This window comes from Mauremys mutica, chromosome 1 (assembly GCF_020497125.1).
Source record: "Mauremys mutica isolate MM-2020 ecotype Southern chromosome 1, ASM2049712v1, whole genome shotgun sequence".
In the NCBI taxonomy this organism is placed as follows: Eukaryota; Metazoa; Chordata; order Testudines; family Geoemydidae; genus Mauremys; species Mauremys mutica.
Genome location: NC_059072.1, coordinates 137,961,874 through 138,089,345, shown reverse-complemented (window position 1 = coordinate 138,089,345; position 127,472 = coordinate 137,961,874). Strand labels below are relative to the sequence as shown.

Here is a 127,472-nt window from a genome sequence, read left to right as displayed (position 1 = left end):
TTCACCTTCACAACGATCCACCCTTCACCCACCTCATGCTCACCTCAGGGAGATGGCATCTTTAGATTCGCTGCAGGGTGTCATCTATCTCACCACTCCCCTCTGTCACAGATCTGGTCAGGCTGCCCCTGCTGGCGTCCCACCAGATTGCTGTGAGGAGACAGTGGCTGCATCCCTGGGTGTTTTAATCTCCTGGAGGCTGAACAGAAGCCCAGGCACTATTGCAGTTTTGGGTCTCTAGGCACACTCTCAGCAAAAGATTCCCCTTCCTGCAATGTATTCTGGAAGGTTTTTTATCTCCTGCCTCTGAAGCATCTGGCCATGGCTGGAAATGGGACACTGGGCAGGGTGGGCCAGGGTCTCTGAGGTGGCACTGAGCATTCTCTCTCTCAGGGGCTGGGCTGGCTGGGTCTTGCTCACATGCTCAGGGTCTAACCACTCACCATGTGTGGGGTTGGGAAGGAATTTCCCCCCAGGCCAGATTACTGGGGACCTTGGAGGGAAGGGGGTTTGCCTTCCTCTGCAGGGTGTGGGTGCAGGTCACTTGCCAGGATTATTTGGGTATATCTCACTTAATCTTTTCCCTGCCACTGCCTTAATCCCTCCTATTCTCTGCCTGTAGCACATAATAGTCTAGTTTCCTGTGGGTCTCATTTCAGTTTTTGGACTTAGTGTGTGGGAGTTGGGGGATGTCGGCAGCCTGTGTGGTCCAGGAGGTCAGACTCGGTGAGCTAATGGTCCCTTCTGGCCTTAAACTCTGTGGCCTGGTCTACACTATGCGTTTAAACCAGTTTTAGGAGTGTTAAACCGATTTAACGCCACACCCGTCCACACTAAGAGGCCCTTTATATCAATATAAAGGGCTCTTTAAACCGGTTTCTGTACTCCTCCCCGACGAGAGGAGTAGCGCTAATATCGGTATTACCATATCGGATTAGGGTTAGTGTGGCCGCAAATCGACGGTATTGGCCTCCGGGCGGTATCCCACAGTGCACCACTGACCGCTCTGGACAGCAATCAGAACTCGGATGCAGTGGCCAGGTAGCCAGGAAAAGCCCCGCAAACTTTTGAATATCATTTCCTGTTTGCCCAGCGTGGAGCTCCGATCAGCACAGGTGGCGATGCAGTCCCAAATCCAAATCCAAAAAGAGCTCCAGCATGGACCGTACGGATGTGATCGCTGTATGGGCAGGCAAATCTGTTCTATCAGAGCTCCGTTACAGAAGACGAAAGTCCAAAGCATTTTTAAAAAATCTCCAGACAGACGCCATAGCAGGGACTCAGCGCACTGCTGCGTGACAAGCGTAATGGAAAGCCAAAGAATCAAATGGACGCTCATGGAGGGAGAGGGGACTGAGGACTCAAGCTATCCCACAGTTCCTGCAGTCTCCGAAAAGCATTTGCATTCTTGGCTGAGCTCCCAATACCTGTAGGGTCAAACACATTGTCCGTGGTGGTTCAGGGCATAGCTCGTCAATGTACCCCCACCCTCCACCCCCAGAAGGAAAAGGGAAAAATATTGTCTCTTGACTCTTTTAAATGTCACCCTATGTGTACTGAATGCTGCTGGTAGACGCGATGCTGCGGCACTGAACTGTAGCATCCTCATCCCCCTGCCTTGGTGGGTGATGGTACAATATGGCTGATATCTGTTGTCATTATCAGCCTTGTGGCAGATGGTATAGTGCAATAGGACTGGTATCCATCATCATTCCATGAGTGCTCCTGACTGGCCTCCTGGTCATTCCTAGTAGATGGTACAGAACAGCTGGTAACTGTCTTCATCATAGCAACAGGGGGCTGAGCTCCATCAGCCCCTGCCCTTCATGTGTAAAGAAAAGATTCTGTACTGCCTGGACTATCATAGCAGCTGGAGGCTGCCTTCCCCTCATTTTATTTCACTAACAAGTCACTGTTTCTTATTCCTGCATTCTTTATTACTTCAGCACACAAATGGGGGGACACTGCAACGGTAGCCCAGGAAGGCTGTGGGAGGAGGGAAGCAACAGGTGGGGTTGTTGCAGGAGCACCCCCTATGAATAGCATGCAGCTCATCATTCCTGCAGGATCTGACACAGAGTGGCTGTGCTCTCAAGTTCTCTGATACACTGGATCTCTAGTACACTTGCCCCATATTCCAGGCAGGTCTGATTCTATTTTTAGATACTATAAAGAAGGAATTGATTCAGGGAGTCATTCCCATTTTTGTCTTTTGCGCCCCCAGCTGATCTCAGCCAGGGGCATCTATGACAGCAACAGAAGGTATAGTGCAATAGAACTGGTAACCATCATCTCATTGCCAATTTACAATAGCATGGTAGACAGTACAGAACAGCTGATAACCATCTCTGCTGTCATGCAAAAGCAAATGAATGGTACTGTGTAGCGCTGCTGAATCGCCTCTGTCCGCGGCATCTAGTACACATACGGTGACAGTGACAAAAGGCAAAACAGGCTCTATGGTTGCCACGCTATGGCGTCTGCCAGGGCAATCCAGGGAAAAAGGGCACGAAATAATTGTCTGCCGTTGCTTTCCCGGAGGAAGGAATGACTGACGACATTTTCCCAGAACCACCCGTGACAATGATTTTTGCCCCATCAGGCACTGGGATCTCAACCCAGAATTCCAAGGGGTGGGGGAGACTGCGGGAACTATGGGATAGCTATGGAATAGCTACCCACAGTGCAACGCTCCAGAAATCGACGCTAGCCTCGGACCATGGACGCACACCACTGAATTAATGTGCTTAGTGTGGCCGCGTGCACTTGATTTTATACAATCTGTTTTACTAAACCGGTTTATGTAAATTTGGAATAATCCCGTAGTGTAGACGTACCCTGTGACTCAGTAGCCCTCTGTCTGGCACCCCATCCTGAGAGCTGGGAACATATGGCGCAGCTGCTGTCCCTGTGTTCAGTGCTGCCTTCTCAGACTCCCCATAGCTAAACATATCCTCATTCAGAATCTTGCCCAAAGGTGTAAGCCTTGTGTGTTACCTCTTCAGGGGGCATGGCGCAGGTGTGGCACATAGCGCACAGACACTGCATCGGGTTCTAACACCATTGCTCTTCACTTCTGCAATAAAGCACGAGAGTAGAGATCATTTAGAAAACAACGCATACAAATTGAAGACAATGTCCCTCACTATCTCACCCTTCCCTGGGGAGTCCTTGGGGAACTCTCTGTAGTCAAGTAGGCGGGGTACCCCCTGGCTTCATCTGGTTCCTGCATCTGCTTTCCTTAACTTAAACTAGTGGGAAATGGCCAAATTGTCTCCATGCCCCATGCACAAAGCTGCTGCAGTCCTTTAGAACCTTCCAGTCTCCTCTGTCAGGTCACTTCCTGATCAGCCTCAATAAGTGTCCTACCAGTAGTTTTGTTACTAGGTGACCTCTCCCCATGAAGGAGTGAGTCCATTATCTAGCATGCTTTATTTCAGTGGACTTAATGACCCTCTTTTCTCAGCTCTGTGCCACTGCCCTGTTGGGACATCAGTCCAACATGGAGGTGAAGAGGCAACAGAGAGGAGAAGGAACTGCACATCCAAAATGGAGTTCTGCTGTCTGTTACAGACACAAACAGCCCCTGGTGTCAAACATGTAACCAGAGTCTAGGTGAGCTCTTCCCTGACATCTCATGGTGAGCTGAGGGAAAAGACTTCAAGAGCAGACTGTATTTGCATATACACACTTACTCTGTCTAGATGTGCAGCAGATGGAGCTGTTTTGCCAATGCGATCAATTTTGGCTGGCTGTGGGTTATAAATCACTGTAGCTTTTGAATGCAGGGGTAATTAAATGTTGTTATCCTTATTGTATGAGTAAAGGACAGCAGAACTATACTTAGCATGCATGGATGGAAGAGGTCACCTTACACTAAACCTCACTTGCTAAGGAGGGGATAGGGGTGCCAAAGACCAGTGAGGCAGGGGGAGTGTGTGTGTGTGTGTGTGTGTGTGTGTGTGTGTGTGTGTGTGTGTGTGTGTGTGTGTGTGTGTGTGTGTGTGTGTGTGTGTGTGTGTGTGTGTGTGTGTGTGTGTGTGTGTGTGTGTGTGTGTGTGTGTGTGTGTTATTTGATACATATGTCTCTCCAGTGTTTAAAGACAGCTGACCAAACTCACTTGTGAGTCCTTGTTGCTGCTTAGTGATTACTAGAGCTGATAGTGCTGGTGAGCAGGGTTAAGCCTTAGCCCGGATATAGGGACACTGTTGCTGTGAAAGGCACCGCAGAGCCTGTACTAGCAGTGAAGTTTCCTGTTATGTGCTGAGCAGTTGGGTTAAGTGGTGGAACCTCAGACTGGGCATTGCAGAAGCAGCAGCAAGCAGCAGTGATAATAATAGCAGAGAGACAGCACCAGTGGCAACAGAGAAAATAGCAGTAGTTGTGAGCCATTTGCAGAAGGCAGCAATAGTAGAGGCATTGCTTGATCACTGCCCCCTCAGGGGTGGGAGGCAAATCCATCTCTGAACTCTGGGTCTTTGCTGACCAAGAACAGCCAACTGGGAATGGGGCATAGTGCAGGGAGAGGGAAGTGGCATGTTAAAGGAACCTTTGTTCATTGGACTTTCACACCACAAGGTGAGAAACTGAGGCAAAGGACACTGCTAAGTGTACTGTGGGATAGGTGTTGCTTATGGTCACATGCTTTTGAATCACTGTTGTGGTGTTTTCCCAGGTTAAGGCTGGCTCCCCTTTTCCCTTTTAATCAAAGTTTTCTTTTGTGATACAGACTCAATGCTTGTGAGAGGTGAAGTATTGCCTCTTAGAGGTGCCCAGGAGGGTTTAGTTTTCCCAGGGCACTGGGTGGGGCTTGAGCTGGTTCTGGTTTGTGTCAGTAAGAGGAGTCCAGCCTGTGTTGCTGCTGACTGCATCTGGCAGAATGGTTCCAAACAGAATAATTCATACATCATACAGATTCCCCAAATCATCACACCAACGCATCACCACTCGTCCACCTAGAGTAGCTTCATTGCTGCCTCCCTCTGCCCATCCACATGAGCCACTCCCACAGCGTGGCCTGCCTATCCTTCTATATCAGTCATACTTTCATCAACGCTCCAGGGCCTTTCAACCAACCCCACCCTAAGGGACACTGGTACTGAGGGAATTAGTTCTCTGCCTTCTATTTACTCCTGATTAAATCAATGTCTGGGCTTTACTTTGACATAGTGTGTAGTAATCACTCTCTGTACCCATAGCCTGATATAGCAGACCCACACGGATGTTTAAACTAGCTCAGAAGGGCAGATCAATATATGGGCTCAAAACTCTGTATGTCCGTGACCCTGAGGCATATCAGTGTCCTGGCATCATTTTATGCCGACTCAGATGATTCTAGACTTCACGCTCCCCTCAATGAGTAGCTGAACTAGTGGGATAGGGTGGACAGCCATCAGCACTTGACCTGCTGCAGAAACCTTCCCCCTGGCTCCCTTTCTCTGGTTAGTCACTCTGCTATGAGCCTCTGACCTGAGTGGGAGGAGGAAAGAGAAAAGATTGGGGTTTCATTAAGTCATAAAAACTTTACCCCTTTATTTCCATTTGTCTGAATTTTCACTGGTGTTAATTTTCTTTAGAAAGAAAAATAGGACTGAACAAATTCAGCTCTGGAGTTAAGTCTATAAAAGTCAGGGAAGTCACCAAGGATGAATTTTCCCCACTGTTCTTTTAATAAATACACCCTTTAATAACACTAGTGGAGCTCCCACTGTGTCTCCTGTTGCCATGAATGGTGATGCAAGGAAGTAAAGAACAGAGCAGACATCTTCCCACAGAAGCACTAGCAAACCCAACAGAAATCTTGAAGCAAGTGAGCCTAGGATGTTGGTTTGTAAATACTGTTCTAGCAGTGTCCACCTGGCCGCTTCCCAGTGGCAGTCATATGCCGCCTGATTTCTACCCTTTGGATTAAAAGCAAAGAGCCAGATACAGATACCATAACAGGGAGGGACATGGGTGGTGCTTCAGCATAGACTGAGAGCAAGGGAAGAAGTAGAAGAGCCAGAGAAGGAGAGGTGTAGAGCAGGAACACATCCCGGTAGTCTGAGTCCGCTGGAACCCAGCTATGAAGAGCTCAGCTTTCCTGTGGAGCTGTGTCCTCCTCCTGCCTCTCACAGCTGGAACCGCCGCAATGATGTAAGAGCCCTGGTTGTTTCATGTCTATATGCTGATTAGTGGGGAATGTGTCAGAGCGGGGGAATTCTATAGTGGCAGATGCCTGTTATGGGATTCCTGGGACCAAAGGGATATTTCCATAGGGTGTTTGATCTACCATTTCATTCAGTCCTGGGTCTCCGTTTGCTGCATTGCTCTGGCTCACTGGAGTTCCTTTGGCTTCCTGCGTCCTAGGAAATCTCACATATCTTGCCAAGTGTCTGTTTCATTCGGACCTTCCAAAGTTCCACACACTTTATTATTGTCCAGGAAACATTCTATTTTGGGCTGTGCTTTTCTTCCGAGAGCCACAAGTCACCATTTAAATCTTCAACCGGGACACTTAAATGCCGCAGCTCAACAAGTCTCTTAGTCAACTTTAGTGGAAACACAAAGCTTAGTTCCACCTGCTTTTCAGGGTCCTGCTATAATTTATTGGCTTTGTGTAGTTGTGGTTGCCCTCTGGAAAGCCCCTAGAGGCAGACTTTTGTGTAATTCTGAACAGAAATACAGCTCTGCTTGTATTATAGAAGAAAAACCTACACTCGGTCTCAGCCAGTGCAGGATCATTTCTTACTGTGCGTCATCTGGCATATTGGCCAGTCTAATATTAAATGTTCCAAGTGCTGCTACCCCTTCCCCTGGGAGACTACCACACAACCTGCTGTATCTCACTGTTCGATAAGATTCTGCTGATGTTCAGTCTAAAAGCTACTTTAATAGAGTCTTGCATGTTCTAATACTCTTAGCTTTGACAAGTTGCCAGCTGTCCCTTATGAGTGCTAATGCTCGCTTCATCAAAGCAGGATTCAGATTGACGGATGAAACATGCTTACTAAGAACATAAGAATGGCCATACTGGGTCAGACCAAGGGTTGATTTAGCCCAGTATCCTGTCTTCTGACAGTGGCCATTACCAGGTGCTCCAGAAGGAATGAAGTTATCATCAAGTGGTCCATCCCCTGTCACCCATTCCCAGCTTCTGGCAAATAGAGGCTAGAGACACCATTCCTGCCCATCCTGGCTAATGGCCATTGATGGACCTATCCTCTGTGAACTTATCTAGTTCTTTTTTGAACCCTGTTATAGTCTTGGCCTTCACAACATCCTCTGGCAAAGAGTTCCACAGGTTAACTCTGCGTTGTGTGAAGAAATACTTCCTTTTATTTGTTTAAAACCTGCTGCCTATTAATTTCATTGGGTGACCCCTAGTTCATGTGTTATGAGAAGGAGTAAATAACACTTCCTTATTTACTTTCTCCACACCACTCATGATTTTATAGACTTCTATCACATCCCCCCTTATTCGTCTTTTTTCCAAGCTGAAAAGTCCCAATCTTATTAATCTCTCCTCATATGGCAGCCGTTCCATAGCCGTAATAATTTTTTGTTGCCCTTTTCTGAAACTTTTCCAATTCTAGTATATCTTTTTTGAGATGGGGCAACCACTTCTGCATGCAGTAGTCAAGATGTGAGTGTACCATGGATTTATAATTCTCTTGGGGAAAATGCCATGAGATCTTTGAATGGCATAGGTAGCCAAGAGTAGGACCTTGGTTTTACATCTCATGCTAAGGACTGACTCAATAATGATGGGGGGAGGGAAGAGAGATTCCAAATAAATGGAAGTCACAAAGGGATTACATGAGCCAGCAAATCAATGCAACAGCTCCTGTTTGCACATTTGCTTCCCACCGCCCAGAAAGAAGAGGGCCATGAATGCCACCAGGGTAGCAGAACAAAAAAACCTGGCACAAACAGAGAAAGCCATTCTCAGTTCAGCTCTGTAGATACTGGCAACAACTGGATGCCAGTTCCTGAGGCTGATGCCACACAGGGTAGCAGCTCACTCCTACCTGGGTATTAAGCCACAATGTAAAAGCTGTCATACTCAAACTGACCAATGGTCCAGCTGCTCATATACCTGGCCTCCTATAGTACTAGCTTAGGCCAGTATCCCTCCTACTACCCCAAATCTATCTATTGGCCCATCTAGTCTGGTAGATATAACTGGGAGGCATTAAGGCTAAGAGAAGTGTCATCAAATCTGATGCTTCAATGTAAGCCTGTGTGTCAGAAATAAAACCAACCCATTATACACCAGTGCTCAATTAACCATGTGTGTTCTGCCTGAGTGTTACATGTCTTCTCTTGAAACATCAAGTACCAGCAATTGTCAGAGACAGGTGACATGAGCAGATGTACCTGTGGCCACAGCTGGTACAGTAGATGGCAGGATGGTAGATAGTTCAGAAGTTCCCATATTATGGTCCATTGAGCACTTTTTGGCAATCTCTGAAAAGCTGACTGCTCAAACGGTGCTGGCTCCTCCTTCTTCCCTGCTGCTAAATTGCATCAAAAGTCTGACTTTTAGACCCAGGCCAGTTGGGTACAGCAGAAGGCTACTGGATTAACAGTTTTCTGTTCCCTGACTGACCAGAGCAGGGGCTGCTCCAGGCTAATGAGAACACCTGACTGATTAGCCTGCAAAGAGTCAGGTGAGGCCATTAAGTTAATGTGACCACCTGACTCTAATTAAGGCCCTGCTAATACTATAAAAAGGGTTCACTCCAGTCAGGCAGAGGAGAGCAAGTGTGGCTGAAGGGTTGGTTAATGAAGACACTCTCAAACCATTGTTAAGGGAGCCTGAAGATAAGAGGAAGAAGAGAGAAACAAGAGAGCTGTGGGGAAGTGGCCCAGAGAAATGTAGCAACTCTGGTAGTGAAAGGTTGGCTGCCAACAGCTGCTACCATTAGGGTCCCTGGGCTGGAACCTGGAGTAGAGGGTGGGCCTGGGTTTCCCCCCAACCCACCACTACAGGAACATCTCCTGGGAGGGGAAGTCAGGCCCCTGTCAGGACAGGAGGCTAAACTGTTCTGAAATAAGCCCCCAGGGACAACAGAGACTGTAGGAGTTCTCTCACCAACCTCCTTGCTGGCCTATGATGAAAAGGGCTCAGTAGACTGTAACCCTGGCCCTAGAGAGAGAGAAGGGCTATGTGGAGGGTCACAGTGAACCACTAAGGCTAGCATAAACCACTGAGAAGTGCAGAACCCATGGGGGCAAGGTCAGAGCTCTGCCACAGTGTAAACACACTGAATACTTCTCTAGTGCTACCCAGGTACACAATGGCTGTAGTTGCAACTGGGATGTTCTGGGGTCTGACATGAGGAGGAGGTGGCTGGCATGATGGTGAAGGAGAGGTCAGGTGGCTCCCATCTGTTGGTGAAATGGAGATTAGGTGTCTGAGATTCTTTTTGAGATGTGGCCCAGTTTTAGGTATGACATGTAACAATGGCATGCAATATCAGTTGTATTAAACCTATGAATGGTTTATGTATGATTGTGTCACCCTCTATGGGAAGAGTTACCACAGCTCCTCCAGGAACTAAAAACAGTGGGGGTGATTAAGACAAATCACTGCAAGAGAGTTGCCACCCCCTGGAGTGGTTTGCTTAGACTGGTTCAGGCTGGGTTTTCCAGAGACTAGGAGACAAAGAAGGGCCTTTTGATATAAAAGAATGAGCTTGAACTGACTCATGACATTCTTTCTGGACCAGCAAACAGGGCCTTCTGTCCATGGGGAAGGGCTGGAAAGACTGCAGTCTACTACAGCCCCATATGACTGATAGGTGATCTCTGATGAGCTGTTAGCATGTCTATAGGGACTTTGATTGTTTCTATGTTTTCTCTAAAATGCTTTGTCCTTAAGAATAAAGGTGCTTGCTTAGAAAGAGCAGGGTGGTAACTTGTAACTACTGGCAATATGCTGGTCATAGCCCTTGGGGAGAAAGCATAGAACTGGCGCTAGCCTGTAGGCAGACTGGCTTCTGGGGATATCATGGGGAAGATTAGGGAGCTGGGCAGCCTTAACCCCCACAGTCAGAAAGGAGGCAGATGTGGGTCTCCACCCAAGAGGGGTGATGGCTGGAAGTTGAAAACCTTAAGTGGGTGCCCATAGGGACCCTGGAGGGGGAATACAGGTGCAATTACCCTGACACTGTGACAGATGGTTCCCATACATCAAGTGGCAGGATGTTGGGCTACACAGACCAACAGTAAGATCCAATATGACAGGAGGCCAGATACCAAATCAAACAAGCCAGTGGTGAAAGGCAAGAGTGGTCCAGAGGATAAGGCACTGGACTGGGACTCTGTAGACCTGTGTTGTATTCCAAGCTTTGCTGCCGACCTGCTGTGTGACCTTGGGCAAGTCTCTTACCCTCAGTCAGTTTCTGTTTGCCCTCTCACCCTATGCCTGTCTTGTCTGGTAAGCTCTATGGTGTAGGGATTGTCTCTTACTATAAGTTTGTGCAGTGCCTAGCACAATGCCCCCCGCTGACTGGGGGCTTCTAGGCACTACTGTAGTACAAATAAATAATTAATAAGAGGAGGAGTTTAGATTTATTAGGTGCTAGGGGAAACTTTTGGGAAAGCGGGAGCCTATACAGGAAGGATGGGCTCCACTAAACCAAAATGGAACCAGGTTGCTGGCACTTAAAATTAAAAAAGTCGTAGAGCAGTTTTGAAACTAAGGGCTGGGGGGAAAGCTGACAGGTGCAGAGGAGCACGTGGTTTGGACAGAGACATCCCTTAGGGGAGGATCTATTAATGAAGATTCTCTATGTCCTAGTAAAGAGGAGAGGATGGAAGGTGATAAAATACAGATAGGCTCTGATGAGAAATACTCAAATTTTAAAAAGTCCCATTTAATTACATCATATAATGGCAGACAGCTAAAAAGTGACAAGTTTTTAAAGTGCTTATATACAAATGCTAGAAGTGTAAATAAGATGGGTGAACTAGAGTGCCTCATATTAAATGAGGATATTGTTATAATAGGCATCACAGAAACTTGTTGGAATGAGGATAGTCAATGGGGCACAGTAATACCAAGGTACAAAATATATCAGAAGGACAGAACAGGTCATGCTGGTAGGGGAGTGGCACTATATATGAAAAAGCATAGAATCAAATGAAGTAAAAATATTAAATGAACCAAACAGTACCATAGAATCTCTATGGCTAGTAATTCCATGCTCTAATAAGAATATAACAGTAGGGATATATTACTGAGCACCTGACCAGGATGGTGATAGTGACTGTGAAATGCTCGGATTAAAGAGGCTATACAAATAAACTAAAAAATAATGGGGGATTTCAACAATCCCCATATTGACTGGGTACATGTCACCTCAGGACAGGATGCAGAGATAAAGTTTCTTGACACCTTAAATGACTGCTTCTTGGAGCAGCTAGTCCTGGAACCCACCAGAGGAGAGGCAATTCTTGATTTAGTCCTAAGTGGAGCACAGGATCTGATCCAAGAAGTGATTATAGCTGGACCATTTGGTAATAGTGACCATAATATAATTAAATTTAACATCCCTGTGGCAGGGAAAACACCACAGCAGCCCAACACTGTAGCATTTAATTTCAGAAAGGGGAGTACACAAAAATGAGGGAATTAGTTAATTAGAAATTAAAAGGTACAGTGCCAAAAGTGAAATCCCTGCAAGCTGCATGGAAACTTTTTAAAGACACCATAATAGAGGCTCAACTTAAATGTATACCCCCAAATTAAAAAAACATTGTAAGAGAATAAAAAAAGTGCCACCCTGGCTAAACAACAAAGTAAAAGAAGCAGTGAGAAGCAAAAAGCATCCTTTAAAAAGTGGAAATTAAATCCTAGTGAGGAAAATAGAAAGGAGCATAAACACTGGTAAATGAAGTGTAAAAATATAATTAGGAAGGCCAAAAAAAGAATTTGAAGAACAACAAAGACTCAAAGTAACTTTTTTTAAAATACATTCGAAGCAGGAAGCCTGCTAAACAACCAGTGGGGCCACTGGATGATTGAGATGCTAAAGGAGCACTCAAGGACAATAAGGCCATTGCAGAGAAACTAAACTAAGTCTTTGCATCAGTCTTCATGGCGGAGGATGTGAGGGAGATTCCCAAACCTGAACCATTCTTTTTAGGTGACAAATCTGAGGAACTTTCCCAGATTGAGGTGTTATTAGAGGAGGTTTTAGAACAAATTGATAAACTAAACAGTAATAAGTCACCAGGTCCAGATGGTATTCACTCAAGAGTTCTGAAAGAACTCAAATGTGAAATTACAGAGCTACTAACTGTTGTCTGTAACCTATCATTTAAATCAGCTTCTGTACCTAATGACTGGAGGATAGCTAATGTGTTGCCAATTTTTAAAAAGGGCTCCAGAAATGATCCCATCACTTATAGGCTGGTAAGCCTGCCTTCAGTACCAGGCTAACTGGTTGAAACAGACAGTAAAGAACAAAATTGCAAGACACATAGATGAATATAATTTGTTGGGGAAGAGTCAACATGTTTTTTTTTGTAAAGGGAAATCATGCATCACCAGTCTACTAGAATTCTCTGAAGGGGTCAACAAGCATATGGACAAGGGAAATCCAATGGAAATAGTGTACTTAGATTTTCAGAAACCCTTTGGCAAGGTCCTCACCAAAGGCTATTAAGCAAAGTAAGCCCTCATGGGATAAGAGGGAAGGTCCTCTCATGGATTGGGAACTGGCACAAAGGTAGGAATAAATGCTCAATTTTCAGAATGAAGAGGTAAATAGTGTTGTCTCCCAGGTGTCTGAACTGGGCTGAGTCCTATTCAACATGTTCATAAATTATATGGAAAAGGATTAAACAGTGAGGTGGCAAAATTTGCAGATGATACAAAACTACTTAAGATAGTTAAGTCCCAGGCAGAGTGCAAAGAGCTACAAAAGGATCTCTCAAAACTGGGTGACTGGGCAACAAAATGGTAGATGAAATTCAATGTTGATAAATGCAAAGTAATGCACACTGGAAAGCATAATCCCAACTATACATATAAAATGATGGGATCTAAATTAGCTGTTACTACTCAACTATCTACAATGACACCAAGATCTCTTTTTCTGAAAACATTCAATGTGCAGCAGCAGTCAAAAAAGCAAACAGAATGCCCAAAAAAGCTTATGCTCAAATAAATTTATTAGTCTCTAAGGTGCCACAAGTACTCCTGTTTTTGCTGATAGACTAACACGGCTGCTACTCTGAAACCTGTCATTAAGAAAGTGATGGATAAGACAGAAAATATGTTGCCTCTCTATAAATCCATGGTAGGCCCACATCTTGAATACTGCGTGCATATGTGGTAATCCTATCTCCAAGTTATATTGGAGTTGGAAAAGGTTCAGCAAAGGGCAACAAAAATTATTAGGGCTATGGAATGACTGCTATATGAGGAGACATTAATAAGACTGGGACTTTTCAGATTGTAAAAGAGATGAATAAGGGATGATGTGATAGAGGTCTATTAAAATCATGACTGGTGTGGAGAAAGTAAATAAGGAAGTGTTGTTTACTCCATCTCATAACACAATAACTAGGGGTCCCCAAATGAAATTAATAGGCAGCAGGTTCAAAACAAACAAAAGGAAGTATTCTTTTCACACAACATACAGTCAACTGGTGGAACTCCTTGCCAGAGGATGTTGTGAAGGCCAAAACTATAACATGATTCAATAAATAACTAGATAAGTTCAAGGAGGATAGGTCCATCAATTGCTATTAGCCAGGATGGGCAGGGATGGTGTGTCTAGCCTCTGTTTGCCAGAAGCTGGGAATGGGCAACAGGGGATGGATCGCTTAATGATTGCCTGTTCTGTTCATTCCCTCTGGGACACCTGGCATTGATCACTGTCAGAAGACAGGATACTAGGCTAGTTGGACCTTTGATCTGACCTATGATGGCTGTTCTTATGAAAGCTAATCACAGCTAGGGCCTTTCTCTTATAGAAACTATGCAGTGGCAATACCAGCTCAACTCTTCTACTCCTCCACAGAGACGATAGAGGTCAAGGGGTCCCAGTCCAGGTGACTGTAACTCTACAAACCAAAACTGGGAATCAGACACTGATCACACAATCTGTCTACCAGTCCAGCTTCTTTGACTGCACCAGCTTCCAGGTGAGCAACAGAGGCCATGCACTGAAGCTGCAACCACATTAACATGGGGTTGGGAGAACACCAGCTAGGTTCTTCTGTTGCTGGAGGAGGTAGGCAAGGATTGTATATGCGGATACCTCAGCCTTCCCCATGCACTCCTGCTTTTCAAGTACTGAGCCTCTCTGCTCCTCCTGACAGCTGTAGCAATGCACATCAGTCCTGCACTGCAGTCCCCTGCTATTAAAGTCCTGAGCTCCTGACCCACCACTTCCAACACCCCTTGATTCTGCTCTGAAGCACTGTAGTGGTGTTGTGGTCCTGCTCTGGGTAGGAGGGAGGCCACACCACCTCACGTGATCACTGCCTAGTATAAGGGAAATTAGAAGACCAGATGTTAACATCCCAACCATCCTAATAGGGTGGAACCCCAAACAGTCTATAAGATCAGGCCCTCAGGCAGGACAGAGCTAGTAAGTGGTCTATGGGCTCAGGCCCTCAGGCAGGGCAGAGCACCACATAGTTTGTCATTCTAGCTCTGGTGCACAGCAGAGAAATGCAGGCCTTTGGCCTATTGTGGGGAGGCTGCCACCCCAGGGGTGGGGTTGGCAGCAGCAGTGTAGGGGGACCTGCCCCCCCAACTCCACCTAACAGTGGTGGAGTGTTCTGCCACTGGGTCAGTGGGGAATCTAGCCACAATGTGCTAACTTGGATTCAGGCAGCAATGCAGCCAGACTAGAGTCTGCTGTCCCTGGGCTACTTCCTACTACCCCTGCATTCGGTACCTCAGCTCTGTGGATGTCCTCTGGGTAGGTAGGCAACAGTCCCAACAGCTCACCTGGGAATGCAGGCTCCTCTGGGAGCAGAGTGTCCCTTGGCTCAGCAGTGAAGTCAGCAGCCTGCAGCAAGCAGGATGCATCTGTCTCTCTCACTGTCTCGGCCCAACAGAGGTGGAGGCTTCGCCTTTTATACGGTCTGTCCTGCATTCCCACTTCCAGTAGAAGGGGCGAGTCTGGCCTGGCTCTGGGCACAAGGGGTGGCCCCTTCCTCCTCTGGGTGGATGCTACACTGTCTCCCTACAAGCACTTCCTTATTTTCTTCACTGCTTAATAAAAGACTTTGTAGAGAATGAGCTCCAGGATGAGACCAGCTGGAGCAAAAAAGTCATCCTCATTATTATTATTTGTATTACCAAAACCTCTAGAGTTCTGCCTATTAGCTATGGTTGGTTTGACTGTCTGAGAGTCCCTTCTCCTGTGGGTAGTTCAGAGGAAGTGGCCTTTGTTTAGGTCACAGGCTTTGGGGCTGGCTCAGGGTTTCAGGAGAGACAGAAGGTCCTGATCAAGCCTGTGATGAAGATGACCTTTGTACAGACAAACCTGAACGCATAGGCAAGGACAGGTGTGGCCAGGGGCCTGGGGGAGAGAGCAGGAAATTCACCCTACCATCATGGCATATCCACCATCTCCCTTGACATGCAGCTAAGCAGGGCCTGGGTCACAGGTGAGGCTGACATGCTGTCAGCACAGGCCACAATAGAGATGTCTCCCTCAGGTCCTTTAATGCCATATCTGCTCTGAGGATATTTGGGAACCCCCTCTGCTCCCCACCCCTGTTGTGGCTGTAGCACTTCAGCTCCATCACTGCTAGCAATGATGAGAGTGCTAGTGTGGACAGGGCTTGAGTGTCTCAGGAAAGATGACAGGGTGATAGCAATGTAAGTTGTCTGTCTATACTGGAGCTACATAATTGCTAGCACTGGCAGAGCTGCAACAGGGCTCAAGCCACAGCACAAGATTTTTCCCTAAGGCCCTCAGTGGCAGCAAGATCCAAATGACAATTCTCTGATGCAGAGAGAATCGCATTGCAACCCCCACCATCACAGCTCTCAGCACACTTTTATCCCACAGTCCCACCCACAACTACTGTCAATGGGGCAAAGTCGGTCACCCCAATATTGGGATTGCCTTTTCTCTGAGCAAGCTAACTATTGTTACACTTCACCATTGCAGTGCCAGCATGAACAGCAAGTGGTGGCCTAGCAGATGCAAATACTCCTGCCAGAGCAGCTTGGACAGTTCAGAGCACTGGCTCTGTCACCTGTCAGGTTAGCTGCATGCAGGCCAGAGAGCAGGTGAGGTGGGTCTTGGCTCTGCCACTCCCTCCTCGATAAGCCATGCCTTTTGATGTTCAGGATCCTTCTTTATTAGTCATTAAAGGGTATTAATTTGCTTGATTAAATTTCACCCAATTCCTCTTTCTTTTGATTTGCAGTCAAGGCACGAATTGTAACCTTGGATCAGAACTTTATTGCCAGCAATGAACCAGTAATACCAGGAGGAAAGAATCTTTATAAGCATGAAACTGACTGGAGGCCGGGTCCAGGACCCCAGGGGTTAGTGTTCTGCACTTCCAGGAGAGCTGATCTGATCTGTAGCTCCAGTCCCTTGCTCATAGTTCAGTGATTCCAATCCTTCATCAGGCATGTCCAGCTCAGCCATGAAGCTGAGTCACTCAGAACCTGAAAGATTTCAAGGGAGACTTATGGATGTTCAGTAGATCTGAAAATTTGGGGATGGGAATTTATTTCAGAAGCAACTGATCAATTGCTTCGTTCTTTCCTTTCCATAGCACACCAGGTGGAGCTGCAGGTAAGCGATGCCATTCTGAAAGATTTTAATGATCAGAACAGAAGGAGCTATATGGGGCAGCCACTTATGCCAAGATGCACAGTGACAGCCCCTGATTTCTTGCAGTTCCTCCCCTCGTCACCCACAACTTTGCAAGGAGGGTCTGGTATCCAGGCATCATTTCTTGAACCATGTCAATGACTGGTGAGTGTCACTGCACGGCAGTGGTTGGCAAACATTTCAGGAGTACCATGTACATTTTATCCTTGAATATGTTGTGGAGAATCAGGAACCCCTCTCCCACTTGAGTTTCCTTAAGAAAATGGTGAACTTTATTTAACATGGAAACAGTTAAAGAGTTTGAGATTAATACTTCAATAAGACAAACAATAGAAGCTCCCAGCTCTTCTCCTTATCTGTTCTTTTCATAGTATGGACAAAGCATGGCACCTGGTCACTTGAGCTAAAGGAGAATTGCTGTTAGCAACAAAAGGCTCATGATACCAATTTAGAGCAGTTCTAACTCCAGCCAGTTGAGGGTCGTAGAGTGTACACACTTTGCATATTACACCCATACCGGCACCCACTAGACAGTTTATTACGCTACAGAAACAGTTGCTTCTGAAACATGTTTGAACATTTTAGAGCAATGGAGTTGTAACAGTTTAGACGTGGAGTTGTAACTAACTTTGCCCTTTCAGTAACCATGGGAAGGTCCCAGCAACAGGAACACAGCCGCTTCCATTTATTCCAGTTTAGTCCATGTGCTTCCAAACCAGAAGCTGGTTCCCCCTTAGCTGCTGGACTACATTATTGCACAAAGCATGTAATACAGAGAACAATGGTGTAATAAACCGGCTCTGTGTATGTGTGTGGGAGTGAGCTGGAGAGAGAGAATCCTACCCTCTGTTGGATGGAACCAGAACTCATTTTTGTCATGGGCCCTGCACTGCTAGCAGCTAATGGAGATTTTCCTTTAGCTCAGATTGGAGCAGGAGGTTATGATTTCTATCCCTGATGCTCCTGTGAAGTTCCAAGGGCCCTGGTGTACATCATAACAATGACTGTTATTGGCAATAACCATCCCTTATTCCCATCTCTGTAGGACTCCAAAGGGAATTGCATGGTCAATGGTTGAACGTGACCCCATATCAAGGCATTGTGGATCTATTCTTCCCATTGGCTGCAGAAGCACCTTTAGGAAAATACACCATCAATATGCCTGGCCTCAAGAACACCTCAGTGTAGAGGAATATGGTAAGGGCCATTGTGGCAGGGATTTGAAGGGAGTAGGGAATGAGTGTTTCTTACAGACCCCATGCCAGAGGGGTGAGACCTTCCAGATGTGGGCAGGTAGCTATTTGGGTGCACTAGTGGCTAGCAATGTACAAGCAGCCATGCTGAACCCAGGATTAGTTCTCACCTTTCACTCAATCCTGTGTCTTCATTCTCCCACTACTGGGGCCTGCAGTTGTACCCTGGAGAAGACCTATCTCTCCTGGGAGTGAGAAGGAGGATCTGGCTCATTCATTGATCTATTCACTCCCTCCCCCTGCCCTTTCTCACACAGACAGGCACTTGCTCTGCTTTCTCTCCTGAGACCTGCATGCTGGGCCGGAGGAAAGACAGGATGTCTTTCCCATCAGGTCTGCCCATCTCTCTCCTGCTTGGGCACATTGCTGTGGGATCCCGTTGGGCCTTGCTGGGGAGAGAGGTGAGAAAGGAACTCGTTCTCCAGGATCCTTGAGGCTGGGGTGGGAGGGGAAGCCCTCTGAGTCAGACCCACTGGCCATTTCACTCTGCTTCTCACAGTGCTGCCCAAATTCAGTGTGTCAATTCAGATGCCCCCTGTGATCACCATCTTGGAGGAGAAATTCCATTTGCAAGTCGGCGGCATGTGAGCTAAAGTTAACATTTTCCTTTGGTTAAAGCTGTCCAATGAAAGGCTTTGAACACCAGCACCCTCAAAACTGAAGGCTAGAATAGTCCCTGCAGCACCCTGCCATTCTCCATTCCACCATGCAGTTCTTTGTCTGTGGTTCCTAAATCATCTAAATCTTAAAATAGAGGCACATCCCCCCCCCCACTGAGGGACATTCCCTGCAGCATTGTACCCCCTGGAGTCAGTACTGATGCAGGTGGAAGAGCATCTCCCACCCAGTCACCCAGCTCACTCCCTGCAGCATAGCACCTCACTGGGGCATCGGGGTCAGTGCTGACTGAGAGGGGAGAGCACCAACTATTGAGTCACCCTGGCCACCATCTGCTGGCTTTTTCCATGCAGCTGTTACATCATTGCCTTCCTCTGACTCTGCTTACCTTTGAGATATGATGAGTGCATGGCTGCCGGCCAGGGCCATTGACTGACGTTTGTTTGCCCATCAGGGCTGTCGATTTGAGATTATCTGTGTCAATGAGTCTTGCTGTTCTCTCTTCTAAACCAGGTACACATATGGGAAGCTAGTCCAGGGCAAAGTGCAGGCCATGGTGTGCCGCAAGCCAATATGCTATAGTTGGAGTGTCTTCAAAACAAACCAGGATATTTGTCGGGAACATTCTGGCCAGGTGAGCACAGGTAGTAGTGGTGCAAACACTGCCTCTGCCAAAGAGAGAAGGACAGAGGGGGGGATGTGTCATTGGGGAGGGAGAGAACTAGTGAATGGGGTGGGGGAACAATCTATTAATCTGACACTCTCAACCTGGTGGGATTTCAAGGGAAATCCCTGAATTTATGAGTAGCCTCACTGATCATAGTTTATAGCCCAGAAGAGGGACTTGGTCATCAGGGGAGGCTCTAGCTTTTTTGCTGCCCCAAGCACGGCGGGCAGGCTGCCTTCGGCAGCATGCCTGCAGGAGGTCCTCAGTCCCGCAGATTTGGCAGCATGCCTGTGGGATGTCCACCATACCTGCCACCGAATCCACGGGACCAGTGGACCTCCCACAGGTGTGCTGCCGAATGCTGCCTGACTGCTGCCCTCACAGGGAGCGCTGGTGCCTGGAGCCACTGCTGCTGATCATCCAGGACCAGGAGAGTTCATCTGAGATTTAACAACAAAACAGCTACAAGAATGGCCTGTGCCAATGCAAGCTCTACCCACCCACACACTGCCCACATCCATGCCTCCACCTTGACCTGGAGAGTCCATGGGTCAGCCTCCAGCTGGTGTCAATTGATATATGCTGATTCACAGCAGCAGAGGACCTGACCACATGTCCTGAGAGGAGCTTAGTCTTCAATCTCTACGACCCACTTATGTCTCGCTTATGTCTGGCTAGTGGCATCTCAGTGAACATGTAAGACATGAGCTAAGCATGTGGGATTGTCTCCCGCTAGTGACTGGACCAGACAGCATGTGGACAAGGGGGATCCAGTGGAGATAGTGTATGTAGACTTCCAGAAAGCCTTTACAAGGTCCCTCATCAAAGGCTATTAAGCAAAGTAATATCTCAGGGGATAAGAGAGAAGGTCCTCTCATGGACTGGTATCTAGTTAAAAGGTCCATTCTCAGAATGGAGAGAGAAATAGTGGTTTCCCCCAGGGGTCTGTACTGGGCCCAGTCCTATTTAACATTCATAAATGATCTGGAAAAAGGAGTAAACAGTGTGGTGGCAAAATTTGCAGATGATACAAAACTACTCAAGATAAGTCCCAGGCAGAGTGCAAAGAGCTACAAAAGGATCTCACAACTGAGTGACTGGGCAACAAAATGGTAGATGAAAATCAACGTTGATAAATGCAAAGTAATGCACACTGGAAAGCATAATCCCAACTATACATATAAAATGAAGGCATCTGAATTAGCTGTTACCACTTAGAGATTTTGGAGTCACTGTGGGTAGTTCTCTGAAAACATCCACTCAATGTGCAGCGGCAGTCAAAGTGAACAGAATATTGGGAATCCTTAAAGGGATAGATAATAAGACAGAAAGTATCATTTGCCTCTTTATAAATCTGTGGTATGCCCACATCTTGAATATTGTGTGCAGATGTGGTCGTCCCATCTCAAAAAAGATATATTGGAATTGAGAGGTTCAGAAAAGGGCAACAGAAATGATTACAGGTATGGAACGGCTGCCATATGAGGAGAGGTTAATAAGACAGGGACTTCTCAGCTTGTAAAAGAGATGAATAAGGGGTGATGTGATAGAGGTCTATAAAATCATGACTGGTGTGGAGAAAGTAAATAAGGAAATGTTTACTCCATCTCATAACACAATAACTAGTGGTCCCCAAATGAAATTAATAGGCAGCAGGTTTAAAACAAACCAAAGGAAATATTTTTCACACAACGCACAGTCAACCTGTGGAACTCCTTTCCCAAGGATGTTGTGAAGGCCAAGACCAGGGGTGGCCAATCTGAGCCTGAGAAGAAGCCAGAATTTCCCAATGTACATTGCCAAAGAGCCACAGTAATACATCACTAGCCCCCATCCGCTCCCCAGCCCCCAGTGCCTCCTGCCTGCTAGCAGCCCCCACCAATCAGCACCTACTCCCCTCTACCCCTGTAATCTGCTGTTTCACATGTGCAGGAGGCTAGGGGGGGAGAAGCAAGGGCATGGCAGGCTCAGGGGAAGGGGCAGGGGCCTTGGGGGAAGGGGTGGAGTGGGGGCAGGGATTGGGGCAGAGCAGGGAGTTGAGCAGTGAGCACCCTCCAGCACATTGGAAAGTTAGTACCTATAGCTCTAGCCCCAGAATCGGTGCCTAGGTAAGGAGCTGCATATTAACCTCTGAAGAGCCACATGCAGCTCTGGAGCCACAGGCTGGCCACCCCTGGTGAAGACTATAACATGGTTTAAAAAAAGAACTAGATAAATTCATGGAGGATAGGTCCATCAATGGCTATTAGCCAGGATGGGCAGGGATGGTGTCCCTAGCCTCTGTTTGCCAGAAGCGGGGAATGAGCGACAGGGAATGGATCACTTGACGAGTGCCTGTTCTGTTCATTCTCTCTGGGGCAACTGGCATTGGCCACTGTCTTTCAGGATACTGTGTATGGTATGACCCAGTATGGCCGCTCTTATGTTCTTATAAGAGCTTGTTGTTTTCACAAAATGAAGGTGTCTCTGCAATAACTCAGTGCCTGGGCCTAGGGCTTGGGCTTTTGGTACTCTAGCCCCTAGATTCAATTGCTGCTGGTGAGCTGTGCTGGGATTATTGCACTCATGGTTGGTTGATTAGGACGTTCTCCTGTCTCCCAGATAAAAGGGGAGGGCTGCCTTGCTGTGATGTTGGACACTAAGGTCTATAACCTGACTCTTCAGAACAGTTACCAGTTCAGGCTAGATGCTGTGGCTTCCCTGGAAGAAAGTGGAACAGGTATAAGGATTCCAGATTTGGAGGAAGGGCTCTGATTCTCCACTGATGGTCTCTTCACCTAATGTTTTTCCTCACCCTGCATATTCTCCCACAAGGCTCCCCAGGGAACCAAGCTTGTTCCCATTAAAGCCAATGGAAGTTTCACCATTGATTCCCTGGGGAGTAGGACTGGATCAAAGCCTGCAAAATGGAGAGGATGTTTCTGCTCAGATAGAGGTGTTGGTTCTTTTACTTTGGATGCATTAGAAATGCACAGGAAGCTAGGTCAGACCCAGCTGGATTGTTTTGTATAATTGGAGATATACTTATCTCCTAGAGCTGGAAGAGACCTTGAAAGGTCATCAAGTCCAGCCCCCTGCCTTCACTAGTAGGACCAAGTACTGATTTTTTTTGCCCCAGACCCCTAAGTGGCCCCCTCAAGGATTGAGCTCACAACTCTGGGTTTAGCAGGCCAGTGCTCAAACCACTGAGCTATCCCTCCCCTCTTTATTAACCACAGCGTCCTGTGACACCTTATAGACTAACAGATGTATTGGTGCATGAGCTTTCGTGGGTGAATACCCACTTCTTCGGATGCATCTTTGCTGCTTTTACAGATCCAGACTAATATGGCTACTCCTCTGATGCTTGTTCTTTATTGTAATCTGGGAAAGGTGTTTCGGCATGGGATGGGGAGGGAATGGGTCAGGAGACCCATGATATTTTCAGCAGTCCCACAAACTCCTCAGACATTGGCTGTGCATTATTTGGGAGCTTGCATTTTGCCTATCCCTCCCTCCCCTCCCCCAACACAAATAATGCAGGATTGTTCCCTACACTCTGTTCTCTGGGGCTTTGTGTGCTAGTTATAAATGTCCCTAGCAATGGGGCACCCACCCCTTCCCTTGGGCAGGCTCTTTCTCCATCTCATAGACTCCCTCACTGGTCAAAAATGTTTCCTGATTAGCCACCCTAGAATCTTCCCTACTTGCTCAGTTTCATCCCATTCCCTCTAACTTTCCGGCTTTGAGCTCCAATAATGAACTCCCCTTCCTTCTCGAGGCTTATTTCCCTACAGATCCATGTCACTGTCCCTGCTTTACATAGAACAGGCTCTCTCTGCTGCCTTGTGAAAATGACTCTCAGGTGTGAATGGAGAAGCCCCCAGACCATCTCATAGATCATGATACCAGGGGCATCTAATCTGACTGCCTTCTCTTAGTCACATGATGTGCACCCCCATGTTCTCTGTTCTCATAGGGTTGGAGTTCAACACCACCACTCAGACCTGCAGGGTAACTTCATCCATCATACACTCCAGTTTTTGGATAATATCTACTACCAGCCAGGATCACCATACCGTGGGATGGGTAAGTGAGCTAGGAAGATGCTAGGGAAGGAAGAGGCAAGCCCAACTCAGGGGCTAAGGGAATGCCGTTGTCATGAGGCCCTTAAAGGGGGTCACCTTGCTCTGAGCTGCCACAGCCCCTTGTGCGTAGCCTCTCTTTATCTCTTAACATCCTCACCGAGGGAGAGAATAAGGCTCAGGGGTGGCTCTACCTTTTTGGCCGCCCCAAGCAGTCATGCGCGGGAGGCGCCCCGGAGCCACGGGAGCAGCGGACCTCCCGCGGGCATGACTGCGGAGGGTCCGCTGGTTGCGCGGCTCGGCTGGACCTCCCGCAGCTGCGGACGGTTCGCAGGTCCGGCGGCTCTGCTTGAGCTGCCGCAGGCACGCCTGCGGGAGGTCCAGCCAAGCCGCGGGACGAGCGCCCCCTCCGCAGTCATGCCTGCGGCAGGTCCGGTCGTCCCGGGGCTCCGGTGGACCTCCCGCAGGCATGACTGCGGCAGGTCCGCCGGCCCAGCCTGCCGCCCCCCCGGGAAAGGGCTGCCCCACGCGCGTGCTTGCCGCGCTGGGGTCTGGAGCCGGCCCTGGTAAGGCTGGTCACTTTATTCAGAACTGGTGGGGGTGGGTTAGGGATTTGTTCATGGGGTTGTCAGCCTGGAGCGGGGGCCAGGGGGAGAAGGGGAGATCAGCTGTTGGGGAGGGTTATGGGGCTTGTTGCAGGGTGATTCATGAGCTGGGAGGGGGTAGCTGGTCAAGTCTACACCTCAATATGCCCTGCTTCCTTTCTCTCTTCTTGCAGCTGAAGCTCAACAGTGCCAGTGGGATACCCTTGAACACAAAGGTTTTTCTCACTGTATACTACAGGGGCAAAATGCAGACTGAGACCTACCTCATGGACCACACAGGGGTGGCCTCTTTCACTTTGGACACTTCACCATGGAGGGACAGTGACAAGGTTTCATCATAGGTGAAGCCCAACTTGTGAAGAATGTTTTGCATTTACACGGGGCTGTGCAAGCATTAATTGGTGATCCCCACAGTGAGGCAGGCCAGTGTCATTAGCCCCATTATACAGAGGACAAAACTGAGGGGCAGAGCAGTAAAGTGACATGCAGGAGGCTATAGAGGAAGTCCATGGCAGAGCCAGCATTAGCACTGAGTAATTCCTGGCCCCTAGTTCCATGTGCAGTGCCATAGGCCAAGCTGTCTCTAAATGGGAAGGCATTGCTAAAACTAGGGTTTGGGGTAATGTGTCATGGGTGGAGGGGTGGGGGACACCACATCTGCTCCTGCAAGTCAGTGATTTGGGGGCATCCAGGTGGTGACTCCTCCTGGGCTGGCATGGAAGGGCTCTGTAGGTTTGGCCAGCTGGAGAGATTAGAGGGAGCTGGACTATCCTGCATGGGAAGGGGAGACAGGGAGAAGTGTGTGAAATGATGAACAGGGTGGAGGATGCCCACCGGTGGTATGGTCTATGCTATCCTTGTAACTGCAGAACAAGGAGGCACTTAGGATGTAAGAAGCAGAAGGTGTAGAACACATCAGAGGCAAAGCTTTTCTTGGAACGTCTGGTCAGACTGTGGAACCTGCTGCTGCACATAGACTCAAGGTAAAGAGCTCTGAAGCCATCAGTGAAGGAGAAGAAAGGTGGCCCTGTGGGTAAGTTCTGTTTCAGGACTTAGAGGGGGGTGCAGTTCTGACTCTGTTGCAGAGTCGGAAAATGCATTACAGGCAGGGGCAGCTCTAGACATTTCACCGCTCCAAGTACAGCGTCATGCTGCGGGGGGTACTCTGCCGGTCACTGGTCCCGCAGCTCCGGCGGACCTCCTGCAGGCACGCCTGCAGGAGGTCCACCGGAGCCACGGGACCAGAGGACCCTCCGCAGGCATGCCACCGAAGGCTGCCTGCCCCCCCCGCCCCCGGCACCCGGCAGAGCGCTGCCCCAAGCACGTGCTTGGCGTGCTGGGGCCTGGAGCCGCCCCTGATTACAGATGGTTTTTACCTTCCCCATAAGCATCAAGCCTTGGCCTCTATATACAAGACAAGCATAGAAGGACCAGAGGTCTCATCCAGTAACTCAGGCAGGATACCAGAGTCGGGTGGTCTGATCTGTTCCAGTGGGAGGAGGGACACTGCCATGGTACAGCTCATTGTGACAGTAGGCTACATACCAGCCAGATGTGGATCAGCTCGTGTCTTGTTGAACAGGGCTGTGTGGGAAATGCCAGCCCTATGCAGAAGGGTGATGATAGACCCACAGCCCTCCTTCCAGCCTTGTCAGGTGGACATCTAGCCCTGATACTTGAGACAGTGCAGAGTCCACCCTGTGGACAGCATCAGGCCGGGCTGGGCAAGAACTGGGAGTACCTTCAAAGCACACCACTGCCCTTTCTCTGTCCCAGGCAAAGTCCACACTGGAGATCCCAAGGCACAGCTTTACAAAAGTGGTCCCATCTTACAGCACGGCCTTCCGCTCACTGAGGCCCTTCTATTCCTCCAGCAACAGCTCAGTGAAGATCTACCCACACGGGGCATGCTGCCTGCCTTGCAGGGGCATGCAGCAGGCCCCATTTGCTATCACATCCTGGCAAAGGAGCTGGAAGAGGGAGCTGCCCAGGTGCAGTTTTACCATCTGGTGGGTGCACAGAAAGGGGCAGTGAGCAGAGGTGGGGGCACATCCCTCCCCTGAGGTTGCCCAGAGACTACCTCAGCAAACCATAGAGACGAGATACCCTCAGCCCACATCTGTGTATGTTTCTTCTCAGGTTTTGGCCAGAGGGTCCCTTTTTCTCCACGGCCAGAGTACAGTTCCTCTTGATGCCCAGCTAGGTAAGCTCCCAGCTACTTTCTGGGTGACAGAATAGAGAGCTTATAGAAAATAACCCTCCATCTGGGCCATCTTAGCTATTTGGAAGGAGAGGGCAGAGATCAGAGAGCCTGCGAGCAACAAGGGAGAGCAGGGGGGCATAGATGTACAAGAGTGAACTGAAAGTTACAGGTGCCTGTAGTGCCACATGGCAGCAGAAATATCCTGTCTGTCTTGTTTCCTTTTGTTCTCTTCTCTTCCCCCCCCCCCCGACCAACTTGTGGGACTCTGATCCTGTTAGATCTCACATTCAAAGCAGCCAGGGCCTGGGTCAGTTCTTGTCTGAGAGCCCTCCAAGGGGAACGCCAGCGTGCTGTAGAAACTCATGGGGGTGACTCATTAGGAAGCAGCAAAGAATCCTGTGGCACCTTATAGACTAACAGACGTTTTGCAGCATGAGCTTTCGTGGGTGAATACCCACTTCTTCGGATGCAAGTGGACTCATTAGGAAGCACTCTCCTATCAAGTCTGTGCTGACCCCAATGCCTCAGTGTGGTGCTAGGGGATGCTGTGCTGCAGGGTGGGGGAACTCAATAGGGGGAGCTCTCCCCTCAGTCAGTATTGACTCCAATGCCTAAATATGGTTTGCCATTTGGCATCACAATAGCCCTGTACAGTCTTGTATAGGAAGAAATTGAATTAGGTTTGGCTGAGTCATTAGCATTTGAAAATTGCATATTATACATGCACAGCAGATGTTTTTGCTAACCTAGCTTGGTTCACACTTCAGGAAGACTCCAGTGTGCATTTGCATTCAGATACCTGAGCTGTGTCGTGAACAACCTACTCCCTGAATTGCCCCAACCTGGCAGGACAAGGATTTTCTTCACCTAAAAAACACTCCTTTTGCCTAGGGAAATGTTCCTATAGCTGGTAGCTAGAAGGGCCAGCCAGTATGTTCCAGGGAGGGATAGCTCAGTGCTTTGAGTATTGGCCTGCTAACCCAGGAGTTGTAAGCTCAATCCTTGAGAAGGCCACTTAGGGATCTGGGGCAAAAATTGGTCCTGCTAATGAAGGCAGGAGGCTGGACTTGATGACCTTTCAAGGTCCCCTCCAGTTCTAGGAGATTGGTATATCTCCAATTATTACCTAATCTCTTCAGGAGCAGAGTTCATCTACAGCGCCACAGAAGTTGAGTCAGTCAGGAGCACTGCAGAACCAAAGTATGTTAGGAGCTCCCTGCTGAGATCCTAAGCGCTGCTGGAGCAGTACTAAGGAGGGAATTTTCTCTAATTTTAGGAAGTTTGTGTGCATCAGTTTCCCCTATGTGCTGCAGTTACCTACTGGGTGAAAAGGGACTATTTGTTCTCGAGGCAGGCTAAGACCAGGTGTAAATGGTGCCTACGGTTCCATATCAATGGAGCTCTTGAGAAGACAATGGTGAATCCAATTGCCTAGACATGGCCTAGCAAGCACCATCATAGAGTGATATAGATTCCCCGTCTCTCTGCCAGGAGGCTGAGCTGCATCTCCCAGCTCGGGATCAAAGGACTGTGGGGTATGAGGAGGAAGTTAAGTGTCAGCTGTGGGAAGCAGTCAGGATGGATTGTGCTGTAACTTTCTTTGCTCTGTGCTAACCAAGGACTTTCTATGCTGTGATCCAGTCCACTAATAAACTTGTCTGTTTTACAACACTGGCTGAGGGCTACTTGCAATGCTGACAGAGGAGGTGCATTACTCCCCAAGATTGTACAAGGGGTCTGTCTCAGCTGGACTTGCTCAACAGAGATCACTGTGTGAAGCAGGGGTGCTGAGGGACCAGAGGTCCAGCCTAAGGAGGCAGTGGATTCCCCAGGAGGTCTGGCACACTGAAGGCTGTTCCAAAGCAGGCGCAGGCATAACATCCATCCTGTGGAACTGGGACACTTTGTTGAACTCAAGTTTTGCAGACAAACTGCTGCAAATGGGAGGCCAGCTCCCCTCTACTACTACAGGACTCTATCATGCTAGCAAGCGGCTGTCCACCTACTAAACCAACCATAGAGTAACCTACAATTTTCCCAATAACCTTCATTGTTGCCAGTCTCAAAAGTTAAACAATCATGAGTCAGCCCCTCTAAAGTCATGAAATTGGTCCCAAGGTGCCTGCAGGGAATACATCACATATCTCTCTGTGAGACAGATGCATGTATATCTATCATTCTCTATAGAGATAGAAAGATAGTCATGTACCTTTATTTGCTATTTTTCTCACTATCTCTGATACTATGGGATAGTATTAAAATGGAAAAAAGTCAATGATGGTTATGAAGGAGATTAGAGAGACACAATGTCAGATAGTAAATAGTCAGTATGAAAGTTTTAGAGTTCACTTAAATAGCTGAAAGCTAAGAAATAAAAATGATGACACAAGATGACAAAGCACCAGGTTTAATTTTTAAAGCAAATTTTACTTAACATTTTCTACTGATGCCCAGACAAATTTCCATCTATGCAGAGCTCTTCCCTTCTATGGTGACAATGAATGCATGATGTCAAGTAACACAGAGACTGAAACAATGTTAATGTCAGCTTGTGCCTTTTGGCCCCGTCCCCCTGGCCGGAGCCCCGCAATCCCACGGTCCCCCTACTCCAGTCCCAGCGCAGCAAGTCCCATGGCCCCGCTACCCCAGCCAGAGCCACGCAACGCCGCAGCACTGATCTCCCTACCAGATCCCCGCGGTCCCGCTTTCCCAGTCGGAGCCCCGCAATCCTGTGGTCCTGCTCCCCCTGCCGGAGCCCTGCAACCCCGCAGCCCCACTCCCTGGGTTGGAGCCAGGTGGCCCAGATACCCTGGCCAGAGCCCCGCAACCCCGTGGTCCCACTCCCCCGGCCGAGTGCAGAAAGTCCCGTGACCCCGCTACCCCGGCCGCAGCCCCGCTCTCCTGGCCGGATCCCCGCAACCCCGAGGTCCTGCTCTCGCGGCCTGGAGCCCAGCAACACCACGGCCCCGCTCTCCTGGCCCGGAGTCCCGCAACCCCGCGGTCCCGCAACCCCGGAGCCCCATTCTCCCGGCCAGAGCCCCGCGGCCCCACGGTCCTGCTCCCCCAGCCAGAGCCCTGCAACCCCACAGCCCCGCTCTCCCGACCAGATCCCCGCAACCCCGAGGTCCCGCTCCCCCGGACAGAGCCCCGCAACCCCGCAGCCCTGCTCTCCCTGCCGGATCCCCGTAACCCCACGGTCCCGCTCTCCCGGCCGGAGCCACGAGGCCCCGCTACCCCAGCGAGAGTCTTGCAACCCTGAAGCCCCGCGCTCCTGGTCGGAACCCCGCAACTCCACAACCCTGTAGCCCCGCTTTCCCGGCCAGAGCCCTGCAATGCCGCAGCCCCGCTACCCCGGCTGGATCTCCGCAACCTCGCGGCCCCATTACCCCGGCCAGAGCACCGCAACCCGGCAGCCTCGCTCTCCCGGACAGAGCCCCACAACCCCGGAGTCCCGCTCTCCCCGCAGGATCCCCACAACCTGGCGGTTCCACTCCCCCGGCCGAGAGAGGCAACTCCCGTGGCCCCGCTACCCCGGCTGGAGCCGCACAATCCCACGGTCCCGCTACTCCGGTCGCAGCGAGGCAAGTCCCACGGCCCCGCTACCGCGGCCGGAGCCCCGTAGCCCCACTTCCCTGGCCGGAATCCTGCCACCAGGCAACCCCGTAGCACCGCTCTCCTGGCCAGAGCCCCGCAACACCGTAGCCCTGCTCTCCAGGCCAGAGCCCCGTAACTCCGTAGCCCCGCTCTCCCGTCCAGAGACCCGGAACCCCACAGCCTCGCTATGACGTTATTGATATAAACTGGGACCATATAGAATATGGTTTGCAACCAAGGTCCTGTAGTGGCACAAAATCTTATGTAAAAAGGGGTCATATAAGGTGTCTAAGACCAGGTTATGGGTTGCTGGTTATGATTATGCTGTCTATATGTATGTATCCTTTTGTAGTTGAAGTTATGAGTATTGAATCTATACTGTCTGTATTTCAAATTTGTGCTGTGTTTTTGGAAACATTCCAGACAAGTTGGTATTAGCTCTGACTAGCCTGCTTGATGGCCCATTAAGGACCATCAGCTACACAATTAACCCATGGAGAGAAGGCAGATATGCCTTGTAACTCAGCAAATATGCAGGGACTTGCCCATGTGACTCCAAACTCCATTTTGCTGTAATTTTCCATAGTAAGAACAAAGAGGTTCTTACACCTAAAAAAGCCTATATAAGGCTAATGCCTCATCTCCATCTTGTCTTCAATCCTGCTTCTTACCTCTGGAGGGACTTTGCTACAAACTGAAGCTCTACACAAGGGACTGATGACCCATCCCAGCGGGGGATGTACTCCAGAGACTTGATTTGAACCTGCAGTTTACGCCATCACTGCTACAAGCCTGAACTAAGAACTTTGCCATTACTGTATGTAATTGATTCCATTTAACCAGTTCTAGCTCTCATCTCTACCTTTTTCCCTTTATGAATAAACCTTTAGATTTTAGATTCTAAAGGATTGGCAACAGCATGATTTGTGGGTAAGATCTTATGTGTATATTGACCTGGGTCTGGGGCTTGATTCTTTGGGATCGAGAGAACCTTTTTCTTTTATTGGGGTGTTGGTTTTCATAACCATTCATCCCCAGGACGAGTGGGACTGGTGGTGATACTGGGAGACTGGAGTGTCTAAGGAAATTGCTTGTGTGACTTGTGGTTAGCCAGTGGGGTGAAACCGAAGTCATTTTTGTCTGGCTGGTTTGGTTTGCCTTAGAGGTGGAAAAACCTCAGCCTTGGGCTGTGACTGCCCTGTTTGAGCAATTGGTCCTGAATTGGCACTCTCAGTTGGGTCCTGCCAGAACCGCATCGTCACACTCGCTCTCCCAGCCGGAGCCCCGCAACCCCGCAGCCCCGCTCCCCCGGTCACAGCCTGGAAAGTCCCGCGGCCCCGCTACCCTGGCCAGAGCCCTGCAACCCCGCAGCCCTGCTCTCCCGGCCGGATCCCCGCAACCCCGCAGCCCCGCTCCCCCGGTCACAGCCTGGAAAGTCCTGCGGCCCCGCTACCCTGGCCAGAGCCCTGCAACCCCGCAGCCCCGCTCTCCCGGCCGGATCCCCGCAACCCCGCGGTCCCGCTATCCCGGCCATAGCCCCGCAACCCAGCAGCCCCGGTCTCCCGGCTGGATCTTCGCAACCCCGCGATCCCACTCCCCCGGCTGGAGCCCTGCAACCCTGCAGTCCTACTCTCCCGGACAGAGCTCCGCAGCCCCGCTCTGCCGGCAGGATCCCCGCAACCCCGCGGTCCCGCTCCCCCGTCCAGAGAGGCAACTCCTGTGGCCGCACTACCCCGGCCGGAGCCCCGCAACCCCACGGTCCCGCTCCCCCGTCCGAGCGCGGCAAGTCCCGTTGCCCTGCTACCCCGGCCAGAGCCCCGCAACCCCGTAGACCCCCTCTCCTGGCCAGAGTCCCGCAACCCCACAGCCCCGCTATCCCGGCCAGAGGCCTGGAACCCCGCAGCCCTGCTCTCCCGGCCGGAACCCCGCCACCAGGCAACCCCGTAGCTCCGCTCTCCCGGCCAGAGCCCCGCAACTCCGCCGTCCTGCTCCCCAGTCGCAGCCCGGAAAGTCCCGCGGCCCCCCCCACTACCCTGACCAGAGCCCTGCAACACCGCGGTCGCGCTCCCCTGGATGGAGCCCCGCAGCCCCGCTCTCCCAGCCAGAGCCCTGCAACCCCGCAGCCCCGCTTTCCCGGCCAGAGCCCCGCAACTCCGCGGTCCCGCTCCCCCGCCAAGAGAGGCAACTCCCGTGGCCCCGCTACCCCGGCCGTAGCTCCGCAACCCCGCGGTCCCGCTCCCCCGTCCGAACGCGGTACGTCCCGCGGCCCCGCTACCCCGGCCAGAGCCCCACAACCCCATAGCCCCGCTCTCCCGGCCAGAGACCCATAACCCCGCAGTCCCGCTCCCTCGGTCGCAGCCCTGAAAGTCCCACGGCCCCCCCTACCCTGGCCAGAGCCCTGCAACACCGTGGTCCCGCCACCCCGGCCAGAGCCCCGCAACCCCATGGTCCCGCTACCCCGGCTATAGCCCTGCAACCCTGCAGCCCCGCTCTCCCGGCCGGAGCCCCGCAATCCCGCGGTCCCGCTCCCCCGGCCGGAGCCCCGCAACCCCGTAGCCCCGCTCTCCCGGCCAGAGACCCATAACCCCGCAGTCCCGCTCCCTCGGTCGCAGCCCTGAAAGTCCCGCGGCCCCCCCTACCCTGGCCAGAGCCCTGCAACACCGTGGTCCCGCCACCCCGGCCAGAGCCCCGCAACCCCATGGTCCCGCTACCCCGGCTATAGCCCTGCAACCCTGCAGCCCCGCTCTCCCGGCCGGAGCCCCGCAATCCCGCGGTCCCGCTCCCCCAGCCGGAGCCCCACAACCCTGCGGTCCCGCTACCACTGTCCGAAGTGCCACCCGGAGAGTACATGCCCCACGAATCGGGCCCCACACCGGCTAAAGCCGGCCCTGTGTATAAACTGCTAGTCCAACTCTCTCCATGTATTCTTTGAGGAAACATCTTGTGAAATACCACAATAAAAAAGCACTGGCCAGCATGAGAAAGGGAATATACCCTGTTCTATGTATTCTACATGATTATAAGAAAATGATTAATAGTAAACCTTAGGCCTGGTCTACACTAGGCGTTTAAATCGGTTTTAGGAGACTAAAACCGATTTAACGCCACAACCGTCCACACTAGGAGGCACCTTATATCGATTTTAATGGCTCTTTAAATCGGTTTCTGTACTCCTGCCCGACGAGAGGAGTAGCGCTAATATCGGTATTAACATATCGGAATAGGGTTAGTGTGGCCGCAATCGACGGTATTGGCCTCCGGGAGCTATCCCACAGTGCACCACTGACCGCTCTGGACAGCATTCTCAACTCGGATGCACTGGCCAGGTAGACAGGAAAAGCCCCGCGAACTTTTGAAATTCATTTCCTGCTTCCCCAGCGTGGAGATCTCATCTCATCAGCACAGGTGACCACGCACAGCTCATCAGCACAGTTAACAATGCAGTCTCCTGAGAATCGAAAAAGAGCCCCAGCATGGACCGCTCGGGAGGTAATGGATCTGATCGCTATATGGGGAGATGATTCAGTGCTAACAGAACTGCGTTCCAAAAGACGAAATGAAAAAGTATTTGAAAGAATTTCTAAGGCTATGACGGATAAAGGCCACAGCAGGGACTCCGTGCAGTGCAGAGTGAAAGTTAAGGAGCTCAGACAAGCCTACCAGAAAACCAAAGAAGCAAACGGAAGGTCCGGGGCAGGTCGAAAAACATGCCGCTTCTATGCTGAGCTGCATGCAATTTTAGGGGGCTGCGCCACAAGTACCCCACCCCTGACCGTGGATTCCGAGGTGGGGGTTGTAATCTCTGCCATGTCTGAGGATTATGCAGACGGGGAAGATGAAGAGGAAGAAGAAGAGGAAGACCTCGCAGAGAGCACACAGCACTCCGTGAACCCCAGCAGCCAGGAGCTTTTTATCACCCTGACGGAATTACCCTGCTCCCAGCCCTCACAAGCAACTATTCCAGAGAATGACGCCCTGGAAGGGAGCTCTGGTGAGTGTACCTTTGCAAATAGCAAACAGTGTTTTTTAAGCAAGACTTTTTTAATGATTGATTTGCCCAGAGGACTTGGGATGCATTCGCAGACAGTATAGTTACTTAGAAAAGTTTGTTAACATGTCCGGGGATTGAGAGGAAATCCTCCAGGGACATCTCGATGAAGCGCTCCTGTAGGTACTCCAGAAGCCTTTGCAGAAGGTTTCTGGGCAAGGCATCCTTGTTCCGCCCACCATGGTAGGACACTTTACCATGCCATGCATGTAGCAAGTAATCAGGTATCATTGCGTGGCAAAGCATCGCAGCGTATGGTCCCGGTGACTGCTGGCATTCAAGAAGCATCCGCTCTTTATCTTGTTCTGTTATCCTCAGCAAAGTGATATCATTCAGGATAACCTGGTTAAAAATCAGGAATTTAAGTAAGGGGGGTGGCCATTTTTCTACTGGGTTCGTGGAATGCAGCAGCTTAAAAAAAACACTTTCCTGCACGTAGCGAAGCGGGGGGAGGGGAGGAGTGAAATGCCGATGATCTTTTCTGTTTGGTCACCGGCGAGGCGATCTTCCCCAAGCTACCGGACAAGCAGTGGGTGGGGGGGAGGGGGAAGGTTGTTGATTAGCAGGGAGCTAGCGTGGTATTAGCCATGCGTTGGGGGGGGAGGGGTAAATCACTGAGACAGTGGCTTACCATGGCCGCATGCAAGCTGAATCCTGATGCCTGGACCTGTGTCTGAGATCTGTAACCCCAGAGATGCAAGCAGTCACTATTAAGATGAAAAATGCCACCTTGTAGGGAAATCACATGTGCTATGTAAGGTGAATAGTGCTTTTCACTGTGAAAGAGTATAACCATTGTTCTGTAAAATGTATCTTTCTAAATATTTATCTCCCTCATGCAGCTGCAAATTTTTCAAGCGTCCCTCCTCCATCCCAAAGGCTAGCACAGATAAGGCGGAGGAAAAAGAAGACGCGAGATGAGATGTTCTCGGATATTATGGAAGTTACACGCAATGAAAGAGGTCATCTGAATGAGTGGAAGGACGTGGTTTCAAATTACAGGAAAGAGGCCAGTGAACGTGAGGACAGGAGGGACAACCGAGATGAGAGGTGGCGGCAGGAAGACCGGCAGGAAAATCAGCGGTTGCGGCAGGAAGATCAGCGGTGGCGGGATGCAACTCTGGGGCTGCTGCGTGATCAAACTGACATGCTGCGTGATCAAACTGACATGCTCCGGCGTCTGGTGGAGCTTCAGGAACGGCAGCAGGATCACAGAGTGCCGCTGCAGCCCCTGTATAACCACCCTCAACCCTCACCATGTTCCACATCCTCCTCACCCAGACGTGTAAGAACGCGTGGGGGGAGGCTCCGTGCACCCGCCCACTCCACCCCCGTGGACAGCCCAACCAGAAGGATGTCGTTACTCTGAATTTTTTTTTAAATGGCCTTCTCCATCCCTCCTTTCCTCCTCCCAAAGCACACCCTTACTTCTCTCCCTCTTTTTATAATGAATCAATAAAGAATTCATGCTTTTTAAATGAGAGTGACTTTATTTGCATAAGTAAGCTGTACTCGAAGGGGGAGGGGGAGTTGCTTACAGGGACTGAGTCAATCAAGGGGGTTGGGTGTTCATCAACAAACACAGCAGTCACACTGTACCCTGGCCATTGATGAAGCTCGTTTTCAAAGCTTCTCTGATGCGCACCGCTTCCTGGTGTGCTCTTCTAATCTCCCTGGTGTCTGGCTGCGCGTAATCAGCGGCCAGGTGATTTGCCTCAGCCTCCCACCCCGCCATAAAGGTCTCCCCTTTACTCTCACAGAGATTGTGGAGAATACAGCAAGCAGCAATAACATAGGGGACATTGGTTTGGCTGAGGTCTGAGCGAGTCAGTAATGTGCGCCAGCGCGCCTTTAAACGGCCAAATGCACATTCCACCACCATTCTGCACTTGCTCAGCCTGTAATTGAACAGATCCTGACCACTGTCCAGGCTGCCTGTGTATGGCTTCATGAGCCATGGCATCAAGGGGTAGGCTGGGTCCCCCAGGATAACGACAGGCATTTCAACATCCCCAACTGTTATTTTCTGGTCTGGGAAGTAAGTCCCTTGCTGCAGCCGTTTAAACAGAGTAGTGCTTCTGAATACGCGAGCGTCATGAACCCTCCCTGGCCATCCCGCGTGGATGTTTGTAAAACGTCCCTTGTGATCCACCAGTGCTTGCAGCACCATTGAAAAGTACCCCTTCCGGTTTACGTACTGGGTGCCCTGGTGCTGCGGTGCCAAGATAGGGATATGGGTTCCATCTATCGCCCCCCCACAGTTAGGGAATCCCATTGCAGCAAAGCCATCCACTATGGCCTGCACGTTTCCCAGAGTCACAACCTTTCGTAGCAGCAGCTTAGTGATTGCTTTGGCTACTTGCATCACAGCAGCCCCCACAGTAGATTTTCCAACTCCAAATTGATTCCCGACTGACCGGTAGCTGTCTGGCGTTGCAAGCTTCCACAGGGCTATCGCCACTCGCTTCTCTACTGTGAGGGCTGCTCTCATCTTGGTATTATGGCGTTTCAGGGCAGGGGCAAGCAAGTCACAAAGTTCCATGAAAGTGCCCTTACGCATGCGAAAGTTTCGCAGCCACTGGGAATCGTCCCACACCTGCAACACAATGCGGTCCCACCAGTCAGTGCTTGTTTCCCGGGCCCAAAATCGGCGTTCAATGGATAGAATCTGCCCCATTACCATCAGGATCTCCAAAGCGCCGGGGCCCGCAGTTTGAGATAATTCTGTGTCCACGTCCTCATCACTGTCATCGCCGCGCTGCCGTATCCGCCTCTTACTCGCCTCGGTTCGAAGGTCCTGGTTCAGCATATACTGCACGAGAGTGCGCGAGGTGTTTAAAACATCCACGATTGCGGTATGGAGCTGAGCAGGGTCCATGCTTGCTGTGCTATGGCGTCTGCACGGTTCACCAAGCAAAAAAGGCGCGAAACGGTTGTCTGCCGCTGTCAGGGAGGGAGGGAGGGGTGAGGCTGTACCCAGAACCACCCGCGAAAATGATTTTTGCCCCATCAGGCACTGGGATCTCAACCCGGAAATGCCAAGGGGCGGGGGAGGCTGCGGGAACTATGGGATAGCTACGGGATAGCTACCCACAGTGCAACGCTCCAGTAATCGACGCTAGCCTCGGACCATGGACGCACACCACCGATTTAATGTGTTTAGTGTGGCCGCGCGCACTCGATTTTATAAAATCTGTTTTACAAAACCGGTTTATGCAAATTCGGAATAGTCCCGTAGTGTAGACGTACCCTTAGAGAGGAAAGAATTTGCCATAATAAAGCATAGGGCACTAAAGTTATACAGGACTGTGATGACTATTACAAAAATGTTCCAGGAATATTCACTAGGGGTTTTTAATGAATTAGTTTCAGCTGTTCATGCCCCGTGTGTTCACTTCCCATGAATGTCCCAGCAAGCAAATTTCAAAAGCAAATTTTAAACAAATGCAACAAAATTTGTCATTTCAGGCATGTGCGGCCCAGCAGAGTGCAAAGGGCTACAAAAGGATCTCTCAGAACTGGATGACTCGGCAACAAGTGAATGGAACTAGTGAATGGGGGAGGCATTTGTGCCCCAGCAGAGTTAGCTCACACAGTCAACCAACAGAAACGTACCATGTAACTTATGTGTCCAATCAAAATAGCTCTGATTTTGAACTTTTCTCCTCCATGTGTTCTGGGGGAGGGGGCGTTCTCCTTCCTCTGAAGAATCAGAACTGCTCACAACTGGAGGTGGGACACTGGATGGGGTGGGCTGGTGTTCGGAGTGGCACTGAGCATTCTCTCACTCACAGGTGCTTGGCTGGTTCTTGCTCACATGCTGAGGGCCACACTGATGGCCATGTGTGGGGTTGGGAAGGAATTGTCCCCCAGCTCAGCTTGGCAGTGACTCTGGGGGTTGTTTTCACCTTCCTCTGCAGCATGTGGGCACAGGTCACTCGCTAGGCTCATCTGGGTATGTCTCATTAGACCCTTTTCTCACCACTGTAGGGGCCTTGGGCACTAGTGCACCTAAGCCCCTTGTATTCTCTGCCTGTGACACAATAGTTAGGCTCCTGAGGGCTGTGGCACTTTGGTTTAATTGTGGTTGTTGGGCTTGTTGTGTGGGTGCTGGCTGGTGTTTAGTGGCCTGTGGCATACAGGAAGGCAGACTGGATGATCTCATGGTCCCTTCTGAACTTGAACTCTGCATACAACTGTAGTGCTGGTGGTTCCACTCGTGTAAACTTAATGGTGCCGCAACAGTTTTCTGCCTGTGTATATTTAGGCATTCAAGTTAGCAGCATATAAGGCTGAAGATTCCATGGACCAAGTCCAGGGGTGTTCTGACCATTTGCACCAGCTATGTGCTGAGGCCTGAGCTACAACCAATGTTGGAGCCATAACTGACTTCCCAGCGTGATAATGGTTTCTTTAAACTTTCCTCTCTCTTTTGGGTCTCCTTCTCCATGCAGCTCAATATAAAGGGAGCTTCACCATCAGCCTTCCTGTCAACACCATCTGGTCCTCAGCTACCATACTTGTTTACTATGTTTTCCACCAAGGCCAGGTGGCTGCCGACAGCACCAATGTGAAGGTCTCCAAGTGCTTCAGGAACAATGTAAGTTGGGAGTGCAACATGGGGAATGGAAGCACATGGAATGGACAATTCATTGCCTGTCACCTGCCTAGGAAAGACGGTCACCACAGGGACAATCCAAACAGCCTCTCTCCTTGCTGGTCTTTCTCTCTCTGTTGCTGAGTGCCTGCCCCTTTGTGCCATTCTAGGTGAAGCTATGCTTCTCAGAGAAGATAGTTCTCCCGGGATCGGCTGTCTGCCTCCAGGTGAAGGCTGCCCCAGGATCCCTGTGCAGTGTCCGTGCTGTGAACCAGAGTGTCCTTCTAATGAGGCCAGAGGCAGAGTTGTCCAGGGCCAGTGTGCGTCACTCCAATGCTGGAGAGGCTGAACTGCACCAACGTTTAGAAACATTTCAGTGTCGCCTCTGGCTGCAGGCGCTGGGGATTCTGGGGCCATATATGTCACTAGGCATGTGACTAGGGACATGGTACAGCCTGAAAAAAAAAGCTAAGCCCGACCTTCAACCCAAATCCAACCCCCCCAGCCTACTCCTATGGAGAGATCTTATAAAAGAACCATCCTATGGGATTTAATTCAGCATTCTACAGAAAGGCTGTCATCCTCTGTTACATTCTGTAGGTCTTTAGCAGAGGGACTGAACCCTATTTTGTTTCATCTTTATTAAATGCTGTAGGACCTGGTCATTAATGCACAGCCAGAGTGGGACCCTAAAGGTGGAAAACTCTGTAGCCTGTTCCATTCAGGTGCCCCCAGCCTGGGCTGGATTGGAAACAATGCCTTAAACAGGAAAGGGCTCTGAGTTCTTGCCTAGATGTTGCTGTAAAGCTCTGAGTGGCTCTGGAGTGCAGCAGAGGGACAGCCATGACATCCTAAGAAGTCATTGTCCCTGACTGGGATGTGGGCAGTCACATCTAGTGGTTACAGCAGGAGTCAGTAGGCAGGAATCAGAGCCCAATCAAGGTCAGGGTCAAAATCAGAGGTCAAGAATCAGAGCCGAGGGTCAGACTCGGGTTACTTGGAGTGAGGCAGAGTGGGAGCAAGGTTGGGGGAAAGGCTAGAAACAAGCAGGCACATCACAACCATGGGAAATTGGCCTGAGCAGCTGTTGCTGCTGGACTCAAGAGCCGGTCTCCTGAAAGCTGACCCTTCCCACCCATCGGGCAGCCTGCTATGAGCCAGCTGTGCTCGTTTGGTTGCCTAGGCACTGGTGATGGTGTGGGCCCTGCTTCCAGACAGTCGTGGCTCTGTTACAACACAAACCAAGCAGGTTTGTGCCCCAGGAAAACTGGCCACCCACCCCTCCTACCCCCTGGCATTTCCCTTCTCTCCCTTTACACCCAGAACACAGGGCTGAAACTTTTAACCAACCTTAAAATCAAGTCTCCCATTGAGTGCCACACTGGGACCACTTACCATGGAGTCCTCAGGAGAACGTCTTGTTTTATCACTATTGTCTTTGATAATAATGAGCTGCTGGATAGCCCAAGGAAAGTGAGAGTATGAAAGAGGCTTAAGATGTTGGTCACATGGGACCATGTCCAGAGTATTGGAGAGGGCTTCCAGAAATGGACAGGGGGGTTTCATGGGATGCATGCAGCTGGGGAGGGGCGGGGTAAGTTTCTGGTGGTGTGGAAGTGGATGGCCTGGGATACACATGCCTGGGGAACTGGGGCAGGGCTCCAGCAGCAGGGAGGAGGATCACCCGGTGAGTGTGTGGCCAAGGGAGGAGAGTCTGAGAGAAGTGGCAGAAGAGGGAAGGGTTTGGTTAAACAACTGGGAGGTGGGAACGGTCAGGATCCTCTGTCTAGAAAACAGAATAAGGAAAGATCAGCACTTGGTGGGAGTCTGGGGTCCTTTGAGGGAGGCAGAACACAAAGCAGCTGTAAGGAGGCTTGGTCCCTCAGAGGGGAGTATGGGCATGTGCTTGGGTGCTGGATTACGATCAGGTGTCTTGTTGAGGGAGACAAGGTTGGAGGAGGTGGGGAGTGCTTTCAGGGGGTCCTGGCTCAAGGGGGAAGGGCCTATGAAGCGATCAGAGTGGGAAGAGGGAGAGATGGGGAGCTGACTACAGGTCACTAGCACCCCAAGGGTCAGGGTGTGGCATACCCAGCATGTGTGATGTGGGACAGCGCCATTGGCACTAGAAAGAGCAGTGACTTTATTTTCCCCAGCTGAGTGTGCCTTTGACCCTAGTGATGCCTTCCAGCACTGACTAGTTTATGTACCTCACCTTAGCTATGGTGGTACCTGTGAGCCACACTTCAGGCATTGAGGAGGACATGGTTAAGACAGTAACAAGCCAGGAGGCAGTGCAGGCACGCACATGGATCCCAGAGACCTTCCTGTTTAGTCTGATCCCCATCAAGTAAGTAGCTGTATTGCCACAGGCTGTCTCCTCTTCAGACCTCACAAGCCCCCCCGCCCCCCCCAGGCAAACAGGGCTTGGATGGGAGCAGGGGCAGGGGAATGTTGCTGCTGCTATGTCTCTTGAGAGGAAAGGTGGTCTTGTGGTTGAGGGACTAGCTGGGGCTTAGGAGGTCTGGGCTCAGTTCCCCTCTGTACAATGGGGCTAACAGCACTCCTCTGCTGGATCTGTTTAGACTGAGAGCGCTTCAGGACAGGTGCTATCTTTCATTCTGTGTGCTCCAGTGCCCAGCACCGCAGGCCTGGCTGAGGTTGCACTTGTCATTTGCACGTATCCCAGGGAGTGAGCCTGAGAGGGCAGACTGATCCCAGCCAGGATTTTCAGCTGGGGTCTTGGTTGAAAGCAAATTTCTATTTGCAAAATGTTTGCATGTGTGTCCTATTCAATGTCCTTCCCCCAAGCCTCTGTTTCCCCCACCCACAGTCCCAGATTCCTAGCCCTCTGCATTTCTCTCGGCCTCCTATCCCCCTCATCCAGACCTTCACCTCTGCTCAGGTCAGTGGCTGCAGCTGCACAACCTGGGCTAAGTATCAGCTCAGTTTCTTTGTGTAAATGTTAAATATTGCTCTATGTACATGGGATATCCAGTCTGTTGGCATCTGGCCCAGGGCACAATCACAGCTATATGGTCCTTGCTGGGTGGGCCCCCCTTGCTGAGAGCCTTCCCACTTCCAGTCTGCCTGTGGGGATGTCTACACTGGAGCTGGAGGTGTAATTCCCAGATGAGAGACATACCCTCGCTAGCTCTGGTCGAACTAATGTGATAAAATGTGCAGCAGCAGGAGGGGCTAGCCGATGTGAATACTTACTTGGGGCTCAAGATGCTAGCCGCTCCTGCTGCTTGCTCTGTGGCGGCTACGTTGTTTTAGTGCACTGGCTTGATCGGAGCTAGCATGGGTATGTCTCCTCAAGCTCCAACTCCAGTGTAGACAGGCCCTATGGCTTCTCTTTACACCCATGATCTGTGTTAGTGTGGAGTATGTACACTCCATCACAAGCTCCTTACACTTTGTCATTTCCCCACTAGAACCAAACAAACCCCATAACACTTAAATACACCTCTTCTGCGTGAGGCCAACAAAACAAACGTGGACTTTGGAGGCCAGGCCATTTTGGAGATATCATGAGCCAGTAAAAGTCAGGAATATTTTCCAAAAAGTCAACTTCAGGGGTGTTATTTTTGAAACACCATCACTTCCTTTCTGATTCCCCTCCCATCCCCATCGAATCACCCAGAAAACCCTAGGATGAGCTATAGCATGTGACATTTCAGGGCAGCTGGTTCTTTCGGTTGAAGTGAAGTAGCTGTTGAAAATCAAACGTATAATGGAACACTAGCCTCAGTCTTAATTATCAAGTGGCAATTGCCCTCATAACCTTACGTTCCCCCCACCCCCGCCCACTGTAGTGTGTTGGCAACAGTGGGGTGCTGATGGGACAGGGGGTTGCACAGCCCCATTCTGAACAGCGCCTCTCCTTTTCTCCCCCGTGACTCGGGGTCTGCTGAGCTGCCGCTCACGGTCCCTGACACAATCACCGACTGGAAGGCCATGAGTTTCTGTACCTCAGAGCACAGTGGTTTGGGATTCTCTGAGACCATCAGTCCATGGACCTACAAGTCCTTCTCCTTCTTTGTGGAACTGGCCTTGCCCGACTCTGTGATCCGGGGGGAGTCATTCCCGCTAAAGATCAAAGTGCTCAGCTACCTAATGCAGTGCATGGGGTAAGTGGCTGATCTGTGGGGAAGGGCCCTCTAATGCCACTTTCCCCATTGACAGAGATCCAGACAAGGTGTTACCTCAGTGAAGGGTAGACCTTATCAATCACCTTGAAACAGGATCTCTGGGGATCCACACAGCTCTTCACAACGCCATCCCACCCCAGTCTCCCCCACTGCCCCTTTCCAGCAGGGCTGAGCTCCACAGGAATTGTGGTGTCCGCTGGGGATTAATTGCTCCCAGGTTATTTGCCACACTAGATGCCAATGATCCCTGTCCTGGGACTAGGGGCCTGACTAACATCTGGATCAGAAGTTTGAGGCAAAGAGGCAGAAGCAAATCTCATCCCAATTTCCCTTTTGTCTCATCCCAGATCCTGCTTAGCCTAAAGGACTCTGGGGATTTTGAGTTTGTTCAATCAAATGTCGAATTCACCGCCTGCCTCTGCCATGATTTGGCAAAAACCTTCTCCTGGGACGTGAAGGCTACAAAACTGGGTAAGGAGGAGTGAGTGACTGGAACTGCAGGGCCGGACTGAGGGGCATTGGCAGAGCTGTGTGGGGATCCCAGCACTGGAATAGCAGGGGGCTGCAGAGCAGGGCTGAGGGGCATTGGCAGAGCTGTGTGGGGAGCCCAGCACTGGAATAGCAGGGGGCTGCAGGGCAGGACTGAGGGGCCTGGGTGAACTGGAGGAAAGGATCCAGCTGGCCAAATTCCAGTGCAGGTTTTAGATGGTATAGCTCGATATATTTACAATTGGTTTTACAGGGGAGGTGAATTTCACCATCACTGCTGAGGCAATTGAGGACATTTGCACAGAGAACGTGACTGTTGTGCTAGAGACAGGAGGGAAAGGTACAGTGATTAAACCCCTGCTGGTCAAGGTCAGGTCCTGCTGTGGGGACCTCTGAGGATGGGGTTTGAAAAACTTTGAGTCAGTCACAGCCTTACACTGAGCCATTGACTTATGCGGGGAAGAGGTGGGAGATAACCCCTGGTTAGCCCCCTCAGGGACAGTCCAGGCCTGCCCAATGCCTCGTGGTGAGGCTGACTAGGGTCTCTTGATGAGCACAGATTGCCCTGTGCAGTCCCCAGGGTTTGGTGTCTAACAGATACCTGGCCACTCTGAGAGGTATTTTGGGGATCCCAGGAGGGTTACTGGGTTAGGTGCTCCGGGGACCCAGTAGTGCTTATGGTGCCTTATTATCTGTCAATATTTCCCCTTCTGAGCCCGTTTGCACTCTTCCACCAGGCAGAGGGACTGCCAGAGGAGAACACCCGCACCTCCCTCCTGTGCCCAAAAGGTAGCGGGGGTTGCTCCTGGGCACTGGGAATGGGAGGGAGGTGGCTGATGTTCTACTAGACACTTATGTGTGCATGGAGATGGGAGGTGAAACAGAAATAATGTGATCTACCAGCAACCCCCATGATATCGGGCTGGGCAAGAGGAGCCCTGTTGAGAGGGGTCAGACAGGAGCTGTGGGATGTTTGCAGGAAGAGGGCTTCTGTCAGACAATAAGGTCTTTCATGGCAGCACAAGCTCCTGGTACCACTGAACAATTGAATAACCATGTCACAGAGCCACTATGCCACCCTGTCACTGACAGCTTGGGCCACCATGCCTCGAAGGGTATGTCCACACTGCAGGGTAAGCTCAGGATTAGTAGAACTCGAGTTAGCAGACCCTGGGTTCGTTAACGTAGGGCTTGAGCATCTACACTCTCTTGTAATCCTAGGTTAGGAATTGTTGAACCTTGGGTCCCAAGCTGGGGCTCCAGCATCTACACTATATTATGAAGGCCCAAGTCCAACCACCCCTATCCCAGACTTCCTAGCACCCTCCTAAAATATGCCCACTCTGGCCTTTTGTTCTTGGGCTGTGTGGGAAAAGTTGATTGTCCAGAGGACAAAGAAAGTCAGCCCATGGTATCGTGGGATACTTTTGGCAGTCTCCCAGAGCATGATTCCAGTGGGGCCAAATCTACACTGCAAAGCAATAGGGCTTGAACCCTGAGTCCCAGCTTGACTCAGGCTTGGACCCTCTATCCTATAGGGTCCTGGACCCCTGGATCCAAGCCCTGGATTTGGCTTGAGCCTGAGTTCAAACCTTAGACTTACATTGCAGTGTAGACATGTCTGGCCATATCATTCTGCCAGTAAGCCCCAGCACAACTGCATCCACTCCATCAGGCCATCATGATACCATGTTACAAGGCCCCAGCAACACTATGCTGCTCTGCTATTAATCCACTTACCCACATGAGCATAACAGACGATCCCCCGCCATTCCATGGCCTGGAAGAAGGCAAACCCTCCACCTTCATCCCCCCATCAATACGGCTTCAGGGAAGGTGCGGGGAGTTCCTACGCGGGCCTGTCAGTGTAACTTGCTGTAATGTTCACGGTCCCTTTTTTGTCCCAGGAGATCATCAGTGTCCAGGGAATCTTTTGAACTCTGATGTCAACTATTGGCGCATTCAGGGCCAGAGGATCCCACATCTCATTCGCCCTTTGAGGAGGCTGGGCTCATGGGGATGCTTAGTGTGGGTTGGGCTCCCGTGTCACTCCACCATGCTGACAGGCCAGTGATTTTGTTGTTTTCAGGGAACACCACTTCAGAGACCATCACTCTGACTGTACCGGAGGATGTGGTGCCAGGGTCAGAGAGAGCTCACATTTCCACTCTAGCTGAGGAGTGACTGACTGTCTGTCTGTCTCATCCAGGGCTTCTTGGAAAGCAGGAGACTTTCTTCTTCTAATGCCATCTTCTCACAGAGGAGCAAATTCACCCCTGGTGGAACTCCACTTACTGTGATGATCAGCATTCGTAGAATTGTATGAGCTAAAGGTGGAAGATTTCTGTTACCACAGCCCCCTTCTTGTCCATCCTCCTGCCCTGAATCCCCTTAGCCAATGCAAGATTGTTCCCTGCAGGATCACTGCCCAGTCAGTGAGCTTCTTTCTCACACATTCTTTGAATATTTAAAATATACGCATGTCGTTTGGAAGCATCTGAATAGGAGAAGCCCCATTATGAAGCTACTTCCTAAGAGAGCAGGATAAAATGGACAGTACACTGCTCAAATACTTTTTTCATGCAAAGCGTAATTAACCTGTGCAACTCCTTGCTGCAGGATTTAGAGGAAAATTGCTTTAGAGAGTTAAAAAGTAGACCTATGAATGAGAACAACATCTGTAGTGCTAGCATAACAATGACCAGGGCTCTGGAACCTCATGCTCTAGTGAATAAAGTGAGCTCCACCTGGGAATCAATTGAAAATCCCCACCCGGCCCCCCAAGAGGAAGTTTTTCACAGCAAGATGCATTATGGGGAATTTATGCCTTCATGTGACTCATCCTGTCTTGACCCCTCTGATACTGGACTAGTAGGATTTGTAGTCTGGTTCAGCACAGTAGGAGATGTGACATTAGACTTCTGGATGGTTCCTTAATCTGTAACAGTAATGATATCTCCTACGGCCCTGGTTCTCCTATATCACCAATTTTACCTTGATGTAACTCCATTGGCTTGACTCCTGATTCACACCAGAGTAGTATAGAGGTGAATCAGGCTCTGTGTTTCTAGGTTATTTCACAGGCTATGCCAGCAAAAAGGATTCTTATGTACATAAATCTATAAAGCCCTCTATGGTGTGGTTCAGTCTCACAGGAGACATCATGGGGACAGCACTGCAGACCATCGACAGCCTCCTGCAGATGTTCAGTGGATGTGCAGAGCAGAACATGGTGCGTTTTGCCCCCAATGTCTTCATCACATGGTACCTAGAGGAGCCAGGACAGCTGACCCCAGAGATCAACAAAAAGCTGCTGGCTTCCTGGAAAGTTGTGAGCGGATCTGAATGCAGGTTTGGCTGCTAGCTGTGAGAGTTCACTAAGGGCTTGTCTACACCAGAAATACTGCAGCGGCACAGCTAGAGCACTACAGTTGTGCTGCTGTTGTGCTTCAGTATAGATGCTACCCATGCTGCTGGGAGAGGTTCTCCCATTGGCAGAGGTACTCCACCTCCCCAAGAGACGGTAGGTAAGTCAATGGGTGAATTCTTCTGTCGACCTAGTGCTGCTTCCACGGGGGCCTTAGATTGGCTTAACTACGTTGCTCAGAGGTGTGGGCTTTTCACACCCCAGAGCAACATAAACTGGCTCAATCTAATTTTCTAGGTTAGACCAGCCCTAAGCTGATCACATGATGAAGCTGTAAGGAGAGTCCTGCTCCTGGATTCTGTTAGGGATTTTAAGGGGTCCCACTTGCCCCAGACTGTGTCCCGCTTGCCCCAAGTTGAATTAGCTGAGCATAATTAATATTAGGCCATTATAGGTCAGCTTGATATTAAGACATAGGATAGCTGGTATGGCATAATCGAAAGGCCAACAGGAGAAAGGGGAACCAACGCCTACTGATAATTGTGAAACATGGCCTAGTATAACAGCATATTAGCAATGGAAAATTAATAAAGAGTCTTGTACAATGTAGCCGCACGTAGGTGGGCGCACATGTTGTTGGGAGGGGGCTTGCTGTGCAACTCTATTGGAAGCAGTTGTATTGGGCAATTTGGTAAACAATAAGGTGTTATTAACAATTAAGATTTGTAATGTGATAGGGAATTTGCCAGACCCCCACCCATAGTGTCAGAAGCAGACTGCATCCTAGGCCTGTTAGCAAAACCCAATTGCTATATAGAACAAAGGTTAACTTCTGCAAAACTTGTCTGTCTGTATAAGGGGCGAGGGGGGGGGTGATGAAGAAACCAGAAAAAGGGGAACTAAGGGAAGCTCAGCTAGAATGCGACAAGAGCCTTATCCAATGCAACCGCAAAGGAGGGGTCTTAAGGCAGACAGACTACCAACGAAAACTGTCAAAGAACAATAACAGGAAAAACCAAATAAGGAAATCTAAGTACGTGTTAATTTGCGGTTTTAACCTTTATAAGCTTGGTAAAATTTGTAACAGGCAGAGGGAAGCTTAACCCTCTCCCTGCATGCATGCTTGTAATAATAAAGGTGCCTCAAGGCTGTGTCTGACCCAAAATCAAAGGCGTGGTTAATTTTTCCACGACAATTTGGGGCCTCATCCGGGATCCACAGATGACATCCCTGGATCAGAGGACCGCGGGCAGTTCCCTTCCAACCCCAGGGCCCATCTGAGAGGTAAGAGACCTTTTGAAATCTCTGAAGGAGGGGCTTGGGAGAGGACTGGTCCGTAGGCTCTGGCTGGGGTAAGTCACAAGCTGGATCCTACCTTGGGACAAAGTCAGACTCACTTGACGCCCTTATCTCGGCCTTAGTACCCCGAGGTAGTTTCACGTTTCAGGGGTAGATTCAGGAATCAGGTTGAGTTCCGTCTCAACCCCGGGCTGAGTTCCGTCTCAGCCCGGCGTCTCACAGTGTGCCGGCCGCCCCAGGCCTCGGACCACGCTCTTTTGGTCCGGAGGAGACTGATCGCCTATTAAAGCTGGGCGTTCGGGGTTCCGGAGCCACTAGGTTGGGAGGAACCAGGGGCAGTTTTCGCCCTGGCGGCTGTGCCAGGAAACGTGCCTGTGTGTGTGAGGCCGTGCGGCCTGTGTGTGGTGTATAAGGCTGAGCGGCCGGAGTGGTGTTAGTTGTGGAAAGCAAGCTCCACAACCCGCTTGAAGAGAGATTGAAAAGCTTCCCTGACTGGCAGGCTTTGGTAAGTGGTTAACCAGTCGAGGTGGTTGTGTGTTCCCCATCCTGTTATCCTTTACCCCTCCACTTCCCCATGGCCCTGTGACCGCTCTTTGAGCACTGCCTTGTAAGAGGCCGCAGGGTGCCTTTTGTCCCCCCGGAGCCATAAGCTCCCTTCCCTTCCTCGGAGAGGAGGGAAGCCCCAGGAAACTGCACCGTCAGCTCTGAGGCTTCTGCAGCACCGTTGGCTCAAAGGCTGGTGCCCAGAGCTGCAGAGGGACGTGCGGGGACCACGGGTTTTTTCGTTAGCCCACCCCCCTTACCCACTCACCTTGTAGGCTCGGCAGAGGCCCTTAACCCTCGGAGCTTACTCCCTTGTGTTCCTGCCATGAAACAAGGGCAGGCCTGGTTGGGCCATTAGTGTAGAACTGTGGTAACCCCCAAGTTAGCATCCTGGTGTGACTGGCTTGAGTAAAAGTGAGCTGTGGAGAGAATGGGGGCCAAAGGATCGAAAGTCCTGCCGGTCCCACCCCAAGGCACGCCTGCTGCTTATATGTACGTACATTATGGGTCGTCGACGTGTAAATATTTAGAAAAATGGAATTGGTATACCAGAAATTATCCAAAACTGCAGTTTCCCCTGGAGGGAAGTTTTGACCTTGACAGGATTGTACACCTCAGGGGTGCACTCCTTGTCAACGCCATGCCTGTGTTGTGAAGGTTGTAGGTTTGGGGTTAGAACCCCCGAGATAGAAGCCACTATGAACCCCGGGGAAGTGAGTAACCCCAGAGTGGCCCTAGAGATAAGGTTGGCCAAGGCTCCCGTCAGCAATAGGCAGACAGTGGAGGGGCCGTACAACTAGCTGCCAGTAATTGGAGCTAACAGCCCGTAGATGTGCCAGTGAATGCTGAAATAATTAAGAGTTACACCCTGACTGCTGGTGAGAGGGGCAAAGGGGTGTGATGTGTTTTGTTGTATGTTTTGTCCACTGTGCTAGCCTGTCTGTTCAGTGTTTTATATTTAGCCCTTTAGGGATGCCTGTCGGTTGGGTTGTAATTGTCTGCCCGGTATCCATAATGGGGGCAAGGGGGAATCTAGGTAGATTCCCATGCCAAAGAAGGGCACTCCTGCCACGTATATATATTCATATTATGGTCCTAGAAAGTAAATAGGGAGCTGTTGCCCGGCCTCCACTGGCCCCGAGGGAAAGAAATATCAAAAAATTTGCTTTGTGAATTAAATTGTGCAATCTGCTGTACCCCAAATGGTATGTATCTGGATGTGTCTGATCCCGCTCACAATGAGGTCCTGGCAGGTTTTCAGAGGGACACTCTGAAGGAGCAGACTGACCACAGCCCTTCCTCGTTGCAACAGGAACAGCTGGTTAAGGTCTCTCCCTCCCTGTGTGCATTGTGAGCCGATCATGCCAACCGGGTTGGGCACATTGGGGCTGCCCAACTGGCTGAAATTTGCCTAAACCCAGCAAGACCATTTCCCAAAGTGTAGTAAAACCCTCTCTCAAACTAGACTGAGAGAGGAATTTTACTGTGCTGTTCATGCTGTTGTTTTCTCTATCTTTCCCGTTGTTTGTAGCCCTGCTACTATTCTTTCTTACAATGTACCGGTACTGAGGGGTTGTCACCGCCTCAGAGGAGGATTGTATTAAGTCCGGACATATAAAAATGTTATTATTAAATAGAATACATCAAGATGTGATGTGTGTATGTAAATAGATAAATGGAGGGTTAAGTCAAAAGCCTGCCCTCCTTGCTAAATTGGTAGTGAAACAATGCCTGTGCCCATGAAAAGAAAAAATGTAGCAAGAAAAAAAAAGGATTGGGCCCATACAAGCAGGCAACCGCAGTTTGAGGAAGTTAAAAGAAGGAAAGTTAAAAATTAACTCTGTAGTTATTGGAGGAAATTAAGCAGTAAAACTATATATGAATATTAAAAGAAGGGGTTATGAAAAGAAATATCTTGGTTTCTTTGCAGTCATTCCCTTAGGAGTGTCTGTGAATAATCCAGGCAAGAGGTTATATAAGTAAAATCATTTAACTGTAAAAGATAGTCAATTTTGTTAAAAACACGTATGGTGGGTACAATCTTTGTTTTATAATAAATTGGTGTTGTTTTGGGGTTGTAAAAACAAACAAAAAGAAACTAGTGTTAATTTTGAAATTTAGTATTTAATCCTTAAGGTAATGTAATGTGTTATAAAATTTTGGTAAAAGATTTTAAATCTGTTTTGGTAACAAATAGCAAATAGAAGCTGTAGTAAGTACCCCACACTAAGCCTTAAGGTGGCTCTATGCAATCAACGGTTACGTTGTCAAAGGAAAGCCAAAATGGATTGTGTTTTCCATTTAAAAATCAACATGTATTTAAGAACAGAAGTTAAAAGATAAAAACCATTAAAACCTAACCTGTCTATAATACATATACAGGACATATGGGGAGTAATTTAAGTAATTCCTCAGTTTTGCCTGCAATCAGTAAGGGTATTTATAAAAAAAAATTATTTAAATTAATTTTATGTTTAAATGTTGTAATTGTAAGTATGTGTTAGTTTTAGTAAAGTATTTTCTTGTAAAAAGACAGATGCCAAAACTGCTGTAAAACTTTGGCATACCTGTGAGTAGCAACAGTGATTGTGAACTTAATATACTGGACAAATTGTAATAAGTTATGTGCAGCTTCACAGATCTAGTATGGTCACATGCCTTTTGAAGGCCACTCCCAATTGAAAGGCCTGATTCAGCTTTTATAAAATTTGTACCAGGGCACCTAATGCAACTATTGATAGTGCCCTGCTGGCTTTGGCTAAGATGGACATTCATTTGATAAATAATACAATGCTTAATTATTGCAAGAGACTAATGAAATGTGTTAGGTCTTTTTATATACAGTAGCTCTGCTGCTTGCTGAAACCAGAAGACTGGATCTACATGGTGGTCCACCAGTGAGAAACTACTCTGGCCTCATTCTGAAAGACCCTTATCAAATCCTATTAATTGCCAACACCGCTGTGAAGTGTCGAGAACTGACTACCTGCCCATGTTTCTCACTGTAATGGCTCTCCAACTGATGATCGGTTTATCTTTCTTTCTGGCGTTGTTGCTCCTTCTAGAAAGCAGGAGTGAAGGACAAGGTAAAGATGTGGCAACCTTTCCTTTGTCTGCTGACAGACCCACTGAGCCTTTGAATCTTACCAAGAAAACAACCTCTCCACCTGAGGACATAATAAAGCCTCCAAGCAAGCAAGGTGATTGTGCTGGCAACCTCTCCCTTGCTGCCTCACTGCCGGACAGCTAAGTGAATTAAGACTACGAAATCTCGAAGAATAGCTTGCGGAAGCTAGCCAAAACTACCTGAAAATGAAACTTGTAGTGTTCCTCAAACTCTCCTCCTTAATAAACTTAGGGTGGGATGAGGCTGATGGAGCAGCTGGATGGTCGCTCGGTAGCGCCCAAGACTTTGTTGCCTTGCTTTGCTCATGTGACCCATGGTTTGGCCCATGTGAGCAAAGGAGGGATGATTGCACTGGTGTCACGACACTAGTAGTACACAATAGTGGTAAGCCAGTCCGGACTAACCGGCAGCTCACCCCACTCTGTGGGGCCTGTCTGTGAATATCTGGATTGACTTTATCAACATGCCAAACGGTTGCTCATATGAATATGTGTCTGTATAGTCTCTGGATGGATTGGAGCCTTACCTTGTGCAGAGGCTGCCTCCATCACAGTAGCAAAGAAATTGTTTAGGGATTTTTATTCATAATTCGGTCTCCCTGCTTCTATAAACAGTGACCGAGGTACCCACTTTATGGGTCAAGTCATACAGCATGTCTGCAAGGCTCTCCACATTGAACAGCATTTACATTGTGCTCACCACCCTCAGAGTGTAGGGGCAGTGAAATGGGAAAAAGGGGAACTTACAGACAAACTAGCCAAATTGTGTAAGGAAACAATCTTTAAAATAGATGCGTTTATGATAGGTAGATTAAATGCTAGTTTCTGGAATCTGCCACGATACTCATGAAAAGGTCCCCTTTGCTATTTGGTTACCTATTTGGTAAATAACCAAACGTATATCCACAGAACTTGTCTGTTTTCCCGCCTAGAGGCCACCCCTGTAGCAAATGACATCACCTGTACCTTATTACAGTATTCTCCCTCTCATACTACAAACCCAGAGGCATCGCAGGAAAATATCCACGTATATAACCAACAGCTGTGGTATAGCCCCTATAGAAAAAGAGACCCAGAGAGATTCGAATGAACTATACTTAATGCCATGTTAGGGACTATCAGGTTTACTTTACCGTTAACTCACTCTCAAATTGCCGCTATCTATCCAAATTGTTCCTAAAAGGGCCATTTAACTAATGTTGCAACACCTTTGGAGTCACAGGTCCAGGAAAAGAAGGAATATCACTGACACATTGTGGAAAGGGGCCAACAGTGCTGCCTCTGCTTGGACTTTGTTATTTGTACAACCTAACAGCCTGAAGATAGATTGGGCCAACTGGAAAAGTAATACCCAGTCTTATTTCTGGGGCGCAGTTGACTCAGGTGTAGGCGGGAATGGATGAATTGCATGTTATTTCAGCCCTTAGTTCTATGACCCAGAAGGTATTAAGAGAGGTGGTATTAAATATCACTGATGCTGGAAAGGAATTGCAGTGGGATCTGGCATGTTTGGGATTTCCTGGGTGACCAGCTAATGGCCATTCAGAGTGATCTTGAGCACCAGGCTTGGCCCACGGCCCTTACAGACATCTCAGGAGTACCATCTGACCTGTGGTCATGGAGGCATAATTGGAAATTCTCTGGGCAAAAGTGTGTGCATTCACAGTGCTCCTTCCAAGCATATGGACCAGTTAAAGGAAGTGTGAGCTTCCACATACCTAATCCTTCCATGCTGGTGGGAAGGATGTATATGAGATTGGGTGATTCACCAAGACCTTTTGGAAATCAAGCCACCTGATATGCCTAGCCAATTCATAGTTAGTGCTCCTACAACAATATTTGGATTGGGATAGGAAACCAATGAATGCTCTCGCCATTAGAACCCCCATAGCTTCAGTGTGTATGTAAACTGAAGCCAGGAGAAGTTCTCACAGTTTTGTTAGAAGAATATAAAACAAGAAACTATCCTGACAGGACACCTGCTTCTTTAAGCTAATGATAGTTGTGTGCTCGTAGAGACCACTATTTACAAGACATACGTTTAGTCTCTCCACTGCCGCAGACAATCATATATTGAATTGGCCTAAACAGAGAAATTTTGTAACCAGCCCTTTCAGCTTAGATACCCTTTAATTGGACCACCCTAGTACCTGACTGGTTCCAGAATTTGTTTGCAGTTTTACCAGAAGTACAAAAATTTCTGAACTTCAATGGCAAATTCACATAGTTCAAAATATATATCAAATTAAAAAAAATAATGCTTTTAATATAGCCTATAGGGTTTCTATTTTTTGTACTAAATATAATGTTTTGTGTTTTGTAACTAAAGCCATTTAGTAATCCCAACCCCATTGTTTTATTGCCATAGAAATGTTATTGCTTTTATGTTATTGTTGCCTTTGTAATGGATGCATTTATCATTACTTGCCCAGTCCTAAACCTGCTAGATTTAATGCACAAGAGCGAGTGAAGCTGATAGTTGTTAATGAACTCTATGGCAGCAGTTGGAAAGAAAGGAAGCCAGAAGCAGTGATAAATGTGTATAAGAATAAGCAGGACAAGAGGAAAATTACGGTGGGCTTAGAACTTTGACTAGGCTTTTAGGCCTAAACTTTGGATAAGTTTGTTTTCAGGCTGTTTTGGTTCAACTTGTCTCTGTGTATAAGGAAAAAAAAGAAGGGGGACAGAGTGATGAAAAAGTAATAGAAAGTTGCTTCTATGTGTCAGTGTTTTCAAACTCGTATGTAAGCGTCCACGCTGCATTGCACACTTTGGTTTGCAAGTTAGGTCCCTCAGTCATGCTGACATGTCCATACTGAACTACACAGAGCGTCTAAGGCCTGGTCTACACTAGGACTTTAATTCGAATTTAGCAGCGTTAATTCGAACTAACCGCTCAACCGTCCACACCAGGAAGCCATTTAATTCGAACTAGAGGGCTCTTTAGTTCGAATTTGGTACTCCACCCCGACAAGTGGAGTAACACTAAATTCGACATGGCTAGCTCGAATTAGGCTAGGTGTGGATGCAAATCGAACTTAGTAGCTCCGGGAGCTATCCCACAGTGCACCACTCTGTTGACGCTCTGGACAGCAGTCGGAGCTTGGATTCTCTGACCAGCCACACAGGAAATGACCCGGGAAAATTTGAATTCATTTTCCTGTCTGGGCACTTTGAATCTGACGTCCTGGCTGGACATCGGGGCGAGCTCCGCAGCACCTGCAACGATGCAGAGCTCTCCAGCAGAGGAGTCCGGCCAATCCAAGAATAGAAAGAGGTCCCCAGCATGGACAGACCGGGAAGTCCTGGATCTGATCGGTGTGTGGGGCGAGGAGTCTGTGCTGTCGGAGCTGCGCTCCAGCAAGCGGAATGCAAAGACCTTCGAGAAGGTCTCCAAAGCAATGATAGAGAAAGGATACAGCCGGGATGCAATGCAGTGCCGCGTGAAAATCAAGGACCTGAGACAAGGCTACCAAAAAGTCAGAGCGGCAAACGGACGCTCCGGAGCCCAGCCCCAGACATGCCGCTTCTACGAGGCACTGCATGCCATTCTAGGTGGGTCTGCCACCACTGCCCCACCAGTGACCGTGGACTCAGTGGATGGCATAGTGAACCTGGACAGTTCCTCCTCGATGTTCGCCGATGGGGAAGATGAGGAAGGGTCTGTGGAGGATGGCGCAGGCGACAGCGAACACAAAACCGCTTTCCCTGACAGCCAGGATCTCTTCATCACCCTCACAGAGATCCCCTACCAACCCTCCCCGGCCGTTAACCCAGACTCTGAATCAGGGGAAGGATCAGGCGGTAAGTGCTCTAAACATGTAAACATTTATTTTTTATAAAACAGGTATAAAAAAATAGAAATACTATATATAAAATTTTCAATGAAAAACTATATGAAAAGTAGGTCCACACATATAGGGATTGAACAATAATCCTCCAGGGACAATTCAAGAAAGGTCTCATTTAGGTCCTCGAAAAGCCTCCGCAGGAGGTTCCCGGGGAGAGGTGCCTTGTTGGATGCTCCGTGGAAGCACACTCTTCCGCGCCAGGACATCCTTATGTAGATGGGAATCATCGCCTCGACAAGCATGGCCGCATATGGTCCTGGTCTCTGCAGGGCTTCCCTTAGCATCCGCTCTTTGTGACTCCGAGGGACCCGCATCAGGGTGATCTCGTTCATGAAATGCTGCATCTAATTAGGGCAATTAGTGTATTGTTACTGTTGTGAATGGTTGACTTTTACTTTGCATAACAATGACCCTCGCTTAACAGCCACGTGTTGTAGGCCACATAGGAAAAGCATACATTGATCTTTCCTGTGCACTGGCGGGAGTGGCTGGAAAAGGGTCAGAGTATATGATTTCCAGATTGCCTTTAGCGGGAGGGCACAGCTATCCATTAACTGATAAGCAGAATGTACTGTAAGGCTTACCAGGACTGTCTGCTAGACGGATTCAGCTGTCTCTCCCCACTTGTCCGCTCTCCTGTGCAATGCCGCAGCCAATGAGAGCGTATTCCGAAATCTCGAACTTGTCCTGAGATCTCGTGAGACTTGTTGCCCTGTATGGTCTTGTTCAGAGAAACTGACTAGACTGTGTTCACTGTTCGCAAACATGTATCTGTTCAAGGAAATCAGTTACTTTTCCCATCACACAGCTTCGGCTCTTTCCTGGACTGCCCCGGCATCCCCCTCGCAGAGGCTGGCGCAGATTAGGCGGCGAAAGAAAAAGACTAGGGACGAGATGTTCGCGGAACTGATGGCCTGCTCCAGAGCCGAGGCGGCAGAGCAGAGACAGTGGAGGGAGACCCTATGTCAACAGCATCGCACACACATCGAACGGGAGGACAGGTGGCGGCAGGAAGACCAGCAGGCGACTCAAATGCTGCTTGGGCTAATGAGGGAGCAAACGGACACGCTCCGGCGCCTTGTTGATGTTCTGCAGGACCGCAGGCAGGAGGACAGAGCCCCCCTGCAGTGTATCTGCAACCGCCCTCCCCCGCCAAGAAGTCCTGCCCCCCCCTCACCCAAAAGTACAAGACGGAGGGGTGGTAGGGGCCGTGAGAACTGTCACTGCACCACTGCATAGCGCTAATGTACCACACACCTCTCACGCTATAAATTTGTAGAAGTGCTTCCCTTACAGGCTCACCCAGTCCCAAATCCAAGTTTCATCCCCCCTGTAACAGGCGGGTCCGGGGCTCAACCCTCTGAGGGGAGGAGGGGAGCCACACCGGCCCGCTTGTCTCTCGGGGGTTCTGTCCTGTCTCTTTAAGGCTAGGACAGGCCCAGGCCCCCTGGTGCAGGGGCTGGGCGACAAACAGTCTAGATAGGTCTCAGGCCTTTGGTAGCAGGCTGAGCCAGTAGCAAGCAGTACAGGGGCTCAGGCCGTTGGTAGCAGGCTGAGCCAGTAACAACAGTATAGGGGCTCAGGCCTTTGGTAGCAGGCTGAGCCAGTAACAACAGTACAGGGGGCTCAGGCCTCTTGTGGCAGGCTGAGCCAGTAACAACAGTACAGGGGGCTCAGGCCTCTTGTAGCAGGCCGAGCCAGTAGCAAACAGTACAGGGGCTCAGGCCTCTTGTAGCAGGCTGAGCTATTAGCAAACAGTATAAGGGCTCAGGCCTCTTGTGGCAGGCCGAGCCAGTAGCAAACAGTATAAGGGCTCAGGCCTCTTGTGGCAGGCCGAGCCAGTAGCAAACAGTATAAGGGCTCAGGCCTCTTGTGGCAGGCCGAGCCAGTAGCAAACAGTATAGGGGCTCAGGCCTTTTGTGGCAGGCTGAGCCAGTAGCAAACAGTACAGGGGCTCAGGCCTTTTGTGGCAGGCTGAGCCAGTAGCAAGCAGTACAGGGGCTCAGGCCTTTTGTGACAGGCTGAGCCCGTAGGTAGAGGGGGACGACTGCCACCCGTGAGTGGGGTGGCAGGGGGGGACACAGGCCCACCCACTCCACTGTGTCCCGGCCCGGGGCCCTAGGCAGCGGTCCTCACCGCTGCCGGTCAGTGGGGATCCTGACCGCAACACACTGACATGGGTTCAGTCTGGTCAGCAGCCTGACTGAGGTCAGCTGCCCCCGGGCCACTTCCACTATCCCCCTCTTGTCCTACCTGGTCCACGGCGTCTCGCCCCGGGAAGTCCCACTGCATGGGCTCGTCCCAACCCGGGCTGGGGGGTAGGTCTGGTAGGTCCTTAGGGAAGTCCAGCCAATCCTGCCCCGGGGGCTCCTCGGGGTAACAGCATGGCAGCTGGGGCGTTCCCCCGGGCTCCTCGTCGTAGGTGGCGCGGGGGAGTTCCGGCTGGTCTTCCCAGGAGCGAGGTAGGGTGCTCTCCGTCCAGTCCAGGCAGTCGCTCGGGGCTCCAGTGGTTCCTCCGGTAGGAGCTCCCTCAGGCAGGTCTGCTCTCCCCGGTGGCTGAGAGCTGACTGAGCTGGGAGGCCCGGCTTTTATTCTTCCGGGTCGCCGCCTGACCCTCTGAGGGGCGGGCTCACCATGCTGTAGCCCCGCCCCTTCCTGTGTCCGGGGCTCAACCCTCTCCGGGGAGGAGGGGAGCCACACCGGCCCGCTACACCCCCACTGTGTATTAGATTATTAAAAGCTGTTTGCTGTTATTCACTGTTTCGGTCACGTCTTTCGTGTCAGAGGATTTTTTTGTGTATGGGGGGGGAGGGGATTTATAATTGCACGGTATAGCCTACATTACCAGGGTACAGACTTGGGGGCATGATCAACTGCAGGGCACACACACACTGCAGTCAGTAGGCACCAGGGTCACTCTGTGTGGTGTATGCTGCCCCGGGTCATTCTGTGATGTGTATGCTTGTCCAGGGTCCTAGCGCCTGCCACCCCCTTAATGTTAAGGCACGCTGCCCTTACCATGCACTTCCACCGTAGCAACGAGCCTCTCCGCTGCCCTGAGCCCCAACAAGAGCCCTCATCCACGGACAGATACTCACCCTTCCCCCACACCCCTCACCCCTTCCTACGCCCAAACCCGCAGCCCACTGCCGTCATCCAAACCCCTATCCAAAGAAGGCACCACTCGCCCCTTCCTGCAAACCCACCCCTTCCTGCAATCCCTCCCCTCCATGCACAACCACTTGCAACCGTCCCCCACCCCAGAGACCTATGTAGGAGCAGGAGGATGTCATTCCTCTATGGAACAAGCGGTCTGTACATCAGTGCACACCGTGCCCAGCACAGTATGCGTCCATGTTTCAACACCTGAACAGAAATGCAAAGTAAAACAAAGATTTATTAATAATGAGTGTAACAATTAATTTGCTTTAAAACGTGCTTTGGAAGTGGGGGAAACTTGGAGAACGGGGTATGTAACCGCAGATCTCACTCAACACATAGAGACACAGGCCCAGGGTCAGTTTCTCTTGAAAGCAAGTGGAGAGTCATAGGTTACCCTGCTCTCCGAGGAAACTTGCTTTCAAAGCCTCCCGGATACACAGCGCTTCCCGCTGGGATATTCTCTCGGCACGGGTGTCTGGCTGAGCGTAAACTGCAGCCAGGCGATTTGCCTCAACCTCCCATCCGGACAAAAAGGTCTCGCCCTTGCTCTCACAGAGATTGTGGAGCACACAGCAAGCAGCAATAACTACGGGGATATTCTTTTCGCTGATGTCCGAGCGAGTCAGTAAGCTCCGCCATCTCCCCTTGAGACGTCCGAAAGCACACTCCACCACCATTCTGCACTTGCTCAGCCGGTAGTTGAAGAGTTCCTTCTCTCTGTCCAAGGCGCCTGTATAGGGCTTCATGAGCCAGGGCATTAGCGGGTAGGCTGGGTCCCCGAGGATCACTGTAGGCATCTGCACATCCCCAACCGTTAGTTTGTGTTCCGGGAAGAAAGTACCTGCCTGGAGGCGTTTAAACAGACCAGAGTTCCTGAACACACGCGCGTCATGAACCTTGCCCGCCCACCCAACGAAGATGTTGGTAAACCGTCCCCTATGGTCTACCAGTGCTTGCAGCACCATTGAAAAGTAGCCCTTTCGGTTAATGTACTCGCTGGCCTGGTGGGCTGGTGCCAGGATAGGGATGTGAGTCCCATCTATAGCCCCACCGCAGTTTGGGAATCCCATCGCGGCGAAGCCATCTATGATGTCCTGGACATTTCCGAGAGTCACTACCTTTGAGAGCAGTTGCTCAACGATTGCGTGGGCTACTTCAATCACAGCAACCCCCACGGTAGATTTGCCCACGCCAAAGTGGTTCGCTACTGACCGGTAGTTGTCTGGCGTTGCAAGTTTCCAGAGGGCTATGGCCACTTGCTTCTGCACACTCAGGGCTGCTCGCATCCGGGTGTCCTGGCGCTTCAGGGCAGGGGACAGCAAGTCACAGAGTTCAAGGAAAGTGCCCTTACGCATCCTGAAGTTTCGCAGCCACTGTGATTCATCCCAGACCTGCAGCACTATGCGGTCCCACCAGTCCGTGCTTGTTTCCCGGGCCCAGAATCGCCGTTCCACACCATGAACTTGACCCATTGCCACCATGATCTCCACGGCGCGGTGTACCCTGCTTTGTGAGAGGTCTGCGCCACTCTCCTCACCACGCTGCCGGAGCCTCCTCGCCCGATTTCTCAGCAGCTGACTGTGGAAGAGGTGGACGATAAGGTGCGAGGAGTTGACAACGGCCATAAGTGCAGCGATGATCGCAGCGGGCTCCATGCTCGCAGTGCTGTGGCGTGCACGCTGTAACTGACAAGAGAAGGGCGCGAACAGATTTCCCGCCGGAGCTTTCAGGGAGGGAGGGCGTGATTGACGGTTCAATGACAACAGTTACCCAAAAGCACCCTCGACACATTTTCCCCCCAGGAGGCATTGGGAGCTCTACCCAGCATTCCAATGGGCAGCGGGGACTGCGGGAACTGTGGGATAGCTTCCCACAGTGCACTGCTTCCAAAGTCGACGCCAGCCCCGTTACTGTGGACTCAGAAATTCGAATTAGTGTATTTACTGTGGATACACAAATTCGACTTCATAAGGTCGAATCCACAAATTCAACTTAAGTAGATTCGAAATAGTCTTGTAGCATAGACAAGGCCTGACTCAGGTCTGCAGCTGGGATTTCAGCCCTGCTGGCCCCACCTGCACTTGGGGCATGAGGTTAGAATAGCAGGGACCAGAGGAGAGAAACAACACTGAATTTTCAGGTTTCAGAGTAGCAGCCATGTTAGTCTGTATCAGCAAGAAGAACAGGAGTACTTGTGACACCTTTAATGTGATACCATTAACTTATTTGAACAGAGACTGGGAATGGCTCGGTTAGTAACCAATTGAATCTATTTCCCCCGTTAAAGTATCCTCACACCTTCGTGTCAACTGTCCAAAATGGGCCATCTTGATTATCACTTCAAAAGTTTTTCTCCCCTGCTGATAATAGCTTCTCTTAATTAATTAGCCTCCTCCAGTTGGTATGGGTACTTCCACCTTTTCATGTTCTCTGTATGTATAAATATCTTCTTACAGTATGTTCCAGTCTATGCAGCCGATGAAGTGGGCTGTAGGCCACGAAAGCTTATGCTCAAATAAATGTGTTAGTCTCTAAGGTGCCACAAGGACTCCTGTGTTGTTTACTGAATTTTCAGAAGCTCCAAAATGTCCTGGTGGGAGCGGGTGTGTCTGAGCTCAGGGCTGAAAGCTTCAGATCTTTTTTATTGTGTCTGTGTTGCTTCTATTTTCCCCCTCCTACTCTCCCAATACTACATCGCCCCACATGCAAAATACAATGGGAGATGCCATGACGTTTGTGTCCTTTTAGAAACAGTTCTTCTGGGACTTGTGACAAAGTTCCTCCTCTACCTTGGTGGGTCCTGAGCTTATTGGCAGTTTTGTTCACCTCAGTGATCTTCCCTCCTGGTGGAACCCACAGTCTGGGTCAACTCCTCCTGTGTCTGATCAGGAGTTGGGAGGTTTGGGGGGAACCCGGGCCCGCCCTCTACTCCGGGTTCCAGCCCAGGGCCCTGTGGATTGCAGCTGTCTATAGTGCCTCCTGCAACAGCTGCATGACAGCTACAACTCCCTGGGCTACTTCCCCATGGCCTCCTCCAAACACCTTCTTTATCCTCACCACAGGACCTTCCTCCTGGTGTCTGATAACGCTTGTACTCCTTAGTCCTCCAGCAGCACACCCTCCCACTCTCAGCTCTTTGCGCCTCTTGCTCCCAGCTCCTCACACACGCACCTCACTTTATCCACATAGACGAGCAGAACATAAAGGATGCTGTCAGGGCCCTGACCTGGAGCCAGATGCCATCCGGCTGCTTCCAGAGCATGGGGAAGCTCTTCAACAATGACTTGATGGTACAACGACCCCCAGCTGCTTTCCAGACTCCCTGTGTTGCCTCCCACTCTGTCCCCTGAGTTGTGTTTCAGGAGCAAAGCCCAGCTACACTGCTGGGAAGCTGTCACTGGATAGCCTGCCCTGTGGCTCACCAAGCAGCAGAAACCCTACAGAGGCTTTGCCTCAACCCAGGTGACCTGCTGCTTCCCTCACAGGCAGAGAACCCACCTTGATCTGGGGGCCTGTAAGAGCAATGGGCTGTAGGCCGTAATGCTGTTCCGAGGGAAACAAACTGTCACGGAGTGTGGGGGAGTCCGGCCCTGCACCCCCCGGGCTCCCTGCGATTCACAAGGACTCTCAGCCAGCCAGTAAAGCAGAAGGTTTATTTAGACGACAGGAATGCAGTCCAACACAGGTCTTGCAGGCACCGATAACAGGATCCCCCCTGTTAGGCCCATCTTGGGGCCCCAGGAGCCCCATAGCCCCCATTGGGGATCAGAGCCCTGTCTCTGCTTCCCTTCTTTCCCCAGCCAGCTCCAGTCTGCCCAACCCCCTCTGGCTCCTCCTCTCTGCTCAGCTTCTTTCCCGGGCCAGGAGGTCACCTGACCCCTTTGTCTCCAACACCTTTAGTTGCACCTTTGCAGGGGAGGTGCACAGCCCATTCTGTTGCTAGGAGACAGAGTGTCAGGCATTCGGTTGCACTGGCCTTTTGCTTTGCTAGATACTTAAGATCTGCACCCAGCATTCCCAGCCCCCAGTACGAACAGTCCCACTTCTTCACACAAACTACCTAGCTTGGGAGGCTGCGTGGAGCTACCTGCATGTGGGGGGTGGGAGAGGGAAATCTTTCTCCAGCTCATGCCGTCTGTTCTAGAGGAAGCCTCTATCTCACCCCACGTTGTCCCTCGCTGTTGTGTGAGGGGTGGAGCAGAAGAAGGGATGGGAGTTCACAGAAAGCATGTGACTCTGTTTCCCCCGTCATATGTCTGAGTGTCTGGCTGGAGAGTCTTGCCCGCATGCTCGGGGTTCAGCTGATCACCATATTTGGGGTCAGGAAGGAATTTTCCTCCAGGGTAGATTGGCAGTGGCCCTGGAGGTTTTTCGCCTTCCTCCGAAGCATGGGGCAGGGGTCGCTTGCTGGAGGATTATCTGCTACTTGAAGTCTTTAAATCAGGATTTGGGGACTTCAACAGCTGAGTCAAGGGAGAGAATTATTTCAGGAGTGGGTGGGTCAGCTTTTGTGGCCTGCATCTTGCGGGAGGTCAGACTAGATGATCATAATGGTCCCTTCTGATCTTTAGTTCTATGATTCTATGATTCTATGTCTGTTCCCCAGGACACTGTGGTTGCCCTTGAAGCCTTAGCCTTGTATGGCCTCAAGACCTACAGCAAAGAGGGCCCTGACCTCCATGCTTCCATCTCCTCTGAGGGCTTCAGCCATGAGATCCAGTTGAACAACACCAACCAGCTTCTGCTGAGACGGTGCAGCTTCCAGCCATCCCCAGCAGCTACACAGTGCAGGCTCAGGGCCAGGGGTGCCTGTTCCTCCAGGTCAGTCTGGGCAAGGGACAGGGGTCCTCTCTGGGGAAAGACCCCATTGAGCCAGCCATGGGTGTAGGAAGGAGACGAGCGTACTCCCTGGTATTCAGCCTGGACTGGAGAGCAGGCAATTGGGAACTACCCTGCCCCAGGTCCCAAGGGCTGGGTGGATGGAGTAGCTAGGGGTCTAAGAGGGGTTTTTATGTCTCTCAGGGTAGGTCCATACTTACCCGCCGGGTCGACGCGGAGAGTTCGACTTCTCGGAGTTCGAACTATCGCGTCTCATCTAGAGGCGATAGTTGGAACTCCGAACGCGCTCCCGTCGACTCCGGAACTCCACCACCGCGAACGGCGGTGGCGGAGTCGACCGGGGAGCCGCGGAGTTCGATCCCGCGGCGTCTGGACAGGTAGGAAATTCGAACTAAGGTAGTTCGACTTCAGCTACGCTATTCGCGTAGCTGAAGTCGCGTACCTTAGTTCGACAACCCCCCGTAGTGTAGACCAGGCCTTAGTCAGTGATGGTGGAGTCTCTCCCCACCAGGCTGGAGGAGCTGCTGCCTTCCAGGAGACCTGGTGACCAATTGCCAGACACAGCGGGACAGTGCAGCCACCCAACCTGCCCAATACTCAGGATGGTCCTTTCCCCCGACTGTGTGAGACAGCAGGAGGCCTGGAGAGCATGGTTTGCTCTGTGACATCTGCCCCTGCACTGGGGCTCTCTGTCCATGTCTGCCTCTCTCTCTGTCTCCTGACAGGCCACCCTGCGATACAACATCCCTCCCCCAAGGAGCGCCCTCACCTTTGCACTGTCTTTGCGGACCGAGTGCATCGGCCTGAAGGCTGCCCACTTTCCTGTCGCCGTTCACAGCCAATTGGAGACCCGCAGCTGCCACTCGCCATTCCTGTGCTCAGAGGCTTCTGGCTCTGTTAGCCTCCAGCTCTGTAGCAATCTCCAGGCAGCCAGGGTCTCCCTTTCCCATTCCTCTTGGGAGGCCTAAGTGCTGCTGCGGACCCAGTCTTCCTAGGACAGGGTCCTCTCCCATCCTCCCAAGCACCATGGATGTTACTAGCCCTGGGGTGAGCCTCACCTTGTGGGATGTAGAGCGGTCCAGGCTGCGGCCCTGACCTGGGCGGTGCTGATCACCCCCAGCTCCCCATGAAGCCAGCAGTGTTCAGCATCTTGCAGGATTAGGCCCTGAAACACTAATGTGTAGGGACATGCACAACACACAGGCTGAACCAGCCCTGGTATTCACCTCAGACCTCTTCCGCCCCACCCCCAGCTGTTTGTCACTCCAGCCTCCTCTGCCCTTCCCAGGCCTGGTTAGGGTCAGAATTGACATCATGGCAGCGAGAGGGTGAGATCTCCCTGCTGTGAATCTCCAGCCCCAACTGGAAGCAACAAATACCAGGAACTACTGGGAAATTGTTCTCTTGTGACTTGGCACACAGTTGGTAGGGGAGGTGCTATGGAGAGTAAATAGGGGGGGTACATATCCAGGAGTGTGTGTATTTATTACACTGCAGTTATGGAGAGGGATGATGGCAGGAGAATGCCTACAAAGAGAAGCAGATCTCTCTGTCGGGCTCCCAAAGGCCAAGCTGGAATCCGTCTGCTCCGTGGATCACAGGATGATGTTACTCTCTTCTATCTCTGGGCTCTTGCTGCAGCAACACTGGGCACTGTGTGTCCACCAGCATGGTGCTGATCGAGGCGAAGATGCTGTCTGGCTACAACCCTGTGACAGAGTCCTTGGAAAAGGTGAGTGTGCACCCAGCCACCTACAGGCCTCCATAGAGTCTGTGTGCAGGGAAAACTGCTTTGTATCCATGAGGAGGCTTATCTGCAAAGAGGTAAGAAGAAATGTCTGTGTGCATTCCAATGGCCAGTTCTAGCTCTTCTCCTCCCAGGGGCCACAGCACACACAGTCCATCCCAGGACTCTAGGAGTGGGATTCTGGTCACCAAGGACAATCACCTTCCCCTGAATGTATCACACTTGCTTGCATGCAGGCAAGACTCCCTGGAGACAGATGTTCCATGCTGGAGTCTTTGTTTGGGTTTGTTTTCTATTCTCAGTTAAATAAAATGCCTGCGGCGAAAAAAATTGAAAGAGAAGTCGAGCAGGTCACCCTCTACTTGGATGAGGTGAGTTCAACTCAAACTTCCTTTTAGCTCTAAAATAAACTAGTCTCTAATTTCTAGCGCCAGCCTGAGACACCTATAGCCTGATTCGCAAGGGCGTTGAGCACCAATAGTGCCTGCTGATTTCACCTGGAGCAGTGTATGGTTGGCACCTCAAAGAACCAGGCCCAACTAACCCAGTGCAGCTCATTGTTCCTCTCTAGTGATTGGACCACGTAGAGAGTTCGAGTCTTTTGCTGCCTTTGTGTTACCTGACCCGATCCTTTAGCTGAAGCAGGAGGGGCTCATGCTTTTAGATCCAGAGATGCCAGATTCAGTCCCCACACACAATCCAACCAGGATGTCATTGCCAACAAGAGGGGATCCAGTTTTACAGTTGGTTGTAGTAGGTGGTGAGTTGAGGACATTGTAGAGGAAATAACCTTGGATCGAGTCATCATGAGTTGATTCCGTTTAAATGAAATTGAAGGATGATCAATGCCAGGTCGTCACGAGCTGTGGTTTTTTATTTCAAAAGGGCAGCTTTTGGGAAATTAAGGGCGTTAGTTAAAGAAGTCAGCTGGACTGATGAACTCAAGGACTTAAATGTGGAAGAGGCTTGGAGTTTCTTCAAATCAACTATACAAAACCTATCTGACATTTTTGCATCCCAAGTAAGGGGAAGAAACTTGTAGAAAAAGGCTATAGACCCAGAAGAATGAATAACCACCTCAACAGGGTTATTAGGAGTAAGCGGAGAGCTTATAGGGAATGGAAAAAGGGGTTGACTAGTAAAGAAAGCTACAGCTTGGAGTCTAGAAAATGTTGGCATAAAGTAAGAATTGCTAAAAGTCAAGCGCCTACCTTGGAAATTAAAAAAAAAAGCCTATTCTTATTAGTTTTGTTATATAAATAACAAGTGAATAAGGAAGGATGAAGTTGGGCCATTATGCAGTGTGGATGGGAAGAATATTAAAGCTAATCTAGATGTGGCCCAAAGCTAATCTAGATGTGGCCTCGGTTTTCAGTAAGGATGATAATGTGGATGATTTGGGCATGAAGGCAGGACAGTTGTTGGAAATGAGTGTCTAGAATTGAAAATTACCACATCTGAGGTGGAAGGAAAATTTAAAGAGCTTAATGTGCTCAAATCAGGGGGACTGGATAATATCCATCCCAAAATACTGAAAACTGCACATGAGATTCCTAGTCTCATAGCAATGATTTTTAATAAAGCCACCTATTTGGGGGTAATACCATATGAGTGGAGAACAGCTAACATCATACCTCTATTTAAGGAAGGGAAGAAAAGTGATCTGGTCAATTACAGCCTGATCTCAGTAGTATGCAAGGTTTTAGAGCAAATTGTGAAGGCAAGAATGATTATACTGATAGAGGTAAAGGGATGCAATGCAGTATGGGTGTACCAAAGGTCCCAGACCGATCTCCTTCTTTGGGAAAATAACTGATTTTTTAGATAAGGGAAGTGCAGTAGATCTAATATACTTGGACTGCAGTAAAGCATTTGACATAGTACCACATGGGAAGTTACTAGTTAAATTAGGGAAGACAGGGTCAGTACAAGCATTGTATAGTGGAAAAGGAACTGGCTAAAGGGGAGAAAGCAATGGTTATGCTGAAAGGTGGAGTATCGGACTGGAGTGAGGTTACTAGCAAAGCTCCTCAAGGATCGGTCTTGGGGCCAATCTTATTCACTATTTTATTAATGACCTTAGCACAAAAAAGGAAATTTGCTGATGACACAAAGTTGGGAGGCATCATCAGTAGAGAGGAGGATCGGAATATTACGCAGGAACATGTGGATGACTTTGAAGACTGGAGTGACAGAAATGGAATAAAATTCAATAGTACAAAGTGAAAGGACATGCACTTAGGTTCTAATAAGAATTTCTGCTACAAGCTGGGGGCTCATCAGTTAGATGGGCACAGAAAGAGAGAGGCCTGGGTGTGAGGGCTGCCCATAGGATGACTATGAGACACCAATGTGATGTGGTTGAGAAAAGAGCAAATGTGATCCTAGTATGTATCAGGTGTCACACTAAGGGAAGTGATGTATCAGGCGAGTCATTTCCAGTAGATTCAAGGCGCTGGTAAGACCTCATCTGGAATATTGTGTACAATTTTTGGTTGTCCACATTCAGGAAAAATGAATTTAAACTGAAACAGAGGCAGACAAGAGCTGTTATTATGATCAGGGGAATGAAGGGCATATTTTATGAGATGATACTGGAAGAGCTTGGCTTATTCATTCTAGCAAGAAAAAGGCTGATTGTTCACAATAAATACATCGGGGTAAATGACAGGGAGGGTGAAGAGCAATTTAAGCTAAAGGACAATGCTGGCACAAGAACAAATGGATGTAAATTAGCCATGAACAAATTCAGGCTGGAAATGAGAAGTTTTCTAACCATCAGAGGGGTGAGGTTCTGGAACAACCCCCCAGTAGTTGTGTGTGTGGAGGAAGGAACCACTGAATTAGTTTCAAGAGAGAGCTGGATGAATTTATGAGTGTAACTGTATGACGGGGGTGTATGTGATGGTGGAGGCAGGGCTCAGCAGCCCTGCGGCTCACTTCTGGCTTATGTCCTGTGTTCCTAAAGCTCATGCTTCAGGGCTTCAGCCAACCACCTGCAAGGGCCAGGAAGGGATTTTTTTCCCCAATATAGTTTGGGAGGGGTTTTGTTAATCACCTTCCTCTGAAGCAACAGGGATGGCTGGAGCTGAAGATGAGACTGGGGGAGGGTGGGCCAGAGCTGAGGTGGCACCGAGCATTTTCTCTCTCTCAGGTGCTGGGCTGGCTGGGTCTTGCTCACAAGCTCAGGGTCTAACATCACCATGTGTGGGGCTGGGAAGAAATTTCCCCCCATGTCAGATTGGCAAGGACCCTGGTTTTTTTCCTCCTGTGTCTGCGGTGTGAGAGTGTGAGTCATATGCCAGGATTATCTGGGTATATCTCACTTAATTATTTCCCTGCCATTGCAGGGGCCTCAGTCACTGGTGCACCTTGGTCCCTCCTAGACTCTGCCTGTGGCACATAATAGTCTAGTCTCCTGAGGACTGTAATACTTGGTGTCATTTTGGTTGGGTTTAGTGTGCGGGTGCTGAGTGGTGGTGGTGGCTTGTGATATACAGCAGGTCAGACTAGGTGATCGTGGAGGGGGGGTGTCCTTTCTGGCTTTAAACTCTGTCTCTCTCTGACAGTTGCACACTGTCTCTGTTTTACACCAGTCCACAGTATGTAACATGCTGCCAGATCTGAAGTCTCCACTCATTCACACTGGTGCTAACATTCAGACGACTGCACAAGGTGCATGTCAGGGGACAATCAGGCCCCAGGTGTCTAAAGATTAGCACAAATAGAGGCACCCACAGTTCAAGGCCACTTTTGCCCATTTGAGCATCAAGGTATAAAGAAAGGGGAAAGCGCCCATGGGATTACAGCTGGGATCAGGGGTGGCCATGGTGTATAGTGAAAAGAAGCCTCTTTAAATGGGACTAGGATGACAGTGCGGTTCCTCCCCTGAGACTCCTGCATTGCCATGGTGGGTGACCCCTCCCTGTAGAGGCTGGCTCTAGGGGAACATGAGGGATTATCACACAAGATCTTGGTTCTGGCTGTAACGTCTGCCTTTGCATCTCTGCTCTTTAGCTGACTTGGGACTCTCAGTACCATACCCTTGTGATGCAGCAAGACATCCAAGTGAAGGACCTGAAGCCTGCTAAAGTGAAGGTCTACGATTACTACATGTCGGGTGAGCTCAGAACTGCTGACCAGTGGCTATATTACTGCCAGGGCCGGCTCCAGACCCCAGCGCGCCAAGCGCATGCTTGGGGCGGCATGCTGCGGGGGGCGCTCTGCCTGTTGCCGGGAGGGCGGCAGGCGGCTCCGCTGCCTGTTTCCGGGAGGGCGGCAGGCATGCCTGCGGAGGGTCCGCTGGTCCCGCGGCTCCGGTGGACCTCCCTCAGGCATGCCTGCGGATGCTCCACCGGAGCTGCAGGACCAGTGGACCCTCCACAGGCACATCTGTGGGAGGTCCACCGGAGCCGCGGGACCGGCGACCGCCAGAGCGCCCCCCGCGGCGTGCCGCCGTGCTTGGGGGCGGCAAAATTGCTAGAGCTGCCCCTGATTACTGCAGAAGTCTGGGGCCTGATCCTGCAAGGCGCTGGGCACTCACAGCGCCACTTCAAGTAGATGCCTGTCATGGTAGCTCCGCACCTCTCAGGATTAGGCCCTTAATGAGCAATTTGTAGTGGCAGCTCAGAACTTCAGAGTCCTACAAATCGAAGCTGCTGGCGAGACCTGTCTGCTAGCGAATAACTGGCCAATCCCTCCCGCAGCACTGCGTCCCGGGCAGGCCTACCCCGTGCTGTACACTTGCTAGTCGAGTGTGCTCTCCAGTGTCCCAGTGAGCAGTCTGGGCACTGCAGCAGAGTGAGCACTAGAGTGACTCAGATAGGGACCATGGGCAGAGATTTCCCTCCAGAGACCCAAGGCTGTAGAACTTGCTCTTCATGTGGAGCCAGCTGAGCCCAGAGCTTGCTAATGTCAGGGCATGCTGCCAGTGCCAGTGTTTTCATAATGGATGGATTGATGATGTCTCCTCTGGGGGCCTGACCCTTCCAACAAAAGAAGAGGATGGAACCCAAAAGGAGCTTTCCTTTTGTGTGAGGGAATGTAGCCAGAGAGGCCAGATGCACAATGGTGGGTGGTTTAGGTAACAGGGACAATAATATATCTCATCTGCCCTAGGATCTTCAAGAGGAGAGGAGCTAGAAACATATCAGGGAGTAGTGTTGTTCTGGACCAACTCTGTGGCCACCGAGGAGGTCACTATTCTTGGAATGCACTGATCCAAAAGCCAAGGCCCTGACCACTCAAGCTAAAGGGGAATCTCCAATAGCTGATACCAGTGCAGGGCCTATGACACACAGATGAGCAGTTCTGAGTCTAGCCAGTCTAGGGTATTGGTAGGCTCTCTCTTTATTATGAGCAAGTGTGCTGGCACTGCATTTGGCTCTTCTTTCATGGTTTCTGACAAACGTGTTTCATAGTCAATTCCCCTGCCTCTTACAGAAGAAAATGCTGTGACAGACTATCGTGCCCCCTGCCTGTGAGGTGAGTAGGTGGTGCAGCCTCTCATGCTTTGTATGTGACTGTCTGGCGCACGCTGGGAGGCCTGAAAGTTTCATTCATGAAAAACACCAGTCTGGGTAAAAGCATGTTGAGGGTGGGAGGGGACTGGCCTACAGCAGAACCCTGTTTATTTGATCAACATAAATCCAAAGAACTGGAGAATGGGGAAGCGCAATGCTGCAGCGCCCTCTAGTGGCCACAGGGGAGCTCGCCCCCTTCTGGACCTGCGTGCGCTGGTTGTCCGGTTAGCACGAACAGACGCTTAATGGAGGGTCGGATAAACGGGGTTCGACTGTCATTAAGGGGATTGCTTCTGCCAGTATTTAAATTGGGGTGATGAGCTTGTTGCTGTGGAGATGAAAGAATCTGTATTGCTGATCCCGCGGAGCCATCCAGTTACCCAGCTTGGGGCTGGCTGGAAATGGCGCTGGAATGAGGGAAGGCTGCAGTGCTGTCTCCAGGGCCCCTGAGTGCTCAGGCCCTGGGGCGTGTGTTAGTTGGTCAGTAGGCGTCATGCACCTCCAGTTGCCATAACAATGGCTCTACTCTGTGGCTGAACAGAACTCAGTAGCAAGTTAACTTGTTAGGGGACCATGTCATTATTGCAAGGATTTTACTGAGTCCCAAAATGGATCCTGATCACTCTGTATTTAGACAGAGCATTGGCCTGCTAAACCCAGGGTTGTGAGTTCAATCCTTGAGGGGTCATTTAGGGAACTGGGGTAAAAAAACAAACAGCTGACTGGGGATTGGGCCTGCTTTGAGCAGGGGGTTGGACTAGACCTCCTGAGGTCCCTTCCAACCCTGACATTCTATGAACATCTGTTTCAGGATCCTCCTCATGAGGCAGGGCTGTGTATGAGCAGAGAACTGGACTTGGATTTTGGACATCTAGGCCCCGTTCTCGGCTCTGCTGGATGACCCTGGACAAATAATTTGATCTGTGCACTTTCCTTTCCCCTTATCTGTACAAGGGGCATGGGAGTGGGAAGATACCTGTCTCCAAAGGGTGAGGTGACGCTCAGCTTATTCATGTGTGCAAAGCGCTTTAGCATTCTCAGATGAAAGATGCTGGGGGGGGGAGGGCAAAATGTTATTGTAATGAACAGGCTGGTGTGCATAGGCAATACACCTCTACCCCGATAGAACGCTGTCCTCGGGAGCCAAAAATCTTACCGCACTATAAGTGGAACCCTGTTATATCGAGGTAGCAGTGGGGTAGCGGTGGCAGGGCTCCAACGGTGATTTAAAGGGCCCGGGGCCCCCTGCAGCGGCCAGAGGTCTGAGCCCTTTAAAGCGCCGCTTGAGCCCCACTGCCGGAGCCCCAGGGTAGCGGCAGCAGGGCTCCAGTAGTGATTTAAAGAGCCCTGGACTCTGGCCACCGCAGGGAGCCCCAGGCCCTTTAAATCTCCGCCCAAGCCCCGCTGCCAGCTATAATGCAGTAAAGCAGCCCCGCCCCCCAGAGCACTGCTTTAACGCGTTATATCCAAATTTGTGTTATATCAGGGTAGAGGTGTACGACCTTCTGCTGGATGGAATCAGCACCACCCTACGCTGTCAGTGGAGTGAGATTCTCCTTTAGCTTTAGCTCAAGTGGTTGCGGCCTGGGATGTTGAAGCAGCAGGAGGGGATTGCTATCCTTGCTGTTGCTGGGAAGTTTCATGTGGCCAAAGTGTCCTAAATCTCTATCAGCCACTTGTGTTATTTTTTCTCAGGGTTGTGTGTGTTTCTTTTTTCTTTCCCCCTCCCCACGTCAGTCAGGGACACTTTGTAAGTCCTTTGCTTTCCTTTTCACAGGATTGGGACAGTCAGCTGCTGACAGCTTTCCAACAGTCCTCTGTCAATCGTGCCCCGCTGATGTCAGATACCATAGTGAGAGATTATGGATGATGGGACTAATCAATTACCGGAACCAGGGAACTCACATCTGCTGATCATGCACCAACATCATCCCTGTGGGATCCCCTCATTCTGCAGTGACCATCAAACCAACCTTGCATGCAATTTTTTAATTCTTTTCCTTGGGCAATTCCCCAGATTAAATTGACTTGAAGCCAGACACCCTCCCCCTGGAAAGAAAAGTCAGACAGGAACTGCGAGCAGGGCACGAAGCCATAATCCAATCTCCCCAGCCAGAAGCTCCTCTGTGAATCCCTCACAGGTTCCCCACAATGCAGCACAGCCATTGCCTTCCCCACTTCCCAGCAGGAGGCTGCAGGAAGGTTATTGAGCTGTGGTGAGAGTCACTGCTGGATGCTTCGCTTCTATCCAGCCTCCTCCCCCTGTGCTGAAAGACAGGGCAGAGCAATTACCCAGCAGACAGGGGGCAGCAGCTCACCCCAAACACTTGAGAGATTCTGTCCCCCTTGGTATCATCTGGGAAAGCAGCTGGGTTGCTGTGTTAGAGCAGGCAGGCAGGACGGGTGTGATCCAGCCCAACCTTGGCCTCAGTGGGCTTTGGCGCAGGCCCTGCCTTGGCCAGCAGTGGGTGGGCTCCTGAGCCCCTTGGGCAGAGTTCTGTCTTAGATCCAGCCCCAGTGAAGTGTTTCCTGGAGTGAGGCTCCATTTTATCCCTTCAGAGGCAGCTTGCACAGAGCCAGCGACAGCTGCCTGGTGTGTGTAGGAACCACCAGGAGACAGGGACAAATAGCTCAGCCCCATTCCAAAGGCCAGATTCCTTCTTCCCTCCCTAGACATGGTGGCACCATCCCAGCTGCTGCTCCCTATTTGCCCCATGACAAGCAGGGCTCCTGCCTCCCCCACAACTCCTCCCTCCCACCACAAGGGTTTCAGCTCCCAGCACAACAGAGTGGTCCTTCCACCCCCACAGGAGACCCCTCTCTCAGCCCCTCTTCCCCAGTCCCCTGCAGGGGCTTCCTCACTGTGTCCTGACAAGTGCTCCCTGCGACCTAGCAGCCACCCCATTCTCCCCTGGGGCACCTCCTGCCCTCTGGAGTCCCATCATACCCCACCCCAGACATCCACTCTCACCCACCCCCGCCCCCAGCTGTCAGCTCCCGAGCCGCTGGTTAGCCTCTCTGTGGGCCAGAGCTCACACCTACCTCAGCTGCAGGCAGCATTATAGTCAGCCAGGGCTCGCTCCTCTGCAATGGGAAACAAGAAAGCCAGAATTACACCCAGGGGAGAGTGTGCAGAGTCTGACACCAGCTCCCTTCAGCCACAGCTTGGAGGCCAGGAAGAGCCTCAGCTCCCTGCCTGTATGCACAGCAGCCACCACAACCCACCTGGTTGGTAGTAGTCATAGACTTTGATGTTGGCTGGTTTCAGGCCCTTCACCTCGATCTCTTGTTCCAGTTGCAGGACAAAAGTCTGTGACTCATCGCTCAGCTTGTGGAGGTAGGAGGGACCAGCCGGGGAAGGGAGGGTTAGAGAGAAAGAAGTTACACACCTGCCTTGGTCAGGGCTTGCCGTGACTTTCGCCTCTTAAAGCACTTCCAGGCTGTTAGAGGGTCAGGACTTTAGAAAAGGAGCAACTACCAGGATTGGCAAACAGCAGACAGAGGGACAGGGCTATACAAGCTTCCCCACTGAACTGCTCTGCCAATGTCCCTCAGTCCTGCCCTGCAGCCTCCCTGCTATCCCAGTGCTGGGCTCCCCCCACAGCTCTGCCAATGCCCCTCAGACCTGCCCTGCAGCCCCCTGCTATTCTAGTGCTGGGCTCCCCACACAGCTCTGCCAATGCCCCACAGTCCTGACCTGCAGCCCAGCCACCCCCACTTCTTGTCCAAACCAAAAGTTATTGCTCAAATTTACCTTCTCCAGATAAATGAAGATTGCATCAATTTTCACCTCCGTTTTCCTAACGAGGGGTCTCTGCTGAAGCTGACATAGGAGAGAAGAGAATTTCTGAGCTCCTCCTCCTCCCCCCAGGGAAGGGAGTGTGAGAGAGTCTATAGCAGGGGAAGGCAACCTATGGCACGCGTGCCAAAGGCGGCATGCAAGCTGATTTTCAGTGGCACTCACACTGCCTGGATCCTGGCCACCAGTCCGGGGGGCTCTGCATTTTAATTTAATTTTAAATGAAGCTTCTTAAACATTTTAAAAACCTTGTTTACTTTTATATACAATAATAGTTTAGTTATATGTTATAGACTTACAGAAAGAGACCTAAAAAGGTTAAAATGTATTACTGGCACGCGAAACCTTAAATTAGAGTGAATAAATGAAGACTCGGCCCACCACTGCTGAAAGGTTGCTGACCCCTGGACTATAGTTTCAGAGGGATGGTGTAAGAAGTGCCCCGCCCCTGCCCTTATGTCAGGTTTCATTTCCTCAGGTGTCCCCTCATGGAGAATTTATTCATAGATTCCGAGGCCGGAAGGTAACACTGTGACCTCAACATAGACCATAGAACATCCCCAAAATAATTCCTAGAGTTGGTATAAACACTGTCAGTGATGGAGAACCCACCATGACTGCTGGTAACATGTTCCAGTGGTTCATTACTGTCACCGTTAAAAATGAGTAAAAATGAGTGCTTTACTCGTGATAATTCTTGCAGGCCCAGGGAAGAGCAGAGTCCTGCCCGGATGCTCTCCAAATGAGCTGGGACAATCTCCTCCTCCCAGGAGCGAGGGGTATGGATATGGTGTACATGGCTACAGCCTGTAAATCCTCTCTGCAGCCGCTGGAGCAGTTCTGGGTCTGCCTGCTGGACATACGCTCTGATTCACAATCAGGCCAGCTGCTGTTTGGTCTGACTCCTCGCCCAGCTCACGAATGCTAGTACTGCTCCAAACACAGGGGAGGGAAGGCTCCAGATTCCCAGAAGCTAGGCAGCCTGGGAGTAGTGTGTAGAGAGAGATCAGTGGTGGCCCAAGGTGGTACAAAGGCTTCAAGTGTTATGGAGGGTTGTGGGAGCAGCCGAGTGAGGGCCAAGAAGCGAGTGAACAGAGGGGTCCCCACAGCTGTCTAAGCCCCCTCCCCCCCCCCCGCGCAAGGACAGATCCTACCAGTGATTCACCACCTCACCCTTCGCCATGGCCCCCATTCTGATGCCAAGGTTCCTTACCGATGTGCGGGAGCCCGAAGCCAGACTGAATCCAGACAGCAGGGAGACCTCCACAATCACCATGTTGGAAGTGACTCTGCTCCCGATGTAGCTGGGAGTGGGGAGATAGTCAGACTGTGAGCAAGGGCTAAATGGGGCTGTAACATTTCCTCCCCATCAGTCCTCGCCAGCACTATCCCTCCTGTGCACAGGGACTGGTGCCCAGCGTCCTGGCAGGGAGATGAGGCCTTGGCATTTGAAGATCTGGGGGCTAATGGGATCACCCTGCTCTTAGCTGCCCCACCCTCTTGGGTAGCCCTCAGAGATTCCCTCCTTTGTACCTATCAGGCTCCTCCCCCAGCTGGTTAAAGCTGCAGGACCCTCCCACTGTCCCACCCCCTTGACAGGCACCTCCCCATCCCTCCCTGCTGTCCATTTCCCACACGGATAAGCACTCCAGCCCTTTGGCTTGCCTTGTTCCCAGCTGCCAAAGCTCTCTGCATCCCCTAGCCAGGTGGCCTGATCCCCTGCCCAGCTCTGACACTCCCTGCTCTGCTCCAAGCAGGGGCTGCATCCCAGGCAAGTGGTGTATACATGGGGGGAAATTGCAGGGTCACCTGACGTGGATGCGGACAGTGAGGAAGCGCGCATTGCCCTTGGCACAGTCGATCAGCTGTGTGGTGACGCGCAGAGAGAAGGTCACGGAGACCCGTGGAGGAGGCTCGTTGTATCTCAGCACCGTCTGCAGAGGAGTGAGAGGAGGGGAAGCGACAAATCAGAAATGCCGTGTGGAGGGAAGCGGCAGATTTCCCAACCCCCACCAGCAGCACTTCCCCCTTGTCTCAGACACACTCCCCAGTGACTCACCTGGGCATAGATGCAGCCACTGCCCTGGGCCTGCACTGAGAACTCCCCAGGGATTTCCGTTAGCACCGCTTGCTGCAGCAGCAGCCGGTTCTTGTGGGTGACCTGGAACTTCCTCTCAAAGCTCCCCTGAGACTTCACCGTCACTGTCACCTGTGCCAATGTGCTGAACGTCCGGGCTGCGTACTTAGCCAGGGCCTGCAGTGCGACCACCGTGTCCTGGCGAGGAAGAGACAGCTACCTCACTGTTTGTGTCAAACCCTGCGGGCACAGGGAGGGATCTGTGCACCTGGGGGATACCCCCCTCCATTCCCCAAGCGCCGCGGGATCTGTGCCCCTGGGTACGAGCGCTAGGCTCCTCCCTCTGCCTGAGTACAGGGTTAGCTCCGGGATTCACATTCTCTGTTCCTGAGTGCAGCAGGGGCCACAGCCCACGACATTAGCACTGGGTACATGGCACCAGCTCCCAAGAACAACCACCCCGCAAGGCACTAGCACCTGCGTTCACCCTCCCAGGCAGTGGGATAACTCCCCCGGGCAAAGCAGTGCTGGTGTTTGCTCTCCGGGGGCCACAAAGGGTCTGAGGTAAGCTGGATGAAGTTTAATAAAGACAAATGCAAAGTGCTCCACTTAGGAAGGAACAATCAGTTTCACACATACAGAATGGGAAGAGACTGTCTAGGAAGGAGTACGGCAGAAAGGGATCTAGGGGTTATAGTGGACCACAAGCTAAATATGAGTCAACAGTGTGATGCCGTTGCAAAAAAAACAAAACATGATTCTGGGATGCATTAACAGGTGTGTTGTGAGCAAGACACGAGAAGTCATTCTTCTGCTCTATTGTGCGTTGGTCAGGCCTCAGCTAGAGCATTGTGTCCCGTTCTGGGCACCGCATTTCAAGAAAGATGTGGAGAAATTGGAGAGGGTCCAGAGAGGAGCAACAAGAATGATTAAAGGTCTAGAGAACATGACCTATGAAGGAAGGCTGAAAGAATTGGGTTTGTTTAGTTTGGAAAAGAGAAGACTGCGAGGGGACATGATAACAGTTTTCAGGTATCTAAAAGGGTGTCATAAGGAGGTGGGAGAAAACTTGTTCATCTTAGCCTCTAAGGATAGAACAAGAAGCAATGGGCTTAAACTGCAGCAAGGGAGGTGTAGGTTGGACATTAGGAAAAAGTTCCTAACTGTCAGGGTGGAATAAACTGCCTAGGGAGGTTGTGGAATCTCCATCTCTGGCGATATTTAAGAGTAGGTTAGATAAATGTCTATCAGGGATGGTCTAGACAGTATTTGGTCCTGCCATGAGGGCAGGGGACTGGACTCGATGACCTCTCGAGGTCCCTTCCAGTCCTAGAATCTATGAATCTAAAAAGCCGCCCTGTGTGGAGATTCAGCTCCCAACCTATTCCTCCACCCGACACCCTAGAGGGAGGGGGGCTCTGTCTCTGATGGGAGCCGCTCATCACCTGTGTGGAAGCAAACCCTCCGCGGGCATTCTGCTGCCGGGCCAGCCAGGCCACGATGCCAGCAGCAGTGGCCATGTCCCCTGCGTTTATACGTGGTTTGGAGAGGTAAGCCAGGAGCACATAGGCTGTCAGCTCGACATCCATTGACTGAGTCCTAGGCCAGAAATCTGTGGAGCTGGGCTTGGGGCTCCAGTGGATTTGGCCTCCTAGGAAAGGAAAAAATAACACACAAGTTACCTGGGGGAAAACGCATCTCCAGAGATGGAGAAAGCCCTAGAGGAATCATCCCAGTCATCCCCAGGGGCCCAACCCAGGATTGCTCCCTACACTCTGTGCTCTGGGGATTTGTCCAGTCCTAGATCTCAGTGTTCGGAATGATGAGCCTTCCACCCCTTCCCTTGAGGAAAGTTGCTCATTCTCACAGACTCCTCTGTGTTAGGAAGTGTTTCCTGATTGTCCAACTTGAAATGCCCCCCGTTGCTCTACTGCAGCCCGTGAGATCCACCCCCACAATCCACTTCCTCTTCCTGCTTGGTGATCACACCCTTCACATACTGTAGCCTGTTACCATGTTCACTGTGACTATACAGCATCCTGCAGGAGACCTGCTCCTGGAAGTGCTTCAACAGCCCTAAATATCCTACAAAATCAGAGTGTTTGTAATCGGGGCGGGGGGTTTCAAAAGCACTCAGCCGTGGCCTACCTCTGCTCCCATGGAAGTCACTGAGAGTTTTACCATTTGCACGTGCGTGTTAGGTTTTAGTGCTGAGTATGTCTGGGCAGGTCTAACTCCTGGATCCTGCAATGCACTTAAAGGCCACGAAAGCAGCCTCCTGAGCCCCTATTCAGTCCCTCACAAAGCAGCCTGCCTGGCTTTACAGACTTCACCCCACAGGGCTTGACCAGCGCTGCTGCTTCCGACTGACCATTCACACCGCGCTGGGCAGGTGTATGCTGCTTTTGCTCCCAGCAAATCAGACAACAGTCCCTGCCCTGAAGAGCTGCCAGTCTAACCCAGTACCTGATCTGATGGCCTGTTCATCCAGCTTGTACAGCAGCTCCTGGGTCACCTCATAGTCCCCAGCCAGGGAGAAGGCATAGGCTAACACGGCTTCCGTGTAAATGTTGGTGACATTGTGAACGGCGTGAATGAGGCAATGTAAGGCGGCCTGCACCATGCTGCCCTGTGCGGGAGAAGATGCCCACACAGAGGTCACATCTCAGACAACTGGTATCCCTTTATCTGCAGGTTAGCTAGGACCACGTACAAACCTGGGGACAACTGCACTAACTTCAATGGGCTTACAGCAGGGATGAATGAGACCCCTTGAGTCTGCACTGGCACAGCAGCTACACAGGCACAGCAATACTATGGGCCAGCCTCTGATCTCTGTGAAATGGGTGTAACTTCATGAACACTAGTAGAGTTACTCCAGCTACACTTGTGTAACAGAGCAGAATCTGCCCCACTGAGTGGTTTTAACTCTACACCGCAACAGCTCTACCATGTGCCTGCCCTGCAGATGCACCAGGATTCCTGCATTACTAACCCCCACTGCTCTGTCACACCATGCCAATTATGCTGAGTGTGAGCTTCCTCCAGGCAGTGTCTTATCAACACCTGACCTGGCAGATGCCAACAGTGGAACAGCCTCAGAGCCCTGCCCTCTTGGTGCCCAGCCACAGAAACGGTTGCAGCAGTGCGAACTTCTCTAAAGCAGTGCCCCATCAGTGCCTGCCCAGAGGGATTCCAGCTTCCTCACAGCAGCGCCCTGCTAGGGCCCTAGAGGAGGAAAGGGAGAGATGGGGGAAGAGGTGGACAGGCTCACCTTCAGTGGCTGCCCCAGCTCCAGCAGTGCCGCAGTGATGTAGGCCCCCAGAGAGATCTCATCATTCACACCGCCCTGCGAGAAGTACCAGAACACAGAGAGATGGGAGAGTGGACATGCAGCACAGGTTAGCAATCAAATGTCATTCTAATGGGTGTGTCCCCTGTGGAGAGCCCCGGGGCCTAGTCAAGACCCATTTTCCTATTTAAAGGGGTTTCTAGGGTTGGGGAGGTGTTTCCTTGGGGTGTGTCCCCTGTGAGAATCCTACGGGATCTACCCCAGACTCTGTTCCCTATAGGGCTGGTGAGAGGAATCCCAGGACTGATCTCCCAGGATTCTCCTTGGCCCCCACAATCCTTTGCTGTCACAGCGTCTGCCCATGTGTGCTCAGTTCCCCAGCTCCCCTATTTGGTTTGGCTGCTATTTACCTTCATGGAAGAGTGGAAGAGCCTCCCTTTGTTGGTAAAGCAGCCGCTGGGGAGCTGGTGAAGCTCCAGCCATTTCAGGGCATCTTGAATGTTCTTGTCATCTATGAAGATGGATTTTTTGGCTTGTCCAAAACTCTTAACCACAAATGCCGTCAGCCTAGGAAGGTGGGGGTGGGGGAAGGTGGGGCGGGGGACATGGGGAGAGACAGACAAAGACACAAAAGCTTAAATTCCTTCCCAGCAGAAGCCCATTGAACTCAGCACCATTACACCAAGAATGACTTTGGCCCAGCTGATTTATACAGTACTGAAAGCGAGAGGTAGAGGTTCCCCATTTGGTCCCATCCAGCCCTTCTCTGTAGGACCAACTCAGCATGGCCTCCCTACAGCACATGTTCTAGTGCTTTGCCCAGTCTAGTTTGAAAAGGCCTATGTGATGGGCCCTTGCTTTCTTCTGGGAATCAGTTCCCACCTCTCACTACCAGGAAGAGTTCCTAATCTTCAATCTATATTTCCCCTTTCTTAATTCCATCCCATGATCCCCAGGTAGCCCGTCATGCCTCCAACCACTAATCCCTCTCCCTCTTTGTTTATGTCTTGAAGATACCTGTGGGCAGTTGTCTAAAGGGACTGGGAGGGGGAGGGGGTGTGATTATGGCATCACAGACCCAAGCCTGGCAGATTCAGCAATTTCCATTTCTCTTCCATCCACCTGATCATTTTGGTTTCTCTTCTCTGAGCTTTCTCCAGTCCATCAATGGCTTCCTGCCCCTGGGATGCCCAGAGCCACAGAGCGGGGCACTAGCTTTCCCCACCCCTGCCCTGCTCTGCGAGGCGATGCCTCTGTGTGTGCCACCCAAAACCACACTGGCCATCTAGCAGTCATATCACATTGCCAACGCCTATCTAATCTGCTCTCACTAGGCCTTTCTCAGTGTCACTGCTCCCAGCATGTGTGTATCAGATGATCTTTCCCCAGCTGTAATAGCAGGCATCTATTCAGGCTGAGCATCAGAAGCAAGGGAAGGCACCAGCTCTTACCACGTGTTCCCCTCTCTATCACGCTGCCCAAAGGCACTGTAAGCACCATGGCTGTGCTTATACAGGAGCTGCCTCTGGTACCCTGGGGAGAGGGGAAAGAAAACTCATATCCTGCACAGCAGTGCCAGGGAGAAGGCCGGTAGTGACAGGGGGGTGCAGGAGAGGGGCAGGAGGTTATTGGCATGGCCAGTGCCAGGCTGGATGCTAGTGGAGCTGGGCTCAGGGTACTTGCCGCTGCGCAGGAATCCCGTTGCCCTCTCCCTGATCTCCGGGGTCAGCTGCCCCGTCTTCTCCAGATACTGCAGCACGTAGATGATGGGGGCGAACAGCACCATGTTCTGCTCCCCACAGCCACTGGGCATCTGCACCAGCCGGTCCAGGTTCTGCAGCGCCGTCCCCATGATGTCACCTGCCAGGGGGAGGGGAAAAAAGAACCTTCAGCGCAATCTTAAATGCTGTCTTGTGGCTGATCATTCAAAACAACCTGGGGTGCCCAGTCCAGATCTGACAGCTCAATCTTTAATTACCAGGATGAGAGCTATGGCTGTGGGGATGCAGGAGGGGGACTCACGGGAAGTTATGGGTGTTTGGCAAATGTCTAATCTGGGGAGAACAACACAGGTTGGATACAGTGCGAACCAACTGGAAACCTTTGCTTCAATCCTCCAGTTAAAAAAGCTGAGCTGACCTCTAATTACAATGAGCCCTGCTTATAAAAGGACACCAATGGGGCTGTTTCTTTGGCTGTGCTGAGAGGTGACCATGTTACACAGGGAGAGTAACACAGAGGCACTCTTGCAGGGCCTGAGATTTTACTGCCTTTAAGGCAAGCAGATAGTGTTAGTAGGTAAGTGGAAGCTCTGGTGTCATTCTGTTTCATCACTGCAGTTGCCTCAATCTTTTATCTGGCCAGATCAGAAGCATTGAAATCCAAAGAGGACAGTAGCTGTTCTCACCTGACTGGAAGTGGAAAATGCTGTAAATCTGAGGGGGAAAAGCCTTGTTCTCTGTTATATCCCAGGGGCTGTCTTAAAGTAAGTCTCTTATAGTGCAGTCAGGAGCCCCGGCCCTGACTGCCTCGTCCTGTAGCAGTCCTGTACTGGGTCACTAGGCAGCACGGCCTATGAATGAATCCACAAGTCAGAGCCAGAGAGAACCTCAGGGTCTGGCTGTGTCCAGCAGCCTCAGTAAAGAATCCCCTTTGGCTTCATTACAGCCGAGGCCAGTCTGTTCTCCACTGCAAGGCTGCGCTACAGCTGTGAAACTCAACATGGCTGTGAGCACTATTGAGTATATCCCAGTCAGGCTCCCAAAGTCCTGTCCCAGCCGGCACTGGGCTCAGTGTAGGCCTTGGCCTGCATTCTCTGGGGGCAGCCTCTTTGGTCCAAAGTCCTGCTCAGGAAGGTGCAGGGGATCTTCCCCCAGGACACTCCCTTCCCCTTTAAAGTTGGGGTGCCAATCTAGAACTTCTGAACCAAGGTGGTTGAAAAATCTCGCAGAGATTCACTAATAAAGAAGCACCAAATCTTTTGAGGCTTCCCCTGTCACTAATGGGACATGGCTGCCCAGCTCAGCACCTGTTTGTCTGTAACAGGAGTCAGTGAGCTCACACACTGGGGCAACTTACCCAAGACAGAGATGGTAGCTCTGGTTGATCCTTTCACTACATTAGCAGGGAGGGTGAGGGACACAGGGTCTTTGACTGTATTTCCTGATGATCACACGTTAAAGAAACAGCATTAGAAATCAAGCTGTAGGAATCCACCCAAGGAGATGAGGTGGTTACCAATAAATCAGAGGTGTTCACATCTTGATCGCCCCCATCATCCTGGCCAGTGCAGTCCTCTCTCCAGGGCTCTGGCTAGTCCCAGTTTTTAAAATTTCCCAGTGATGGAGCTCCCAACACTCCTCTGGGGGAGACTCTCCCAGCTTTGTTATCATCCTGTCTAACTTATCTCCCTTTGCTCATTTTCACCTGGCTAGCCCCACTTATGCCATCAGATCCCTCACCAACAGCCCTTCGTTACTTGTTGTGATCCCCGTTAGAGCAGTAGTTGTAGATCCTGCACTAACTCTTTACAAGGCACTGGCAGCGTGACTATGGAGATAAAATGGCATCAGAATATGAAAGCTATTACCCCAAACTCCAAGCATATAGATTCAAGTTTGGTCACCACTTGGCTGGGCATCTTCCTGGGAAAAACCAAGAATGCTGCAGGGAGGGGCGTGGGGGACTCAAGGGGGCAGGGGTTCTTCCCTGAGTTATCACTGGCCTCAATGTCCCATTGTGGTGCTAGGGGGCGCTGTGCTAGAGGGAACCGGGTGGGTGGCTCAGCAGAGGGCGCTCTCTCCCCTGGTTGCGTGGTAGACGCAGTGGAATGCCAACGGGAGGGATTATTTTTTGTCTTTTCATGTCCTGATACATCATCACGCTGAATGAGAAATACAGTTTTACATATTCCTTTATCTGCCATCCCTGCACACCAGTCCCATTCCCTGCCTCCAATGAATGCAGGGACAAGGCTCCTGAGACCCCTCCGGTGCAGCCCTCCTACCTCCTCTAGGGCACAGCAGGCAGCTGTGAGCCTTCTCCACGAGCACTCCCTCCGGCTGTTGGAGCAGAGACAGGGGCATTGGAGAGGACAAACAGGGTTACAAACAAGATATCCAAACAGCTGCAAAATCCATGTGTGGTTTCGGGTCTCAAGGGGTTGTGCCCGAGCTGTCAGGAGCTTTACCCCCATTAGCCTCGGGCTGGGGTGTCTCTCCTTTTATCCCCAGAGGGCTGGGCTAGAGCCGCCCACCACAAGGACCCCAGTGTTCCAGTCACAGTCAGGTCAAGAGAGCCGGAGGAACAAACCTCGAGGGAGGCGGCACCCTGGTCTGTGATCACATGCCGGAGCTGGCATCTGATGGAGAATGGAGGCGAGAAGAGCACAGATGGGAGCGTGGGTATGGCGTGCAGGGTGGCATGGGAAATGGTGCAGCGGGGAGGGTATAAGCAGGAGAGTTGGAGGAGTGCTGAGGACAGAAGTGACTGGTGCAAAGGCTTTGGGATGCTGGCTCCAGCCAATGGCACAGGATGAGAACTTTGTTCCCCAAACGCTCATCCCCCCTTCAACTAGGGAGATGGGGTGACCCACAATCCAAAATCGTAAGGGATAGAGGGAAGCCTGGCCTCATACTGACCCGAACTAGCAGGGATTTGACCAGTGTATCTTTCCGTGGCATTGCTCGGGGGAAGGTCCTCCTGCCTCCACACTGTGGCGTGTTGTCCATCACCACTGTGCTGACCATAATATTCACCGCCCCTGTCAATCAAATTGAACAGTGTCTGTTTCTCACAACTAGTGCCAGGCCAAGGCCTTGTGCTCCAGCTGACATTTTGCTGACACTGATCAGGTGAGGGGCTGGAAGGTCTTACTCTAGCTGGTCCTGATAGTCTGAATGGTCTCATTGGCCTGGATTGGCCAGCTGGTGTAGTTGACCAGTCAGGATCGCTGACCCCTCGTGTAAGTGACTCAGTGATGTTACATCAGGAGCGATTTTGGCCCATTAAGAATATCACTGTAAATGGTAAGTGCACTTCAGTGCAGATGGAGAGGGAAGACTCAGCAGCTACTTGGAAACTGAAGTTCCTCTTTATTGAGAGGCTGGGTCCAGTATGGCAGCAACAATGCGAGCTTGCCCTGCATGTACCTGTGTGCCTCTCCCTACCCAAGGTCAATAAGAGTCTGCCTCACCTTCAAGGGACATGAGAGAGGGACTCCAAATCCCATCCATCCTGTCAATGGATGGGGGAGGCAACTAGTGCCAAGGTGGTTTTGTGTCTTGTCCCACTAGGACCTGGACTGAGAGCCAAGTGGGGACCCAGAGGTGAAAGGCTCCATATAAAACTCCCCAGTCTCTCTGTGCCACCCAGCCCCTCTTCGTCACAGTCCAGTGGTGATGGACTTACCGCCCCTCCACCACTGTCCCTGCCTTACCCAATGTTGTGGCTGTCACACTCCATGAGAAGGTTCTGGATTCTTCTGCACACAGGCAGTGGATGTACCTGCAGCTCCTGCACAGCTCCAGCTGGAAGTCTGGGGATTTAGCCAGGGACACTTGGATCTGAGTGAGTGACAGAGGTAGGCAAGTGATTAGCCCTGCCTGGAAAGCCCAGCTGCTGGATGCAGAGCTCCCGGGCATGGCAGGGACTGCTCCATCGGGCGTGCTGCCACGTGGAGTGGCAGGGGCACTCACCTGGATGCACTGCTGCAGGTAGTTGAAGACGGTGGCCTTTAGGGTGAAGGTCTCTTCCCGGACCACAGAGTACGGCAGAGTCACATCCACAAAGAAGGGCTGGAATGTCACAAGGCTCGTGGTTGGGGCGAGTCCAAAGCCCAGCCTGGCCATGCAGAACATCCCGGCTTTCCACTCGGTGATGGTGTCAGGCACTGTGACTGGGACATCCCTGTTTCCAGTGGGACTGAGAGCAGGAGAACCATCACATAGAGCAATTTAACGCACCACCTTACAATGGGAGCAAAGCCAGGGTCCCAGGCTCAGTGTGTGCAGTCGCAATCCTGATATTATTGAGCAGCCAATAACCCTAATCTCAGGACAACTCTCTAGTCCATTGATATTAGCCTTCCTTAGGAATGAAAAAGATGGAAAGAGACTTCGTACTGGGCCATATCTGGTCCATCCCCCAGGCCAGGATGGCTCCCTACAGTCTGTTCTCCTAGGCTTTGTCCAGGGCTCATTTAAAACTCCTCAGTGATGGAGCTTCCATCCCCTCCCTTGGGGATACTCTTCTATAGTCCAGCAGACCCTCATTGTTAGTGTTTCCTGGTACATCCAGATTTGTGGGTTCCAACCCAAACATACTGGGAGTGGGAGCCACACTTTGAATTCAGCTGGGAATGTCTACCGAATTGAGAACTTGGTGTTGAACCAAGTAGAGGATGCCCACTGAGTGGGGACGCTTGGTCTTGAACCAAAAGGAGTGTTTTTCTGTGTTAAGTGTGGTGAGAGCTGAACCTTGCTCCCCAAGTTCCCAGCTGGTTTTTGGTTTGGCACATTACAAATATAGGGTTCAGCTACAAAATTCAGACCCAAGTTGGGGGAATTCAGGCCCTCTCCACCAAGGCCTTTGGGATCTTTGAATTTGGGCTTTTGCTTCCAATGCAGTGAGTCTAATCATGTGATCCACGCTCAGAAAACCCTTCTGTTTCAAAGAGAAAGACCAAAGGAGACAACCCCTTGCTCTGGGACAAAAATAGGTGTTTGGTGTCAGTATAAATACATTTGATCTGCTCTCAAGAGTCAACAGTGACTCCATTGCTACATCTGGTATGTGGGTAGAAGGGACCTGCCATGATATTTATGAGCAAAGATAAATGAATTAAATGTGTCTTGCTTGACTAAGGACAACAAAGTGGTGATAACTGTCTGTGATCATGGAGGTGTGTAACGACCAGGTAGGTTCAGGAGGCTACAGGGAGATAATGTAGGAGGAAATGTGATAGAAACTGAGCAAAGTAAGAGATACTGGATGTAGATCCGGAAATATTCCCTAACACTTAGGATCTACTGACTGGGAGAAAACCTCCCCAAATGGAGCAATGGAAACTCCATTGCTCCAATCACCATCAACCAGGACTAGACAATGCCCTGGAGAATGTGTTGTGAGAACAAATCTGTACTGGCTGGGACAGTGGAGGGACTGGTAAATCTTTTCCATTTGGGATTTTAAAAATTCTTACATCTGGTCTTTAATACAAATGCTGGGGAGAAATCACTCAGACATAACAAGAAAGGGCACAGTTCCCTTCAGCCTCCATGGCATTCCTCCAGCTGCCAGTACCTACCCGACAGAGATCAAATCCCAGAGCCAGGTTTCAGGGAAATACTGGCGAACTCTCCCTGGGATAGTGGATTCTGGAGGAGCCTCTGAAACAAATAATACAGATTCCCAGTCAGGATTTGGGCGAGGTAGCCCCCTCAGTCACAGACTGTCCAGCGCTGGGACGGCAGGTTCAGTTGGCAGAGGGAGGGTGCCAGGGCTGATAGTCTGTGAGTGAGGGGTTAGTCTGGCACTGGAGATGGAAGATTCAGGACAAAGCCACGCTTACTCCTGGAGACTGGCCCCCCATTGGTCTCTACCCAAAAGTGCCAAAGCTGAGATGGAGCCCTGCCCCTCACTGGCAATGGGTGCTCCACCCATTAGGGGCAGTCGGTGTTCCCAGCATGGGGCACATGGTGAGAGATGGCTGGCAGCTATGCTGTCCCAGGGACCTGGAAAGAAGAGCCTGGCAGAGGGATGCACTTGGGAGCTCCTATGGGAAAGGAGGGGAAATGGGGAAAGGAAAGCAGCATTGTCCTAGGGAGGCGAGGGCCCTGGGGAAAGGGGAGAAGGGGAGGCCTCCATAGGGTGACCTTAGCGGAGGTTGCTTATGCTGTGCCTACTCTTCAGCACCAGGGCACTGCCGGTGGGGCTGGGCTTTCCTCCTTTCATGCTGGGAGAATTGCAAGTGCCAGTGTGATCCTCTGGTGGGCCCCGCTGACTCAATGCATGACTGGTCACATCACTGCTCTTCTGCCATTGGCAGCCTACTGTGTTTGAATTGTGCGCCTGATCCAAAGGCCATTGAAGTGTCACCAGGGCCTTAATGCAGTGTCCCAGGTGCACTAGGGAGGGAACATGGAGACAACTCCACCCGACCCTAATCTCCACCTCTTGGCATCATGCTTCTCCACAGTGCTCCCCTCACAATGGATCTGTGGTTTAAGTTTGTCCCAGATCAACGGGATTTGTGCTCACTCTGCCTTGGTTTTGGATGGCTCTTTTGCTGGGAGTTGACGGCTGGGGTGTCCCACTGCGCCCCTCCCCCCGGACTTCTGAAGGAGCAGAAAGAAAGACAAACAAAGGAGAAAGGGAAAGGGAAGAGTGGAGGATCTGTTCAGCAGCTTGGGGAAGAGGAAGGAAGTACTGAAAAGAAACAGCAGAGACAGACAGCCATGAAATGTTTGAAGAAGTCAGAGGGTTTAGAGAGTGCAAAGCGAATAGCTACAAAGGAAATCACTGTTTCCTTGGCCAGTGGATGCAGAGGTTTGAGAATAATTCGATAGCAACTGAGCAGATCAGGTAAGGTTAATTATAGTTATAAATTATAACACTTTGCATTGCTCAGCACCAAGGGGCTCAAAGCACTTTGCAAACAATAATGATTTAAGCCTTATAATCCCATTGTGAGACAGCGCAGTATCATTATCCCCCTTTTACAGATGGGGAAACTGAGGCACACAGAGGCAGTGACTTGCTCAGAGCAACACAGCAGGCCAGTGGCACAGATGCGAAGAGAACCCAGGTCTCAGAACTCCCTGTGCTGAGGACTAAGCACTGGGCAACTCCCCCTTCTGGGTTTTGGCCTCAGCCCTGGTTTTCTCTCAGTATCCATTGGCCAGGCAGAGGCAGGGATACCCACCCAGCAGCTGGAGGGAGGGAATGGATAAAGCTTACCCAGGATGCTGATGGGCCTTAGTGGTGGTGCTGTCGGCCTCTTATCCACGGGATAATAGCACTGAGTTGGCTTCTTTATCATGAGGTTGGAAAAGATTTTCAGGCCTACGCTCTGTTACAAAGAAAAAGAGTGATGGGGCGGGAGAGCAGCAGTTGCGATATGGCAAGGTCAGATTCATTAATAACCGTGATCTAAGCTGAGCTGTTGGGATCAGCCCTACGTCTGGGGTGGTGCAGGGCTGCTCTGCCTCAGGAGAGGATGCGCCTCAGACTCCTGTTCCCCTCTTGCTCTGGGACGGCGGCACATCACTGCGTCCCTTTCTGGGGTGCAGTTTACTTTCCCACTTGGGCCTGCCAGCTCCAGTGGCAGGCCCATGGGGGCAGAGCCATTGCCTGCCCCCTCCCAGCACACTGGGAAGGAGTAGCCCATCCGTGCTGTGATAGGAGTAGGTCCTTTGTGGCTGTTCAGAGGTCTGAGCCTCATTGCCCATGATTCCCCTGCATGGCCTCATAGGATGATGGCACAGCTTTGCCCGCTGTGACAAATCTATGGGCACCTGGAGCTGCGTTGCACACGGTGGGAGAGTGCCCACTACTGAGTCACCCAGACAACCTCCTGAAGGCCCCATTTGATTCTCAACCCCAAGCACTGACTGAAGCCTCCAATCCTCTCTCCTCGTCAGAAGGGGGAGTCTCAGAGACTTGGATTGGCCATTTAATGTCCAGTGACTCCAGTCACCTGCCCGATGTGGTCGCACTGCCAACCAGTGCTGTGTGTTACTGCCACCAATCTGAGGTGCCCACCTCGCTTGCCCTGCCCCAGCCAGTGAGTGTCACTGCCTCGCTATTGGTTGGGAAGTAGTAAAGAGGGGTAACACTTATCCCTGGAGGAAAATGATCTAGAAATCGGGAGTGTCCTGTAATGATGAACTCCAGGCTCTACGGCACAGTCTCCCCAAGGGATGAGGTGGAAGCCGCACGCCACTTGGGACACTAAAGCTAAGACTGGGCAAAGAACGGGGGAATAGACTGCAGAGAGTAAAGCTGTTGGGGGAGGGCACTTTCCCATTCGCATGTGTTTTCCCAGGTGTCATTTCCACACAAATTCCGGGAAAGGATCAGAGACAATTACCCTGAAGAGGTTAAAGACATCTGGCTGATAGGGATACCAAGGCCCCCGTGACACCAGTGGTAATAAAGGTGGAAGTCGCACACATAGATCTGGGTATTCCTCAACTTGGTGGGGGTACCCATGGCGGTGTATGAAAGGGAATAACTCATAGACCTAGGGAAAGCAACAGAATGGAAAGAATCAGGCAGAGAAGAGCAGGTATCTATCACTCTCACACCATCCCAGAGACAAATAATTGGAGATATACCAATCTCCTAGAACTGGAAGGGACCTTGAAAGGTCATTGAGTCCAGCCCCCTGCCTTCACTAGCAAGACCAATCTTTGCCCCATATCCCTAAGTGGCTCCCTCAAGGATTGAACTCACAACCCTGGGTTTTGTAGGCCAAATGCTCAAACCACTGAGCTATCCCTCCCCCAAATGGCCCATATTTGCCCCTCCCTAGCACAGAAACCCCCCTTCACCCCAGCTTTCACCTCCAGCCCCTTCCCCAGCAGAGCTGCTGGTTCACAAGTCACTCCCCCTTTGTGTCTCCTCAATCCATCCCTGGACCTGGGTGACCATGACTCTGAGGGACAGACAGTCACTCACTGTTTGGTTGGTCAGCTCTTTCTCTGGCCTCATGAGGAGCACGCTCTTGTCCACTGCCCGGACTGCACACACCGAGCCAGAAGCCGCCTGAAGCTGGAGCTGGACTGTCGATCCTGGGAGAGTTTCTTTAGCTGAGAAGCCCATCGTCACCTTGATCAGCACATGGGGAAAGCAAGCAACAGTGGAAGAGAAAAAGAGATGTTACCTTTATGGGCCTTCCCACCCCTCCATCTCCACCCCTCCTTTTTCTCATCCCCACTCACAGATGGCAAACATCCTCTCCAGCTCTTTCCTCTGCTCACTCACTCTCTGTGCCTCTGACCTAGCTGGCAGTGGGGCCAGTGGGTCTTTCCTTTCAGCCCCACCCAGTGTTCTGGTTGGGAAGACATGATGGCTGGGTCTTTTCCGTGACGATCACCCAGATCTTTGCTCTTATAACTCTGCCCCAAGGCTAGGCACAGCTAGCAGAGCACTGCTCAGCGCACTGAGACAGTAACTGATCCCCACCTCACACTCTGAACTGTCCCACAGAGGCCTCCTCCCGCCCAGGATTCACTGGCTCCCTTTGATGCAGATTCTGTGGGCCCCAAAGACCATCTCTGATAGCAAGAGATCACTGGGACAGGCAATGCAGTGATAAGTCCCAGGGCAAATGGCTCTACAGCACTGCACAACTGACCACATGCATCCTGGTGCCTCGCTTTCCTCTGTGACAGCAGGTAGTGGCCATGGCTGGATGAAGGAAACCAGACTTGATGGTCCATTGCTCTGATCCTGCCCAGTGGAAGGTGGGATACTGCATTAGGCAGACTTATGATCTGATCTGGTATAGGAAAAGGAGTGAGACCAGACTAGATGGAGCCAGTGCCTTGCCCGCTCTGGATACTCTCATGCAGACCAGTCACTACTAGGTGGAAGCTCTGTGCCCCTGGGACCTGCGCTTTCACACAATGCTTGCACCCATTTTCTCCCCTCTGAAGATTCTGGGGCTCCAGTTTTCCCAAGGTGCACCAATCCCTCCCGGCTCTTTCCCCTCAGCACCACCCCCAGTTTCCCCCTCAGTTGCGAGTCTCACCTGGTTTTTGAAGCACATGGCAACATCAAACTGGATGCTGTCGGCTGCCACCCCTTTGCTGGGGAAGATGGCGTACACCACTAATGAAGGGGCGGGTGTGACATCAGAGGTGAAGGTCAGAGGGATGGAGAAGGAGCCTTTCAGTGCTTGATACAAAGAGAGAAAAAGTGTTTCCATCACAACTCCACCGAGATCTTCTCCTATCCCCTCTGCCTCCCTGAATGTCTAATGCACCCATCACTGTGGTAACGAGGCATCTCCCACTATACCTCCACTCTCTTTTCCATGTCCTCCTCTCTGCTCTATCCTTCCCTCAACCCTTTTCAGTCTCTCCTCCCTTCGCTCCCTCCCCACTCCATCATTCCATCCTCAGTTTCCTTTGTTCCAGCTGCTATGATTTCTTCCCACAAGCTTCTCTCTGACCTATTTCCCATGTGTTATAGCTCTGCCATGGAACCAGGTCACTCAGAACCAAGGGGGATTTCAAGGGAAACCTATGAAACATCCATTGGTCCCCAGGAGCCCTTCAGGAACTGGCTCCACCCTCTAGATTAGCCCTGGGACCAGGTTTCAGAACTCACTGCTCAGTTTCCCAATCCGTATGTTCTTCTGGCCCCTAACAACAATCCCAGCTTTCCCAGTGACCTGAGGGAGGAGAAAAACTGGATGAATCTGCATGCCGTTATCCCCAGAATGCAATCAACCCCACCCCATGCACCCAAGTATAGCCCACAGGTTGTACCCTTGATGGAACTGAGGCTCTAAGATAAGGGTATTTTCACTGCTAGAATACTGGCTGATTCAGGGAGATCAGGGAATGGGATGAGGAGTCTTTCCCCCCAAGGGAACCAGTTATGAGTCGACCCCAGGTCAGGGGCAATGGATGGATAGTGAGTGCATCAGGGGATCAGGATGTGAGAGATGGGGTCTTTCACCTCCAGACAACAGACTCTAATCAAGCCTGGATGAATAGTGACCAGAAGTCATTCCCACTGGGTGGCTGTTTGGCTGCCTGTCTGAAAGGAATGAGGGTTCTCAGTCCAGTTCCTAGTGAGAGAAATGTGCACATCACAAAAACCCACCGTCCCTATTGATGCTGAGTGGCCTACTCTTGGCAGCCTCAGCAGAGGCCAAGGATGGAATAAGCCACACAGACTGAACTCCTCTCTCACCCATGGAGATGTCTCCAGGGCCCCGCTGAGGGTCATGTTGTGGAGAAGTTTGAACTGTCACTCCACATATTGCACCCAGAGGTCTCTGAGTGCCTGTCCATCTGGCACTTTCCCTCAGTACCAAATTAAGTGGCAGCTACAGCTTCTCCCTATAAGCTTCAGCTCGACAACCCACCCCACTGTGGGCTGCTCTCCCTTTCCCCATACATGATTATCCCTCCACTGTGACTCACGTAGTAGGCGAAATCCATGCGGCTGGCTCCTTCTCCCAGGTCCTTCCGTCTGAGGGCAAATGTAACCTGGACATTCTGCTGCAGCCCGCAGGGCAGCGTTCCCGGCAGCGGGTGTATCTTCAGGAAGCTCTTGGTTGTGACATGGAATGGCTGCAGGTACTGGTAAGTGTTCACATAATCAATGTTGATCTTCCCAGGTTCCTGCACCAGATCCTCCAGATTGAATCTTCCCTAGGATAAGGTCACAGACACATAGAAATTAGGGCTGAAGACCTGTACAGTCACATTTGATCTCCTCCTTCTCCCCAACCCACACCAAGGCAGTCTATGCTCTAGGGCTTTGTTCATGACCAGCTACAAATGTCTCAAGAGATAAGGCTTCCACCACTTCCCTTGTTATTCCTAATAACTGCACTGCCAGAGCTGTGTGGGGAGCCCAGGAGTGGAATAGCAGGGGGGCTGCAGGGCAAGACCCAGGGGTGTTGGCTGGGCTGTTTAGTTCCAAGTCTTCACGTTCATGAACACAAGTGTTGAATCTTCTGGACTTACCTCCAAAGAGACCGACGAGCTATTCCAGGCAGTTGTGTCCATGTTGAATGAAGCTCTTCCAGTGCCATCCGTAATGTATGTTTTGTTAAACCGTCGCCCCATGTAGCTTATCATGAGGTAAACTTTTGTGCTTTTCATAATATCCCCACGATGATCCTGTAGCTTAATCTGGATGCACCACATAAAAACTAAGATCATTTATCTCCTTTAGTGTCCTACTCATCAGCATCCGGCGCGTGACTAATACACTTTCAGAGCACTGATTCCAATCTAGCCCCACAGCAGGGGCACTGGCCGGCTCAGGGGAATTGGAGTTGGCTCTTTTCACCTCTAGGACACTGGTTCCAGTCTGGAGCCACATCAGGCAAAAGGGATATTAAGCTGTCCCACCTCTAAAGCCAAGTATTCAGTATCAGCCAAGTTGAGAGTGGTTGAAAATTGTCCACCCTCAGCTATATGGTGGCCTGTGTGAAAAGAGTTGGTGTGGGTCAGTCCAGTTCCTATGGGACAGGGGTCCAATCACATCTGCTAATGTCATTAATTAACCCCTTTGATTCTCATCAGACATCAGAGGTGAAACTACCTAAGAAAACTGGGGAAGGGGGGTGGATGTGGCATGAAAATGCCCAACTTGTGCAGAGATCAATAACAGCACAGGGAAACCCTAGTGTGAGGGGACATGTCCCCCACAGGTAGCTATACCTCTGGAGCAGAGGCTGAAGGAACATCTCTGCCAGCCCAGTGGGAGTACATCTAAAGCAAGGCTAAGGCCCATTAGCAGGGGGGAGAGGGAGGGAAGCTGTATGCATAGTGGGGCCAAAGAGATCGTGTCAGCTCTCCATCAGGTGTTGGTTCAGCACAATTTATTAGCCATTAAATTCACTTGCAAACTAGGGGAAGGAAAGAGAGGGGGAGAATCACCTTCCCTCTGTAGGGGACTCCAGGGATGTAGTAATCATCCAGCTCCTCAAATGTGGCAGTCACCGCTGTCCTGGAGATGAGAAATTGGCTGGAGGCATTGATTTGCAGCCCTACGTGAAAGGGAGAGAGGGTGAGGAATGTGAGCTAGTGCGGGGAGGGATAGCTCAGTGGTTTGAGCACTGGCCTGCTAAATCCAGGGTTGTGAGTTCAATCTTTGAGGGGGCCATTTAGGGATCTGGGGCAAAAACCTGTCCTGCTTTGAGCAGGGGGTGGTACTAGATGACCTCCTGAGGTCCCTTCCAACCCTGATATTCTATGAAGCTGGCACCAGGGAATGACTCCACCTAGAGAATGGCCCCTGGTTATCCAGCCTTTGTTCAATTTCATTTCATTATTGCTGTAACCCCCACTGGGAGCCTGCTAAACAATTCCTGCTTGGCAAGTGTACCCTTCAGAGACATGGAGACTGTTGGCATGGCGTGTGTTCCCAGAGTTGTCAAACACACCTCTGTAAAATCACTCCCTACATTCACAGCCACTCCCAACCCCATTGTGAAGCAACACTGCCTCAGAGCAGAGATCTCTGCAGGGGACACACAGCCCAGAATGCTCCCTGACTCTCCTCATGCCTTGACACAACATTCTGAAAGGAATGGACAAAAAGAGGGATGAAGAGCTCCTGATCCCCTCCCACTCCATTGGTGTGACCAGTCTGGAAATACCTTCCCTGTACCATCTGGTCCCACATGTCTCATGCATCTATGCTCACCTGTGCTGTCTTCCACCAGAGAGGCCTCTGCACTGAGCTTGCTGTCATACTCGTAGGAGGTGAGGTTAAAGACTGCCATGCTCACAGAAGTGGAGAAGCAGCCCCTGCTGGTGGTCTGGAAATGGAAAGGGTGCATGCATTAGCTGTGCCTGGGTCGGGGGGCTGTGGAGACAGGAAGGAGTTACTGGGCCACACAGGCCTTGTGCAACTATTTCCCAGGCTACAGAATGGGCAGTGCTGCTGCCCTCTCCTGTCCCCCCTCTCCCTGACACCTCTGTCTCCACAGTGCTCCCTTCCTACCCGCTTGCTCACCTGGCCACTGTACTCTTCACAGATATCTGTGCCAAAGTGTCTTGGAGGCCGCTTGTACCGCCAAGCTTTCTGGCACAGGGTCACCCGGATGGTGCCCTGCACTGCTCTCCCATAGGTGTACCTGTGAGGAGCAGGGCAGAGGGGAAAGAAAACCAGGAGAGAGACACTAAGGAACAAGAGAAATATTGTAGAGTGAGCAGTGGCATGAGCACTGTGCTCCTCTATGGTTGCCTCCCTCCTGAGGCTCTCAAACCTCCACTCTGAGGGAGGTCAGTACCATTATCCCCATTTGACAGACTCTTCTTCAGGGCTTTTCCCAGTTTGATTCCAAATAACCCAAGTTGGGGCTTCCACACCTCTGGGTGGGGGGCGATGTCACAGTCTAGCAACTCAGTGATAGGAATGTTTCCTCATAGCCCAGCCTGAAATGTACCCTTTCACTCCTGGCTCTCCCCATTCAGTGCCTTCTTGAACATTTTCTCCCTCTCCGTGGAGTTTACACCATCCACGTAGCAGTGGAGCGTTCACACATCCTCCTTCCCCCACCCCCACTTAGCTACTGCTAACAGCAATTTCCATGCATCTGACGAAGTGGGTATTCACCCACGAAAGCTCATGCTCCAATACGTCTGTTAGTCTATAATGTGCCACAGGACTCTTTGTTGCTTCTAACAGCTACGACTCCACTGAAACCCAACCGCTCCACCTATGAAGCAAATACGGTCAGCAGAGTTTAAGCAATGAGAAGCGATGTGTTCTTCCCAGACATGATGGTGCATGTTCCTTCACCTCAAGAAGGGTCTCTCCAGGCTGGTATGTGGACCTCACCCTACCCCAGCTCTTTCCAGGTGGGTATGTGTATCTTCCCAGGGGACAGTCTCTCCAGCCTAGCACAGGGCTCCCCACTCCGAGTGAGGGCCACTCTCCAGCTGGACTCCTGTAGATCTTCCACAGGGAAAGACAATGGCTTGGATCTTGCCCTACACAGTGAATCTCTTGGTATCTGAAGAGGCACCCAATGTTTGCTCCTTCTCCTTTCCCATTTCGTTCCTTTGATAGACTCAGGGGATAGGGGGTGTAGCAGGGTGGTCCCCTGCTCCTACCCTGAAGGGGTTAAAAACAGCCCTGGGAAGGGGCTGTGGCGGGAGAAAGCAGCCTTTAGGCTGGCTGATTGGGGAAGTGGCTGCAGCTGGGGCCACACCCCAAACTGAGCCACAGGGCCTTATGAGAAGGCCAGGGAAGCCAGAAGCCAAGACAGTCTCTCTCTGCATTCAGAGGGAGATGGTCCTGGCTGCAGGGAGCTAGACCGGGTACCTGAGTGGAGCAGGGCTGGGGACAGGCTGAGGAGCTGGGGAGCTCCAGCCTGGAAAGCCCCAGGCTGCCGCCTCGCAGAGGGCTAACAGGTACTGGGGGTTGCAGAGGCAGCCCAGGGGTAGGCTAATGCAGCAGGTCCAAACCCTCCTTGCCAGTGATGAATAGGCTGATACTGCAGTCTGCCCCAGGATGTGGGGCTAGACAATGACTGGCAGTGGCCATACACTGAGGCAAGGTGGGGATAGAGGGTGGGGGGGTTCCCTGAGAGAGGAGACCCTGAGAGAAAGGGGTTACTGCCGGGGGGGCAGCACCCCATGTAAAAGGGCACTGGGGTCCAGGGAGGGACTCGGGGCCAGAGAACAGGCGGATCACTGGCCTGCAGAGGGCGGTCCAGGGCTGGAATGAGCTAATTCCCAGGAGTCACCAGCAGGAGGCGCCGCAGGGGTGAGTCCAGCCCGTCTACAGGGGGGCTTGGGGAAGGGGTGTGTGACCATTGATTAGCAGCTCCCTCCCGGCAAAGCAGCCTCCTCACCTGCCGCACACACGGAGTGGGAAGGTTTCATCCAATGCGTAAATCTGAATTGGCCCCTCAAAGAAAACCTCGAATTTTGGCAGCACTAGAAGGAAAAGCCAGAGAGAGCAGGTGAAGAACAGGCTGGCAGGACATAGGCTTAGGGAGGGGTCTCACAAGAGAACAGGGTGTGTGGGTGTATAGGGGGGGTGTAGGCAAGGAGTGAATGAACAAGGGGAGGAGTATGTCCTATAGATCACTGCTGGGATCCCTCAATGAAATGGTGTTGGAGGAATTTCCAGCACGACTGTCATACTATTCCAGCCCAAGTATTAACTAGGCATCTTGATGAAGTGACATTTCAACTTATCCTGACTATGATTCCCATATCACCCCATCAGGTGCGATCCTCCCCAGGTGTGACTCCTCCACTGGCATGTGATTAATCTTGGCTCTCAGATGGTATATGATCACTATCCCACTACTCAGATGAAAATGTTTTGCCTTCACATTTTTTTGGACATTAGAAATACAGTCGATCGATAGGAGTTTCCTCTCCTCATATCTCTCCCCTCCACATTTCATCATACCATACTCCTCAACACTAAAGGTACTGGAAGCTTTTGTGCTGGCCACGCTGATGGTGTAAGTCCCCAGGGAAGGTTCATCAGCTAACTGGAAGGATAGATCCACAATGCCCTGCCTCGGCCGCACATCCAGCCATTGACCAATCCGGTTACTGTTGGGGTCCTGCTCTCGGAGAGAAAAAAAGGCAGCCGCCATTAGCACTGGCCTACTTGCTTATTTAAAAAAGCCGAGTCCAGAACATTCTAACAATTCTAGTTGCTTTTGCTCATTAAGTTCTAAAATGGTCTGAGTTGTCAAACTCATAAAGTTCTAAGTCTATTTGCTTCTTTTTCTCATTAAAGTCTATTCAGCTGCAGTTCATAACCCAAAGATCGATAAAGGTTCCAAGTTTCAGAGAAGCCTAGATCCCAGAACCCACAAAGTTATAAAGGTTTTAGTTTCTTTGCCCATTAAGTCTTAAATAGGCCTAACATAAAATTCTACCTTATTGTTGCTAATTTTAAAGAGCCTAGATCTTACAGTATATGAAGTTTTAAATGCTGAAGTCTTCAAAGCTTCAGAATTCTGTTCTATATTATAGCTTAAAAGGAGACTATTAAGGGCGCTGACTTCTAGAACCTCCCACTTTATCTAGGAATGAAATTCAAGAATCAACATAGGTTGCTTGAAGCTCTAGAACCTACCCATTCATAAAAGATCGATCATGAGGTTCTGGGATGTCTGCTGTGAAAACTGACTGGACAAACCACACACACAACCCTGTCCAAAGGGAATATCTTTAACTCAATACTCAAATTATCTATGTATGTATCCTGGAACATCCATCACCATAGTATCTTGGTGTTATGAGATACCCACCTGGAGTTCTATCACAGAGTACTGAAAGGTAAACAGACAGCAGTATTAGAAAATGTAATGACCCAGCAAACAGATATGTAAAAAATGCCATTGTCACCTAGCTAGTGTCAGGGACTCGAACCCAGACGGCGAGGTTCGTTGTCTGACCGCAGAGAGACAGGCAACACCAGCAAGGTCCGATCAAAAGCTCTTTATTGACAAGTGCACGCATCAATAGAGAGCAGCTCGTCTCCAGAGAGAACCAGCAGCTCTTTACATCTTAGTATCAGCCTATATAGACAGTTTTATTACGTCATAGATCATTCACTTGAGCAACCCACCCCCCTTTTCTAACAACTAGAAACTAGACACCTTTAATATACACGCATGCCTAGTTCCCTATGTTTACAGCATTAAATTGTTAATAATATCTTAACAAGCACCAAAAGTTAGGAATGTAAGGGAGTTAAAAACAAACCAAAAACTAAACCAGGGAGTAAGAGTAAGGACGCTGGGAGGCTGGGGTTTTTTATCAGTTCTTCAAACGAACTGTTCCTAACACAGCACAGCTGGTACTATGCCAGGAATGCAGCCCCTCACTTATCTCACTTTTTCCCAGGGCTATGTGAAACATGCTACTTCTCAGTATTTTTCCACTCTGAGATTACCCAGAAACCTCTGTTAGCCTGACTTCGGTGAAGTTGGCATACCTGTTTTGTCTGCTATATCTTTATTCAGGCCTAACACTAGTTACACATGCTGCAGCAGCATTGCCATCCCCAGAAGTTAAAAAATTAGTCCATCCCTCTCCCCAAAAATCATGAGATCGACTTTAAAATTCACGAAATATTTTAAAGTAATAAATGTTGGGTTCTTTTTCTTTGTCTTCTGGTTTCTGAGCCTTTGGTGTGCACTTGCTTCACGTTTTCAAGCTTTTCTCTGCAACAAGGGCTAAAAACTTACTTTTTCAAAACCAAATGAAAGCTGATGTTCTCTTACAACTGAGGCTTTGAGAGAAGCACTCAGAGACCACGAGACTCACAATAAAATCATGAGAGTTGGCAACACAGCATCAGTAATGGAAGAGAACACCTGGCTCTAAAATCACTGGCTTCACAGGGAAGGGTTATAGTGGGTATTTACTCTTCCAGCCACTAACGAAAGGAAGTGGTTACAGGATTATAAACACAGGAGCAGGAGCGAATTACTGGCTTTGGATCCGATTTTTCACTGCCTTGCAGCATCATTTATACCTGTGCAAAATGAGTATTAATGTGGTCTGAGGTGGAAAGAACTACAAAGGATGCAAAGGACTACACAATGTGCAAGGCACAGGAGATTCAGGCTCTATCTGTATGTATGAGTGAGCATGTGATAGCAGACTCTAATGGATGGCTCAAAAAGAGGAAATTTCCTCCTCTTCAGATCTCTGTTTGTACAGAACCTAGCACAATGGGGTCCTGCCCCATGACAACAATATAAATATATATTAGTAATGTTGTTAGCAGAAGAAGCTCTCTTTGAGCTCAGGTAGCAAAAGCCTGAGGTTTTCAGAGCTGCAGGACAAGAATTCTAGTCCCAGCTTGCTGTGCATGTGATTTGTATAGTAATTGTGGCTGAAGTCTGCAGATGCTTACACAGGCTGGCATGTCCCCTTTGGTAGGGGAGTGTAGTGCAGATCTCTGGACTATCCTTCAACTAGCCAGAAAAGGGATCTGGGATACACTCAATAGAGAATCGGCATTTCTGAGCAGTCTGCTAGGGAGTGGCCATGTGGTGATTCAGACAGCATTGGACCTAAGCCTCAGCATTAGCAATCGGGCACCAGCTCCCATCCAATTTTAATAACAGTTTAGCAACTGTTACCTTGAGGGGTAGGGCCTATTTGACCTTGTGTACATTTATGGAGAAAGAGACAGATATGACTTGGAATTGCCAGGGAGTGGAGGTGACTGGAAGAAGGGTGGGGGATGTGGAGTCAGGAAACTTCCCTTTGTCCACTTGAATGTGCCTTACCTTGCTGTTAAGGGGAACAAACTCCTCATTCAGAGTCAAAATCCGAAACTTCACTGAAGGGAGAAAAGAATATTGAAAGAAAAGTTATGATGGTGGAACACATTCAGAAATGCCCCTCAGTCCTGCCCTGCAGCCCCCTGCTATTCCAGTCCTGGGCTCCCCACACAGCTCTGCCAATGCCCCTCAGTCCTGCCTTGCAGCCCCCTGCTATTCCAGTCCTGGGCTCCCCACACAGCTCTGCCAGTGTCCTTCAATCCCGCCCTGCAGCCCCCTGCTATTCCAGTCCTGGGCTCCCCACACAGCTCTGCCAATGCCCCTCAGTCCTGCCTTGCAGCCCCGCTGCTATTCAAGCCCTGGGCTCCCCACACAGCTCTGCCAGACCCAGGAAATTCTACCATTTGTACCCCACACCCAACATTTTTGTCCCACTTCCTCTGCGAGGCTTATGGATCACAGTCTGTCTCTATTATATTTTCTCCTCAGTAAAGCCTATAACAGGGCTGCCAAGAGGATTCAGGAGGCCTGGGGCAAAGCAATTTCGGGGGCCCCTTCCATAAAAAAAATTGCAATACTATAACTGCCCCACTCGCTCCCCTCCACAGGCGGCCCTGGGAAAAATAAACCTTCCGCGTCTCAGCACAAGCCCAGTTTTGAGAGAACTTCTTTACAAGGTATTGCTGGTTCTCAGCATCAGCTAGTGCTAAAAGGCAATAAAGCTCATTAAAAGGGTTGGACAAATATTTTCTGGAAAAAACTTTTTTTGGATTGAAAACAAGGGGTTTTTAAAAAGCAGAAAAAAATCATGGACAATGTCTGCTTGCCTTCAAAATTTGTTGTGTTTTTTTTAATTGAAAAGCTGAAATTATTCTCCCAAAACCTGAATATGGTTTGGGGTTTCAGAAGTGTGTGGCCAAATATTTGCTGCTTACTGTGTTTGTTTAAAGAAACAATAAAAAATTCTGCTTAAAAAAAGTCCAAAACTTTTGAACCACCTCAGCCTGAGCCCATCCAGTCAGATTTTTCCAGGTTTCTGATAAATAAATCAATGGAGATATATCTATCTCCTAGAACTGGAAGAGGTCATTGAGTTGAGTCCAGTCCCCTGCCTTCACTAGCAGGACCAAGTACTGATTTTGCCCCAGATTCCTAAGTGGCCCCCTCAAGGATTGTATTCACAACCCTGGTTTTAGCAGGCCAAAGCTCAAACTACTGAGCTATCCCTCCCTGGTGAGCTGGCTGGCTGGCTGGCTGACTTCCTTGACTCATATCTGTCTCCATAACTTTGGGTTCATTTAGCTTAGAACATAAGAACAGCCATATTGGGTCAAACCAAAGGTCCATCCAGCTCAGTATCCTGTCTACTGACAGTGCCCAATGCCAAGTGCCCCGGAGGGAGTAAACCTAACAGGTAATGATCAAGTGATCTCTCTCCAGCCAGCCATCTCCACCCTCTGACAAACAGGCTAGAGACACCATTCCTTACCCATCCTGGCTAATAGCCATTAATGGACTTAACCTCCATGCATTTATCTCCCTTGGTAGAGTTGGGAAGGAGGTAGGTAGTGTAGGATATTGGTCTTCTCATGTAATCCCTCCCCCAGTGGCTAATTTTAAATGAAGCTACCCTCCCCTGACATGAATCTCCCTATGGCACTGAAATTAAATATAGACTATAATTTGGCATTTGAGAAGTGAAAGGGATGGTAGCCCTAATGGAAAAGCTAACAGCTTGGCTCTTCTGCAAGCCTCAAACTGCTGAATGAGCTTTAGGGTAGGCAGGGGCGGCTCTAGGTATTTTGCCTCCCCAAGCACGGCATGCAGGCTGTCTTTGGCGGCTTGCCTATGGGAGGCCCCCAGTCCCGTGGATTCGGCGGCCCGCCTGCAGGAAGTCCGCCAAAGCCGCGGGACCAGCGGACCCTCCGCAGGCATGCTGCCAAAGGCAACCTGCCTGCCGCCCTTGCAGCGACTGGCAGAACGCCCCCACCACCCGTGACTTGCCGCCCCAGGCACGCGCTTGGCGTGCTGATGCCTGGAGCCACCCCTGAGGGTAGGGAAGGCTGTGCCTCCCAAACAGCCTGCCCCTGCCCCTTATCTGACCCCCACCCACTTCCTGCCCCCCAACTGCCTGCCCCCCTCAGAATCCCTGACCCATCCTGCTCCTTGCCCCCTCACCATCCTCCAGAGACCCCATCCCCCACCACCACCCCGGGACCCCACCCCTGCTCCCTGTCCCCTATCCACCCCCCCCCCCGCTGAGTCCTGACAGACCCCCAGAACACCCACAATCCAACTCTCCCATTCCCTGTCCCCTGACCACCCTCCCCCAACTTCTGCCCCGTCCCTATCCTCTGACTGTCCCCGGGACTCCCTGCCCCTTAGCCAACCCCCCCCCGCCCGGAGCCTCAGTGCGTCGTATCCAAGACCGTCCCTGAACAGCGGTGCAGCGTGGCTCCGACAGGGCCTCTGAGCTCCGCCCCGCTCAGAGCCGCGTGGTAAGGAGCGGGTCTGCAAGCTCCACGCCGAGCGGAGGGAGCTGAGCTCAGCCTGAGCTCCCAGCCCCACTCCCTTACCATGTGGCTCTGAGGGGGGCGGAGCTCAGGGGCCTCGCCGGAGCTACGCTGCACCGCTGTTCAGGGACGGTCCTGGGTGCGCTGAGGCTCCAGGAGAGGGGCGGGGGCGGGGTCAGGCCGGGGCGGGGGCCTCACCCGTTCTCTTGGAGGCCCCTGCGGAGCCCGGGGCAAATTGCCCCACTTGCCTCCACCCTGGGCGGCCCTGGCCTATAAACAGCTGTGAGCTAAACTCATGTGGAGGCCTCCAAGCTCCTCCTTTTGAGAGGTGAACAAGAGTGGGTTTTCCCCAATCTTTAGGCCCTTGCATGTCCCCATCTCCCAGTTAAATCCTGTCTAGACGCTAGTGTTCCCCATCGCTGACTGTATGCATCTCCAGACTTTGTTCCCCTGCCCCCAGGCACCAATGTGTCCCCTGGCAGTCCTGAGGCCCAGCACTGTATCCTCCATCCTTGTGTGCCTGTCTCCCCACACTGTACATCCTCCATGTGGTCTGTCTTCCCTCCCACCCACGTGCTCCCATCACATGCATGAGCACCCCAAATATTCCCCAGCCCCCATTGCCAACCACAGGGACAGGACATGCAGCTGATGCTTCATGGCCAGAGCCCCCAGCAGAGGGTGGAGCAGCTCAGGCACAGACTGAGGAAGGACCGACAAGTCAGGCCTCCCGCCTACCTGCTCCCCACCATTGCTTCTTGCAGCAGGCAATACATACAGCAGCAGCCTCAGGCCTGTGGGGACAAACGTGGGGCAGCCCTGACCAAGCCCGGAGAGCCGGCAGGTGTGATACACTCACAGCTCTCACCTTTCTGCCCTGGTGTGTAAATGGCTTTGTCCGTCTGGATGAAGGTGCTGCTGTCACCCCTGCGGATCAGGACCTTCTTCTCCTCCTTCACATTGAAGTAGCGGCCGTTGGAGATGGTCAGCTGGACAGTGCAAACCTCCTCCCGGCCCCCAGTGGGAGACGGGACCTGCACACGGAGAGAGGGAGCCATTGTTTGCTCGCTGGGGAGAACTGGGGGATGGGAAAGGAGCACAGCGCACTCTCCCCTGTCCCAATGGTATCAAAGCAGACGATCTTCTCCCCTGCTCCCTGGCGTCTTGCATCCAGCTAATTCCCTCCCTGCCGGGAAGGACACTTGCCACTGATGCAATTCGTTCTCTCGGTGGCCAGGGAGCTCCGTCTGCTGGAACAGTGAATGGTGCCTTTGTTCTGCTCTTGGGTTTGGGCTGTGGAGCCCTGGCAGGTGTGTGAATGGCAGAGATGTTAGCGGCGGGGGAGGGGGGGGCCGCAGGTGTTTGCCCTAGTGCAGGTGCAGCCTGAATGGTGGTCTGTGCACTGCCTGGTCTCTCCAGTGTAATGAGTTGTGGGGGGCTCACTCCAATCCTTAGCAGGACACCACAAACCAGCACTAACTGGTCCCCCTCACTGGCCATCTCTGTGTGGAGGTCAGTAACTGAATGGCTCACGGGGGCTGAAATCCCCCCCTCACTCATAGAGATGGTTTAGGACAGAGGCATATGGGTGGTGGACATGATACATAGGAAGCACCATGCTTTGCCTTCTCAGGGATAACCAGAGGACACCACTCCCCAGGGCTGCCGATTCAACACCTTTTAAGGCCAATAAATGCCCATCAGGGAAGAAATCAGGGAGAGATGAGAACATAAGGCAAGACATTTGGAGAGATAAATGAAAAAACACAGTGGGGAAAAGCCAAGATGGCCAGAACTTCCTTAATAGGCAGCGTGCCAGGGGAATGCTGCTGTTTCTAGGTCATGTATCTGATACTAAGGGCAGCATGTCAGACACATTTCACCTCACCAAACAGGAACATTACGATGAAGCCACACAGATAAATGCAGAAAGAGAGAAGAGATTATGCAGGCTGCCATTTACTACCCTTCCTGGCTTTTTTCTGCCTCACTTTCCCTCCTCCTCCTTTCTCACCCTCCCACATTAGTCTCACTTTCTCATTCTCTGAATCTTTTCCTTTCTCTTTTTCTGGTGAGAGAACCTATGATGTGACACAGCAGCCTGGGAGCTGTCAGCAATGGGAGCCTGGCTCATCCCCGGGAGAGCCGCTCACCCAAAACTTGGAGCATTCCAAGATCCTGCTGTTCCGAATGACCCTTCGGAAGAGGACAAGGCTGCTGGACGCATGCACAAGAGTCAAGGCCACTCGAGTGGGCTTTTCCACCCCTCTCAGGTCCAAGCACACCCTCTGGACCGATGGGAAGGTCAGTTCAGCTGGGATGACGATCAGGTATCTCCTGCAGGAGGCACAAAGAACAGAAGAATAATGCAGTTTATATCCTCACCCTCATGGGAACAAATGGGACTAATGCTATAGGATCCACGTGACAACTTTTATAAGGATGGAGGGATGGGGGTGACAACATCTATCAGATTGGCTGGGAGAGAGTATAACAATGTATATAGGATCAGGGAGTGGATTTGACAAATTCTGTAGAATTGTGAGGGGAACATGTGATAAATTCAATAAATTCAATGAAGAGCAAGCCGCCAATGGAAAGGAAACAGGATCTCGCCCTGATCTCTGCATCCGTAGGTGCCATTTTTATGAGTTGCCAGGGGGTGCTCGACCCCCACTCTGCCCCAGGCCCCGCCCCCACTCCACCCCTTCCCCCAAGCTCCCACCCCGCCTTTTCCCCCGCTGTCCCTGCCCTGCCCCGATCCAGCCCCTCCCCCAAGTGTGCCCCCCTTCACTCTTTCCCCCAACACCTCCTGAACGCTGATGAACAGCTGATCCATGGCGGGTGGGAGGTGCTGGAAGGCAGGGGGAGGTGCTGATCAGTGGGACTGCAGGCACCTGGGAGGCGTTGCGGGGAGGGGGAGAAGCTGATCAGGGTGGGGGCTGCCAATGTGTGCTGAGCACCCACTATTTTTTTCCCCTGGGTGCTCCAGCCCCAGAGCACCCATGGAGTTGGCACAAATGTTTGCATCCATTCTCTAAGGAGTCTCACCCTCAGGGGCACGTATGTGATCAGTCCTGCAGGATCATGGGTGAGTGCAGGAAGCTCTGTGGGTTCGGGGGCTGTTGGAGAGGTGAAGACCAAATCCCCCCCATCAAGTGATGTGTCACATTTTCCATGTGCACCTACACCTAGGTGTAAAATACAAAAGAAATGAATCTTTGGTGGAAGGATGATCTCCCTGCACCGTCTGGTGGGGAGAAGGAGGGAAAAGAGTCCAGAGACTATTTTGACCACAAAGGAGAGAGAAATGTAGGCAAACATTTTGGGGGATCAGCCCATAATCTCCTAATTCCCATGGGATGGTGATGGCTGCAGAGGCAAACCAGTATATTATCGGGGAGGCTGGCAGATGACTCTGTGATCTCTGGATTATCAAAATCCACCGTTTGGTGAAGTTGGAACATATCCCTAGCAAAGATGGAAGGACCAAACCCTGCAGGTGTGATGAGAAGTGGAGAAGATGCTGTATGGCTTAGAAATGCAGCTCACTTCTTTTAAAAAAGAAGATGGAAGATCTATATATCCTCTTTCCCTTTTAAGTCCATTTTTTAACATTAGGCCAAACCCTAAGGTCTGTACTAATTTCTTACTCGGTCACTGGCAGTTTTGACACAAATGGGAGTTTTCTTTGAGCAAATATTTTAGGATTTTGGGATTTCATCTGTCTCATACCATCTTCCATCACAGGAACTCAAAGCATTTTATAGACATTAATGGATTTAGCCTCACAACCCCTTGCAGTGGGTCACAGAGGCAGGGCCACTTGGAAGTGGTGGCAAGGCAAAGGGGTTGCAGCACCACTCAGGTTTGGCCCGGCCACTCTAATGTCATGATGGGGGCCGGTCTGGGCCAAATTTGAGTGAGTGGCTTTGTGGCCTGGCACACAGGATTGCAGCACCACTTAGGATTGGCCCAGCCATCCCTCCGTCATGATGGCGGTCCACCTATGCCAGAGCTGAGCAGCTCTGCAACCCCATGTGCCAGATGTGCCCAGCTCTAAAGGTCAGGAGCAGCCACTGCAGGGAGCTAGGTGGTCTTGGCCTCCAAACCCTCCTGCCCAGAGCCTCCCCTCAGTGGTTATGTTTTGGAAGGGGTGTGTGGCTCAGTTTCAGATTTTGCCCCAAGTCCCCAGAAACCTCTGTGCAGACCTGTCTGGAGTTCAAGACCAGAAGGGACCACCAGATCATCTAGTCTGACCCGCATATCACAGGCAACTAACCCTCACCCAGCCAGGGCTGCCCGGAGGGGGCAAGTGGGGCAATTTGCCCCAGGCCCCGGGCCCCGCAGGGGCACCGCGAGTCCTGGCCCAGCGACAGTCCAGGTCTTTGGCTGGCATTTGAGCAGCGGGGGGCCCTTCAGTGCTGCCAAAGACGTGGAGCAACTGAAGGCCCCCCCGCCACCAAAATGCCAGCGAAGACCCGGACTGCCGCCGAGTGAGTACAAGCACCGCAGCTCCCCTGCTTTGCCCCAGGCCCCCTGAATCCTCTGGGCAGCCCTGCACTCAGCCACCCCTGCATTGAGCCCAATACATTGGTTTAGATTAAAATATTACAGCCCTTGGGAGACTATTATGTGCCACAGGCAGAGGAGAAGAGGGACCAAGGATGCATCTGTGCCCAAGACAGAGTGACAGAGTGACAGAGAATTGATTCAATGAGATTGGGCGATCCATGCTGCAGAGGAAAGCAAAACAAAAACAAAAAGCCCCGGGCCCCGCAGGGGCACCGCAAGTCCTGTCCCAGCGACAGTCCAGGTCTTTGGCTGGCATTTCAGCAGCGGGGGACCCTTCAGTGCTGCCAAAGACGTGGAGCAACTGAAGGGCCCCCCGCCACCAAAATGCCAGCGAAGACCCGGACTGCCGCCGGGTGAGTACAAGCACCACAGCTCCCCCGCTTTGCCCGAGGCCCCCTGAATCCTCTGGGCGGCCCTGCACTCAGCCACCCCTGCATTGAGCCCAATACATTGGTTTAGATTAAAATATTACAGCCCTTGGGAGACTATTATGTGCCACAGGCAGAGGAGAAGAGGGACCAAGGATGCATCTGTGCCCAAGACAGAGTGACAGAGTGACAGAGTGACAGAGAATTGATTCAATGAGATTGGGCGATCCATGCTGCAGAGGAAAGCAAAACAAAAACAAAAAGCAAAAACCCAAGGTCCCTGCCAATCTGACCCAGGGGACCTTAAAAATGCCGATCAGTTAGACTCTGCGTATGTGAGCAGGCTCCATCTCCCACGCCCCTGAGATAATTCTCTGTTCCTCCTCAGAACCCTGCTCCTACCTCCAGCAGCATTAACTCCATCTGACAGATGGGGAAACCAACATGGAGAAGTGACCCATCCAAGGACACAGAGTCACTGGCCAAGCCAGTAGAACCAGACCTCTCCAGACTCCCAGCCTATGCGTTAACCACAAACCCACAGGCTGAAGTCCTGTATTTATCCCTCAGGAAAGGCAGTGCCCTGACCTTGGGACTTGATTCTGCCCTGAGGGCAGAGGGGAGTCTCCAGGCCCCATGCAGTCCATGGCTTCTCTGCTTCGACTGCCACCCACAGCACCAATCAATGCTAGCAATATTGCAGGGTTTACAATGTAGACACCTCCCCTGCTCGGAGCAAGACTGAGAGCCACCAGCACATGTCACTCAGGGGCTACTGCTGTATCCCTTTGGAGCACAATACAGTAGCACAGGTGAGGGGCCTGCACAGCTTTCCTGGCACAGAGAAATCACCTGCACCTGGGACAAGGAACCATCCCCCGTGGGGCTCCTCTCCCTGGTGGAGCCCTAGAAATCAGAGCTGGGGACAGACCTTCTGGGCCTGACTGCAAAGTTCAGGTCTGGATCTAGATCCAAACCAGCCAAAGTTCTGGGGACACGTAGACCTGGGGCCTTGGCTCTGCCCTTATAGAGATACAGCCCAGTTGTGAACCTCCAATCCAAACCAGTCCCAGAGCTCTGGGTCATTCCAATCTCAGGTCTGATTAGGACCCATCTCTAACATCTGGACCATTCTCCAGGAGCCAGCTCAGGATTGTTCGGTCTATTCTCCAGGGCTTTGTCCAGTCCTAGTTCCCAATATCCCAACTTGCAATGAAGCTCCCTTCCCTGGGGGAGATTCTTCCACAGTCTCACAGGCCCTGCTGTTGGGCAGTATCTTCTGGTCAGCCAGACCCGAATCCTCCACCCCCTTTCCTTTGTTCAATGTCATCCTCTTTACTCCCTAGGTCCTCCCCGCTCAAGCTGCCCACCCCTCCCTCCTTGGTGTTGCAACTTTCCATATACCCAGATGATCATCACATTTCTCTGATATATTTTAGTGGGACTTTCTCAGGTTGGTAGGATTTGGTCCTATAAGACGGGGCTGGTAGGATGTTGCAAACCACCCTCAAGCCTGTCCCTTCAGAGAACAGACAGGCATGGTTGCTGCCTCCCTCCTGTGACATCCTGGTCCCACTGACCACCTCAATGTTACCTCTACTGATCAAGTATTTCAACATCTCTTACGGTTGTGCCACTGTCACCATGGTGTAGAACACGCAGCTAAGGATGATGGGAGCCCACATCTTCATGAGAGGCCCGTGGGGAGCATAGGGAGGTGGAGTGTCTCAGGATGGAGGTCAGGAGAGAAGGGAGGCTGGTGATGAAGCTTGTTCTCTCACTCGGAGAACTCCAGACCTCCCGTGTTCTGCTGTTTCTCCCCGGGGACGGGGAAGTGGAACAAGAGTCCAAGGGATCACCTGTCTCTCATTTGCTCCAGTAATTATAGTCCCCCAGATCCAGGGGTGTATCATACAGGATGCTCCCCAGCCAATCCAAGCCTTCCTGGACTCTGTCCACTAGTCACTGGCCCCCTCTGGTTCCCATGCCCCCCCCATCGATTAGTGTCATTCAGACAAATTGGCTTTTCACCCTGTTGAGCAGCTGCAGAATTCACATTTGCTAGGCTGACCCCACTCACTGTTCCACTTGCAATTTCTGTCCCATTGTTTTGCCTTGAGATGGATCATCGTGAGTCCCCTCTTGCATGCACACTTGTCTGGATTTCACAGTGAATGCTTCTGACCATACCACCCTCAAATCCTGTGATGCCATCAGCTCTCATGTGCCAAGAAGGTTCAGGACCTGCTCAGGATTTGTATGGGAGACCAGGTGTTGCAGAAAATGGGCAGCCAAGTGATAGGTGCTCCTTGAGTCCTGGAACAGGGAGTTACCCAGTTTCCCAATTTTGCACCAGTCTAGGGGATGAGACTGGAAGACAGAGCAGAGCCCTCCCTCACAGATCACCCTGTCTTCTAAGGGCACAGTGCATTGAGTCCATGAGCTCAAGTTTCACCTCGTCTACTCGGCGCTTCTAGTACTTCTGCACACATCAAACTTGATAATTGAGCAAGGGTCCATCTCTCTCCCAAGAAATAGGCATTCAACAGATAAAGTAACTCCTAGCAGAGTTGGGTATAGAATCCTGGGCTCTAATACAGCAGAGCTCAGCCATGCTGCCTTTTCCAAAGAAGCGGCCAAATCCACCACATGTGCTTTGCTAGCCTGTTTAGCATCACTGCTTCACACTCCCCTCTGAGAGCTAGGAACAGAACCCAAGAACCCTGATCCCCAACAGTCCCTTGCTGTGTAACAAGGCATCTAACCCGCTGGCAAAATGGGCCACACTCTTCTCCAGTGGCTGGTTTCCATGGAGGCATCTATTTGGGACTGAAGCCCAAGTCCTCAAAGGTATTTAGACGTCTAACTTCTATTCCATAGATGCTTAAATACCCACGGGGATCTGAGCCTGAATGTTCTAGGACATCGCTAATGGCTTACACAGTCTTTCAGCTATAAATCACCACTTTGAATCCAGCCCAACAACTGAAGGGTGGTCCCATCTAATGGATGCTTAATGGCCACTTTATGAGATGAGTTTGGTGGGTCTCAGTTCCAGTTCCCACAATGCAAACTCAGCACCATGCTGCACTGATTGTCTAACTCAGCAGAGAGACTGACCTATCTGTTACCCATGGGGCAGACGCCTGCTGTCAGGACAGAGGAGAGCTGGCAGGGTGGTGTGCATGAGAAGCTTGCCTTGTAGAGAAACGGAGAACTTTCTTCAACAAGGCTGCCAATTTGCTGCCTCCATCAGTATTTAATCTACATTGTTTTTAAATGGAGATTATTACATACAATGTATGTCCCTATATGCAAATTAGCTTACTACATAATTTTTCACTCAATAACAGCATACCTAATTTTTTCCCCAAAGGATGGCAATGGTGTTTGCTATCCTTCAGCATGAAAATTTGGTGATAGAACTGGACCAGGACCAAATTCCCAGCCCAACCACTCCCAAATTTTAGGATGTTAGAAATTCCAACCCCAGCAGTAGGATTTGGGGCCATCTCTGCTTTCTGTGTCTGACTTGCCTTCCGAGCATCTTCCAAAATACTCTTGTTATATAAATTCCTAAGCATCAGGCAAAACTTCTATAGTGTGCAGGGATTAGAATACCTAAGGGTCACATCTGCATCCATAAACTTCTCCATTAGGCAGCTGTTGAGTCTAATCTTGTATATTAGCCTAACAGCCATGTAGTTTTGAAATGTATCACGAAACTATCCCAAGCCACCAACTGAGTGCTTGAGTGAATTAGCCACTGGGAACATTTTTTTTCTTTTGAATATAGGATGGGGAAACTGCCACGTGACAAAGGAAATTGGCACATTTTTGCCCTGATGTCTAATTTGGTCATAAAACCAAGATAGACAGGAGTCCTGTCTAGCTGCACATCACTTCTCCTAGCTGAAACTCTGGCTCTGATAACTGTGGAAAAGGAGGGAAAATGCACCTGGAAAAACAAAAGAGCAGAAACAGGAGCAGGAACAGAATCTTTCTCCCTGGCGCTGACCCAAACTTAAGGTACTGTACATGGTCCTCACCCAGCACTGGCAGTGCCTGCCGAACATCCCCAGCTGGCATTTAGGGTTTGGTTTTTTTGCAACAGATCCCCACCATGGGATCTGTTTCTATGGGAAAAGTCTGGATCTCTCACAAAGATACTAGCTACTATGATACTAGGTGCCCTAGAAATATTGTGGAGAGAGAGAGATGTTCTCAAGAGCTGACCAGATAACATGCATCCTGAGATCAGTAGCCATCATGCTGACCAAGATTGTCTCATTGTTTCCTTGTGCTCCCCCGTTGGTCTGTCAACCTGTACCCATCTGTTGGCAGCACAGAGCATATATTTGAGCAGCTCTGGCTCCATTCATTTGAGGTCAGGGAGAATATATACATTACAATACTCCATTGCCACAGACATAAGCAATGTTAGCTGTGTGGTTTTGCAGGAAAAGCTGTGAAATATTTTTTAAGTGTAAGTGAAAAGCAGAAAAAGAGAATCCTAGAGTGCTGGATTTGCCTCTGCATTGCTCAGAGACTCTGGCTCCGGGGCTGAGTCAAGAGGAGAGAACACACCTGGGTAAACAAAGGAGCAGGAACAGGATGAGATGAGAGCTCCATCCGGAGCTGAGCCAACCTTCTTTCTTTCCCTTCTTGGGCTTTATGGGGCACTTACCCCAGGACTGGCAGCCCCCAGCTGTTGTTTGTTTGCATACAGGGTGGAATCCCGGGCATAGTGGTTTGTGTCTGAGAGATTAGGAAGATTTTCAGTAGTTGCTCCAACAGCATGTCCTGCCAATGGATCTTTCCACCACATTACAAACAGCAAAGCTAAAACTTACCTCTGCTTACAGGATTTAGCAATCCTTCTTCATTTGCTTCATGACGGGGAAAGTAGGAACTGGAATTTGACTCTGAAACTTTCCACCCAAAACTGGACTTTAACCCAGAACTCAAATCCTAACCCGAAACTCCAGCCCAGGACCTTTAGCTCAAAACTAGACCTTGGAGCCCCAGATTTTTAATCCAAGATCTGGAACCCAGAACTTTCAACACAAAATTCAAATCCCAACTCTGAGCCTTTGAGCCAACCCTCCAATCCAAAGCCTAATCCAGGACCTCACACCCTTTCAGCCAGCACTCTAGTGTTGGGGCAGGTGGTTGGGGAATGAGAAACAGAGACGCTCTGAGGTACAGGGACTGCGTCTTCACAGCCAGCACAGTGGGGCCCCAATCCTGGCTGGGTCTGTGGATGTTACTGCAATACAAATAATTGGCTGAGAGAAGTGAGACCCAACACTCAACTCAGCGGCATTTCTCAGTCTCTCTGTAATCTGATTTCCACTAAAATCACCCTTTAGCCACACTGGATGCAGTGTGAGCAGTGACTGCAGGGTTAGGATTCTGGAAGAGGGTTAGGCTAAGCCGCTGCATGACTTGTTAGTTCTGTCATAAAAAACAAAGTGCCCTTACCAGGGCCGGCTCCAGGCACCAGCCGACCAAGCACGTGCTTGGGGCAGCACCTTCTAAGGGGTGGCCAATCTTGGGGTGGTGGGGCAGCGCTCTGTTTTGTTTTGTTTTGTTTCGGCAGGGCGGCACTCAGAATGGGGGTTGTTTCAGTGGGGCGGCCCTCAAGGGGGTTTGGTTTTGTTTCGGCGGGGCAGTGCTCAGGGGCCTTGTTTCGATGGGGTGGTGCTCAGGGGTTTTTGTTTTTGTTTCGGCGGGGCAGCGCTCAAGGGGCTTGTTTTGGCGGGGCAGTGCTGGGGGGGCGGGTTGTTTTGGCAGGGCGGCGCTCAGGTTATTTTTGGTTTTGGTTTTGCTTGGGGCGGCAAAAAAGTTAGAGCCGGCCCAGGCCCCAGCCAGCCTGTGTCACCATTCCTGACAGATCAGTCATCCCTTATTGCACCCCTCCAATATACCCCACCCACCCAAATAACATTTAAAAAGGAAGTGAAAAGAGATGGTTACTTCCCTGGACTGTAGCTGTTGCTCTTTGAGCTGTGGGTACAGACATGTGTATCACTCAGGTGTGTGCATGCCCACTGCACCAAAGCCAGAGAACTTTGCTGGGCAGTACTTTGCTCGTGCCCTGTGGCCCTTAGCCTCTCTCCTGGCTATTGAAAGGCAGCGCCGCCATGACTGAACATCAAGAGTAGAGACCCTGATGCAGAGGGGACAGAGGCTGGGCCGTGGAATACACGTCTGCACCCACATCTTGAAGGACAACAGTTACAATACAGGAAAGTGTGACCCTAAGAGCACCCCAGTGCCAGATGGCAAGGGACTCCCTGGGTAGGTACCAGTGAGTTTCAGCTGGCCTGACATGCCCCGTGTAACCCCACTCACTCTTGTCATAATCTGTGCCTAAAATGAATTATGTAAGGTGCTATATGTTAACTGGTGTTACACTGGTGATTATCATTGTGAAATGTCTGTATTAACACTATATAACACATTCTGGATACTCAATGTTATCCTTTAAAGTCTGTGAACAAACAAGGAGAGAAACCGGTTTTCCCCCAAACCAGAGGGAAGGCAGCTATCTACCTGCCCCCGATGTAAATTAAGCATGGTGGAATCAAAAGAACGGAAGCCTCATTTACATAGATATCAGCAGTGGGATGGAAAGGCCACAGGGGGGGAAAAACGTCATGACGTCATCCTGCCACTTGCAAGAGATACAGTGAACTTTAAGAGAGAAAAGCAGAGACAGAAAGCCATTTTGGCATCTTTCACCTAGGATGACAAAGGAATTAAGCCCCCAAGGGGACGGTCAGCCATCTTGCTGGGAGGAAGTCTGGTAAGAATCTAACCTTGAAGCAAGATGGTAATTTTGTTAAGTCTTAATCACAATGCAATGGGGTCCGCTCATCACTAGGGCACCTCCTTCTGGCTATACAGGGTATTAGCTCCGCCCAGTTCTGACCCCACCCCTTCCATTGTTTGCTCTTCTGGGACTTAGTGTTGCAAACTGTCTAATCACACAAACTCAAACACCATTGCCCCAACCCCTTCCCTGCCCCTTCCCCAAGGCCCCACCCTGCTCACTTCATCCCTCCTCCCTCTGTCACTCGCTCTCCCCCACCCTCACTCACTTTCATTGGGCTGGGGAGGGGGTTGGGGTTGAGAGGGGGTGCAGGCTCTGGGCTGGGGCCGAGAGATTTGGAGGGTGGGAGTGAGCTCTGGGCTGAGCCTGGGGCAGGAGCGGGTGTAAGCTCTGGGAAGGAGTTTGGGTGCTGGAGGGGGCTCAGGGCTTGGGCAGGGGGTTGAGGTGTGGGAGGGGGTGACAGATGCAGGCTCCGGCCAGGCGGCACTTATATCGGATGGCTCGCAGGAGGTGGTGCAGTGAGGCTAAGGCAGGCTCCCTGCCTGCCCTGGCCCTATGCCTCTCCTGGAAGTGGCCGGCACGTCCCTGTGGCCCCTGGGGAGGGGGCCCAGGGGTCTCTGCATGCTGCCCACACCCCGAGTGCTGACTCTACAGCTCCCATTGGCCAGGAACTGCAGCCAATGGGAGCTGCAGGGATGGTGCCTGCCTTTGCCCTGCTGTGCTGCCGCCCAGGAACCGCCTGAGGTAAGTGATGCAAGGGGGCTCCGAATACTGCCCCCTCCATGCGCCGCTCCCGGAAGCGGCCAGCACTTCTCTGCGGCCCCTGGGGGGCAAGGGGCTCCATGCGCTGCCCTTGCCTGCAGCTCCCATTGACCGCAGTTCCCAGCCAATGGGAGCTGAGGAGTCGGCACTCAGAGGGGGGACAGCACGTGGAGACCCCCTAACCCCCCAGGGGCTGTAGGAACATGCTGGCCACTTCCGGGAGCAGTGCAGAGCCAGGGCCTGCTGCACCACCGGATTTTAAGCAAATGAAATCTCCTGGGTTGGCTTCAGTAGCCTCCAGGAGATAGAACCTGATTCTGGGAGACTCCTGGCAAGCCTACTGGGATGCCGTGTGCTCACTCTTCATGACTTGGCCTTCCGGTCAGGTCACAGTAGCAAGGTGGAGTGGCCTCCCTCCGATGCTGACAGGGAGAAACCACCCCCAACCCCTGGTGGGCAGTGCCAGACTGGGGCCACCCCTCACCCTGGAAGCAGAGGGGCAGAACAGGAAGTATAAGAGGCAGGGCCTCCAGCTCAGTTGAGAGGGAATCAGGGAAGGAGTTGGATGCTGCTGACCCCTGAACCAGTGACCGAGCTGTATCATCCCCTATCACTGGAGGAATACTCTGAGGTGCTGCTGGAAGCTGAGTACCCTGAGGGCCTGTGAGTGACAAACCCCTACAAACAGGTACGGATAGGAAGTAGCCCAAGGAAACCAGACATTAGTCTGATTGTGGTTGCTGAAGCTACGGTCAGAATGTTTTGGCAGGATCCCTGATGACCCAATGGTGGGATTCCCTGCCACTGGGACCCAGTGGAGTAATGTGGGCCAGGTCCCCCTACCCCCTGCTGCCAACCCCACCCCTGGGGTGGCAACCTACCCACCTTAGGCTGGACAGCCTATCCACCTTAGGCTGGACAGCCTGCATTTTCCTGCTTCTGCTCTGCTCCACCCAGAGGGCTTGAACATGTTTGATGTCTGCCCTAGCCAAGGAGTTGGGTTTTGCTCTACCCTGCCCTGAGGGCTGAGCCTCACCATGCTAATTCCTTGTTGATCAGCTCTCAGCTGCTAGGTGGTATAGCGAGATGGAATGGTTCCACTCCCAGCCACTATATGTGTTTCCCCTTCCAGGAGTATCCAAGTCTCTCCGGACTGACTGTCCAGCTGCCTTTCCAGGCCATTCCCTAATTCACAACTATGTCACTTTCTTCAGTGGTAGCTAGGGGAACCCAGGCTGCTCACTACTCCAAGTTCCAGTACAGGGACCCTCTGTTCAGCAACCACAATCTGCTTACTCCTAGACCCCATTGCTCTTTCCCTATGTTCCAGCCTACTTTTCTCCTCATCTCCCTCCCTAAGTTACCAGTGGGACACCCTCTGCTCCCTGTAGCTATTTCACCCTTTTTTCAGGTTGTTGCCAGAGTCTATATTGCAAACACATCTCCCAGGCAGTGATTGTAGACCACTTTTTCTGCAACCCTTTTCTGCAGCCAACTTCCTGGCTTTATACCAACCCTGCCTGTTCCTTCCCAGGTGAGCTCCACTTTCAATCAACCATTCAATCCCTAGCTCTCCAGTAGGTGCAGCCTATCCAGTTAATTAACCTAATTTAACCTACTCTGCCTTGTGTGGGGTGAACACCCCCACCACACACTAGAAATGTTTTTCACTTTTATTTCCTTGTAACCATTTCTGTCTTTAATCCCTTATACATGAACTCTCTTAAAACCTCCCTTTTTGATTAAATAAACTTTTTACTTTTATTTTAAATCAACCTAGTGCTGTGTTTGACTTGAAGTAATTATTAACACCAGTTAAAGCAACAAACTGCTTTAGTCTCTTTATAGGAACAACGGGCCTTGTTACTCCTCTGAATGTTCCAGACATTTCAGGGAAGATGGCATTGGGGAAATTTGGGACTGGGAGTGTACTGGGGTCACTTGGCTAGTAGTAATGAAGGCTGGTGGATACCAGAGTGTAACTTTGGTGTAAAAAGCAGGCTGTGAGAGTCAGAGTTGCTGAATCAGGGTTGCTCAACACAGAGACACTCAGTGCATACTTGTTTGCTGGCTGGGAGTGTTTATATAAGGAGCTACAGCAGCAGAACATTTTAAAGCACTCAGGGTTACAGGACAAGCAGGGACACAACCTCTCCTTGGTCTGAATTGCATCCCAGAATATGACAGTAAGTAACCATATTTTCTTCTTTGAATGGTTACAGATCTGTTTTCCATTCAGATGACTCACAAACCAGGTATCAGAAGGAGGTGGGACTAGGAGTCTATTTAAAGAGCAACTGCAAGACTGTCTTCCCAAAATCCACATCAGAGCTGGACACAGATGTAATAGCATAGTTTTGGGTGGGGAAAACCAAGCAGCTGCCTTACAAATGTCCACTGTTGTCCTGTATTAAGAGTTTGATCCTTTGGGGGACTAAGGGCTGTGCTGCTGGGTACAAAAGGCTGGTAAAGTCACCACAGGCTATGGGCCTCTGATGCCAGGAAATAACAGCTCATCATCAGGATCATCACTGAGCTCAGGATCATCATTGGGCAGTCTCATACTGCTATTTTATAGCTTCTCAATACCTGAGCTCTGATTGACTCAGTTCTCAAATTTACTATTTATGACTCCACTTACCATGGAAACTTACCCTCCAGCTCATGGAAAAACACAGATCTGCCTAGTAACTACCAGCCAGGGGCGGCTCTAGGCACCAGCAAAGCAAGCACCTGCTTGAGGCAGCCCATTTGCAGAGGCAGCAGGGATCCAGCATGGGAGCTGAGAACCAACAGGGGGCCCTGGGAGCTGTAGTTCCTTGGTTAGCTCCCTGCCTATAGAGCCAGCCCTGCAGCAGGGAAAGAACTACATTTCCCAGCATTCCCTTGACAGAGATCAACACGAAAGATAGGGGGAGGGAGTGAGGTAAGTGAGACCTCATGCTGCAGCCTGCTGTGAGTGGAGAGCTGCACTGTGAAGGGTAGGGATAGCATATTTTAACATTCAAAAATAGGACGCTCCACGGGGAGGGAGGGTAGCCCCACCCTGCCACCATCCACTCCCTCTGACTGCCCCCCAGTGAAACCCCAACCCTTCCAACCCCCCCGTCCCCGATCACCCCCTCCTGGGACTCCACCCCCTATTTAAGCCTCTCTTCTCCTTGTCTCCAACTTCCCCCCTAGGACCCCACCCCCTACCTGTTCCCTGACAGACCCCTGGGACTCCCATGCCCATCCAACCACTGCCTGTCCCCTGACTGCCCCCCCCCGAACCTCTGCCCCATCCAACCCCCCCTGCTCCCTGTCCCTTGACTGCCCCCCCCGGAACCCCCTACCCCTTCTCATGCCACTCAGACCAGCGTGTCTAGCTCCGTGCATCACCAGACATACTGCTGCATACATGCTGCCGTGCTCCCCCATGGGGCCACAGCCCTCCCCAGCACCTGCCTTCCAGATTTGAACACCTCAAAATTCAGGAGTGCTCAAGCTCAGTTTGGGCGGCTGTTACTTCATTTCTCCCAAATCAAATATACTGATCCACTGTAACTTGCTATAGAAAAAGTAGGATAAACTTGAGCAAGAAATGCTTCCTAGTGGTTATTAGGACTAGAATTGCTATTTTCAACAGCCATTGCCTTTTGTTTGTTTGTTTGAAAGGAAGACAGTGATATTGAATTGGCAAATTCCCCATAGAAAGAAAGAGTGGAACAAAAGAATAATAAAGGCACCTCAACTTTTCCTCATTTATGGAGGACAGTCTTATAATATGCATCCAGATATCCTCCAATCACACAAGCTGAAAATTGTTCCACTTTACTGCAGTTCTGTAACCATATGGGAACCAATCCTGTCTGTGTTCTGTGCACATCCAAAATTCCTGCTGAATGACCTGCCTTGGGAGCGAGTTACCAGTGACCCAGGGCTGGGGCGAAAGAAGGGTGCAGGTGGGGGTGGGGAGAGCCCAGGGCTGGGGTAGCAGGGGAGTGCGTGGGGGAGCCCAGGGCTGGGATGGGGGGCAGCAAAAAACCTAGAGCTGGCCCTGCTACCAGCACTTGCTTCTGGATGGGTCTGAGCACTTTAGGTAAATGGCTTGGCCTTGTCTCCTTACATGAGAGATACAAACAAACAGAAATCCAATAATTTCTCCTTCTCTCTCTAAAAAAATCAAATACTGCAGTTCAAAAGCATGTGGGTTACATGCGCAGAAGTCTTGGATTGTTGTTAGTTCTTTTGTTTTTCTGGAGGTAGGCATGGGGAGTGGGGTTATGGAACGAGGGAGAAGGAGCAGAATGTGCAACCAGAAAGGAGTAACACTAGTGTCAAAGCAGGCCACTGTGGGCAGAAGAATCATAGAATATCAGGGTTGGAATGGACCTCAGGAGGTCATCTAGTTCCATCCCCTGTTCAAAGCAGGACCAATTCCCAACTAAATCATCCCAGCCAGGGCTTTGTCAAGCCTGACCTTAAAAATCTCTAAGGAAGGAGAGTCCACCACCTCCCTAGGTAACCCATTCCAGTGCTTCACCACCCTACTAGTGAAAAAGTTTTTCCTAATATCCAACCTAAACCTCCCCCTCTGCAACTTGAGACCATTACTCCTTGTTCTGTCATCAGGTACCACTGAGAACAGTCTAGATCCATCCTCTTTGGAACCCCCTTTCAGGTAGTTGAAAGCAGCTATCAAATCCTCCCTCACTCTTCTCTTCTGCAAACTAAACAATCCCAGTTCCCTCAGCCTCTCCTCATAAGTCATGTGCTCCAGCCCCCTAATCATTTTTGTTGCCCTTCACTGGACGCTCCAATTTTTCCACATCCTTCTTGTAGTGTGGGGCCCAAAACTGGACACAGTACTCCAAATGAGGCCTCACCAATGTCAAATAGAAGGGAATGATCACATCCCTCAATCTGCTGGCAATGCCCCTACTTATACAGCCCAAAATGCCATTAGCCTTCTTGGCAACCAGGGCACACTGTTGACTCATATCCAGCTTCTCGTCAACATCCTTCAAAGAGCAGCTGCTAGTGTTGATTTTAACACCTGGGAACTGGAGAAAAAAATGAAAGGGCTGCACGTCATAAAAAAATAACCTATTTTGGAACATTTTCAGGAAATACCTGTACCTCTGGGCAAACAAGGAACATGTGCCAAATATAAACAATTTGACAAAGAGATGCAAGGCCTAGGTGTCAGCATGAAACATGAAAAATGCTCCTCAGAAGGCAATGACATTGACGATGATGATGTGGACATGTCTGAGCAATCTGGATCAAGTGATTAGTAAACTTATTTTTGCACCATTCTTATGGATGGTCTGCAATGTCTTACTATGTTAGTAAATAATAGATTTGTGTTTTTAGTGGATTACTTATGAATTTTGAAATGTTTGTATTCAAAATATAATTGGCATATGTAACATTACCCAGAGTAAAATCTGGACTGTTGGACAGCTGTGTCCCCTCAGTTCTCCAGCTTGGGGTGCCTTTTACACTGGTTTGCTGTGAGAACAACCACTCCTGGCCTGCTCACACACAACCTCCAGCATGTAAATTACCCTCAGCTTCCCTTTCCATGGAGGGTTGCTCAAGCAGTCTCAGCTATTCCAATAATCAGTTAGCACTTTCTTGCTCCTTTCTCACTGTCCAGTGATTTCCCCTTGTCACGGAGAAGGGGAAAGAAAAAGGGGTCAGACTCCTGGCAGCCTGGTCAAGTCTTGCCCACAGTCCAGGCCCTTCCTCTGTGGATTTCTCTGTCCCAGATTATACTAACTGGCTTCCTTTCTGCAGAGTGCCTCTCCTTCACTCTCCCACCGCTTGATTGCCAACCTCCTATTTAAAGCAGGCCCTCCATTGGAGCATGCTCTGCAGCTGCTGAGGGATGCAGCCTTCTTGGCCTGAGTTTGCTCCATCCCTCCCCCTTTAGTTTTAATGAGAGGATCTGTTAACCCCAGCATCTAGTATTTATCAGTTACATTTTTACTGTTACTGCTGGACTTCTGAAATAACTTTATTGCTCAATATAATCAAACATCCTAGGTGAAGATTTTCTGTCTAAACCTAAAGTTTTGTTTTAAGCCACTGATGAATTTTAACATTTAAAAAAAATGTCAAGCTATCTGGCATGTTGCTAGACGTAAGGATTTAATTAGACTTAGGCAATCTTTATGATTTATTAATTATTTTTCCATAAAGCTGGAGCTAGAATAAATTGTATCATTTAAACAGTGGTACAAACATCTGCAGTAGGAGGAATCTTTGTTACAATCTCATTTTTTAAAGCAGCGCACTGAGTAATAGGCAGTGAAAGAGAGTAACTCTTTTACCATTTTGTTTCAGGGTCCATCTTAGACATAAGGGGTCATGAATGTCCCTCGGCTGCAGTGCCGACAATTTCAGAGCCACCTGCTGGTACTAACAGCAGTGCTACAACTAAATATATGTCAAAAAATAAATTAACTGTATCAAAATAAAAAGATTTCCTTCATCATCCAGTAAAAGCATAGATGAGTTTGTAGTCAGGCCCAGCAAATTCCAGCGAGACTCCATAGATGAAGAAATTGCTCAGGTCATTTATGCAACTAATTCTCTCTTTTGTCTTGTCCAGAACAAATATTACATTGACAAGGTTCAATCATTATGTCCTGACTACACTCCACCTGGCAGACATTGCTGGAAAGTTGCTGGATACAGTGTATGAGAACGAAATTGAACAGTGTGCAAAACATATTGATGGGAAATTTGTTAATCTGAATTTTGAGGGGTGGAGCCAGGGCCATCCCTAGCAATTTTGGTGCCCTATGCAGCCCCTGAAAAATGAAGGAGGTTTTTAAAAAAGTCTGTACTGTTTTCTGGTCTGTCGATTGCTGAACTCCCCTGGCCCATTTCCAGTGTGTGCGCGACCATTAGTGTTACCCACTACACCAAACATAGCAGATAAGGTGATTTTGGTTCCTGCTGCAGGTGCTCTCAACCCCACATCTGCCCAGCAATTAATTATCCCACTCATCCACCCCTCAGTTCACTCTTCCAGCCCCCAACTCATTAGTTCGTCCCTCACCCCCACAATGCAGCCCCCAGCCCCACCTCTGCTCCTCCTAGGGTTCTTTAGCCTTCTGTCTTCTTGCAGCAGCAAATGGGCACTCTGAGGGCCTAATTTTAGTGGAAATTAGGCATCTGGAAGCTGCTCCAGCCAGCCCACCCCCTCAGCCATCACCCATCCACTCCAGCCCTCCCCCGCGTAGGCCCTTCACTCCCAGTCTGGCCAGGCCTCCACATCTGGCCCCTCCCTGCAGCCAGGCAACTACCTCAGCCAGGACCCTCTACCCTTAACTCCAGCCACACCCCCAGCCAGGTTTCTTGCCCCCAATCCATCCAGGTACTCCCCCAGCCAAGCCCCTGGGCCCTGCACTCCAGTCAAAGCTCTTATTGATTTTGGTGACATTGGAAAAGCTTGATTTTAGTGGGCACCAGGCTTTGTTGATGTCCCAATTTTAATTAAAATCAAGAGGGGTCTGACTAGAGTTGGGGAGTCAGGGACTCAGCCACAGTGTGGGCAAGGGCACAGTTATGTATACAGCTTGACCTACATAAGCAACCAAGTATGCGACCTCCTAATCATAACTGCATAAGGTGGAGTGAGGGATGGGGGGAAGCAGATGGAGGTGTGATGCTTTCTGAAGACACTGGAGAACATACTTTCAGTGTGAAAGACACAACTGAGGAGGGGACAGGAAAAATGTAAAACATAGTCCATGTTACTGTGGACTGTGAATCCTCGGGTGAGGTTCTCTGGCCTGTGTATGCAGGAGGCCAGATTACATGATCACCGTGGTCCCTTCTGGCCTTCAGCTCTAGTAATCAAAATCCAATACATGACCAAGCCAGTTAGGAAGAAATCAAACCAATTTGGTTTGACCCATCTCTTCCCTTAGCCTTATGCTGGGGCCACAGCACTGACTCAGAGAGGAGCGCACCTTTGCTGAGTAACTCATATTACTCCCTGCAGAACTGTGGTTTTTCCCCTCACGTTTTTTACCTGAATGCTGCTTATCTTGTGAAGTGATGAGACCTCAGCCATCTGAGGGTGGAACAGTGACAGACATTCACTCCAAGGGATGGCTGAAAGGTGTCCCATTCAGGTAAAGGATATGGAGCATAGACACCGACTCTGTGGGTGCTCCGGGGCTCAAGCACCCATGGAAGAAAAATACGGGGTGCTCAGCACTCACGAGCCATAGTGGTTCCTCCCCTGAGTTTCATACCTGAGTTCTGCTCACAGCACATGCCCTAGCCCCAGACGGAGCTTGAGTGTGGAATGTGATAAGTTCTGTGCTGCTCCCAGCTTCTGCCCTTGGGCAGGGAGTTTGTTTATAAACAGAGGCAGAGTGATTATAACAAAAGGCTTGTCATTAAATTAAAAAAGGATTGTTAGATGATCCTGAAAGCATTGCCAGGCACTCCAGTTAAAAGATAAGAAACAAAGGGTAGGCATAAATGGTCCATTTTCAGAATGGAGAGAAGTAAATAGTGGTGTCCCCCAGGGGCTTGTACTGGGCCTAGTGCTGTTCAACATATTCATAAATGATCTGGAAAAAGGATAAGCAGCGAGGTGGCAAAATGTGCAGATGATAACTATCTTGAGTAATTTTATAAGTCCAAAGCTGACTGCAAAGAGTTACGAAGGGATCTCACAAAACTAGGTGACTGGGCAACACAATGGCAGATGAAGTTCAGTGTTAAATACAAAGTAATGCACGTGGCAAAATATAATCCCAACTATACGTACAAAACGATGGTGCCTAAACTAGCTGTTACCCATCAAGAAAGAGCTCCGTGGAGTCATTTGCAGTACTTTGTGTGACGGTGCCCCCCCATAAGGCTTTATGGAAATATGCTTATGAATATATATGACATAACTGGAATATGTTCTATGCTACATATGCCATGTAACATATCTATGTAAAGATTATGATCTACTGAATCTATTAATCCTATTTGTATGCATGTATCATTTTTGTATTCGAAGTTATGAATATTGGCCGTGTACTGGCTTGATTTCTAAATAACCTTAGTAGAGCATTTGGTCTTCAGCTGGCTAAAGAGAGAGCCTCTCCACCCCCAAGGATACCTGAAAGGAACTGGAACAAAGGACAGTAAGTACAGGGGGTGTGAGCAATTGCTGGACCCAGACTAGCAGGAGACTAGTCTGTAAAAGGAAGCTTACTGGAACTGGTGAGGTTTTATCTGTATTCAGTTTCTGAGACATAGACTTGCATGTTCTATTTTATTTTACTTGGTAATTCACTTTGTTCTGTTTGTCACTACTTGGAACCACTTAAATCCTACCTTCTGTATTAATAAAATCATTTTTTACTTATTAACTCAGAGTATGTATTAATACACGGAGGGGGGACAGCTGTGCATATCTCTCTATCAGTGTTATAGAGGGTGGACAATTTATGAGTTTACCCTGTATACGTTTTATACAGGGTAAAATGGATTTATTTGGGGTTTGGACCCATTGGGAGTTGGACATCTGAGTGTTAAAGACAGGAACACTTCTGTAAGTTGCTTTCAGTTAAGCCTGCAGCTGTTAGGGGACGTGGTTCAGACCTGGGTCTGGGTTTGCAGCAAGCTAGCGGGTCTGGCTCAAACCACGCAGGGCACTGAAGTCCTAAGCTGCCAGGGCAGGAAAGCAGGGGCAGAAGTAGTCTGGGCACATCAGTTGGCAGCCTCAAGAGGGTTTCTGTGATTCAACCCGTCACACTGTGGAAGCACTATGTTTTCAGCATACTGCAAATTTATAAGAACCCTTCTCACTGTGATGATACAAGTATCATCCTGAACTGCAGAACACTCATTCTCCAGCTCCAGAAGACTTAAAAATTATCTCCAGTCAGTAGTGGGACAGACACGATTGAATAATGTAGCTGTCTTTAATGTGCATCAAGTCCCTACCAGGGAACTAGATATAAATAAGATTGCTGACAGTTTCATCCAGAAAGCTACAGCGAGATGTAAACTGTAACTGGGATGTTCGTGAAGACAGCTTGTAGGTGATTGCAATGATTTTACTATACTGTAATTCATGATAAGGTAATTTTATAGTTCATAACAATTTAATCATTAAAATGGTAAAGATACCACTGATAGACACCATATTCAATAACTAGAATATGAAAGAAGTGTATAAATATGCTGAAAATGGCCTCTCCCAAAACCGGCAGAGCCGCCTCCCCCCAATACATACACCTCTTCAAAAGCACCCACCGACAAAAACAGAAGTCAGCGCCTATGATATGGAGTATGAGAGAAGGAAGGACAGATGGCAAACTCCCTTCCACCACACTGAGCTCTCACCTCTATGCTATGCAGCCTATGGGAGTTTTGGAAACCAGAACACTGCCTCTCTTATACTCACCTACCCCCTGAAATATTCCCCCTCACTCCAGTTGTCTGTTTTATGCTGGGATGAGAGCAGCTGGACCATAGGAGACACCACAGGACAGATTCAGCCTCGCACTGATGCAGGAGTGCAAAATCAGCACGGCACTGCCTCAGAAACAGGACTGGGCACCCTGAAAGCTATATACAGTAGAACCTCAGAGTTATGGTCACCTTGGGAATGGAGGTTGTCCGTAACTCTGAAATGTTTGTAACGCCAAACAAAGCACAGTTCGGGCTCCAGATCCACCAGCTGACACTCCAGGCCAGGTTTCAGCAGCAGCAGCTGAGCTCCCTACTCAGCACCAGCATGAGTTTGCAATGCTTGTCTCCCTCCCAGTGGGTGTATGTGAAAACTAGGGCCTGGTCTACACTAGGGGGGGGATTCGAACTAAGGTACGCAAGTTCAGCTACGTGAATAGCGTAGCTGAACTCGAAGTACCTTAGTTCGAAGTACTTACCTGTCCTCATGGCGCGGGATCGAAGTCTGCGGCTCCCCCGTCGACTCCACCACCGCCGTTCGCGGTGGTGGAGTTCTGGAGTCGACGGGAGCGTGTTCAGAGTTCGATATATCGCATCTAGATGAGACGCGATATATCGAACTCCGAGAAGTCGATCGCTACCCGCCGACCCGGGCGGGTAGTATGGACGTACCCAAAGTGTCCTCCTCCTGTGGGAAGGGGAGAAAAACAGCCCGTCCCCCTCCCAGCAGTGGGGAGGGGTGAAAGCAGAACAAACCCCAGCGCTGCTCCTGCTCTGGTGGCTCTGGCTGCCTTGGGCTAGCAGCCCCAGCATCTTGCTGTAAGTGGCTGCCCAGTGCGTAGGGGCTGGGGGAAGGGGGGTGGAATAGACAGCCCAGATGTGCCTATCTTTAAGATGCAATACAGGCACAGTACAGTGTTTGCTTATTTATTTATTTATTTATTTATATGGTCTCTGCTGCTGCCTGATTGGTTACTTCCTGTTTCACATGGTGTCTGGTTGACCGGTCAGTCCATAACTCTGGTGTTCATATCTTTGAGGTTCTACTGTACTCCCAATTGCAGTCTACACTGAGCAGGATGCTGAGGGCATAGATACAAATGATCATGACTTGATCACACTTATCCTGTGCAAAAACAGAATAAAGTCCAGACCAGTAATATATATACTTGACGCTTTAATAGGGCCAATTTCATAAAGTTGAAAACAATTATTAGGGAAATCAGCTGGGAGGAAGAATTTAATTAGAAAAATGTGAATGATAATTTAGGAATCATTTAAGAACACTTTATTAGATGCCC

At 50.5% G+C, this 127,472-nt stretch overlaps 2 protein-coding genes and 3 long non-coding RNA genes across 18 annotated transcripts; 3 read left to right on the top strand and 2 right to left on the bottom strand.

Annotated features, from left to right (window-relative positions):
- Nucleotides 1–5,424: 5,424 nt before the first annotated feature.
- Nucleotides 5,425–23,584, top strand: LOC123355703. Of its 8 annotated transcripts, none has more exons than XR_006575182.1 (9): nucleotides 5,431–6,136; nucleotides 14,020–14,143; nucleotides 16,394–16,514; nucleotides 16,751–16,770; nucleotides 16,876–18,006; nucleotides 18,320–18,463; nucleotides 18,562–18,646; nucleotides 19,194–19,314; nucleotides 23,306–23,584. It is a non-coding gene; the product is annotated as an uncharacterized LOC123355703 (long non-coding RNA). The 8 variants fall into 8 exon arrangements; XR_006575181.1 differs by having other exon boundaries at nucleotides 5,439–6,136; nucleotides 17,855–18,006; XR_006575184.1 differs by having other exon boundaries at nucleotides 5,430–6,136; nucleotides 16,394–16,953; nucleotides 17,855–18,006.
- Nucleotides 16,510–25,505, bottom strand: LOC123355719. Its single transcript, XR_006575187.1, has 3 exons — nucleotides 25,393–25,505; nucleotides 19,069–19,348; nucleotides 16,510–16,640 (listed from the first exon to the last, which is right to left on the bottom strand). It is a non-coding gene; the product is annotated as an uncharacterized LOC123355719 (long non-coding RNA).
- On the top strand, nucleotides 24,146–27,890 carry LOC123355689. Of its 6 annotated transcripts, none has more exons than XR_006575174.1 (4): nucleotides 24,146–24,357; nucleotides 24,886–25,049; nucleotides 25,793–26,219; nucleotides 26,987–27,890. It is a non-coding gene; the product is annotated as an uncharacterized LOC123355689 (long non-coding RNA). The 6 variants fall into 6 exon arrangements; XR_006575171.1 differs by having other exon boundaries at nucleotides 24,150–24,357; nucleotides 24,886–24,999; XR_006575170.1 differs by having other exon boundaries at nucleotides 24,152–25,049.
- Nucleotides 27,891–64,895: 37,005 nt separating this feature from the next.
- On the top strand, nucleotides 64,896–72,468 carry LOC123355677 (alpha-2-macroglobulin-like protein 1). Of its 2 annotated transcripts, XM_044998236.1 has the most exons (5): nucleotides 64,896–65,017; nucleotides 65,335–65,403; nucleotides 69,050–69,152; nucleotides 70,475–70,516; nucleotides 72,332–72,451. In XM_044998236.1, the coding sequence occupies exons 1-4, from the start codon at nucleotides 64,955–64,957 to the stop codon at nucleotides 70,513–70,515; spliced, it is 276 nt and encodes a 91-aa protein (XP_044854171.1). In that variant the 5' UTR covers nucleotides 64,896–64,954; the 3' UTR covers nucleotide 70,516; nucleotides 72,332–72,451. The 2 variants fall into 2 exon arrangements, with proteins under 2 accessions (XP_044854171.1, XP_044854162.1); XM_044998227.1 differs by lacking the exon at nucleotides 70,475–70,516 and having other exon boundaries at nucleotides 72,332–72,468.
- A 223-nt stretch (nucleotides 72,469–72,691) lies between these two features.
- Nucleotides 72,692–109,834, bottom strand: LOC123346559 (alpha-2-macroglobulin-like protein 1). The gene is made up of 36 exons (XM_044984067.1): nucleotides 109,776–109,834; nucleotides 105,360–105,543; nucleotides 104,075–104,240; nucleotides 100,700–100,752; nucleotides 98,705–98,725; nucleotides 97,849–98,008; nucleotides 97,280–97,364; nucleotides 95,434–95,554; nucleotides 95,122–95,236; nucleotides 94,353–94,462; nucleotides 93,432–93,599; nucleotides 92,883–93,113; nucleotides 92,059–92,122; nucleotides 91,478–91,623; nucleotides 90,403–90,552; nucleotides 89,813–89,965; nucleotides 88,681–88,792; nucleotides 87,029–87,110; nucleotides 85,419–85,644; nucleotides 85,160–85,286; nucleotides 84,363–84,484; nucleotides 83,729–83,783; nucleotides 82,801–82,884; nucleotides 81,406–81,582; nucleotides 81,174–81,255; nucleotides 80,133–80,289; nucleotides 79,705–79,779; nucleotides 78,897–79,059; nucleotides 77,876–78,081; nucleotides 76,413–76,628; nucleotides 76,163–76,287; nucleotides 75,567–75,657; nucleotides 74,309–74,377; nucleotides 73,780–73,882; nucleotides 73,597–73,638; nucleotides 72,692–72,821 (listed from the first exon to the last, which is right to left on the bottom strand). The coding sequence occupies exons 1-35, from the start codon at nucleotides 109,832–109,834 to the stop codon at nucleotides 73,598–73,600; spliced, it is 4,299 nt and encodes a 1,432-aa protein (XP_044840002.1). The 3' UTR covers nucleotides 72,692–72,821; nucleotide 73,597.
- Nucleotides 109,835–127,472: the final 17,638 nt, after the last annotated feature.

Bases quoted from the DNA above. Each gene is read 5' to 3' on its own strand.
- LOC123355677 (XM_044998227.1), top strand. From the start codon at position 64,955: ATGGTGCTGATCGAGGCGAAGATGCTGTCTGGCTACAACCCTGTGACA. The intron at 65,018-65,334 runs GTGAGTGTGCAC...TTCTATTCTCAG, and splicing joins TGACAGAGTCCTTGGAAAAG to TTAAATAAAATGCCTGCGGC. The intron at 65,404-69,049 runs GTGAGTTCAACT...TCTGCTCTTTAG, and splicing joins TCACCCTCTACTTGGATGAG to CTGACTTGGGACTCTCAGTA.
- LOC123346559 (XM_044984067.1), bottom strand. From the start codon at position 109,834: ATGTGGGCTCCCATCATCCTTAGCTGCGTGTTCTACACCATGGTGACA. The intron at 95,555-97,279 runs GTGAGGAGGCTG...TGCTCCTCACAG, and splicing joins CCACTCCGTGTGTGCGGCAG to GTACACCTATGGGAGAGCAG. The intron at 78,082-78,896 runs GTACTGGGTTAG...TTCCTTTCCTAG, and splicing joins TGAACAGGCCATCAGATCAG to GAGGCCAAATCCACTGGAGC.